At 43.2% G+C, this 144,179-nt stretch overlaps 1 protein-coding gene and 1 long non-coding RNA gene across 6 annotated transcripts; one reads left to right on the forward strand and one right to left on the reverse strand.

The window, feature by feature from the left end:
• Positions 1 to 12,546: 12,546 nt before the first annotated feature.
• On the reverse strand, positions 12,547 to 94,231 carry FHL2 (four and a half LIM domains 2). 3 transcript variants are annotated; one of them, XM_075590439.1, is made up of 7 exons: positions 94,194 to 94,231; positions 93,343 to 93,429; positions 55,495 to 55,673; positions 20,933 to 21,107; positions 18,331 to 18,500; positions 15,130 to 15,316; positions 12,547 to 13,353 (listed from the first exon to the last, which is right to left on the reverse strand). In XM_075590439.1, the coding sequence occupies exons 3-7, from the start codon at positions 55,648 to 55,650 to the stop codon at positions 13,202 to 13,204; spliced, it is 840 nt and encodes a 279-aa protein (XP_075446554.1). In that variant the 5' UTR covers positions 55,651 to 55,673; positions 93,343 to 93,429; positions 94,194 to 94,231; the 3' UTR covers positions 12,547 to 13,201. The 3 variants fall into 3 exon arrangements, with proteins under 3 accessions (XP_075446554.1, XP_075446553.1, XP_075446555.1); XM_075590438.1 differs by lacking the exon at positions 94,194 to 94,231 and having other exon boundaries at positions 93,343 to 93,496; XM_075590440.1 differs by lacking the exons at positions 93,343 to 93,429; positions 94,194 to 94,231 and adding an exon at positions 70,143 to 70,321.
• Positions 40,593 to 53,434, forward strand: LOC142489514 (uncharacterized). Of its 3 annotated transcripts, XR_012799878.1 has the most exons (5): positions 40,593 to 40,804; positions 41,847 to 42,129; positions 48,034 to 48,260; positions 51,726 to 51,823; positions 52,881 to 53,434. It is a non-coding gene; the product is annotated as an uncharacterized LOC142489514 (long non-coding RNA). The 3 variants fall into 3 exon arrangements; XR_012799876.1 differs by lacking the exon at positions 52,881 to 53,434 and having other exon boundaries at positions 40,595 to 40,804; positions 51,726 to 52,742; XR_012799877.1 differs by lacking the exon at positions 52,881 to 53,434 and having other exon boundaries at positions 40,596 to 40,804; positions 41,847 to 42,114; positions 51,726 to 52,742.
• Positions 94,232 to 144,179: the final 49,948 nt, after the last annotated feature.

Consider the following 144,179-nt stretch of genomic DNA (forward strand, 5'->3'; position numbering starts at 1 on the left):
CTTCCTCCCAAATCTAGTTTGAGTGAATGCAGTTAGAATAGCACAAGTAATTGCAAATGAGCACACAGAAACTTTATAATGTCATTTCCCAGAATCCTTGGCTACGGTCTATGCTAAGAGTTAATGGGAAAAGCAGGGTGGCAGACCTGTCTCAGACATGTGCTCGCAATTGCTGTTTCTATTTGCTAAAAGGGAGAAGGAATAGTGCATTGAAACACAGTGTTACTCTGTATCAGTCACCAAAATTAAGAGGGACACGCTGTCCCAAAAAGTATTGTCTGTACAATTGACACCCCCCGGCTTCCTCACTGTAAAACCTTGTTTTGATGCGTTTCATCGTTGCTGCTATCGTGGTCCAAGCCATTCATTTTAAGTGACTTGTGTGACAAATTGTTATAAAGCAGTATTTTGCAGTGTTATTTAAGTTAAACAAACAATTTTGTGACTTCCTAGTTTGGGATCTTCATCCCTATGTCTATCATAGCAATACAACATTTTAGCTGCTTTTTCTGTTCCACGCAACTGGAAGCATTTCATGAAGAAGTCTTTGCACCACTTCTTTTATTTTCAGTCCAAATAGTTTACACCACGAAACAGGTCCTAAAAATATAACGTAATTATTTAAAATAATGTATGTCTAAAAGATCATGGAACATAGCTTGCTGGCTAAAAGATATCCTTTTATTTTACCTTATGAAATGCCCCTTTTTCAGAATCCTATACAGTGTATGTGACAATGAGTTATATAACATGTAACTGTGAAGACAAAGGAAAAGCAAGGAGAGTTCTAATGAACGTTTTTACACAACCACTAGTAAAACTGCAGCCAAGCTGCGTCCCACAGGCTCTGAACACCAGTCACGCAGTCGAAGTACATTGCCTGTGTCAGGATAAACCATTTTTTCCTCGGGCTGTATCCTACTTTGTGTAAGGAAGCAAAAAGGAACCGAGTCTATCTTTGTGTCAGAATGAGCAGCGTATGGGATTGTCACGTTTTTTTTACTATATATCTCTTTACGTAAAAAACCTGTTTCACGAAAGAGATTGCACAATACTGCACAGGTGTGATCCTTGTGGGAATGGATGCTACACAAATGGAAGGGTGTGTGTATATATATATATATATATACACACACACACACACACACACACACACACACACACACAACTTGAGATTTGCTGCATTAATTCCACCAGGGGGAGCTGTAGTAGCAGCAAAGTAATTAGTTTGATAGACATCACAACAAAGCTTTTTTTTTTTTTTTTTTTAAAGGGGGAAGTAATGTAGTATTAGAATAATACATTTTCAAAACTCGTTTTCCTTTTTTACAACCAAAGTACTGTTCCGTTACATCATGGCTTCCATAGACTACAGTATAACCTTGTTTTTTTTTGTTTTGGTTTACTTTGACAATGATTTTGTGCAAAAAATAAAAATGTAAGGTGTTTTTTTTTTTAACAGACAATACAAATGTTCACTGTGGAATTTTGCACAAAGAAAATAGCCAGTGAAATACAATAAAAAAAAAAAAAAAGAATGTATTACCCTATTCCAATACTTAGCAGAGTACAATGCTTTAGACCCCAGCTAAGCACAGGCACCAACATAAAGATCCCCGAATAAAGAGATTAATATTGAGACATTTACAAGGAGCAAAGCCTTCCACACACAAAATTATACAGTGCTATAGAGTAAATTGTCATTGTAAGTGATCTGTGTATATTACATGTTTTTTGATTTGCCTGTAAATGTTAGATAACATTTAGACTTAAGTGTTGGATAGGTCAGATCATGTGGCTGTTTGGTAGGTAATTGTCTGTAATTTTGAAGTTGCTGCAGGTTTTTCTCATGTGAGAACTGTAGACCTGTACTGCATCATTTCTAGATTACATTTCTAAAGCAAAACCCAGTATGATTCAGTCTCCGGATACCTCTCTCTACAGGAAGTACAGTAATAATTATATTTGGGGCAGGAGAAGTTTTGTCAGATCTAAATAAGGAAGGAGTGCAGGTTGACAAACAAGCCGAAAAGCCCATGTTAAAGAAATGCCTTCAGACCATGTTTTTGTGACAACTAAGCCCCCTTTTGTTAATTACTCCAGGTGCATTCAAATGGGCATTCAGAGATGGACGAAACTGTCAAAATCCGTTTCTCGGGCTTTCCATTCAAAATCTGTTCCACGGTGTAAAATCCGTTGACGGAATGTTCCAGTTTCAATCTGTGGATTAATCCAAAACCGCCATTGGATGCAATCTGCACAGATTTTTCAATATCCTCTAGCAATTTGCGGATTGGATTGTTCGTGATTAAAAAATTTTTTTTTTGAAAAGACGAATCGCCATTTTTGACACTGATTCGTGAAACTGCTCAATCCACGACAGATCCAAATCCGCCCCAAAAATTCACCCATCCATACATGGCAGTTGTTATTCCTAAAATCTGATATTGTTGAGGAGCATGTGCAAAGGATGATCTATTACTTTGAGAAATCACCTCTAATACAGGAGTTGTACAATGCAGATTTTTACAGAGCGTGAGTCACAGAGTCTACACAAAATAACAAGCATCCATTCTAATACCTTCACCAAGTGCTCCTCACAGTGAAGGAGTTTTAAAGGATGTATGACTTGTTCAAAATATGTTTTAAAATGTAGTTTGTCAAATAAATAAAATGAAGCTTTTTCCCCACCCCCCCCCCTAATCTTGTTTGACTTTATTAAACTTTAGCTGTTTGTAGCATTGTACATTTTGTAAGTAAAGATTTGTCTGACAAAAAAAAAATTCTTATTTAAATAAATTGTATAGAAAAGCGAAATGTGGTGCAGTCTTTTCCTTTTTATTAATTTTAAATAGGAATACCAAGCCCTTATTTAATTAGATTATATACTGTACATAGTACTCATCTGTTAAAATCGCAGTATTGTTGCCTTTTTAGCTAACAAATCTTATTGGGGTTATTTTAAAATGACAGCAGTTGTCTCAAACTGCTCGGCACCCTTGCTCTCAAAACACCATATACTGTTGAACTGCCTTTGGTTATTCATTGTGTAGGCTATTCATAGTGTAAACTCTGCACTCCTATAATGCCATAATTTCTTTTTAAAGATAAATGTTTTCCTGACAATGTACATGCAGCGCTGTAGACAGGATTTTGCAATCACCGTGAACCCCGGCAGAGCTTACAATTACATTTTGGAACCCTAGGAACAGGAGAATAAAGTGACTTGCCCAATGTCACAAGGAGAGGTAACTGGGGTTTGTGCAGGCTGTTCCTGCTTCAAATGCTGTGACATTACCACTAACCTACTTGTTAACTGCTACTTCAGAAAATATGTTTTATTAATATGAGATGGGTTGTAGACCAAATGGGATTTGAGCACTTAGCCCAGCAATCCCTCGGCTCGCTATATAAATCCATGTTTCCTTTTGTTTTACTATGGGTTCTTAAAACTCTGCGATACCCATGCTCCACTACGCAAAATAAGGGTACGGGGGGCCCATCTTCCATGGGTTACAACTGACCTTATTGCACTCTACCAGCTCAGGGATATCTTGTGGAAAAGCTACAAAGTAACTGGCACTACCAAGGATCTCAATCACTACAGATGCCTGCGGAACATGTGCACAAGGCAAACAAGGCATGCAAAAGCACAATATTACTCTGACAATCTCCACCAAAATACATCAAACCCAGCTAACTTCTGGAAGGTTATCAACAATATATTCCAGCCTCCTAACCATCAACAACGAAGTAATATCACTAAGGGGGATATTATTCTGACAAACCCCACTGACATTGCAAATGCATTCAATGATTACTTTGTGGGGTGTGCCACTAACTTATTAGCGAAACGCAGCCCAAACTACAAACCTGAATCTCATCCTGGGGGTGCCCACATAGCCCCACCCCTTCCCAACACTGCCCACAATTTTCAATTTGGCCCAGTATCTGAAGAGGAGATTACACAAGCGCTCCTCAAACTAAAACTAAGCAGCCAATGCGGACCTGACTTGCTACAATCTAGGTTCCTACGACTTGGTGCCCCAGCCATTGCCAAACCAATTGCTTCCATAGTCATCTCTATCCTGTCTGCAGGCCATATCCCTAAGACCTGGAAAACTGCCAGAGTTGTCCCAATCTTCAAAAGTGGGGACAAAAACACTGTCTCAAACTACAGACCAATCTCACTTCTCCATATTCTATCCAAAGTCATGGAAAAATGTGTCCACTCCCAATTAAGCGACTACTACACCAAGACAAATTTCCCTAGCCAATTCCAATCTGGCTTTCGTCCCAAACGCTCCACCGTAACTACCCTGCTAAAAGTTTGCAATGAAATCCAGTGTGGAATGGAACGGGGACAACTCACTGGTGCAGTATTCCTAGATTTTGCAAAGGCTTTTGATGCAGTTGATCATGCTATACTGCTTAACAAACTCCAGAGCTCTGGAATAGGGAAGCATACTTTAAACTGGTTTCAGTCCTACCTATCAGGAAGATCCCAACATGTGTCCATCTCAGGCTCTAACTCCAACCCCCTGGATATCACCTGTGGTGTCCCGCAAGGCTCTGTTCTGGGGCCCCTACTCTTCTCAGTGTTCATTAATGATCTTCCCACAGCTTGTAAGGAAGCCTCAATACACATGTATGCAGATGACACAATCCTATATGCACACAGCCCTAACCTCTCCGACCTTGAACGCATACTTCAGTCTGACTTTTTGAGACTCGAAAACTGGATTTCCCAAAACAAACTGTTTTTAAACACTGACAAGACTGTAACAATGGTATTTGGGACCAAGACTACATTCTTAAAGCTTCCAGCGACTGAGCTCCATATTAGAACCAACACTAACACCATCCTAACCCCTGTCACTAGTTTTAAATACCTGGGCTTATGGTTTGACTACCACTTAACATTCAGAATGCACATTGATACCCTGACAACCAAGACCTATGCCAAACTAGGTGTACTTTACAGGAACAAATCCTCCCTAAGTCTCCTGGTCAGAAAGCGTATCGCACAGCAGATGCTAATGCCAATTATTGACTATGGAGACATAGTATATGGCACGGCACCTCAAACCCACCTTAGCAAACTTGACACCCTCTACAATTCAATTTGTCGTTTTGTTCTCCAATGCAACTACAACACACATCACTGCGAAATGCTCAAAGAACTAGATTGGTCATCACTAGAGTCTAGGCGCAAAGTTCACCTTTCCTGTCTTGCCTTTAAATTCTTTATGGGCAAGCTACCCAGCTACCTGAACAAGCTCCTCACCCCTACCACATGCAGCACCTATCATCTGAGATCAGACTCCAAAAGACTGTTCATGATCCCAAGGCTCAACAAAGTATCTGGCCGTTCCTCCTCTTACCGTGCACCCCAAAACTGGAACAACCTACCAGAGACTCTCACATCCACCACCAGTTTAAGTTCTTTCAAATCTAAGGCTGTCTCACATTTTAAGCTGGTCTGTAACTGTTTCATTCGCCCATAACATATATTTTCTTTAACTGTGCACGCAATGTCTTGTATATAATGTATACTCTGTTCATTTATGTAACTGTATTTGTAACCATGTATTATTTGTCTTAACTCTGTGTCCAGGACATACTTGAAAACGAGAGGTAACTCTCAATGTATTACTTCCTGGTAAAATATTTTATAAATAAATAAATTGTAAAGCCCCTTTTCATTCTTTCCTTAGTAATGCCACCCTTTTTATATTAGTTATTCAAGAGGTATCACCGAAATGTTGTGTTGAAATAAAGTCTCAACATTTCGGTGTACAGTTACAAAAAATCCTGATGAAGGTGTAACTGGACACCGAAACATTGTTGAAATAAAGTGAGCTTTTATATGATTACAAGACTGGTGTGTCCTTCCCTAAATACAAGCATAAAGGGAGACTTGCAAAAACAGCAGGTGAGGGAATAAGTGCAGTGGATGGAAGGGCTTGACCCCAATGGTTGGTAGGAGCGATGGTGGGTGTGGGATAGTAGCCATGAGTCTGGGCTATTAAAATGCTTCATTTAAGAGACGAGTCTTTAAATTTAATTTAAAGGTGGGGAGAAGGTGCTTGGCATATACTGATGTGAGGGAGTTCAACGGGTATGGGGCAGTGAGGGGAAAAGGTTTAAGGCAAGAGCAGTAGGGGTGGAAAGGATGGAAAGGAAGCGGTTATGAGCAGAGTGCAGGAGTCGAGCAGGGGCATAAAGAGAGATCAAAGCTGCTATGTAGGGAGGAACAGATGAGTGCAGAGCCATGAAGGTAAGGAGGATAACGTTTTAGGTGATCTGAAACTTGATGGGAAGCAAGGTGAGGGATTTAAGGAAGAGATGAGCAGGGACTGTTCTGGAAGAAAGTAAAATTATTTTGGCTGCAGAATTTTGGATAGATTGCAAAAGATAAAGCTGTGAAGCAGGGAGGCCTGTTAGCAGTATGTTACAATTATCCAGATGGGAGAGGGTAAGGGCATGCATTACAGTTTTAGCAGTAGATTGATAGGAAAGGGCGAATGTTGGCAATTTTACAGAGGAAGAAGGGACAAATTTTAGTCAAGGTGTGAATGGAGAAGGAAAAGAAGGGGTCAAATATCACACCTAGGCAATGTGCTTTGGCAACAGGATATATGGTAGCACTGTTTACTGTGGTGGAAAAGGGATATTAGACCGGGTTTAGGAGGAAATCTGAAGAGCTCGGTTTTACACATTAAGGCGGCAGAGCACCATCCATGGGGGTATAATCTGGAAGCAATCTGAGATTTGGGACTGGATTTCCAGTGTGGGGTTAGGGGTGGATAGATACATCTGCATAGAGGTTATACACAAAGCCAAAGTAATTGAGAGTGTAGAGAGAAAAGCTGTCGTAGAACAGAGCCCTGAGGACACTGAGCCATGTTAACAACATGAGACAAAATTAGCTATGGGAGAGATAAGGATAGAGCTTGGTTGCAGATACCAACTCTGGATACTTTATTTCATATAATAACTTTTGTATTTCAAATAGCACTTTTCTCCCAATGGAACCCAAAGCGCTTAATAATTAGAGTATAGTATGCGGTACACAGCAAATAGGAATGTTTACAGACACTGTCCCGGCCCAGATGAGTTTACAATCTATGTTTTTGGTGTCTGAGGCACAGGGACATAAAGTGGTCAGTAGGTCACAACGAGCCAACTTAGTGAATTGAACCAGGTTCCTCTGATTCATTATTTACAGTTAGTGCCTTTACTCACTGAACCACTCCTGTGTAGAATATGAAAGCAGCAGAGCGATACAGTAGGATAAGTAGGGAAACATTTCCTTCTGGTGTTGCTTCATGGAGATCATTGGCTTCCTTAGTGAGGACAGTCTCTGTTGAGTGAGCTGTACGAAAGCCAGGTTGTAAAGGGTACAGGGGGCATGGAAATAAAGAAAGTTGAACATACGGCAGAATACAAAACATTCTAGAGGTTTGGAGGCCAAATGCAGGAGGGATAGAGGACTGCAGTTAGTAAAACACGTAGGGTCATGGGTCTTGTTTTTAAGAATAGGTGTGACCACCACATGCAGGAGGGGAAAGTGCCAAAATAGAAGGGAGGAGTTGAAAATATGGATGAGAATCAGGACTAAGATCGGAGCAAGAGTTCTGATAAGGTGTGAGAGAATAGGATTGAGAGGACGTGGCAGAGGGGGAAGAGAGCATCAGATGAGACACTTAAAACTATAAGGGAGAAAAAGAGTCAAGACGAGTGGAAGAAAGAGGTTTAAGTAGAAGCAGAGCAAGCAGGAAGGGACAAAAGGAATCTTACTATGGATAGCATCCACCTTGCCTTTAAAGTGGTCGGCAAAGGATTGAGGAGAAGCGAAGGCAGGAAAGGAAGTGAGGGAAGGAGTCAAATACAGAGAAAAGATGGCATGGGTTGGATTTGTGAGTGTTGATGAATGAGGAGAAGTAATGTTGTTTGGTATTAGCGAGAGCAGAGTTAAAACAGGTGAGGAAAATTTGAGCAATTCTAGGTGTGTTACAGCAGATTTATTAAATTTAAGAATTATTTGATAATCTAATAAATATTCTTTGGAATTGGTGACAGCGTGATGACCTCAAGTGCATAGCCACAAATGGTGTTTAGCGTAGTAGATAAGCACGTTATAAAGTGCTCGTGACAGAGCAAGAATTATGATCCAAAACGCTCAGATAAAATGTTTCCTGATAAAGGATAGTCGCTAGGGGGACGTAAAAATCTAATTAGTAAAAGAACGTATTGTTCAGGAGTGGGAGCAGCTGGATCAACGCGTTTCTGATTATGCAGAGAGTGGCGCTCTCGTCTTTTGGGCGTGCGTTTCAGCAGGAGGAGGACATTTTGAACACACACTTTGAAGTCAGACGTTATAGTAATCATAGTGTGTCAGATTAGATAATAACAGTTTAACACATTTTCGAGCTATGAAGGAAAAACTCCTATTCCTCGTTTAATGAACACGAACCTACTGCGGTGTATCTGTTTCTAGTATTTGTTGACATAAAACAGTGACATCAATTTAGTTGACATCAGTTAATTGTCTAAATTGTTCTTCTTATATAGTGTTAATTTACATAACATACCTACAATTGTGCAAATGTTCATGAGGATTGAGCAAGAAATATATAAGACTAGCTGAGAGAGCCGGCGTTGCCCGTGAGTTAAATTTCCCGCTAGGAGGGGGGGGCACAGTGGACAGGAGTGGGGGGGGGACAGTGGACAGGAGGGGGGGGACAGTGGACAGGAGGGGGGGGGACAGTGGACAGGAGGGGGGGGGACAGTGGACAGGAGGGGGGGACAGTGGACAGGAGGGCTGGGGGGGACAGTGGACAGGAGAGGTGTGGGGGGACAGTGGACAGGAGGGGGGACAGTGGACAGGAGGGGGGACAGTGGACAGGAGGGGGGGACAGTGGACAGGAGGGGGGGACAGTGGACAGGAGGGGGGGTGTTACTTAAAATTTCCAGGTCCCTCCTCTCCACTCCCCCTGTATGTTTCTCCGCTCCCCCCTCTCTCTCCGCTCCTCCCCTCCCCCCCCATGCGCACGCAGCTCCGGTCCCCACCCTACAGTGTCTGACACACACACAGTGTTCCACACACACACACACAGTGACACACACACAGTGACACACACACACACAGTGACACACACACACTCACACTCTCCCATACACACACACACACACAGTGTCCCACACACACACAGATATGTCACCTCTCCGTTTCCCCCCTCCCTCCCACCTCGCAGTGGCGCCACCGCGAGGCAGCTGCAGGAGGAAGGGGGTCCTTCCGGGTGCCGCCATCTTAGGCGCGAGGCAGCTGCAGGAGGAAGGGGGTCCTTCTGGGCGCCGCCATCTTAGGCACTCGGCGCCACAAGGCAGCTGCAGGAGTGCCTGCCCACTGCCTGTCCCCCCGCCGGGGAGGGAGGGAAGTGAGCGCCGGGGAGGGAGGTGAGTGAGCGCCGGGGAGGGAGGTGAGTGAGTGCCTGGGAGGGAGGTGAGTGAGCGCCGGGGAGGGAGGTGAGTGAGCGCCGGGGAGGGAGGTGAGTGAGTGCCAGGGAAGGAGGTGAATGAGCACTGGGGAGGGAGGTGAGTGAGCGCCGGGGAGGGAGGTGAGTGAGTGCCAGGGAGGGAGGTGAATGAGCACCGGGGAGGGAGGTGAGTGAGCGCCGGGGAGGGAGGTGAGTGAGCGCCGGGGAGGGAGGTGAGTGAGCACCGGGGAGGGAGGTGAGTGAGTGCCGGGGAGGGAGGGAGGTGAGTGTGATGGGGGGGGAGAGGACAGAGAGAGAGTGTGTGTGTGTGTGTGTGTGTGTGTGTGTGTGTGTGTGTGTGTGTGTGTGTGTGTGTGTGTGTGTGTGTGTGTGTGTGTGTGTGTGTGTGGCCGAGGGGGAAGAGAGTGGAAGTTGGGTGACGTCAGACCCACCAATCTGATTGGCCAGAGGCTGAGGACCAATCAGATTCACCGCAGCTAGCACTAACCTTTCGATTTTATATATTAAGATATGATTAAAAACAAAAGGGGTCCTTTTTTCCTGAACACATTCTATATCCACTAACTTCCATTTGTATAGTATTTACAAGGGAATTCAAGATGTATTGTATGGTATCACTGTTACTATCTATCAATCTTCTTCTTAACGTGGCTTTCATCGATACATCAATAAAGTAGTGTCCATCAGTTGAACCTTCAGAGAAAAGGGACAAGCTGATGGTGCGGTGTACAGCTTTAAGGACATAAATGTCTCACAGGGGTCTCAAAAAGTTATCTGAGCATAAGAAACGAAACCCAGGAAATGATTACAGGCTGCAGCCTTCAATTTCACTTACAACTCTGCACAAACAAACTCGGCCATGTCTGCTAAGCAGTGACTTTAATGTGAGGTAATGTGCTTCGTTCTGCAACGAATCAGGACAAGCAGATTAAGTGTGACTTTTTATGTGTGGTCTTCCTTGCCAACGTAGACTCGCAAGATATCTTAGAATTGCTCATTTTGCATTGACACCACAGGGAGATAAAATGGACTCAATGTATCTCGCTTGGATTTGTAGATTATAACCACATGATTACATGCAGCTGGTCAATTATGCACATGGCTGGTTACAAGAAACCCAGGTCTGTAGCTATGCATTCCTGGGCTAAATACAGTCAATAGTGTCGCCTCCTTGTTAACATGCAGCAAACGTTGGATTTCAGAGCTTACGTTATGGGTGGTAATGTATCCAATAAAATAAGTGCATTTTAATGTTGTGTTTGCAAACCTAAGACTTCATTCTTTTCTCTAACTTTGATAGTACCCAGTCACCACACTGTATATATAAAGCAGTGCTAAGTTTAAGTTGCAGAGTGAGACTGTTATGTATATGGCAGCTGGTCTGTAATAGGCCTGACGTAATAAACCATACACGCAGTTTTGCTCACAATATCAACTGTTGTAATGGCAAAGAATAAAAAGGCTAGGATCCACTATTGATGAATTGCTATATTATCAGAAACAATATTATGATTAATAATTTAGTAGGAGGACAGGGCCAGTATAAGCAGCATATGTAGAATGTGTGAATACAAATGAAGAGAACTGGAGGAAGGTTATTTTAGCCACATTGGTTCTTTCAATTATTCACTTCCTAGAGTGAATATGATGTGAATCACTGTTCATTCGGCTTTTTCTTCTCCCGTATACTCTACCTGTGAGATCACAACGTCACATGAAATGCACAAAGACATTTTAAAATTCTTTTTTTTTTATTATTGTTTAGAGAAATACAATAAAGTGCAATGCATTTCCATCTAATATAATACTGACACTGTGTCAATTTCATCTTTTGCGCCTCACACAATTTACTAAATCATGCAATAAAACATCTGTAATGTGAGAGCCAGCACTCCTTCGGGTACATTTTTTCTAATGTATGGTTAAATCTTTTTTTTTTTTTTTTTGCCTCTTTTCTTATTTTTCCTAACAATTACTAATAATGTGTTAACTATCATTTCAGCCCTTTTGAACACTCCAGTTTCACATTTCACAAGCACAAAAGTCTTCCACTAGTTCAAGCAACCTCCGTTATAAGTTGTACAATTGGCATAATTAGTCGTTTTACAAATACTTGAAATGTTATTAATACACATAATCTGGGTAAAAAATATCCTAACCACGGTTCATGAAATCAGTGAATTTAGTTTTGCTAAATTGTATTGGGATAAATGTGGCATGTGTTCATTTATAAATCTGGTGATGTTTTACCACAAAACTATAATTACTCTTTCCAAGTGAGTTGGAATCTGAAATGAATGCGTCATGTTAACGATCAAAAGTAATCTGTCACTGTATTTAGTGGGAAGATCTGCTTGCCTGTACAAATCAGTGGTACATAGTTTTAAATGGGATAGGACGCTCCCATTAACAATAGAGCAAAATGAGAAGCATGGTTTTTGTTTATTTAAAAAAAAAAATATATATATATATATATATATTTGTGAGTGGTTTGACTTGCTTTGCTAGTCCCATGCTGTGCTTAAAAGCTGTGTGAACAGCGATGCATCTGCTTAAATGTGCTCCATGTTAATGGATTTTCCAGGCAAAAGGTGACACATTGTGTGCTCATTTGCATGTCATTTCCCAGAATCCCTTGCTGCAGTGGGAGCACTGTATGCGAGGTGATAATGGTTGAAAGGCAGGGTGGCAGACCTGTCTAAGACGTGATCACAAGTGATATTCTTTATTGGCTACATGTTAACGGTGGAGGTTTTTTGTTGCCCTTTTCACACACCATAACTTAAAATGTATATGGTATATATCTTCTACAGTGCATACCATCCATGCATTGGAAAATACACAATCAAGGAACAGAAGGACAGGCACTCCCAAATTCAAAAAGGTGATGTTTAATACTCAAAGTTTTGGCTGTTGATGGAGCCATTTTGAATGGAGCTCCTGAAAAAGGCTCCATTAAGAACTTAACCGAGTATTAATCATCATCTTTTTGAATTTGGGAGTGCCTGTCTGTCCTCCTGTTCCTTGATTGCATGTGTGTATGTGTGTATATATATATATATATATATATATATATATATATATATATACATATATATATACATACATACATACATACATACATACATACATATATATATATATATATATATATATATATATATATATATATATATATATATATATATATATATACATACATACATATATATATTGGCATTTACTGACCAAATATATTAGACTTACAACACATCTTTTCCGTGTGTTGTTTGATATATTTGGTCAATAAATGCCCACTAAACTCCATTATTTAACGAATAATCCCCTGGACTTCTTTTGCAAGTTGAATTAAATTTTTGAGCAACATGATCATTCTTTATAGATGTTATTGGCACACATTATAATATTTCAAGACCAAAAAAACATTCTCTTCTCATAGATAATGTCAGACATTTTAAGAATGAGCTTTCAAATGAAAGGTATCTTTCCTGTGCAATAATATCTACTGTTGTCCAGTGTCAACAAGTCTACAATCTATTTAGATTTATGCAGATGGCCTGGGAATAAAATGTTAAATTCAAGACATACAACAAAAATACAGAGATTGTTTAATGAAGAAAAGCAAAAATGAAAATGTTTTAAAAGAAATATATATATGCTCCCTCGCCTCATTTGTGGTTAGTTTATACCGATCGGTTTTATATATCTTTCCCGCACTCAGGACAAAGGACGTCATCTCTTTCTGTAAGGAAACCACGTCCCACCAGGGAAATAGCACACTTCTTACAGTTAAAACAATCGCTATGCCACTGGCGTTCCTCAAAGGAGATATACTTGCTCCCTCCAAGTCCTAGGAAAGAAGAGAGCATATGATTTCATGGGTGCTAGAGGCAGTGCAGACAGGTTTGAGATCCTTCACACAACTATAATGAAACCTTCATTTGTGTGGTTATTTTTTACATAAATTATGCAGGAGTTGGAAGGATATGAAGTATTAAAACCGAATAACAACATTACCATCTCCTGTGCGGCTTTATTTACTTCATATGGATGTTTATGAAATACGTTAGAAGCACCAAACACTTCCAAAATGCTATTCTTTAGAAGAGATGTAGAACAGTCTGTGAGATACAGTAGTAGTACTTACCCTACAAATGTGTGTTATACAAAAATAACAAAGCAATGATAGAAATAGAGTATATAAATGACGCCGTTATCGTTTACTGACATTATAGGAAGAATACAAGCTTTCCCTTTTTCTGGCATATGCGTGTTTCTAAAGGCTAGCACAGTGCCATCCTCAACTTTACACAGAAGAAATGTTATTTCAGCAGCTGTAGAGATCCTTATCACTCCTTTGAAGAAGCGTCAAATATTTGTTGTGAAACGCGTAGGAGGAGGGATTTGGAGGAGTTCTGTCCCTGTGGACTTTCTGTAGGAAGACCGGAGCACACAGGAGGGACATAACCGCAGCTACAGCATGGGAGTCCCTCCAGCCAACCTCACAGACTAAAAAAAGGGCTTTGCACACGCAGATAAGCTCATACTATTTATGTATTTTGTAAGTGAATTTGTATTGGTTCTTTTCTTGTAATAAATTGTTTAATAGTCTGTGCTTCTGTCTCCTAGATTTTCTTTGCTACCTTTTGGGACCTGAAGACTCCCTTACCCAGAAGCCGCAACAATGCACCCAACAAGACTGCCTGACATTTACTATTTAAATTCTGTGGAACTCCCCGATTCCTATGATCTTACGGACTCCAGGATTTTGAATATTTCTGATTTCTTTCTTGTTTCTTTCCCCCATCTCCCTTGCCCTTGTTAACATTTAGTGATTCGTTGCATTTTCCCTGTGCCCCTTACCCTGGTACCCTGCTCCAGTGCATACAGTATATCATTCTCATATACGGGCTACTACCGCACTCTATATACTCTGATCCATTGGTTGTTATTTTTAGTGATCTGAGCACCCATCTTTCTCTCTCTTTTCTCAGAGATACTTATCAGTTTACTGGTACAATTGGAAGCTGAAAACTGAAGGGAAAGGTCCCTTTAATACCTGCCATTATGTGGCATTGTTTAATAAATATAAACTGTCCAATGTGATCTAAAAATTGAATTATACCAACAATCAATTTTTTTTGCCATATTGGTCCAATGAAAAGTATTATGCACAAGTAACGCATTTTATTAAGAACAACTTGAGTCTTTCAGGGTAATCCTACAATATATAGTCCGAAGCAGCGATTCAAGCTGTTATAGGACAAAAATCCCCATTGACTTCAATGGGGATTTTAAGCCAGAAACACATTTTGAAAAAATATAAGGCCCTTAGATGTCTGCAAGATGTGTTGGTTTAGACAACTAGTTTTAGAACTACATCTGTAAAATGATATTGTTTCCAGGTTTCTTTACTTATTATACCTAATTAACCATGCAGCACACATTTTCCAGTACCTGTTGTGTTTTTTTTAGCAGGGTAAAATATTAGGGAACTGATTTTTGTCAATGGGCTGTCTATTTTTTTTTTTTTATTATCCAATCTTCCTTGTAAAATATTTTATTGTGGACCACGGATGGATTATAACAAACATGAAATATGAGCATAAAAAAATAGCTTATTTACCACTAATAGGGTTGGTGCACCCAGCACATTTCTTGGCATACAAGTTGCAGAAACAATTCAGGCAGTAGGCAAACTCATCACGAGAAGTGAAGCGTTGTCCAGACAATGGTTTCTTGCATCCGGTACAGACAAAGCACTCCTTGTGCCAGGGCTGATCTCGGTAGGTGACACCCCCAGTGGCAATGGCCTAGTGGATGAGAAGGCAACAAGGAGTTTCAATCTGAGGCCACCAATCTGTCACCATTGTATTTTTTATTTTATTCCTATGTAGCGCACACAATATGCACATCGCTTTTCAGCATATTCATTGAGGGAATAGCGAATACAGGAATGCATATACAATACAGGGATCGGGGCGTCAGACATAAAACTAAGGTATGTGTAGACTGTCAACCCTACCATGAAGAGGCTTTTAGTCCACAGTACTTGGTATTTCTGGTAACGTTCAGACGCCTGAAGCAAAAGTCATTACATAAGAGATCTCTGTGCAAGCCAACGGTCCCTATTTAATACGCTCTAAAACGGTCTTCCCCTTGCTCAAGAAAATGTAAACCCTACTCAACTGAATGGAGATGATATCTTTCATAAGAAGTGGAAGACCGTTGCACAGCAAAATGACTATGGGTCAGAGTATAAGAACTTTTAGTGATAAGTTAGTGTAAGAGGTTCAATGATTTTGAGCCTTACAGAGGATTCCGGTACTGAAGGAGAGATGAGGCAGCAATTTTACTAGGGGACTTGAAAGGATTAGTCAATGCCCTCAACCAGCAAATGGAGTTAAAGGGCATTAATAGAAGCCAGCTAAGAAGACTATGAGAAAATATTTATCTTTTTAGATACTGACTGATGTGGTTTAGTTTTTAGTTTTGTTACATATTCCAGACAGAAACCTCAATAAGGGTTTAATGCCACCCATGCCAAGACAGGTACCACACTGAAACAGTAATTCAGCCTTTGCCAGGGAGCCATATAGACTGCGACATTAGGAGTGACTATTAGCTACATCACCATCTTGTTTGTATCTCCGGTTGGACCACAGAGCATGCATGTTGCATAGGGAGAGTACAGAGATGAGTTGTTATCGATTAACTGTCATGTGGATAGACAAACACATAGGTACCTTAAAGTGAAACATGGAAAATTGAGAAATATTACAATTGAGGGCTGTTGCTGTAGCAAGAAGGGTAAGGCTTTGTCCACGGTGGACGCAATTGCGACAGCGATGGCGTTCACGGCGGGAACAAGACCCGCCCCTCTTTGGTGCCGGGCCCAGTAGCTGCTTGCACACACATGTAGAGCTCGCGATCCGCAACCACATTTTGTAAAGACAAGGATTTTGTCTTTTCCTGTGGCGACGGAGCACTGGCCATGTTACGGCAGCGGTTCAGCCAATGTGGGCGAACCAGCCACGTGAAGTCATGGCCACGCCCCCGCCACGCCTCCCCATCGCGAGTTGCCTGGAGTCTACCAGGTCGTGCTGACTCTGGTAACGAGCACCGCCAGGCACCCCGTCGCGCAGGCAGCGCACACACTGGGGCCTTAGCCTTTGATATAAATCCGAAAGCATCAGCTATCAGATAAAAAAACGTGAATGCTGCTGTATCAGTAGATTCGTCCTTTTAGCAAAACAGCAATCACTTCAATCGATAGCTGCAGTGCACACATGGCTGGTTTTGTACTATTTACCTTACTTCTCTACTTAATTACCCGTGAATGTGAAGACAAACTACAGCAGACACACAGACTATCTCGATCACTTTTGCTCCTTTGCTCCCAAGCAGTAAATAGCATCCATATTATTCAGCAGGATTAATATCACACTGCTGAAATGTATAAAAATCCATATGTAGTCTCTCCCTCTGGAGACTACTAAGTAATGTAAGGGGTTATCGGCCTTAATGGGTTAACCGGGTGGGACACTATAGTATTGCCCCTCCCCATCATGTGATGAAATATGAATGTGGAGAAGGGATTGCCACTCCCTTGTAGGTCTTGTGACCAATGATGTCACCATAAGGGCATAGAAGGGTATATATAGCTCCACCCAATGTTATAGAAGCAGGTTCCTCTGAGTTCTGGCAGAGGGCCTCACCATGAGTCCTGTATATATGTTTAAGGGAATAGATATGTGTATTAAGAGTGTCTTGTCCTTGTTTATTGATTTCAGTTAAGGAACATGCCCTATATAGTTAGCGCCTATAGTAATGGCCCAAGACTGAGCACGTGGTTAGCAGGAGTTCTCAGAGTAGAAGCTCTGGAGCATAATCGGATCGGCCCCTACGGATGGTCTTTAGTAAACTCCTGATCCAATATGCATATGCAGTACACAGTAGGGAGAAATTGATCCTAGAAAGCAGAGTGTTTTCCCAACAGAGACAAACTTGAGATGGGGCACTATTGACGCTATTCAGGAGATTGCCAATATAACTAATACTAAGGGAAACAAGCATAAGTACCTCCCTAGTGTAGAAGTGACAGCTACCAGGGGAAGAAGCACAGAGTAACTTTATGATTTGCTTATTCTATCTGCATATCCTCGCCCAGCCTGCACCTACCCAGCACCCTGAACAGGTATGAGAGACTGAGCATTGCCATGTATATCTCATTCAACTCCATGTAAACTCCTTTGGCGCCGGACATGGAGAGTTGCACATAATTTATGGGATAAACAAGTAAGGGAACGTTGGCTTTCATCCTAATTCAGTTTTATCAACCTCATTCATCTTTTATTCACAAAACAGAGATAGTGCAGATTGGTGCCCTATCGTACAGAAACTCTCACTGTGTCACTTTCTGATGTTAATGAGAGTTCCCTTGTGATAGTGCCCGGATTGGCACTGTTACAGTTTAATGAATAATCCCCAATGGGAGATTAGCTCTAAAACCTCCTCTGTGTTACATGTTTTTAGGTTCTTAGTTTCAGATACTCTCCAATTAACCTCTTCAAGATAAGAGGGGCCTGCAACACATACAAAGCACTGCATTTGAGGCCCATTTGGTACTAAAGGGTTAACCTGATGCAACAGGAGTAAACTCTTTGTATGAATAAACGATAAGAGAAACTTGTTAGGTCTATGGCACTCATGTAGGCCCATATTTACTAAGCAGTATGGTATCGTATGTAATACTCCCACCTATTAAGTACAACCCAAAGTCTCTCTATGACATCAGCACGCAGTTTATAGATACCATGTGTGTTACCTTCTTGCACTGGATGCAGTGCATCGCAAATTGCTTTTCATAACATGGCACACAGAAGTTCTGATTTTCCTTGGGGATGAAACTCTTTGTCCCAATAGGCTGCTGGCAGCGAGTACAGATAAAGCAGGTCTCGTGCCAGTTGTTCCCTTTGTACTCCATCTTGCGGGTTCCTGCCACAGAATTAAAAGACGCAGCAATCAGGTGATTTTTTAAAGGGTCCTCTTTACCGGGTACTGAATGCACTGTCCAAAGTATTCACAATCACCAATGATAAATGAGGTGTCATTTGGCATACCGATTACACTGTCTATTCTATTCTCTAGAACAGGGGTGTTCAACTCCAGTCCTCAACACCCCCCAACAGGTCAGGTTTTAAGGATATCCCAGCTTCAGCACAGGTGGCTAAATCAGTGGCTCAGTCGAAGACTGCACCTCCTGTGCTGAAGCTGGGATAGCCTTAAAACGTGACCTGTTGGGGGTTCTTGAGGACTGGAGTTCAGTACCCATGTTCTAGATCACGTTACTGGGGCATATTGAGTCAATGCCATTTCTTTCTACTTCTGCACTTTTTGCACCATGTTTTTCCTACTGAGTAACCTATAGTAACCAAAATGCATGTGATTCAAAGGTCCGGTACTACAAATTGTATTTTTTTTTTTAAATCTAAGTAGACCACATGAACTGCATTACCCTGGTCTAAATTCCTACTTACCTCCTCAAAGAAACAAATAAGCTTAGTTTGGCATGATCTATCCTTCATAAATCCATGCTGACTATTACTAATCATTTTGTTTTACATTAGGTATTCCTGAATATTATCCCGTATTAAACCTTAAAGAAGTTTCCCCGCTATTGAAGTCAGGCTTACAGGTCTGTAATTCCCCGGTTGTGATCTAGCTACCTTTTTAAATATAGGCACCACATCTACGTTACGCCAATCTTGTGGTACTGTGCCTGTGGAAATGGAGTCCTTGAATATTAAATATAATGATTTGGCTATTACTGAGCTTAACTCCTTGAGAACTCTTGGATGTATTCCATCGGGGCCAGGTGCCTTGTTTACTTTAATTTTTTCAAGCCACTTATGAACTTCTTCCTCAGTTAACCAATTGTTCATTAATATAGAGGTTGTGGCTTCCTCCTGCGGCGCTACTATTGAACTTGATTCTTCCCTGGTAAACACAGAGGCAAAATAATTTGTTTAATACCTCAGATTTTTCCTTATCTCCAATAATCTGCCTACCCATCTCACACTGAAAGGGTCCTATATTTTCTTTTCTCATTTTTTTGTTATTAACGTACTTAAAGAACTTTTTAGGGTTGACCTTACTTTCTATTGCAATCCTTTTTTCATTATCCATTTTTGCTAATTTGATTGCCCTTTTGCAATTTTTGTGACATTCCTTATAATTCTGATACGATGTCTCCGTCCCTTCTGACTTCAAGAATCTAAACACCTTCCTCTTCTTGTCCATTTCCTCCCCTACCTGTTTATTTAGCCACATTGGTTTTGACTTATTTGTTTTATACGTATTACCCAAGGGTATACACTGATAAGTGTGCTTTTCTAACAATGTTTTAAAGACTGCCCATTTATCTTCTACATTTTTCCCTGCAAAAACATCATCCCAATGTATTACTTGTAGATTAGTCCTCAGTTTATTCAAATAGGCCTTTCTAAAGTTAAGGTCTTTGTTGAACCCAAGTAATTTTTTTTTTGAAAATGTATTTTAAATGAGACCATGTTATAATCACTGTTACCCAAATGTTCCAGGGCTTTAATATACAAAGTCGCAACATCACAACAATGACATTGTAACTTTCTATTAGCCGTGCGGCCATGTGGTGTCCTCCAGCCACCAGTCGTGGAGGTTGGGACACTATGAATCAGCTCCGGGGGACCACCCAATTAATATAAGCTAAAAAGAATCAGAATAATTACAAGCAGTGGGGACTGCTGCTTTAGCAGTAGAATATACTCCTATAAAAGTCAGTGCATCTTTAGAATCAGTGGTACACCCGAAGACCTAATTGTTCTAATGTTGTAAAAATAAAAGAATTACACTGAGCAATGCAAAATACTGCTTTAAGCCATTCAGTGCAAGAGGGGCATTGCTAGTCTCTATAGCAGCAAAGGGATTCAAGCTCCATTTCTAAAATCCTTGAATTTAAGCCAGGGGTGGCTTCAGCACAAGTAATTGACTGAGCCACCTGTGCTGAAGCAGGGATATCCTTAAAACCTGACCTGGTGGTAGCACTTGAGGACTGGAGTTGGCCACCTCTGGCTTAAACCTTCAGATGTATCCCAGGAATGTATTTGTTGCATTTTCTGGGTGGCTGTTACATGTTCCCACTACTATTTCATTAAGCGCTACCTAATGTTATCGAATTGTATTGATAAATTTAGCATTGTATTTTAGAAGCAGCATTGATATGTCCTTTCCATAATATCAGTGATAAAAATTAGTGCAAAAAAACTGACCCACAGAGACAATATTTTCCGAAATGAACTCCCAAACAGCCACATTTGCTATATTTGCTTCTCCTTCCCACACTTTGCACATGTATCCATCGCCTCACATCCACAGCAGCACCTGCTAACCTGGCATGATGGTTTTCTTGCACTCACTGCACTTGGAAGAGTACTCATTGGAGTAGCACTCCGTGCAGATGAGGTGCTCATCTTTGGCAGCGAAAGGCTTGTCCACCAGCGAGCGCTTGCACTGGAAGCAGTGGAAGCAGGATTCGTGCCAGTGACGATCCTTATATGACAGATCCTGAAACAATATGCAGAAATGCCACGTGTTAATATGACAGAGTGTTTTGCTTTACACGTCTATCTTTTACTTCCACATTTACAAGGATTGCTAACCTGAGTAACTAAAGTCGCAGTACCTTATCACTCAAATATCTTACAAAGGAAATTGACTTCTAAAACAATTGAAGTAATCCTTACATCATAGATTTCATTTGGAGGGGGTCTGAAAAATAAATGTCTTACCCTAAAATGATCCACCAGCCTGTCTAACCCTGTTTGGCTCTCCTAAGTGATGCTGTAATTCTAATGATGTATGTCCGTCTCTGTCTCACAAGACACGGCAGGAGAAAGGGAAGGAGAGAACGTTCCCCTGATCCTGATTACCAGGCAATAACTTGCGGAACCTGTTCATTATAGGGAATTGCAGCTGTAAGACAGGACATGTCTGAAAAAGCCAGTCCTTGCTAACCGCAGTCATGTTGTCACCATATTAGACATGATATTATATCATGCTTATTATATAAGCAAATCATGGATTTTGATCTGTGAACCATACAACTATGTGATCTATCTACTGTAGCTGTCTATTATCCATTTTATATATTATATATATATATATATATATATATATATATATATATATATATACATACATATACATGTACATATACATATACATATACACACAAATGGAATGGTGGTGCACAGCATGAGAAATTATCAAAGAAAAAAGGTGATCCTGGCGCAACAGCCAAAAGTGGGTCTCAAACAAGTAGTATTAAAAATATTCCTTTATTGATCATCTAAAAAAGTGATAAAGTGTTTTTAACACGGAACGCGTAGGAGGGTGAGTGCCTCCACTTTTTTAGATGGATCAATAAAGGAATATTTTTAATACTACTTGTTTGGGACCCACTTTTGGCTGTTGCGCCAGAATCACCTTGTTTCTCAGATTTACCTCTCTACTCCAGGCTGCACGCTTACCAGGACTTCAGGATTAAGAGATTTCTGTGAGTACTTTCTTATTCATGATTGCTCAATGTGAGTCCAGGGACCATCCCAATGAGGGTTTGATGGTTTTTTTTTAGCCTTACACCTTACCCTTCAGGGAGTTTTGGCCCACCTGGGGACTTTACTACTTATAAGCAGTTTATCCATATCCTTATCCAGTCCTGTTTTATGCATACATATTGAAGGGATTCAGTGCTGAAGCGCCTTTGTCACTTGGAATTGAGAAATTATCAAGCCTGAACTGCCAATGCTAATTGCAAAAAAACTTTAATGACACATAGACAGGGCAAGAGAAACACTCTAACGCGTTTCGCACGTGGTGAGGTCATTACCCTCATGTCCCCAGCGCTACTTTTCCCTGTCCTGTTTCATGACATATAGCAAGCATTGCCAACACGGTCTCAATTCTCAATCAGTATATGCATACTCTCTCAGGAGGAATTTTTTGAAAAAACCTGAACAATCAGATGTTTTATCTCAAATGCTCATTTACAAATCAAACACAGCCACTTATTAAACAGTCACGGTGACATTTATTTGCATGTATTGAGTTTAGATGCACTGTTGTGGAGTTGTGGAATTTCTCCAACTTTTTTGATATATATATATATTATATAACCTTCTTGAATCAAAACCTGTCTTTTCTTAAATATCTTAGTATACCTTTTTATTAACCAATTCCATGTCTTTTGAAACAAAATTATGTATGAATTAGACAAACAATGATTAATTAAGAGTGAGTGTGTGCAAAAGTGAAACCCTGGTTTTATCAACTACATTAAAGGGGATAAATAGAAGCAGGTGTTTAAATAATTAGGTAAATCTTCAGGTGTGAGTTTGGAAGGCCCCACCCTATATAAAGATCAGAAACTTTGTGAGTTTGGTCTTCACCATACAGGTGTGTAGAAAAACATCATGCCACGATCAAAAGAGATCTCTGAGGAAGATATCCAGGAAGTCAAAGAACCCCAGAGTAACATCCAAAGAGCTGAAGGCCACTCTCACCTTGGCTAATGTGATAATTCATGACTCAACTATCAGAAAAATACTGAACAAGAATGGCGTTCATGGAAGGATAGCCAGGAGGAAACCACTGCTCTTTAAAAAGAACATTGCTGCCCATCTGAAGATCGCCTAAGAGCACATAGATGATGCACAAGACTTCTGGAACAATGTTCTCTGGACTTTTTGGCCTCAATGAGAAACGTTATGTTTGGCGAAAACCAAACACTACGTTCAAACAGAAGAACCTCATCCCTACCGTCAAGTATGGTGGTGGGAGTGTGATGGTTTGGGGCTGCTTTGCTGCCTTAAGGCCTGGACGGCTTGCCAGCATTGACACAATCATGAATTCTGCATTGTATCAGAAGATTCTAGAGGAGAATGTCAGGCCACCTGTCCATGAGCTAAAGCAAAAGTGGGTCATGCAACAAGACAATGATCCTAAACATACAAGCAGATCAACAAAAAATGGCTGAAGAAGAAGAAATGATGTATTTTAGAATGGGCTAGTCAAAGTCCGGACCGAAACCCCATAGAAATATTGTGGCAGGACGTGAAGTGAGCAGCCCATGAAAGGAAGCCCTCAAATGTCACTGAGTTAAAGCAATTCTGTAAGAAGGAATGAGCTACAATTTCTCAAAAACAAAACGAGACTGACCAACAGTTACAGGAAATGCTTAGTTGAAGTGATTGCTGCTCAAGGGGGCGCCACCAGGCACTGAACCTCAAGGTTCACATACTTTCCAACTGATGATTTTGTGTTGGAATCATTTACTGATATCTTGTTATGCTTTTTATAACAAATCTGTTTGATATTATTCATGGAACATGCTATATTTCCTCTCTTATTCTCTTATCCCACACAAATCAAAACCTACATTTAAAATATTCATTAAAATCTGTTTGAGATCACTAAGCAAGTTAATACAAAAGAATTCCCATGTTTAATGTTTTTTTCCATTTATTGCAAACATTCTACTACTTATAAGAAGATGTTTTTTCAGTATATATATTTGGGTATTTTGAATCAAATTATTTATTTATATATTTTTTCTCTACATATATTATTATTATTATACATATTATTTGTAGGAGTAATTTTTGTATCAAAGAATATTCCACAGCAGATGGATGTTGCAATGTTTTTTGTGATTGTCCTATCACTGATGTATGGTTTAAAATATGTGTATGTTTTTGCATATTTCAAGTGTGTATATGTATTTTCCATTTTATCTATATGTTTATATACATTAGTCTTTTACATATACAACATTTCTACACACCGTCCATTATGCCTTTAGTGTATAGACTGCAGCTGTTGACTGTGAGAGACTATACATAATACCGCACTCCTCCCTCTAGAAGTTTGCTGCTGGTAAAAAGGTAGGCCTTATATATAGAAAAACAAAAAGAACGATTCCTGCGCTCCTACCAATTAGGCAAAAATAGTGATCTCATGAATAAGTGGTATTTAGTTAAACCCTTTGGCCAAAGCGTTATAAGCCTGCAGCCAACGTCACGGCATGACCAATAAGCAGGTACCTACACTGAATATATGTAATTATTGTCCCATGGACTGGTGAAAAATGTGAGAAAGCCCTGAAGGGGTTAAATAAAGCATATGCTTGTGTGAGTAATGTAATTAAAATCTGGCCAAAGCCAGTCTCATAGTCACCTTACTGTAGAGGTAAACTGTGGGTGCACAAATTCCCTGGAGTGAATATAATAAAACTTACCTTGTGTTGCTTTGAATAGTGTTCTGTTTTTTACCCTTTATACTGAATGTAAAGGTTCACATACATTTTCACACATGAACATTGAATCATTTGTGTATAAATAAATGTTGAAAAAGTATCATGCTTTCGTGTCATATGTATGATGAGAGAGAGAGAGAGAGAGAGAGAGAGAGAGAGAGAGAGAGAGAGAGAGAGAGAGAGAGAGAGAGAAAAACTACCGACCGCAGAGGGTTTACCCATGTTTGGTGGACGTCCAACGGAGGCGGGGTGGTGAGCGAGTATGCTGTGTGGTTTCTCCATTACACTCGTTAGTGTTATGTGCCCATTTTAAATTGCATTATTGTGAGTGCTTTAATAATATTTTAAATATAAAACATTTGTTACTCGATTGATCTGTCCTATTGGGCTATTTCTCTCTTACTGCTGAGGTTTGTATCTCCTGAACTTCGCTGGTGATGACACATCTCTACCTGACATATAAAGAACAGATTGCCACAGATTTTGATATTGCCTTTAAACATCCTACATCCTGTGAGTAGGCTGAGTATAGAGCCAAGATAAGAGCTGATATTTACCCAGCGTTGCACTACACCTGCACTTAGATTGTTTGTGTTGTTGTCTCTCCCCATACATGCTCCCCCTGGATTGTGAGAACACAGACTGAAGCCTCACCATGAATCCTGTAAATAAGTCTGTGTATAGTTATGTGTATTAAGAGTGTCATGTGACCATTCATTGTTTTCAGTTAAGGAATGTGCCGTATATAGTTAGAGCCCATATTAATGGCCTAAGATTGTTCTCTGGCCAGAAGAGGAGTAAGAATGTGCTCAACAGGGAGTTCTCAGAGGAAAAGCTCTGGAGCATAATCGGATCAACCCAACCAGAAGGTCCTAAATAAACTCCTGTTCCGACAAGTATAAACTAAGAATGCCGGGCACGGATACAGGATAGTGATCCCAGAGAATAGTGTGTGTGCCCCAAAAGGGGCACACCTGAGATAGGGTATTATTGAAGCTATGCAGGAGATTGCCAACCTACCAAAAATAAGAGAAACAAGGATAAGTACCTCCTCAGTGTAGGATTGAGAGCTACGAGGAGAAGTAGTACAGAGTAACCATATTGCTTGCCACTAGTTAATGCAGTGATTCCCACCCTTTTTTGTTTGGAGGAACCCTTGAAGTATTTCGAAAAGTCACGGGGAACTTCTATCTGGCTGACATACTAGGTTAATTTCCCACCTCACGAGCCCCCTCTATTTCCCACCCTCTACCCATGTACTGTATTTCTCTCCCCTCCATCTCCCTCACTCTCCCCCTCCCGCGTCGCATATATTTATCTCCCCTGCGTCTCACTCTTACTCCCTCTTTTCCTCACTCACTCCCTCCCTTCCCCCCTCTCCTCTCACTCGCCCCTACCTTCCGTCAATTACCCCACTCTCACTCAATCCCCCCTACAAAATACATACCAAAACCCTCACCCCCCTAAATACATGTAACCCTACCCCACAATACATCATAAAAATACCCGCCTCGCCAATACATATTAAAAATGCCCCCGCCAATATATATTAAAAAGGCCACTGCCAACACATATTAAAAAGACCCCCGCCGCCCCAATATATTTTAAAAAGACCCCCGTCACCCAAATACATTAAAAAAAAAGACCCTCGCCTTCCCCAATACATTTTAAAAAGACCACCACCACCCCTATACATTTTTCAAAGACCCCCACCGCCTCAGTACATTTTTTTAAAAAACCACCACCCCAATACATTTTTAAAAGCCGACCACCCCCGAATACATATTTTAAAAAATCGGGCTGCATGGATAAAATCATCATCATATCTCCTCAAGCGCCCCTCATCATCATTCTCATATAGCTCCCCCAGCACCCCTCATCATCATCCTCATATCTCCCCCAGCACCCCTCATCATCATCCTCACATATCTCCCCCAGCACCCCTCATCATCATCATCCTCACATATCCCCCCAGCACCCCTCATCATCAGACTCATATATCTCCCCCAGCACCCCTCACATCATCAGCCTCATATCTCCCACAGCACCCCTCATCATCATCCTCATATCTCCCCCAGCACCCCTCATCATCATCATCCTCATATCTACCCCAGCACCCCTCATCTTCATAATCATCCTCATATACCCACCCCCCTGCATCTCACATTACCTCCCCCCCTGCATCTCCCTCCCCCCCCCCCCCCCATATGCCTACCTCAGGTGGCGAAGGCGGGCAGGAAGCAGCAGCGAAGGCGGGCAGGAGGCAGCAAGAGACAATAGCGAAGGTGGGCAGGAGGTGGCGGAGAAGGATGGCAGGAGGCAGCAAGAGACAATAGCGAAGGTGGGCAGGAGGTGGCGGAGAAGGCGGGCAGGAGGCAGCGACGGCGAGCTAAGAGCAGGCAGGAGTACATGCATGCGCTCGCTCTGCAGGCACCGGAAGTGCCACACTGCTAGAGCGCGATCCTGCAGTCCTGAGTGCAGGCGTTGGGAGGGAGGGGGAGAGCTGGGGGAGGGCTGAGAGCCGGGGGGGGAGCCAGAGGAAGAGCCAGGTAGCCGTTGCGGGCCGCACAGTGAGTGCGGGCGGCTAGGCAGAACCCCTGGGACTGGTTCACGGAATCCTGTTTGGGAATCACTGAGTTAATGTCTGAAGTAACATCTGTCTGTTATATGTGGAGCATTATCAATGGCTGTGAATAAAGCTTGTTTGTACTATAAGATTTCCCAGCACCCATCATTATTCTATCTGCCTATCCACTCCCAGCCTGCACTGACCCAGCACCCTGAAATGTATTAGAGTACTGCCATGTATATATATATCCAACTCGATGTAAACTCCTTTAGAGCCGGGAAAGGAGGGTTACATGTCTTTATCCATTTATTAATTCTTTTTATGTATGTGCATGTTATATAAATCTCCTGTAGTTTTTATTGTCACATAAATTTAGCAATGTTTGTTCTGAAAAGTGCAGCATTATTATGGGGTGTGTAGACGGACGTTCACAGAGGTACACAATTAGGAGGCTTTATAATGTGAAATTAAAATAAGGCTTTATTGTGCCTGTTCCTTTTCATCAGGAAATTATCCAAACACAGGGGGGGGGGGGGGGGGAACAAAGCTTCCATTCACTTGGGAGTATTTCTAGTGAAACACTATGCAATTAGTTCACATCTCCATTCGTTAAGCAGGTCTCCCAGCCCCAAAATATATAGCATGAAAATAAACAGATATAAGCAGTCTCTTAAGAATAAAAGTCTTATCTGTTTCTTGGAGGGAAAATCTTCTCACTTCCTGGTTCAGCTTCAGGTGTAGTAGTTTTCCCTGTGTCTTGAAAATCAGCTCTACTGTGCAGAGCTCAAGACCGGTCAGCTCCAAAGGTCAGCTCTCAGTCAGAGCTAAGGAGAGAGTCACTTCCTGTCTGAACAGACAGGTTTTTGTAAACAATCTCAATCAGGCAGGTGGTGTTTAGTAATTAACTACCAGAGGTTAACCACCACACTGCTGGATTAAAGGCACATTACTGAACAGGGATAAGTCCCCTGTTACATACCTCCCCTGTTTTTGGGAAGCTCGGGCTTACCACGGCCAAAGCCCATCCTTCCACTCTCATTCTAGATATCTCTGTGACTTGAATGAGAGTGGATGGAGGAAGAGAACCCTCAGTCCCGTTGGGATAGGAGCCCTTTCTCCAGTTTATTCGTGTCTCCTCCTGAAGGTGTTTGAGATCAGCACCCCTCAGTCGCTCGAGGAGGACTTTCTCCAAGTACAGTCTCTTTTCTGCGTGCGCGGTCATGAGATTTCCCTTGCGTCGGGTGCTTGTCCCATTGTAGGCATACTGCATGGCAGCAGTTGCAGAGCGTTTAAAAACAGCCCCTTTTAGATTAAGTTTCAATTCCACACCCACTTCCAGATAATGTCCCATCTTTTCAGCTTCCTCAGCTAAGGATTCTTCTGGTTTTAATTCAGCACGTGTACCTTCTTTTGTTGCCTGCTGGGTGGCTGAAGGTTTTGCTAGTGCTTGTTTAGGTGGTTCAAATTTTGCAACCTTGTCTTTTAGATGAGCGGTATTCCCAGCTCTCACTGTACCCTTGTCTTCATGGGTTTTTGAGGCTGTGGGATACTGACGCTTAGTCAGGGTCAATACTTGTCCTTGTAGGACTGTAATCTCATCCGCGAGAGATCCCTGTTTTTTGAGTGCGTCTTGCAAGTCTCTTCTCAGGGAATTTATCTGCATGCTTTGCTTTCTCTGAGCTTGCCTCCACATTTTTATTGCATTGTGAAGCACTATGAACTTCTTTGCTTGGGCCACAGTTACTTGTTTCAGTTTCTGGACCTTCTTGTGCTCCCTTTTGTGCCTCGTCACCTGGGTTCTAAGCTTGGCTTTTAGCGTTGCTTTGGTGATGCTCAGGGTAGCCTTCAGTTTCTCATGCTGCTTTGCGGGGACATACTGGGTCATCAGACGTTCCTGCAGCACTTGAATTTCTTTAGCAGCCTGCAGATTGTCTTCCTGCAGCGTTTGCTGCTTCTCCTAAGCATACTGGATGTGTGTATGCAGACCTTGCAGTTGGTTCTGCAGTCGGTGCTCTGCTTCAAACTTTTCCTTGACTTCTTCTGTCAACTGAAAATTTTCTTCTTTCAGTTTTAAGTTTTCTGTTTTAATCATGAATTTTCTCTTTTTTCAGTCTCTGTATTCTTCAGTCCTCCTTCCATTTACGCACATCTGCTTTGAGAATGACAATCTCCTGGCGTGAGACTTCCTTCTCTAGGTTGAGGGTCTGAAGCTCCTTCTGAGAGACTTTGAGATCTGTATCAAGATTACCAATAGTTTCTTTAGCAATGTCCAGCTCCTCAGTGAGACTGTGTAGTTCCTTTCTGGAAACTTCCAGGTCTGTGCGGCAGCTGTTGGTCTCATGATGTGAGGCATCCAGTGCTCTGCGGAGTGTCTGAACCTCTTTCTGAGATACGTCCACTTCTATCCGGACACTGTTGACCTCCTGTTGTGAGGCATTCAACTCTATGCGCAGAGTGTGAACCTCTTGCTGGAAGACTGTCATCTGCTTCAGTGCCTCCTCATACTTCCGCTTTAGCGTAGCCACCATTTTGTCAGATTGGCTCTGCTTTACATCCATGGCGGAAATAGTAGCCTTTGCAATATCTACTCAGTCTTGAGATCCTCCAATTCGGTCTTGGCCACAGAGTAAATTGCGAGCACAGTCTTCTGTAGCTCAGCATTATTTTTTCTCTCCCTTTCCAATTCTTCACAGCGCAGATCACAGTCATGCCTGACAATTTTCAGGGCGTCTTCAGGGCTGGTTTAGGGATCGTCACTCACTGGTTCCGGCTCCACTTCCCTGGGATGGTTGGTTGAGGGTTCCTCACTGTTGGCACCGGACAGACACTTCTTTGGGGTACCCGACTTCTGCCTTGGGCCCTCTGGATATTCGGTTAACCGTGGGACGAATTCTCCATTTCTCTAGGCTGTAGGGCAACTCGGTCCCCCTTTTTCTCCACAGAATCTGCAGACGTGTCTGTTACTTCCACGGTAAGTGAAGAACCGCTTTTCTTTTTCTTCCTTTTTGATTTGGATAACACCGTCCCTTCAGGGATACTGGGGTCTCCATCTTCATTTGAAGTTTTAGCAGCGTCACTGGATCCACCCGGCTTTTCTTGCAACTGTAATAGCTGACGGAAATATTCGGTGATCCACTGCTCCCGCTCTGTCTCCTGCTGATCATATTCGTCATCAAAGAGAGCGGTCTTTTCTGTTCGTGCCGAGTTCAGGCACCCCCACCATTCTTGGGGTGTTTTGTGGGTGTGACTCGGTTCGGGTTCCCCATAAGAGATGTCTTCCTCTTTATTGGACTGGAAGGGACACTCTTCCGTGGGGTAGGGTTCATTACAGGAACGCTGCATCTTGTCCTCCATTTTTAGGTTATCAGGTGTAATTTTCTTCCTGACCTCAGGAGGCGCTATTGCAGCTGTTGCCACTGTATTTTCTAGAACCCCCAATTGTGGTAGTCCTACAGATGGGCATATTTTGCTTGTAGAGGTCGTAGCTCTCACAGGCATCTCTGTAGACTTTTCTTTCTTGGGTAATTTTTCAATATCAGCAGTACTGTGCATGCATTTTCTTTTATCAGGTATACAAGATGTGCAGTGCTAGGTAAAAAAGTCTATTTGCTATACACCCATTTTCTTGCTAGGTGCAATCCCTCCGCTTCAGCAACAGAATTTGGTTTTCTGCCTGAGTTCAGTAATTTTCAGTCTCATCTTTGGGTATCTGTTTTCTCCCAAGATATACAGTATATAGGCAGATTTTTACTTGCAGAAAAACATTCTTTGCAGTGGACTATTTCTTTAATTCCCGGCAGGGTGACTCAACACTCAGCAATTGGCTTTGAAATACCTTTTTCCTTTATAGGGCAATTTTACACTCAGCATTTGTTTGCTAAAAATACCCCTGCTTCAGCACAGTCTTTTTATCAATTTTCACACTTTTCTGCATATACTCCTTTCACAGCTGGTAGCCCTATGCGGTGTGGCAACCTTTATTTGCAAAATCAGTACCACTCGTGGGTCACCATCTGTATTCACTGCTTCAGCGAAACTTTTGAAAACAACAAACACCTATCCCTTTTAAGGGCTGACTCCCTTCTTGAACCCTGACTATGGCTAGAAGGCAAAATCCCTATTTCAATGACCATATTACACTTTGTGATAGGTAATTAAAGGTTTACCTGCTTCAGCAGTCTCTCTCCTCTTGGGATTGGGGCAAAGAGTCCATCTGTGTTTTTGTAAGTTTCAGTGCAGTGGTGTGTCCCTTTAAATCTGATCTCTGCTGCATGAGAGGTTTTTTTTTTTTTTTTTCAAGTTGTTTAGACTGTTTGTAGGCAAAAAGCATAACAAAAAATTTCACATAAAAACTCCGGTCCTTTTTAACTACAAAGACACCTCTTATCCCACTTCTTACACCAAATGTAGACGGACGTTCACAGAGGTACACAATTAGGAGGCTTTATAATGTGAAATTATAATAAGGCTTTATTGTGCCTGTTCCTTTTCATCAGGAAATTATCCAAACACAGGGGGGGGGGGGGGGAACAAAGCTTCCATTCACTTGGGAGTATTTCTAGTGAAACACTATGCAATTAGTTCACATCTCCATTCGTTAAGCAGGTCTCCCAGCCCCAAAACATATAGCATGAAAATAAGCAGATATAACCAGTCTCTTAAGAATAAAAGTCTTACCTGTTTCTTGGAGGGAAAATCTTCTCACTTCCTGGTTCAGCTTCAGGTGTAGTAGTTTTCCCTGTGTCTTGAAAATCAGCTCTGCTGTGCAGAGCTCAAGACCGGTCAGCTCCAAAGGTCAGCTCTCAGTCAGAGCTAAGGAGAGAGTCACTTCCTGTCTGAACAGACAGGTTTTTGTAAACAATCTCAATCAGGCAGGTGGTGTTTAGTAATTAACTACCAGAGGTTAACCACCACACTGCTGGATTAAAGGCACATTACTAAACAGGGATAAGTCCCCTGTTACAGGGTGCATAAGAGCAAGTTGAACAGCTAAAATCTGATTTTACAGCAAGAATTGCATTTTGGAAAATATAATTTAGAGACTCTTGGGAAACTTTACAAAATATGCAGTGGGTCATATGATATGTCCGTTACTTGCACAGATGTGTTTTAAATCAAGATGTTTTCTTTACCTATTATGATTCTATTTTGTTTGCTTGTTTGACTTGGATCTGCTTAAAAAAAAAGGTAATTTACAGGAAATACATGATTGTTATGCAAGCATACAAATGTTAAATTGTATGTGTATAAAAATGCATTATGGTAACCGCGAGGTTAACTAGCAACATGCGTAAAGAATTGAGTATGCAGTGGGGGTGTTGTTCTTCTAGTCCGTGTTTTCTATAAGAGAGGCTAGAACACACACCTCACATTTCCCGGCTTAATTAGGTGGCTCACTGGATCACTGAATTGTGTTTGAGTGCCTGGACAAATTAATGAGTATTTGGAGACAGTTACCTATACTTAAGGGCACTACATGCTGTATTTAGTTTATTTTGCTCCAGTTACCTAAATGAGTTATTGCAGGTACCATGTTGGTGAGGCTTATCTGTAGTTTTGCAACATCAAAGTTGGTTGTTAAAGTTCATTAGGACCTGATTCTAAAGGTTAGCTAAAGGGCAGTTATTTCCTTGTCATTGCAGGCCAATATGGATTTATGCATCTCATTAGTTATGTACAACCCTTAGAAGTATCACATACAAGTCAGTGAGCCGTGATCATAATCAATCCTCATAGTGCAGTAATTGACATGACACTACTGTGACAGGTAGCAGATAATCTATTTCACCCTCAATGTTCCAAAAAATGCCTATTACAATGCATATGTGCACGACCGGGAGGTTATACTAAATATTATGCCATTGGTAACATACATGTGGCTGTTACTGGGAGCAAGTTATTCATTATTATATAATCTCTGATCAAATTGAAAATAAAGAAATTGTCCTCTTCCAGATCTCTTGATGTAAAACTGTCACAGATAAGTAGGCATGACAGATGCCAACAGGGCACACCCCTACAGATCATGTTAGGATCTGGAACAGATCAATGAGGAGTTGGGTATAATGAAGCATCCAGAAAGGAGAGACAACTGGGCAGCCATGTCCATGTAAACTAGTGTGTGGTTGACAATGATACTCATTTGAGAGACTTGTATGTACAGTTATTAATCCCTTGATCCCTGGGGGTTCTGTAAATGTGTGTTGAAACACAAAGAGGATACTGTAATGTAATTGCAGATGAAACACATGGCGTGTACAGAAGGGATGATATTTCTAGTTTAGTTACAATAATAAAAACATATTCTACTTGCTCAGGTGTAAATAAGCAGGTACAAGAATTTCAGCCAGAATCCCTGATTGTTATGTGGGGCTTTGTTGTTTGTACAGACTTAAGGAGGCCACAAAGATGACTTAATAGCCGCAGTGTATATGATCACACTATGATCACAAGTATAGTTTTTAGCGGTAATGCATACTGCAGAAGAAAAGAAGCTTAAACGAGCTCGCGGTAAGTACTAGTAGCAGTCACGATCACGATCAACTGTTCTCAGACATATTTCTCACTGGGTACCACTTTACACAGCAGTGAGCAAACATTTACCACTAGCATAATAAAATGCTTCATGACTTCAATTGACGGCAATCAGATTTCCCTTGGATTCGTGCAACTTTATCGAGCCAGTCGAAAATAAATATTAAACAGAAATAAAAGTAGTACGTTTTAAGAACTAGCACAAATGTGTAAGACAAGCAAGAGCTGTGTAGCTAGGTCTCCCCAGCCTGTCAGCACCCCCCTCACCTAGCTGCCGATCGCGGGTGCCGCCGAGTCCAATGGCGGCTCCGCCAGGCGATCGCAGAGGTGAGGGCGGTCAGGTCCCGGCTCGGGGGTTGCCGGGGACGCGTGTGGCCGGTTGCCAAGGCCGCATGCGCGTCACAGGGATCCTGGCGCTCTCGGAGCCGGGCGGTGAGGGCGCCGCAATTAGAGAGGGACTCGCGCAAGCGCAGTGATCGCGCATGCGTAGGTAGGGTCCTAGAGCTAGGGGGAAGTCGCGCGAGCATAGGAACAGCCCAGGAAAGGTTGAGGCAGCCCCAGATAGCTTGCGCAGGTGCAGGACAGTGGAGGGAAAGATCGCGAAGCCCTAGCCTACCAGGGAAGGCTCCAGGTAGAGACTACGAGTCCCAGGAGCCTCTGCGCGCACCACGTGATGCCAGGGAGCCAATAGGGCTAGAGGAGAACCAAGCAGCAGAAAGGATACATTTCCCGCGCTGGACCCACGCTTGTCAGTTGGAGCCAGGGAGCTGTGAGGGAAGGAAGGGTGCGGGGAGCGAGTGCAGCTCCTGCACCCAGATAGGTACCCACACCCCAGGTAGGCCCCAAATCCCCACCAGATTAGTGGGTAATTGAGTAGGGACGGCACAAGATAGGGATGCTGCCCTTAGTGTTAGTGTGCTGTCTTGTCAGGGTCACGGCTGTCAGTGCCGTGAGGTCTGACAGGCAGGCACAGTGTTAGTGCAGTACGTTAGCTGCAGGTAGCGAGTAAGTTGTAGCGCGTTATTACAAGCGCGGCGAGTGTTAATAGTTAGTTGGAGTCAGGACCGGGAAGAGCTAGGGGGACGGGATAGGCCATTAACCCCTTAGGTCCCAGGTAGGTTCTCATTCCCCAGCTTGTGGTTCTACAGGGACTGGCCCTAGGTTAGGGACCGTGTCACGTAGTGCCAGGGATATACAGGGACACAGCGGCTGCTGCGCTCCACGAGAGACGACTTGGGCTCAAGTCGGTACCCAGAGACCAGAAACTATCTCCAGGGTGGGATCGCCCCTGGGGGACCCCAAGCAAGGATTAATCGGACCGGATCAGACGGGATCTCAGAACAACTGATCCTTTGCGAAGCTGTTGCGGCTCCGAGCACCGGAGTGCTCGGCAGATACTATCAAATACACAAGTGCACCAACGGGCCCTTAGTATAATAGTGACTGCGCAGTCACCCATTGCCTCTCTCTTCAAGAGTGCGGGACATTGGGTGGAGTTTCTATGGACACTGGGTGGGATCACCTGGTGTTGGGGAAGCGTCCTGCGCGACGCCGTTAGTGTCTCCTCTAGAGAGGGACACCTGTTATGGTGGTATTGATATCACCTGTTTGCTTTGCATGTCAGTAAAAGACATTGGTTATTATATACGTACAGTGTATGTGATTATTGTATTTGTCCTGCAAGGAACTACTCCCCCTCTGGTGGGAGCCATCGCAGGTGGAGGCGCTGCACCGAGTAAGTGGTTACTCATAGTATCATAATTGCCCCAGGTTCCCCGTGGCGGAAGCTCAGCCCTCCTGTGAGCCAACAGGTAACGCACCACACCCCTGGTAACACTGTATGTTCCTTGTACCCACAATATATCTGCGATTGGGGGGGGGGGAATACCCGTTACAGCTGTATGAAAATATATGAAGCTGAACTCTTTTATTAAGGCTCTCTATCAGTATTTCATGTGTATTGACCTTGTTCCTGGCTTATTGCTACTACAGCCAGCTGCACGGTCTCATTAACGTGCTGCTTTCCAAGGGGCTAATTTATTTAAGCTGATGAAATATTGTCAAGTTAGATCCTTGATATTCGCAAAACAAAGAAGTTCAGCCAAATCAAAAATAAATATGAACATCTTGATATCATATACACATTTCAGCCTCTGTTCCCTGACCACTGGCCAGAATAATGTTTATTCATCAATTCAAACAAATAAAGAGGGATTTAAGACTACTTTTGGTTAATGCTTGAAGATGTTTTTTCCTGAAACAGGAGTTTATTAAATCCACTTCCACAAATCTTAATACACTACATAAAATCTATGTCTACTTGTAAAATGCCTAACATCTGCAAATATGTAAAACCTTAAACTCATAGGATTATTGTTGCAACATAATAATGCCAGAAATGTCAAGAATGAAATCATGAAAATATGCTATTTATAGGGAGTGGTTATATGCAGCTATTATGTATATGTGTAGCTGTAAATTCTACTGTAGACCCCACACATCAAATGACAGAGTGAATGCCCAGGCCCATTGCTGCAATGCAGGTCTGTATTTGGAACTAGATAGGTCCTAGAAGGGAATCCGATTGTTTTCATATCAAAAAGTATAGAAAAGTTTTTAAAAAAATGGAAATCAAAAAATAATGGGCAGGATTCACTAAGCAGAGTATCAGAGCTTTGTAACCCTCCCCCAATGATGCTTGCCATTACCTGGTCAAACTAACAATACACTTCATGGTCCAGTCAGTAAATCGTAATAATGATTGTTACGGACCATTTACTTGATCGTTAATGTTTTTAGGCTGAAGGAGTGACACGTAAGACTAAGTTAGTATGATGCCATTTACCATAAAATTTTAACACAAAAAGACGCAACATGAACTTGACGCATGTCGCATTAATTTGTCATTAACGCCATAAATACATCTTATATTTTCCCAAGTACATGAAGAGTCGATGACCAGAGGCAGAGTAAATCCAGCTTGTAGATGAGAAAGTCAAACCGCGCTCTTGCTTCCTAACAGGATCTCGTAGTGGATCAACTCTTCCCTCTTGCAGCTGATGTGATGTGAAGGCACCCCTCCTCCACAGGTCCCGTCGCAGGATGGCTCCAAACGCGGGCAACAGCAGGGAATGAAACACAAAAGCGCACCGAGGGTCAAGATTCCCATTCCCATCAACAACCAGAGACCCTTCGGCACGCCGCAGTGAGTTTCTCTGGGGAACCGGTGTTTGAGGCTGGCTACTATTCACGGGTCCTGCGAGAAGCCGCAACCCGGAAGTAAGAACAACGTGGTGCTGAGCCAGGCAGCCCAGCGCGCGGGTCTACCTTGTATGCCTCTGCACCATCTCTTTATGCCCAGGACACCACGAGGACTGTTTCCTCTGCACCTTAATACTGGATGTACTTAACCTTATATGTAAGTTTTTATTGTTACTACTACTAACATGTTTTAATTAAATCTTGACCCTCGGTGCGCTTTTGTGTTTCATTCCCTAAATCCAGCTTGTAGTCTGACTTTTTTTCTGTAGTACCGCAACTGCATGTGGCAACCTACAGTATGAGAAACGGTAAGCCCGCTACTACAAGCCTGCAGGGCCTAACTCACTGTGCCGTGGCAAATAGATTGCTTTGTCATGCTCCAGGAGAAGGTAAATCGGGCTACACCTGTATTTGTTGGATTGGGAAGTAATTAATGAATTCCCGAGACAACTGCAGGACGTTTCCTCATACAATAGACTTGTATCTGACTCCACCAGTAAATATCTGTGTGAACTACTTGAATTATTGGAAGAAGGGATTGAGTTGCAGTTCATATCCAATACTGAGTTCCAATTGTTGTACAATAAGAATCCCGTAAATAAAAAAAAGGAATGAACTTCCCCTCCCCCTGTTATATATTACTTAGATAGAGGTGTTAGAATCTGGTACCGTGGGACGCATACAACTAAAAAAAAAAAACATATTGGATCAGCACTCAAAAAATAAATAAGGGAAAATGACAAACTCATGTGTTTCTTTTGGTCTCACAAAATGTTTTCTTTCATTTATCAAAAATCAGCAGCAATGCAAAAAAATATATAAGAACACACAAGGAAAGGTAAATCAGCAGATACACACTAACATGTGCAAACTAGAGCAATGTTTCAAGGGCCCCTGACCCCTTCATCATCTTTTTTTCCATAAGAATCCCAATACACCATTTACCAGAGATTCACAAATCACTTTTGAATCCTCCAGATAGACCCAATGGGGCCTATTCACTAAACTTCGATACGTTCGAGACGTTCAGTGCATTGCCGAGCAGGTTTGCATGTTGTTACCGTACAAGTTGTGTGTCAAAACAGTATTCACTAAGAAAAATCATAAGTTTTTTATAGTGCGGTAAAAAAAATCAACATCGCACTTCTTTGTGTGTTTATTTCCCCCCAATACTTATGACACTACTTGTCTTTGCTTAACCTGCACCCTGGTAGAGCTGCACGGAGAGAGCTGGATCTCACTGCACAGCTCTTACAGGCAGTCGCACTGTAATGTTAATTTTAAGGACAGAATATTGAAGCAGGGGGTCTCCTGAGCTGAACCCCATTGATTTCAGCCTTGAGGACCCCCTGCTTCCCGTGTTACAAGGGTGTCCGTATCTCCTGTGCGTTTAAATGTCCCGGTCATATGACACGGGAGATTTAAACAATGCAGGGAGATACCAGCACTGTATCTCAGCAAGCTGGGGGTCCCCGAGGCTAAAATGAATGTGGTTCAGCTCAGGAGACCCCTGATTCAATACTCTGTTATTAAAATTAACATTAGAACAGTTTCAATAACTTAGCGGCTAGCCACTGTCAAGGAAGGGGTTAAGCCTGAGTACCTGGTTTATTGGGGTAGAGGGGGTGGGTGAAGGGGGTACTTGGCCCAGGGTGGGTGGTTAGGCCTATCAGGAAGGCTGCGGGAAGAATTAAACCCTTCATTACCATAATGGTGGTAACCGTTTACTTTGATCACTTTCTACCACCCATAGATGCCGCATTGCTCTCCTTTCTACTTGACACTTCACATGTTTTATCACTTATTTATGATTTTACTGGGAGTCCAATTATATTTGGGTAACATTGGATGTCACTTCTTTATATACCATTATAGCACATCAGCATGCAATCGCTGCAAGATATTTTTTTGAGACTTCCTCATCAGCTTCACCTGTTCAGATCATCGTTATTCTTGATTGTATTAACTTTTTACTCACAATTAATTTTTTTTGATGTCGCTATTTATCACCAAACTTGTGGGACAGCTATGGGGACGGTTTTTGCCACATTCCTACGCCAACCTATCCATGGGTTGATGGGAGATGTCCCACGTGTTTGGAGATAGAAGGCCTTATTAGAATTGTTTTTATTTTTGACTAGAAATCCATATCAGTGACGTTTTCCCCATCAATATCATCTCCATCGTATCCAATTTTTTGATTTATATCTTTATGTAGATCTTGACAAAACGGTTCACACCGACATTTATAGGAAGGAGAATCCTAGGAACTCTTTATTACATGCAGACCGTTGCCATGCGCTTGCACTGTTTAGGGGTATTCCTAGAGAACCGTTTTTTACGTCTTACTCATAATTGTTCAACAATTGAAGACATTAGATCCATGGATCTTCCCCAGAGATTCCTTGATAGAGGGTATGATATGCGCACATTACTATAAGCTTTTGAGCAGGCACTATCTACAGCAGCAGTGCTCAACTCCAGTCCTCAAGACCCCGCCTCCCCCCTCAACTGGTCAGGTTTAAAGGAAATCCCAACTTCAGCACAGGTGGCTCAATCAGTGGCTCAGTCAAAGAGCCACCTGTGCTGCAGCAGGGATATTCTGAAAACCTGACCTGCTCTTGAGGACTGAAGTTGGGCAGCACTGATCTAGAGAGAAGAAGGAACTGATTGCATCTGATCCATCTTTAAATCTAGAAAAAAGGAACAAAAATAGGAATATTAACCATGACTATTGTGCTTCAGATCCTCAATACTTTGACACGCGGCGGCCCCCCCTCGCAGCGGGCCCGGCCCCATTGTCCCAGTAGCCAGTGGGGACCTGGCCTTAGATGTGTAGCCATAGAACATGTCCAACTAACACCTCGTGGTGGGGATAGGATTAACTATCTGTATGGCAGGGACGCTTTCTGGATTTTTACACTGGAAACGTTAATACCCAAGGGATTAAACACTGCATGGGATTTGAAGTATTTTCTATCAATCTATTTTCAGGATGTTATTTAATGATCTTTTTCTTTTTCAATAGCTCTTTACAAAATTGATTTAAGAGGTTTATACAAATGGTTTATTAAAGGGTTCCTTCAAATCATGACATCATATTATGTACCATGTGTTCATTGAGGATATAGGTAATACAATTTACAATGTATGTCTCTGGTTTCAAGTGTGTTATTTGAACGTAACATGATATCATTACTTAGTACCTTGATTTGTTGTCGTTTTTTAATTTTGATGTCACGAGAAGGAGGTACAGTATATAATGTAACCTCTAACTCAATCTCAGTACTCCTTGAGAAAGCACCATACTGGTGCAAAACGCATGGGAGGTCTTCTTAGTCCTTTTGGACTCTTTTATTCTATGTGCATGATCCAATAACATTTTCCTATTTTTCTAACGATCCGGGTTCCCGTGCTACTTTTGCTCTGCATTTTCCTCTTTTTGTTTACGCTTCATGCTCTTTCCCGGAAGCAAGGATTGATTCTAGCAGCCTACAGCTGGGGACGCTGACAGCAGCAAACGGCTGCCAACTTTTGAGAGCAGCAGCAAACGACTGCAAACAGAAACACCAGCGATCCCGGGAGGTAAGTTCACTGCCTTCCTTATCGGACCCGGGTAGGTGTGTGGATGCAGCGTGATGTGTATATACTTTATGGTCCATGCTGTAAATAATGAATACTGTCTCCTGAAGCATATGACAATTCATGAAGAAACTGCCTTCTTTCTTCCTATTCATTTACTGCGGAATTTCAGCCTTGTTCCCCTGATGGTCACAGCGAGGTGCATTCCATGGAAATGTGACTGCGTTTGCATTCTAGATTTAATAGTGGACATTCCATAATCCCTGTAATAAAAAGCGATACAGAGAAGCCACAGGACAGATTGTTGCAAGCGCAGGACACGGCTCCACTGGGGGGTACAGACTTTGAAAAGCAATGATTCATTTACAAATACCATCTCTCTTTCTTACTTCAGGGATGTGCATTTGTATAAAGCTGTTAATATCATACGCTGACTCGGAGATTAACTGTGCATTTTTCACTAATTTGTGCCAGATACTTCTGCCACAAAATATGTGTGCGTTTGTAATCTACCCATCTCGTTTTACAAACAATAACTAGAAATGATTACATATAATATGATGGCCTTCTGCCCAATATATTATTAATACCACCTGTGCTATTCAGTTGACTGCTGCAGCACTGAAACAGCCACCTTGACCAATAACATAAATTGTTTGCCTTTAATCTAAACAATTTGAGCATTAACTAAATAAAAGCATCCAAGTAGCAAAACTTGTAACCTGCCAAAATGTTGATATTGATGTGATCTGAACTATTTCCTCTGTTAGGGCATGTTTTACTGTAAGTAATGATTGCGTTAATCACAATATTTCACTACAAGGTATGCATCCTGTTAACGTATGGTTGGTACAAAATGAATATATTACGATATATATATATATATATATCATATATATCATTATATATATTGCTTTTTGTCATGCTTAAACATAAATATGAACAGAACTGCATGTTGAACTTTATTTTCTTGTAAACGTATTAATAGAACAAAAAAAATAGTTTTTACTCTTCCTGCATAATCTGTTCAACACTTTCATTACAGTGCTTTGGATCCCTCTGTTTCCTGCTCTGAGCAGATCACATCCACAGCCACTCTGGGAAGGGCACAAGAACCCCCTGATGGTGCCAGGTCCTGTGCTGTTCTCAGGACTGCACTAGGGCACAATAATAGTTAAAGCCTATACTAGATTACTTCAACTGGCAGCTCGTAGGCCAAACGTGGCTCGCAAAGGACCTTGATGTGGCCTTCAGCTGCCCAAGCAACTAGTATGAAATGAACAGAGTGCAATCTGTTACAATAAGGCTCACTTGTAAGTACAAGCATTGTAAGTACAGTACAGATGTTATAAATGCTTGCAACATGTTGAAACATTATCATTTTCAAATGTTTAAAGGTATTGAACTTTATATTATTCATTATAATAAACTTGTGACCCTTCTACTGATAAATGTTTTCTGATCTGGCCCCTTTGGAGAACTGGTTGCAGAGCCTTGCCGTATAATATAACAACAATCACAGAATAACAGGTTGTTAAATACTTGGTGGTCTATATACATGTACCAAGGCAATTCTGGGGTTGGCTTGAAATGAAAGCAGGCAATTTTAGCAACAATGTTTATTTATAAAAAAAAAAAATACCAGGAAATAATACATTAAGAAATACCTCTCGTTTTCAAGTATGTCCTGGACATAGAGTTATGATAAAAATTCATGGTTACATTAAATGAACAGGTTTATACGTTTTATTTAAAGACATTTCAAGAACAGTTCAAGATACATAAATATGTTATAGGTGTTGTGACAGGGTGACTCTTCAAGGGTCACTTGCTGATGAATATGCCTGGGAAACATACCTGTGACTGCTGAAACCGGCAGTCAGATGTTTACCCAGTTAGAGGTACCTGAGCAATCGGGGCTGAATTAACAGAGCTGTCAGGCAGCTTGATAAGGAGGCTACTGCTAGTAGTAGGTGGGTTCTCTCATCCATCAGTGTTGTGCTGACCAGGCTGTGGATCCTGAAAGATTGCCTGAATGTTCTCCAAGGAAAGGAGTCCCCACGAAACAAGATAAGACATTGTTCTTCTTTCTATATATAAGAATCTGTTATTTAAAGTTGGTAACCGGTTTAGTTGGCCAACTTGCAGATGGCTTTTACTGCATAGTTAGCCTCCCTACTGTGGAGTAGATGTTCTTTTTATGTTTTGTGTTTGTCTTAAAGGGACGGTGTGCCTAATGTTTATTTGACTGTGGAAAATAAAACCACTGAAGTTAAAAGCCTTACCCACTGTTTGGGACTCTTACTGACCACACCGTGAGGCCGTCCTGCCATAGACGTATGTAACAGTTACAAACTAGATTGAAACCGTGAACAGTCTTTTTGAGTCAGATCTCAGATTATAAGTGCTGCATATGGTAGGGGTGAGGAGCTTGTTCAGATAGGTTGGTAGCTTGCCCAGAAAGTATTTGAAGACAAGACAAGAAAAATGTACTTTATGTCTAGACTCAAATGATGACCAATTCTTTGCGCATTTCGCAGTGATGTGTGTTGTAGTTACATTGTAAGATGAAGTGGCATATTGAGTTATACCATATGCGATGTAACCATAGACTATAATTGGCATTAGCATCTGTTGTGTGATGCGTTTTCTCACCAGCAGGCTTTGGAGTGAGGATTTGTTCCTTTAAAGTACAACTAGTTTGGCATAGGTTTTAGATGTCAGGGTATCAATGTGCAACCCAAATGTTAAATGGGAGTCAAACCATATGCCGAGATATTTGAAACTAGTGTCAGGGGCTAGGATGGTGTTAGTTGCTTCTGATCTGTAGCTCCATTGGTAGCTTTAGAAATGTAGCCTTGTTCCCAAATACCTTTTTTAAAGTCTAGTTCGTGTTTAAAAACAGTTTGTTTGGGAAATCCAGTTTTCAAGTCTTGAAAAATCAGATTGAAATACGTGTCTAAGGTCAGAGAGGCTAGGGTGTGTGCATATAAGATTGTGTTATCCGCATACATGTGCATTGAAGCTCCATTACAAACTGTAGGTAGATCATTAATGAAGATTGAAAAGAGTAGGGACCGAAAACATAACCTTGCGGGACCCCACAGGTGACATCCAAGGGGCTGGAGTTAGAGTTTGAGATAGATACATGTTGAGATCTACCTGATAGGTAAGAGTGAAACCAGTTTAAAGCTTGTTCCCCTATTCCAGAGCACTGAAGTTTGTTTAACAAGATAACATGATCAACAGTAACAAAAGCATTTGCAAAATCTAGGAATATTGCATCAGTAAATTGCCCCAGTTCCATTCCATACGGGATCTCATTGCAAACTTTTAGGAGGCTAGTTACCATGGAATGTTTTGGGGCGAAAGCCAGATTAAAGTTGGCTAAGGAAATTTGTCTTGGTATAGTAATAACTTATTTGGGAGTAAACACATTTTTCCATGACTTTGGATGGTATTGGGAGAAGAGAGATTGGCCTGTAGTTAGTTTCCAATTTTGAAGATTGGGACAACTCTGGCAGTTTTCCAGGTCTTTTGGGATATGGCTTGTAGACAAGAGAGTTGATTAGGGAAGCAAACAGCATGACTGGGGCATGGAGTCGAAGGAACTTTGATTGCAGTAGATCGGGTCCACATTGGCTGCTTAGTTTTATTTTGAGGAGCACTTCTGTAATCTCCTCTTCAGATACTGGGACAAATTGAAAATTGTGAGCACTGTTGGAAGAGGGTGGGGATTTGGGGGTTCTCACACATTGCGCTTCATGTTTGTAGTTTGGGTTGCGCTTTCATAGTAGGAAAGTAGTGCACCCCACAAAGTATTCATTGAATGCATTTGCTATGTCAGTGGGATTTGTCAGAGTAGTATCATCCTTTTTTTAAATATTAGATGGAGGTTGATGGCTAGAAGGCTGGAATATATTGTTGATGACCTTCCAGAAGTTTTCTGGATTTGATGTATTTTGGTAAAGATTTTCAGAGTAATATTGGGCTTTTACTAGTCTTGTTTGCCTTGTGCACATATTCCGCAGGTATCTGAACAGATGAAACTGTCGCTTTTGGCCCAGATTCTAAGGCATTCTATGAACCTGTCGGGGAAATACTTGGTATAGTCCATAGACGCTGTAATGGCCCATTGGATTAACACAGTGGGGGTCCCTGCATTTGAATGGGACTCATGCTGTGTTAATCCTACCGAGCTGTGAGTCCCATTCAAATGCAGGGCCCCCGCTGTGTTAATCCGATGGGCCATTACAGCGTCTATGGACTGTGCTGCAGAGTGTTTGCGAGATTCTTGTGGATTTTCCTCAGACGCTGGGGCAGAACCGACCATTGCATCTGTAGCTATTTAGATCCTTGGTAGTGCCAGATACTTTGTGTCTTTTCCACAAGGCATCCCTAAAATGGTAGAGCGCTACTTATGTAGTTCTCTTATTCTGCGTAGTGGAGCGTGGGCATCACAAAGTTTTAAGAACTCTGTTTGGAAATAATCAAGTGCAGAATCGCGGTCAGGTATTAAATTGATTCTGTACTAAGGGTAGTTAGTAAGATCAGCCAGAAACTTTAACCCACATCAGTTTCTAAATATTTTAGTGAGTAGAACGTTAGGGTTGGATGTTGGTGGTCTGATTTTCCTTACACAGTACACTATTGCATGGTCACTGAAATGTCAGGTAGGATACCAGAGGATGGGATTCTGTTGGGACTAGAGGACAGAATTCTCTCCCTCTCTCCCTCTCTCCCTCTCTCCCTCTCTCCCTCTCTCCCTCTCTCCCTCTCTCCCTCTCTCCCTCTCTCCCTCTCTCCCACTCTCCCACTCTCCCACTCTCCCTCTCTCCCTCTCTCCACTGGATATAATTCTCATTGAAATCTACCTTATCTATTATCATCTTGAAGAGTAAAACTCTGATTCCTGCATGTTGTCATTTAATCTTCTCATTATACGCTCCATCTGGAAGCAAAGGATTTTTCTTTAAACAAATGTTGCAATTGGGATTCAATTATGCTAAATAAAAACTCACTCATACATTTGGGTTTAAACTTCACTAAATTCCTACATATTTTTCTGACTGATGTATTGATTTCCTTCCAACATTTTGGGATTATTGCTGTCACCAACAGAAATAAACGAGACAGCTTCTGAGTATAATGTAGTGCTTGTTCTCACTTTCCCATGTGTATTCTTCAGAAGTTATGGTGCATCAAAAATCATATGTAGGATTATCTATCAAAGCTTCCAAGCTGCAAACAAATGCAAAAAACAGTAATTGATTTATCAAAGATCAAAATTATCCCATACATCATTAAAAAATATATATTGCAGTTGGGCGGCTAATCCCGGTAATAATTTCCTCCAACTCCGTATAATGAGTATTTGATAGTGTGGAATAATCTGCGGAGGCTGCTGAGTAATAGAATTTAGAACTAGGGCAAGCCAGAGTCATGAAAGGGTTACATTGTGTGAGCAGTACAGCAACCAATGGGTTAAATTTCTTCTTCTTTTTTTTTTTAAAGAAGGATTCTTTCTGTTTCCTGATGGGTACCAGATGAATTCCACGGGGAAGGGGCAATAAAACAATTTACATTGAAGTGACTTGTGACAGTGTACAGATATACCATAGATCTGCCAGACCAAGCTTCAAAGGACATCGTAAAACCCTGACATCCTCCCTCACCAGCAGGTCTCACAGGGGGACAGAAAGGACACCACCGACTATGGATTACTGATTCACAATATGTATGATAAGTCATATTTGATCCAACCCACGCTAATAAAAAATATAAATCTGTAACGAGCAGAAGTACTCGGGTGTAATGACAACAATTATGAGGGGATGATTAATTTTACAAATATCCGATTAATTTGTTTCCCTCTCAGAATTAGAAGCGAGACTAGCAAAAAGAGGCGTCAAAACCAGCCGAGTACAAGGATGCATTATCGCAGGGGTTACAGGGAGAGAGTTATGGGGTATTTTATACTCTCAAATTGATTTGGTATTAAAAATTATTCTCTCCCAGTGACATCAGACATACAAATGTCAAGGAAAGATTGAGTAGGAGATAAAACACCCTCAAAAAAGGTTCACTCTCAAATTTGGGGTTTATACAGAGGGATTTTGAATGCATAAATAAGAATTCATCTAGAGGAGGGTTATATCTCTAACTCATGAATTTTCATATTCCCTACGATAACCTTTTGCGGAACCTAGTACTGAAATATTTTTTGGTAATGTCTATACATTTTTTTATAATGTCTTTTATTAAAATAAAAAGGGAATAAAAAATCAGAAAGCCTCTTGAGGAGCCTAGTAATATTTGTTGGTAATGTCTATACATTACCAACAAATATTCCTAGGCTCCTCGACGCTTTCTGATTTTTTTTATTCCCTTTTATTTTACAAAATTGTCTACATTTGTATATTGTATGTTTTTGTCATCTTCTTTTTGTTATATTACATCTAAAATGTGATACGTACTGTCTTTGGGCTATAATTGTACATGTTACTTTTTTTTAAGTGATAAACCACGTTTTGGGTCTTGTTTTCCTAATAATTTTTTTATGTTCATTAGATATTTTTTTAATATAAGAGGGACTGAGGACTCCTAAAGTGTATTTTTATTAAATGAATCCTGGTGGTGGCAGCGTAATTGAGGGGTAGTGTGATGGTTTTTGTGGCGCTAGTGCTAAATTTTAGTGCTCTGCAGGGTTCAAAGACCGTATCCAGTTATAGCCTCTTGTAGGTGACTATTATTCACCAATGTGTGCTTGTGTTGTGACTACACTTGGTTATACATTTACACCAATATTTGACACTAGTTCTGTACTGTAGATTTGCCATTTTCTGGTATTTACTTTGTACTATTTAATTATATTCCTCTAGACTTAGTACCGATAGAGATTATCCTATTACTCTGCCGTTTTTTTAGATAATAGTACTGCTTTACTGCATGCAGGTACTTATTCTGTTGGAATTAATCTTCACATGCTCCAGCCTATATACCGTTTGGCTATATTTAGTGTTTCCTTAGGTCCCCTTCCCTATTGACTTTATGTGGAAGTTTCCTTTGGTATGTCATTAGCGGGTGGTCTTGGACCTTCTTGCCACACCCCTCTGTACAAATATATTTTTATTATTCATTAAATTGGTTTTAATTATACCTCACTATTTCCACTATATCGATCTGAGTGCATTCATGAGGGAATCTTTTTGTCTGTTTTTGCTCAATTTTAGTGCTCTGCAGCGAAGTAAATAAGTCAGTTGGATAGCTGGTTGTCAGGCCACCAATAGGGGGGAGAGAACCGAAACAACTGTCCAGGACCCGTTAGCTGTGGGTGGTGCGGCCGGCGCTACAAGTTGGGCCCTACCTCTCGCCAGGCCCAGCTGCCGGTTCCCTCATTGCTGCTGGACCCTGGCTGTACCCAGCTGCGGGCCTCCCTCCTGGCCTGACCATCATCAAAGTAAGCATTTTGTTTAATATGTATTGTTTTTTTGTTTTTTTTATTAATATGTACTGGGTGATTATTTTAATATGTACTGGGCATTTTTATTTAGATGCATTGGGGGCTTTTTTTATATGAGCACTGGGGGGGTTATTTGAGCATTATGTGCTTTTTTTTAATAAGCACTGGGAGACTTTTTTACATGTATTTGTTTTTTTATCTATGTTTGGGGGTATATGTATTGGGAGGTGGGGTTTTTTGTATGTATTTGGGGGGTTTGTATATATTTGGGGGGTGGGGAGCTATATATATTTGGGGGGTGGATTTTGTTTGGTGTGTATTTGGGTGTGGGAAGTTTTTGCATTGGGGGTAGGGTTTTTTGGAATATTTTGTGCAGGGAATTGTGTGTGGGGGAGAGAATGAGTCTGAGGAGGGGGATTGAGTGGGGTAATTGACGGGGGGAGAGTGGGGAAAAGAGGGAGTAAGAGTGAGACGCAGGGGAGAGAAATACATGTGAGGCAAGGGATTGAGTGAGTGGGGTAATTAATGGAGAGAGTGAGAGGTGAGATGGAGGAGAGAGAAATTCATAGGAAGAGGGAGGGAAATAGAAGGGGCTCGGGAGTCAGAACTGTAGTCCTGGGCACCAGGAAATTTGTCTGTGACCCTGCGTGTCAGGCTTCTCTGATGTTGGCGCGCAGCAGAAGCAAACTGGCTCAGAGGCTTGTCTTCCGCCACACACCAGCATGAGAGAAAGGCCCAGCACACTCTAGCTTCAGAAGCTCGGAGTGGGACATTTATGGAAAACAAAATACCCGGGCGCTCGGAGTGGAACAGTCAGTGAGGGAGGTCCACAGCTGGTGGATAGCCGGGGGGGCATGGCCGCCAACAGGGGGGGTCTGCCAGGGTTGGCGTCCCTGGCCCCGTGAGTCAGGTGGCCCGGCCGCCCGGGCCCCCTGCGTGTCCATTTTATTTATTTTTTTAAATGCCGGCGATTCCCCATACGCAGAGCTGAGGTCTGAGCAGGGTGTCTGGCCTGCTGCCTGTTGGCACACTCATCCCCCCCCACCGCTCCACCCCGCCCCCAATGTGGGACAAAGGAGAAGCGCCTTTGCGCGCCCGCGCGTGCCAACCCAGTTCCCCCCGCGTGCGCCAACCCATGTCCTCCTGCGCGCACCAATTCAGCTTCCCCCACGTGTGCCAACCCAGCTTCCCCCGCGCCCGACTCCTGCCCCGGGCAGCAGCTGCAGAATTAGCCACCATTCTGGCCCCCCCCATGTCTACCACACCCACCCAGCAGCCTACCTTCTGAGACCCCCCCCACTCACCCACCCACCCAGTCACTCACCCACCCAGTCACTCACTCACCCACCCAGTAACTCACTCAACCACCCAGTCGACCCACCATGTCACTCAGTCACCCACTCAGTCACACACCAAGTCACCAAACCACCCAGTCACTCAGTCACCCACCCAGTCACTCAGTCACCCACCCAGTCACTCACCCAGTCACTCAGTCACCCACCCAGTCACTCAACTCACTAACCCACCCAGTCACTCAGTCACCCACCCACCCAGGCAATCGGTCACCAAGCCACCCAGCAGTCGGAGTCACGGTGGACCAGAGGTTTTAACACCAAAATACCCGGATCCTTTGATTTAACAAAGCAAAAGATAAAATAAATTGTGATTTATTTACAGAATGAACATACACAGCTTGATTTACAATTACAATGAAAATTTCACTTACTGGAACTGGGTCAAACGAAATAAAAAGTTCCCAAAATGAAATGTTGCCAAAACAAAGTCTCTAGGAGCAATTTCCCAGGAGTTGCTCGCAAAAAGAGCCTGAAACAGTCCTCGGTCAGCAACGTAACTTGCCACTGCTGTTTACTCCGCTGGAGCTGCTTCTTTTGTGATGAAACTTTACAACCTTGAAACTTAGATGTTTCTTGCATGAATCCTTAGATTGTATGAAACTCTTACAGCATGATGACTCTCAGGTGAATCTGTTACAGCATGATGACTCTTAGGTGAATCTGTTACAGCATGATGACTCTCTCTAAACTGAGCTGTCAGGATTTTTAATACCTCTGGGGTTCATTCCCAGAAAACCTGCAGCCCAATCAAAACGCCTGAGAGATCTCCCTAGCAACCAGGCTGAGCCACTCACCTGCTTGCCAGTCCTGTGTAGCCTGGCACTGGGAGCTTCAGCCTAGCAACTGGGCATGTGCGACAAACGCCATCTTTTACCCACTTGTCATGCTAGACCCCCTGCCAGCTCAGTGCCTTAAAGTCTGGGAAGAGGGACAACTTGCCAGGGTGGTTCTTCCTTTCCCCCTCCTTGCTAACAAAAGGTTTAACACCTCCATATCCTGGATTGCCTTTGAAGCTTAGAGGGTGGAGTAGCCACTGTGTCTCCCATGCAAATGGATTTTTAGCCATACTGAATTACTTCCTCTGAACATTACTTTAATAAAAATATAAACATTGGGGACTATTGAAACCATTTTCTTTTCCACTTATATAGAGAAACCTTGCCATATGATACACTTTAACTTAAAAACATATAACTCTCGCCACCTTATACCTGGCGGGAGATACACCGAACCCCCCTTGGTTCTGGGGTTCTTGAGCACATACCGGGGGCCTTTGAATGTAATTCAATTCCCTGCCCGGTCTTACTGTTCTTGTCTGTGCTGAAGCAAAGAGATTTGGCGGTGAGCTGCAAACTGCTTTCTAGGGAGGATTTTATCCGGTGGTCTGTGTTCCTCATGTCCTCAGGAATCTGGGGGGATTCCTGAGTTTTCTTCTTCCAGGTAAGGGGGGAGCGCTTGGTGGATGAGTGATATATATAAAGAAAAAAAGGGGGGAGACAAAACCAATAATAGTGTAGTCTGTGATATAAATATTCCAATCTATTCATTCAGTGTTGGTCTCACTCACAATATTCTTCGGATGTAATATAGCATATCAGGGATTCATCTCTCTCTGATGGGAGCCCTTTTGTGTGTCCCTCGGTAGGAGTTTGTGTTGTAATACACTCTCTGTTGTAAGCCACTTGTTCGCATCAGATAACAGTCATAAATAAGAAGAAGAGAGATATCGCTATAGTATGATATTGTAGGGATAATATATTGCACAAAGTAACAAGTAAACAATTGCACTCACATTTGATAATGTTAAAAAATATGTGGGATTTCTTCTTATTTGTTACTTTGTGCAATATATTATCCCTACAATATCACACTATTGCGATATCTCTCTTTGGCTATTATGCCCAAATAAATGATTTTTCAATATAATTGCCTCCACCTTCTCTATCAGCTGTGCTCATTCCGCTATTTTTCTGCATCTACGTCCCCTCCGGGACGGAAGCACGCATTAGAACAGGAGCCCCTCCCAACACACACTGGAGCAAAGCAAGTTCCTGCGGTATGAGTATATGCTACAGAAGAAATTAAGCAGTGTGTTGTTTTTCCCCAGCCAGTGTGGTGCTGAGCTATATCACCTCCTTATACAACAGAGCCACGGGACAGTCGAGAGGGATCACCGTGGGAAGACTGATGTCCAAGACGGTTAAGGTCAGCGGTTGTTGTTCCCAATCAATGGAGCTCCGTTTTGTATGTATTTGATGCCTAAGGGTTACTGACACCACACATATAATAGGCTAGAAGACGCACTGCTATACTGGGAATATTAAGGGTGTTTTTATCTGTTCCGTCACCAAACCCTATTAGGGGATTCTATTTGCATTTATATTCCACAGCCATCTTGTCAGGCATTAGAGCACCCATTTGGGAGTTATCCCTTACCAGCTTGAATTTCAATTTTAGGTGATGTCGCTGGCTACAAGGCCAGTGATGTCAGAAAAGGGGGAGGGCAGAGGGATGGAGAAGCTCCTGATTGGCCACAAGGGGAGACCGTTGCCGAAAAAATCAAATATCAGTGACTACCAGATTTTTGTAAGCACTGTCGCTCCGTCGCTTTGTCGCCGTCGCATGCACTATAAGCGCAGACGACGGCGACCATGCATTTGTTTTGACGCGTTGGTCACGTCGCTGTCGCTGGCACTATAAGCGCAGCCTAACAGTGACTGACACTGCTCAGTACTTTTATATACATGCAACAGACAGTCTTCCTCCGATCGCCGTAGCTTTACTATGATTGGGTCTACCAATTCGCTTGAGTATCTTAAAGCTCCCTCTGAGGCATTGCACTCTGCAGTTTCATCCCATTCGCCGATTTTTCAGTGGGGGGCAGGGTCTCCTATGGCAGACTCCTGCTCTGCTGCTTTCTTTATTGGTCCCAAGCACAGGGCACCCATAAAAGCACCCGCCTCCTCCAGATATTTCAGGGAGACCTGCTTCCCATCCTTACTGCCCACAAGTCTGAAGGGGAAACCCCACCAGTATCTCACACCATTTCCCCTTAGAGTCAGAAAACATGTGTGCAGGCCGGAAGCGGCACTTAACCATTTCCAGGCTCTTCCGACCTTAAGCTTCCCTTTTGAAAAAATTGTGAGCGCTCCTGAGAGGGGCCTTTTTGCCCTTCGGAGGCATCTCTATGGTGTCCCACAGGTCTTATGGTGCTTTTAGAAGAGAATTGTTGCCTTCTGGATAGTTATTTCTTCTATTTCAGAAACAGAGTCCACGGAGCTGCTTCAGCAAGCGTCCATGCACCTCGACATCATGTGAGCACACCCCTGGATCGTTCAACTTTTATTATTCCATTTGTGTTATATGAGTTCCAGGTTTGGGATGAAAAATGCCCCTGCTACCTTACAACGCTTAGTAAATCATCTTTTAGAGGGCCAAGAGGGGAGTGATGTAGCCTATCAAGATGATATTGCAGTATTTAACCTTAACTGGAAGGAGCATCTGACGCCCCTGACAAGGGTAATGGCCCGTATAAAAGCAGGTGCATAGTAATATTCATTAGTAATGTATAATCTTTCTGTTTTAATTCCCTTTTTTTTTTTTTAACTCTCTGCATTTATATATTGTATGTTTTTGTAAACATTTTTAACAAGCCCTGTACACTTTGTTATATTAAATCTACAATTTTAGAAGTACTGTCTTAGGTCTCTAATTGAACCTATGACCTTTTTTGAAGAGATTACCGCACCCTGTACAAGGTAATGCCTCCTGAGTAGCCGTAACCCAGACACTGGTGTAAACTCCCTAAGAGCCAGGCAGGGAAGGTTACACTAAGATTTTGCATCTCCAGCGTCTATGCCTTATTGCGAGCCCTCTGGGTCATTCATTTCGGAGTCAGGCTAACTAAGGGTGCTTGAGTTGCTAGTTGGTTTATCCTTAAGAAAGTCTTTGGTGGATTTAAAATGCCTTTCAATCTTATTCTTACCCATTTTGTGGGATAAGATAAAAGGGTGGTTAGAATTGCACAATGTGATTAGAGGTCGATGGGTACTCCAATAGAGTTCTAGTCACCACGGCTAACCAAAGAAATGACATGAGGCCTTGTAAGGGGTCACAAGCTGAAGGTACTATTGGGCCTGGTTACTGTGTCAGTCTGGTAGGTGTCAACTATAATACTTATGACGTGGAGTTTCAACTCAGATCTTCCCAGACAAGCAATCTTGTGCTCTGTTCCTAGATCCCTACAATATATTCACCGGCTCAGAAGATGCCCCCAAAGTTCTGCACGCAAGCACCTTCAGCAGCATGGCCAATCCCCCACAGGACACCTCATCTCTGTCCACAGCATCTTAATATGGAAGTCTCCCAAGTACCCGTACAGCGAGTTGGGGAGCCAGTGGATCAACCACTGCACAGAGCTTCTGAGAGGCCTGTATTTTTGTTGGAACAGGCTCCCCTACCTGGGTGACCACAACTATTCAGATAAGGATGGATGGGAAGGGTGTATACCTTAATTCTGGTTATGGTTGTTTTATGCTAGGGGGAGATGTGACGCTTGCCCCCTAGGCCAGGAGCAGTGTGATCTTTCAAGATCTGTGAAGAAGGCTCACTTTCTCACGCCTGGACCTCCTCTGGCATAGTTGCTCATGGCCCCCACTCCACTCCCATTTCGCAGCCAGGCTCTAATGATCAGGGTAGAGTCAAGCTATGCACTCCCTTTATTCCCTGATGAAGAAACCTACATGGTTTCGAAACGCGTTGGAAGTGCGAGTGTTCTGAGACTTATTTCCCACTCCGTTTTGTGCTATCTGACCGGGCTACCGGAGAAAGACTGTCACGCGAGCAGCGCTGCATCTGATAGATGACGTCATAACCCGGAAGTACCGCGACGGAGGACAGAGGAATATAGCCACCGTGGGGATCCGTGAGACAGGACTGTTTTCACGTGAGCTGCGGGTGCTGGACACCACTCACCCACGAAGTGGTGACCTCAAAAGACTCCCCACTGACCAATCTGGAATCTGGTATCACGGAACAGCTCCCTCTTGCTGATGACATCTGATCCGGTCTGCAGTTTTGGTGTTTGGGTAACTCACCCCTAACATGCCTATTTGAATTTTAATTGATGTACGCACAATACGTACTTCATTGATTTACTGTCTTAATATATTTTTAATGCAATATGAGCGTTGTGCGCTGTGTTTTTTGTGTATTTATTAAGCTATGCACCCGCCTGCTACCTCAGGGGCGGATGCCCCAGTTCAGCTGAGTTATATGGTAGGCCTCAGTCAGAGGGTAGTGGCAGTCATCTTGAAGCTATGTGTTCACGTTATGTATATATCATTTTTTATGATTTATTTTTTACCTGTAAACTACATTTGTTATTAATTGGCATGTGCTGTAGTTTGGCTTTAGACAACTGTAGTCATAGTGAGTTGTTATAGTTTTATTAGTAGGTCTATAGACACGACTGCAATCCTCAGTGGGCTTTGTTTGCAATAACATCTATGATCCATATTTATTTAATTGTTATTGAAGTTTGCCCTAACGTTAGGAAGAATAGATTTACCATTCTGAAAGAAGCAACTTGAGATGTTTACACAGCTTTGCAGACCACCTCATGACGAGTGGAAAAAAGAAGTCTAATCTCATCATCTCTCTAGCACTGAAGTTTGCAAAAGGTTTTTCTGGAAAGTGCAACATTCTGCAGTTCATGCAATCTAATCAGAAACAGGTTATCACATGATAGGATTTTGTTGGAAAGGGTTATTTACTAAAACAAAATACAGCAGGACACAGTGCAAGGTATGTGGCTTGATATAGTATGTCTGCCATTAGCACTAGTTGGCAGGGATCAGCAGGAACAATCAGCATACCTTGCCATCACAGCCAATTGGTTTCTTGCATTCCTCACAAGCGTTGGAGTAAAGGTTCTCATAACACTTCACGCAGTATGGATTCTCCTCTCTCAGCAGGTACTTCGTGCCAAACAGAGACTCCTTGCAGTAATGACAGTCAAAGCGCTCAGTCATTTTTAATGCACGGTTCTTCTAACCTGAAATGAATCACAAAATAGAACAGAGAGCTGTTTAAAATCATATCTATCTCCTGTTTGAAATGATTTATTTGGAAAATACAGGAAATATTTGTTAATTATATCAGTCTCCTTCATAAATAAATGACTGGTTCACTGTGTGTTGATAATTCATTTTCATTCTTTTTTTTGGTGGTTTGAGTGCATTGGATGGATAAGTGAATTGATGTTTTCATGAATTCATTATCTCTGGTGGAAGTGTGTAATTAAAGAGGGTTTATGGATGGCCTTTAGCAAACTTCCACACTCTTTTTAGAGGACATGGGATTGTTTGGCAATCTCGTTCTTTACGTTCTTATAACATAAATATATTGTAAACCTTACATAATGTATGGTGTCTAAAGTTCTTTAAGACAATTGTGGAGATGAGGATGAGGGAAGACAGAGGGAGGATGGGGAGAGCGAGGGTATGGAGAGAGTGGATGGGTTGGGGAGAGATATATACAGTACGTTTACATATGTTTAATCAGGAAAGCAAAACAAAAAAGTGTACACGTAGGTTAGTTACTAGTTCTTTCATTTTTTTTCCTTCTGCCCTTCTAATGATGCGGCCCGAGTCTTGCAGTCGAATTTAAGAATTGGCCCCCAAGCTATTCTGAGTTTGATAGGCCTGCCCTAGTACATCAATGAAAGGTGAATAACTGAACTATACCATAAATGCCTTCTAGGCATTTACTCAATTGCTTCCAAATGCTGACATGCAGTCTCCATGCTTTTTGCATTTTGCATAAATATAACGCTTACATCGTGTTCTTGTATATTTTCTCGCGCACGCTTGTATATTTACACTATCTCCTTTCTGTGGACGTACAGAAAACTGTTTCACATTGCAATGAACTTTTTTTGTTAACTCCACAAGCGATCTGGAATATTTCGCATTTTTCCAGAGCGGAGACGAAAGTGTTGGACAAAGGAGATCATTCCGTTCTCTCTCCAGGTTTTATGCTGCTGGGAAATTTGCTAAACTTTGCAGAAAAATAATAAATGGGGTTTATGTATCAGGGCAAAAGTGACGCAAATTGCAATGCACTGAAAATGTATTTAGCCCACTTTATGGCGATACAACATATTATTCATTCATTTAATATATTTTTTTTGTGTGCGTTGAGGGCATGCAATCCGTTGCTAATCCACTTAACCCCTTTAGCACTAAATGTGTAACTAATCTGAAAATGAAGGCTGTTAAGTGGACAGGAAGAGTGTGAAGTTCATACTTTATATTTACATTTTCCATCAAGATGTTATTCCTCCAAATATAAATTAAGGCGCAGTTTAACATATCAAAGAAAGAAAATCCCATTCAAAGTAACAGGAGTTTGCTTTGAGAAATCTAGTCCAGTGGATTTGTACCAGCACTGCCACAGTTCTACAGGTGGGAGACTTTCATAAACAACCTGAGGGTGTAAACACCGGGAAACAACCCAGATATCCTGTCCAAATGCTCTGTGTGAAAAAACCCTGGGTGCATCACACACATTCGACATAGTTAATAATACATCATGGTTGTTTAGAACCACTATAGCATTTTTAAGCAGAAAGCAAGGCTGGCTCAGATTACAATCTAAACTTGAGTTTAAATAAATATAACGAGCTGCTGTGTGTATTTTTCTTCTGCATTCTTGTACCATTTAAAACGGCTGTCCCTGTATTCAGTAGTAATATATATATATATATATATATATATATATATATATATATATATATATATATATATATATATATATATATATATATATATATATATATATAGAATCCAATGCACAGCCGGCACACCATATGCAAGTAAATAAATTTTGGTGCTTATCCCATAAAGCAATAACAGACCATACGATACCGGTTGCAACACGACATCAAGGGACAGCACGCAGGTAAGTAAATCAAAAATGTTCTATATTTGATAGAAGACACAAAAACCGACGTTTCGGTCCCCCAGTGGGACCGAAACGTCGGTTTTTGTGTCTTCTATCAAATATAGAACATTTTTGATTTACTTACCTGCGTGCTGTCCCTTGATGTCGTGTTGCAACCGGTATCGTATGGTCTATATATATATATATATATATATATATATATATATATATATATATATATATATATATATATATATATATATATATATATATACACAGTGTTCGGCAAACCTATACATTTGCACGCCCCGGGCGAGTGGATTTAACATCGTGGCGAGCTCCTATTGGCCCAAGAAGCACACGTGTGGTACTAGGTGGCGAGTAGATTTTTTTGTTCGGCAAGTAGATTTTTTGGTGATTTGTCGACCACTGTATATATATATATATATATATATATATATATATATATATATATATATATATATAATTTGTTTGTTTGTTTCAGTACCTTTTAGCTTTACCCCCCTTATTCAGCGTATGAACTTATACTATTAAATGGGATCTACAGATATGTGATGCTTTTTCTTTCATTTCTCTGATAAGCATTATGGAGATCTGATGGTACATTTTGCATGGGTTACGTGGCATTGTAACTACGGTGGCTGACTAGTTCCTGACACCAGCATGAAGACGTGAGGACGTGTACTGAGAAATTTCCGGGTCCCGGTGTTCCATAGGAGAGGTGATTGGCGGCCGCACGCTACAAACAAACGCTCGTTCAATAAAGAACTTTTCTCCTGGAGATAGCGGCTTTTGCGGACATGAGATCTGGAACCATTGTGGTAACCTACACACCGTGGAGTCTTCAGTTGGTGCATGGGCTTGTCCCATAACATGCCTTATTTTATCGGACAAATTGTAAGTGTGCATTTGTGTTGTCCATGACTTATTAAATTTGTTCATCTGATTTTACACAAGGATCGGGCGCTTCTCTTTTCTTTTTTCCAATATATATATATATATATATATATATATATATATATATATATATATATATAATTTGTTTGTTTTTTTGTTTCAGTACCTTTTAGCTTTACCCCCCTTATTCAGCGTATGAACTTATACTATTAAATGGGATCTACAGGTATGTGATGCTTTTTCTTTCATTTCTCTGATAAGCATTATGGAGATCTGATGGTAAATTTTGCCACTTCTCAACTTTTTAAATGGATGCTATTTTCTAGCTACGAAGTAACAGGAATCAAGTCTGATTAAATGCCTATTTTTCATTTCTAATAGGCCACGGAGAGAAGAAAAGAAAAAAACATATACTTTTTAAGAGAGCTTTTGATTTTCTTGTATTTTCGCATTTTCCGTATTTTTCTGATGACTGTGCAGTCACACTGCCACATTGTGCAAACTCACAAGGATCTGGCATTGGACTTGAACCAGGGACCCTTAGTTCAGGGGTGCGCAAACTCTTCTCCCTGCGCCCCCGTCTGCTCTCACCCCCTGCTTGGCTCCGGCGTCAAATGACATCGTGGGGTCATGTGATGCCGGGTTGCCATGGAGATGTGTCGCTGGAAAGTAAAGTTACAGAAGCCGCGCAATCCCCGGCATTTAATTTAAATGCCTTCGGGGTAGAGTGGGGCCTCTGTACCCGCCGCGCACCTCCTAGAAAATCTTGGGCCCCCCAGTTTGCGCACTTGTGCTCTAGTCCACCACCTGGTTTAATCACAAAACCATTGCCGAGATTTGCTATGGTACGTGCACTATAATCACATGGAACAAAACTGGTTTCACTTCCAATGCCGTATGCAAAGTACTTAAAATATACAAACGTGCATCAGAATAAACACATAAGTAAAGCTATTTATTTATGTAAACTTATTATAGCAGGATTTCCCATGACATTTGGAAGCAATTTTTACCATTTTTTTTTTCAGCAACTGCAATCAGCTATCAATGCTTGTTTTTGGAGTGGCAAAATATATTTTTTTGTTCTCACAGTCCAGGGGGAGAATGAAAAAAAGGAGAAACAACAACACCAACTCTAAGTGCAGATGTGTGGCAAAGGTGGGTAATTCTCGGGCTAAAATCTTGGCTCTAATGTTTGCCTACTCACAAGATATAAATGCAATTCAGGCACATATGCTGTGATACTCAGGAACTCAGGACAGGCTATCACTCCCAGTGTAGATGAATGGGTGTAACTCAGTAAAGAAGGGATAACTCCATAGCACAAATCAGTATGTAAATAAAAGTTTTTATAAAATGGTGTAAAAAACGCACTTACAAAGAATCAATATTAAAAAGGCACATCACACTCGCAAGTGTTAAGAGGAGACTGTGCATCACACTGCTCACCACCCCGCCTCTTCTGGACGCTCCTCCGGTCACGGACTGAAATCTTGGGTCAGTTCCCAGCAAGCCGATGGTAACCGCTTGCTGCCTTGCGTTCTGTCCCCCGAGAATGACGTCACTCACTCGGCTTCTGTGTATGTGCTGGTGATCCGTAGCCTCTCTCCTACTTCCTCCACTCGCTTCTGTGCTCAAAGATAGGACCGCCCACTCTACGCGTTTTGCCCAATCACGGCTTCATCAGGAGTGTCAGGTACACCCATTCACCAATACTGGGAGTGACAGCCTGTCCTGAGTTCCTGAGTATCACAGCATATGTGCCTGACTTGCATTTATATCCTGTGAGAATTCAAACATTAGAGCCAAGATTTCAGCCTGAGAATTACCCACCATTGCCATTCATCTGAACTTAGAGTTGGTGTTGTCGTTTCTCCTTTTTCTCATGCTCCCCCTGGACTGTGAGGACATATTCTGACGTTTTGGGACCTGTGGAGAAAGGCCCTACCAGAGGGTTTGAGCAGGGAGTTCCGACTTCTTTATTGATATGTATTTCACATTTATAATATATATATTTTATTCATTTTGTTGTTTCTCACAACCTTAATTTCACTTTAAGAACAGTGAGCACTCTTTATCGTTTTGCGCCTTATATTATCACCTTCACTTGTAGAATATATTTTTTACCACTATCTGAAACATAGGGTCGCTTTAGTCAAAACAGGTTGCCTGTAGAGCAATACGTTGTTGCCCATCTGGCTGCCAGGGGTTAAAAAAGGATAGAACCCTTTAACAGGACGTCTTTCAGATTCAGGCTTGGTTACTCCTCTGCTGATTCAGATACTTTCAGATGGTGCTATATTTGTTGTTGTAACTGGAGTTTTAGTTGGAGACAAAATGGCCGCTGGGGTCAGCATCACTCACTCAGCAGCCAATAGAGAGCTGCAACTTCACCAGGAGCTAACCTCGCAACACTTTATTGAAGACCCCCCATGGGTATATTTGCCATTGTTTTGTGTCAGGAGGTGTAAAAAAAGAAACTAAAAATATGTTGGGGGTGGGGCAGTCCTCGGAGATCGGGTGACCACTGATCAGCTCTGTGGAGCCCTTTGGTTCAGGAAACATTAAAAAATGAATCCTTACCTATTGATCCACTGACCTACCTACTCGGCAGGCCAATGATAGAAATTGACCGCCCAGTGAGGAAATTAATCTCCCTCTTTCTCACAGCGGCAAGATGCGAGGTTGCGGCCTCCTGGAAGAAACTATCTCCCCATCCCCTCTAAAGGAATGATAAAAAAAAAAAGAATCAGCGAGGTGATAATTATGGAGAAACTAACAGCACTTCTCAAGCAAAGAACAACAGCTTTTTACAAAGTCTGGGAACCTTGGATAACCTTGTAGAGCGACTCTAATTTTGAATTTCTCACATTTTAGTCTAGTAGAGAACACTCTGGGAAAAAGAAGATCATGATATTCTGTACTTATAAACAGACCATCAGAGGTGGACAAGTGGTGACCAGGAGGGGTGTTGTCGTCCCCTCCCCCTCCCCCCCCATCCCTCCCCCTTCTCTTCTTTCTTTCCTAGGGCCTTACCCCTTTCGGTAGGCCTCTCTTCACGGCAATTGTTTTGCTAATCTTTTCCCCCATAAAATTAAAAAAGTTTTTCTTGTATTAGGATATGCATATTGATCCCTGTTTGTATATTGAAACAAAAAAAAATGAATCCTGAAAAATGAGGTTGCTGCTTAAATTGTGATTTAGATTCAGTTTTTGTAACTTTATATTAGGTTCAATTCATTTACAATGGTTTTGGCGGCGAAACAGCCAATGCTACAAAACTGCTCCTATTAATTTGTCTTTGATTGGGCTGTAGAAAACTGCACAACAATGACCATCTGTTATCAACACCGGAAGTGCATACCAGCGTGTCAGACGAGGAAGCTGACACTAACCAGGATGCCAGGATACCAGAGGCTGCCTCTGAGGGATTCCAGGAGACTCAGCGACACCCCCCGAGTGAGAACACCCAAGGGACAAGCGTGGCGGACGGTGAGACAGCTGCACCATCGGTTCCTGAAACGGCTCCTGAGACTGCACCAAGCACCGGTGGACCAGAGGTACACTGCACTACTTGCTTCTAAGAACAGCCTGTGCTAACAGCTTGATTGGACAGAGACCACTCATCGCTCTTATCAGGCAATAGTTTCTGGTTCTTTTTTATTTATTATTTTCATTTTTTGCTTAAACGTTTATGCATTGAATTATTTGTTTTACAATCTCTTGTTCAATATAACATCTTTGCTTGCTACAGCACCCCTGTTTCTTGTGTTCTTCTTGTTACCACATACTCCACCAGGGTGCATGGGAATCAGGGATAGACCTTTTGGTGCCTCAAACCCTGGGGGTTGAGTCCAGGGTCCAGAGGAAATGCATTGTTGAGGTGTACGGTTGTACTCAATAAAGACCAGTTGCTGCTTTTATACTCCTGCCTGTGACTGCAGTTTATCAAGTGCAGTGCAAGATGGTTTTGCTGCAGGGACTGCACCCAGCACTGATGGGGCCTGCTAGAAATAGAGGTACTGCACCCAGAACGAGATGAGAGCTCTATATCCAAAAGCCTGTGCTATCTTCCCCACTACCATCGGTGGACATTCAGCAATCCTGTAAGCTTCACAGGTACAGCACGAGAGTACAGGTAACAGTGAAATCTCCTTAGGGTGTGGGAACACCTGTTACATATGTAACTATGCAACTATGTAACTATGTAAGTATTTGTTTTGTGTCTCTTGACCTAATGTTTCTCTTACTATTTGTGACTGTTGAACCACCATCTACTTCTGTATAATGCGTCATGAAACAAAATACTTTTTCATTTGAATGATGTAATAGTAAATGAAAGTACATTGTGTGTACACAATTTCCTTGGTAGATAACCCCTCTGGATGGTTATTAATTATTATGCACATTCCATAATTTAAATTCACTTGGGCTAAAAGTCTCAGGCAATCACAGTCTGCTACAGAATCCATTCCAAACTTATTTCATTTACCTCACCACATTTCTTAAAAGCACTTTCAAAATGTGGGCAATCAAGTGTAACATGCCTCGTTTCTATCTCGGGGCAGGCAAACTACAGTAGTAGAAACATCCTAACCTTTGTTAAATAGACCAATATGCTATTATCTCTTATCAAACAACATTAGTAAAAACGTTGTACCTGTTCTGATTGGACACAATATAAATCAGGACTGTAATAATTCTGACCAATCAGATTGCTCCTTCCAACAAACCTCATTTTGTTTTGTGTAACAGGTGGAACTTTATGAAACTGAAGGCTCTTATTGGCTCAGGGTGTTTCCACTGATATATTAAACTCCACCACTCACCACAGCTGGAAGAATTGATTCAGTTCGTGAAAGGATTAAATCTACAATTTAATTTCCAACATACATTTTTGTCTTGCAGTTTCTTTGTTATTTTTTTTTACAGAATTTTAAACAGGCTGGGGTTTTTTTCTGGATTAGTCACCAGTTTTACTTCCTGGATATTTAAACAGTCGTCTGATAGGAAAACACAATGTCATCCCCTCACTGTCTTTGTGGTTTCCTATTGGTAGGTCTGTGTAATAAAAATGGCGGGGATATTAAGTATTTAAATCAATTTGGTACATCAGGGGTTAATGTTGGTTAGAAATTGTGTTAAAAATACAATAATTGTTTTTATGGCATGTCAAGACACTTCCAGTCTGTGCTGATCTACAAAGAGGGATTCATTGGGGGTTTATCACTGACGGCCCACTAAAAATGAAATATGTATAGTTTAGAAGGCTATGGACGATAACCAGATTCTGGGCTGTCAGCCTCAAAGAAAACCTTACATTCTTTAAATATCCCCTGTGCATCAGAATGAGGTGACAAACAGGTCACCACTTAGTCTGAAGCTATATTAAATATAGGATATCATGGCATGAGATCATGGTATGACATCTATTCTGAAGAATAACGTATAGATATTAGTAATTGTTGCAAGGAGACAGATGCAATAAGGCCAAACACTTGAGGTTTTGGGGGTGGCATGGGACAGATATCGATTTGTCGCTCAAACTTAGGATCAGGTCAACCTCCTTTAGCCCAGCAGTTCCCAAACTAGTTTTTTTCTTGTATTACTATAGTAACAGAACTTCCAGTACCAGCCACTATATATAGCGGTATCACAGAATTTATATCTATATCATACCTATATCTGTTTTCCCATTCGTTTTAGGTATTTATTTATATTCAAAGTAAACAATATTTTTTTTTAGTATGAATTAAATGTTTCCCTTATGCCTGTATTCTCCTCTTGCAAGCAACAGGTGTCCGGGGCATCACTTTGTCAGGTGTGGGATACCTATTTGTTGGTACTTGTTCCACAGATCGGGAAACCCTGTCATTGATCTATTATAGCAATAAAACCATGCACATGTCATTACCTGAAGCAAGGGACCTTGAGGAGCACAACCACACCGCTCTCTCACTTCATGCAGAGTTGGCTTAAGCATTTGTAGAACATACTGTACGTCATTGCACACACTAGCGCACTGCAGTGGGACATACACAACGCCCCAGAGGGAAAGTGGACAGTTTTGAATCAGCTGCATGCAAGAATGGGGCGAGGTTACCGCACTACGTCACCCGCGGAAGCCCAGAGGTTGCAATGATCTTGGCTACATCTGTAAAAATGTAATAAGGGCGAAGATGCCCGTTCTAATACCATACAAATGATAAATGCTGATCCGTGCAGCTCCAAGTACTAAAATTGGGACTGTAATGCTACTCAAAATAACTTGCTTCAGGTAAGGTATAGTAATAAATAAATATATTATAATATATATTATACACACACACACACACACATAAGTAAACACATACACACATTTAACTGTTATAGGTTTTTAACGTGTAATGGAAGGTTTTATTCAAGCACAATTGCACATATTAACTCTGCGTTTATGCCTCTTCATCCATTACTTTAAAAAGAAGACTTTGTTCTCTACTCGTGTTCCTTCACATGTTTTTAATTAGAAGCAGTACAAGGGAATCCAGTGAAGCAGAATACATCATTTTGTGTGTTGCATAATACTTCATAAAACAACCAAATGAATACGACTAATTGAAAGGATGTCATATGGTCCACAAACAACTGGAGTATATCTTGTGGGCAGGGGGCTCGTACAAACTCCAGTGTACAAAGAAGAGGGCATAGCACAGAGTGGTTGAGGAAATGTTTATATTAGAAACAAAATCAGCCTCATTCACCACTTGAGTAATCAGACTGCGGAATTTGCTTCCAGAGCTTGTAGTGTCTGCAAAATCAGTCACATGATTTAAGATGAAATTGGATAGTTTCCTTCAGGAACAGCACATGGGTAGTTCGGGGAATGTGTTAAATGTGCTGAATGTTCAACCAACACAAACATTTTTGTTTTGTAGGTAGAGCAAAGAGATCCATTTAAATGATGCTGAAAGAGGACGGTTCGTTTTCTTTTTGTTGATCAACATATGCAAGGCTCTTTAAAAAAAATAAAATGAAATGTAATGTCACTATGCAGTGCTCCCCGTTTGTATGGTGTGTGTCACATGACTGTATTGCATTCCACAGACTAAGGTATGGATATACAATGCAAGCCTTGTGGAGGTCCTCTAAGCAAAAACCACAGGGTGCATTAGCACAGCAATTTCCAAAGCAGGCTCGTGACTGAGCAGGCAGTCGTCTTTAAAAAGCCTAGTTATATTATTTTACTTTTCCTTGTGTGTCTGTGAAAGCAGCTACTTAAAAAAAATAATTAAAAGTAAAGAAACGGCATTCCTAATATGAAGTAAAAAGAAATAGTGCCTTTGATTATCCTCAACCCTTGAGGTGCCATTGACGTGGTTGCCCCGTCATGGGGTCGGGCACCTCAGGGACCCCATGATGTAGGATCTACGTCATAATCTACTTGCTCGTTTTTGCAGTGCTGATGTCGTTCACACCGCACACGATCTGACAGGAAGAGGACACCTTGCCCCTCCTTTTTGTTTGGTTATCAGTGACAGAGAGATCTAGGGCAGGGGAGCGCAAACTTTTTGTGCTGCGCCCCCCTGTCTCTCTGCCCCCGGCTCTCGCGCCCCCCTGCCTTCCTTCAGCCGCGTCAGATGACGCTGCGTGGGCGTGTGACGTCAGGTCACATGGTGCCGCGGCGTCTATTGACGCCGCGTTGCCATGGCGACGCAACACAGGCGGCTGAATCCCGGTAAGTAAACAGTTGCAGGGGCCTCACGCGATCCCCCGGCATTTAATTTAAATGCCTGGGGGAAGAGCGCGGGGCCTCTGCAACTGCCCGCGCCCCCCCAGCACAATCTCCCGCCCCCCCTGGGGGTCGCGCCCCCACTTTGCGCACCGCTGATCTAGGGGTCGCGAGTCCCGGAGTGACCGTGGCACGCCACAGACTCTCCAGCACTCTAAGGGGTATTCGTTCTGTGTGTTGTTATAGCCCAGGGAAACTGAAGAAGACATAGGGGTAAATTCTACAGTATATACGCTAAAACGGCCATTTGCAGACTATATGGAATTTGTCCCCTTAATGACTTATCAAGATACAGTGAAATGCACTCTCGGGAGTTGCTGGAGGAGCTAGCAACAGCTTTATGCTGTGCAATGCATTGCTTGCCCTTCTGGCAGCATAGGATTTGTCTTTCTATTTATTTATAAAAATATTTTACCAGGAAGTAATACATTGAGAGTTACCTCTCGTTTTCAAGTATGTCCTGGGCACAGAGTAAAACAAAATAATACATGGTTACAAATACAGTTACATAAATGAGCAGGGTATACATTATATACAAGACATTGCATGCACAGTTAAAGAAAATATATATTATGAGCGTATGAAACAGTTACAGACCAGGTTAAAATGTGAGACAGCTTTAGATTTTAAATGATGTGCATACAGTATATTGTAATTCCTTTGCAAATTTTGTGATTAAACATTTTTATTTTTTAAATTGCATTCAAACTAGCTGTCATATTAATACATGAAATATAAGAGTATTAACCCATTAACAGTAATCTCTTGAGCACCTATTTATTTATTTATAAAAAATGTTTTACCAGGAAGTAATACAATTTTAGTTACCTGGGCACATTGTTATAAAAATACATGGTTACATTAAAAGAAAAGAGGTTATACAGTGAATTCACCGAATACAGCCGCAGCAACAAAAAAAACCGAAGCAAAACAAATATATATTTGTGTACTATATGTATGTGTGTGTGTGTGTGTGTGTGTGTGTGTGTGTGTGTGTGTGTGTGTGTGTGTGTGTGTGTGTATATGTATATGTGTCTGTGTGTGTGTGTGTGTATATATATATATATATATATATATATATATATATATATATATATATATATATACACAGTTAGGTCTGGAAATAATTGGATACTGATACAAGTTTTGTTATTTCGGCTGTGTACTAAACTAAATTCAAGTTACAGTTAAATAATGAATATGGGCTTAAAGTGCAGTCTATCAGCTTTAATTTTAGGTTATTCACATCCAAATTGGAGGAAGGGTTTAGGAATTAGATCTCTTTCATATGTAGCCCCCTCTTTTTCAAGGGCCCAAAAGTAGTTGGACAATTGACTCAAAAGCTGTTTCAAGGACAGATGTGGGCTATTCCTTTGTTATTTCATCATCAATTAAGCAGGTAAATGTCTGGAGTTGATTCCAGGTGTGGCATTCACATTTGGAAGCTGTTGCTGTGAACCCACAACATGCGGTCAAGGGAGCTCTCAATGCAAGTGAAACAGGGCATCCTTAGGCTGCAAAAAAAAGAACCTCTATCAGAGAGATAGCAGGAACATTAGGAGTGGCTAAATCAACAGTTTGGTACATTCTGAGAAGAAAAACACGCACTGGTGAGCTCTGCAACACAAAAAGGCCTGGATATCCACTCTCCAGGAGGTAGGCATATCATTATCCAAGTCTACCATAAAGAGAAGACTTTACGAGAGCAAATACAGAGGGTTCACCACAGGGTGCAAACCATTCATAAGCCTCAAGAATAGAAAGGCCAGATTAGACTTTGCCAAACAATATCTAAAAAAGCCAGCTCAGTTCTAGAACAGCATTCTTTGGACAGATGAAACTAAGATCGACCTGTACCAGAATGATGGGAAGAAAAAAGTATGGAGTATGGAATTATCACTTTATGCGTTTCGCATACGGATTCGTCAGGAGTAATCTACGAAGCCATATGGGAAATGCGAGTGACGATTCCTGGAGACGCTCTGAAAGGATGTAACTGGTTGTGGAGCTCCTGTGCTGTTTCCTATATCCGGGACCATCTACCGGGCGTGACGCGGTGACGTCATGAGAGACGCTGAAGCCAGCGAGGGGGCGAGATTGAAGAGACGCTGTTTCCTTCCACATCTCCCTGATTTCCCTTATACTACGGCCTACAAATGCTATTTTTTTTTTTTTTAAATCTTGGAGAGCGCGTGTGCACTCAGATGTTTCTAGCAATATATAAATCTTACCTTTTGACCATCTGCACTATAGTACACTATGTTCTTTGTCTGTTACTCTGAGATATCCTGCAAAGCTTCTAATATCCTGACAAGATTTTGAGGGCACTAGTAACCTATTCCTTGCAGCAATGGATTTATGCTTAATTGATTTATTCAAAATGTGAGTGTAATTCTTACACTGCTACAGTCAATTCATGAATATTGAAGAGGCGATATTGCACTATTGTGTTTCTATTCTTCTTCCCCCTTTCAGTAAGTGCGCTCCCCAAGTTTTCTGAAGATCTCTACATTGAAAGAGTTTGGGAACAAGTTCTGAAAGAGGGTTTTTAGCTGTATGTTTTGAAATTTATATTAAGCATTTGTGCACCTATATTATTTTGTTAATAACACTGATATCACCATTAATTCACTTATTATTCACAGTTTATTTAATACTATTCAACTAGGAGCGGCTATTATACACCTTTTGTCTTTGCTAAACCCCTTCCTGAACAGGGGAGGCGTTCGTATAAACCCACAAAATGACTTAGTTATTGTAGTTTGCTTGTATGTATGTATGTCTTTATTTATACAGCACCATTAGTGTACATAGCGCTTCACAGTAGTAATACACGTGACAATCATATAAATAACAAATAATACAAATAACAGATCATGGGAATAAGTGCTTCAGACATAAAAGTAACATTTCGGAAGAGGAGTCCCTGCTCCGGGAAGCTTACAATCTAAAACAATACACCCAGCCCCATTACTGATTCCTTCAGATCCCTTAACAACAGGTAAGTCTAGTTATACTGCAGGAGTTTCTCCCCCATATAAAATTGCGTTGAGTCCACTTGCTATACAGATGTGATCCACTCTAATAGCCATGCTGCAATTATTTCTGGACTGTGCAAGTATTACCATCGAATGCTATGTGATGTTTGTGTCATGTTTTTGTACCTTTGCAGACCTGAAAACTAAATTATTTGCAACATTTTATAAAAGGGGTTCGTAGGCTATATGGTGTGTAACGTTCCAGACAATATAGGTGTCTGATCACACCCAATTCAATTTTTACTTAAATGTGAATTTGGTTACTAACGTCTATGATGAAAGTTAAAAAATGCTGCTGATGACCCAATTAAAAAAACTTTATTTGCTGCGAATTTAGACAAGAAATCATGTTTGAAACTTGCTAGAAACATGCACCTTATCATTGGGCTACTATCACCAAGTAGTAGACGTGATAAAATGTTCATACTTTTAAATTCTGTTGTTTTTAAAGAATTAATTTAATTGTACCATGATTAGTCTTGTTGTTGCTGAGTTAAAGATCTCTCTGCTACTGAATGGGTTAACATTAGGGTGACAGGTTTCTCTTGATATTTTAACACATTTCATTGACAGCATAGACAAAGATTCATTTACACTGAATAGAGGAGCAGAACCTTATCCTCCCATTAAAATGAAATAACACGGATATCACAGGATATGCAGATTGAATACGCATACGTGATATGGATGCTAACATCTCCTACACACCTTCTTCCTCTTACATCCTTCCACCATCCATATGCAACATAGGTCCCTGGTGTCTTGTCACCCAACATGCACAACCCCACAGCATTTCAGATCATTAAAGAAGGAGGGGTAATTGTAACAAAAGAGTATATTTGAGACGTCTACTTACAGAGCAGCCACTGACTGTGTAGTATTCCTCCCAAGGGTAAATGCTGGGAGGAAGTCACACATCCATTAGCAGATTAGCGGTGACTCAGAAGGCCTGCATGCACACAGCACAGCTGGAACACTGTCACTAGACAGAGGGTCCCAGCAGCCTGCACTGCTCTGTCTGATCTCAGCTCTGCATCCAGGATTGTGTGGGGAAGCAGGCTGCTTTCACAGCCCAGTGAAACCCCTTCATATCATTTTACCATATAAGGAGACAAAAGCATCAGACACTCGCACTCTTTTAGGCTCGCTGCAGCTGGCATTCAACACTTTCTCTAATCCAGGGGTTGTGGCTTTTTCCCCCTTTCAAAGATAATGTCTTTGTTGGAATTTTTCCTACAATCATACCAGTTTTTTTTGTTTTGTTTGTTTTTTTTTCAGAACCCACATGTCCTATTTAAACTTATACTTTAAAATACTCAAGCATATTAGAAGGAATGTTTATTGCAATCCAAAAATACTATTTTTCCAGTGTAAATGTTGACTGCCAGTTCTGCAGCCAGAATAGGTAACTGTTATCTTTCCACAAATAAAATAGGTAAGAACATTTTATAGCCTGTACACATAATAAATAAATAAATTATGACTACACTTGTGTTTAACAGAGGTCAATATAAAATAATATGTTTTTCCTTATCTGGTGCTGAGCAGATAATGTTTAGTCCTTGCCCTGTATTACACACTCTCTAATTTGTGGCACATTTAGAGGGTTAAATCTTTGAGGCACATGTTGATGGAGTAAAACAGTAAATAACCCCCATTGACCTGGGTTGTCCAGAGTGCTGAAGCCAGAACAACTGAACTTCACCAAACATCTGGAAGTTTTTCTCCATGCTCAGCTGCCAGTGGATGTCACTGTGACTCAGGATTTCATCAATGCAGAGGCGCATTTGTAATGCAGAGAGGCAAGAAAAGACTAATTGTCTATGAGCCCGGCCACTTAGCTACAGTATTATTTTGTTTCTGCATTGGAATTTAAGCTGTGTATCTTTTCTCAAGTGGAGAGACATGGAGTATATGAGAAAATGTACATTGGATGATAGTACTAGGAACAGTTATTAACTGCTACACATCACATGCTCCTTACAAATAAACTGTGGAACATCTACATTCTGACACCTAATGAATTGGTTATAAACAAACAAATATAAAGTGTAAATATCAGGTGGTGTTAAAGCTGCAGTTCAGTCTTTTTTTTTTTTTTTTTTACTTCAATAGTTTCATGTGGGCAATCTCTAATTACCTAAAGAACTGTATAGCTACCAGTCAATTCGTTCTCCATGTATTGATAGGCGAAATTTGGTGACATAATTAGTGAAGGGATCTGTTTATATTCTGCTTCAGTCCATCAGTGGAAGCTCATGAATATTCATGAGCACTCCTGCTCTGACATGTGCTAGAGGGAGGGCAGGGCTGACAAAGGGGTGTGCCAGGGCTTGTGACAGGACATGAAGGGGCAGTGCCTTAGCAAATGGTTGTTAAAATAGAATAAAAGAAAATTGGTCTTTCAAAGTTGTTTTTTTAAAAACAGAAAATGCTAAAAGTGTTTTTTCTTGCTACAGAACTGATTTATTAAAAAAAAACACACATGCAGGATATTGCCTGAACTGCAGCTTTAAAGCACCCTTAAGATAAATTTAGAGCGTATGCTGCCATTCTGTTTAAAAAGAAACATGGTACTATTAACAATGTGATTACCAAAAAGTATTCGTACTGGCAAGGAATGGGAATTACTAAAAGCTAGTTTATCGCTGGATCATTTTTCCTGTGTTACTGTTACAGAAGTCGTTGACAAAGCAGTGCTGGAAACTGTAATTATATCAATGCTGAAGTATTGGAGATAAGAAGAAGTAGTCTGGGACAGAATTGGCATCTAAAGCAGAGTGCACAAGCTTGCAGACAACCCTACAGTGCTCAGGTGATCTCAATCCAAAATCTCTTGTGAGTAACAATTGTTTCTTTTTTTCTCTCTTGATGATGGACAGGGAGGTTTTACAATGCATAAAGTTAATCGTTTCACTATCTGTGTGATTTGTGTTTACAGTTTTGTATGTATTTATGTACGTATAATGTTATTTATATAGCACCAACAGTGTTCCCAGCGTTTTACAAAATTAAATATTACATTAACTTATACCCTATAGACAGGGGAGTAGCTATAGCCCGGTCAGCCCGGGCAGTCCGCACTCCCCCCCCCCCTGTCGGCGGCCCGGACCCCTAACCGCACATTAATTCCCTGCAGCGGGCAGGAAGCACAGAGAGAAATCTCTTCCTCTGCAGGTGGGCGGGGTCTGGGTCAGGGGGCGGGGCCCTGAGATGCAGCAGGAAGCAAAGAGGGAAATCTCTTCCTCTGCAGGTGGGCGGGGTCTGGGTCAGGGGGCGAGGCCCTGAGATGCAGCAGGAAGGACAGAGGGGAAATTCCTTCCTCTGCAGAGTCTCTGTGGGTGGGCGGGGCCTCGGTCAGGGGCGGGGCCTCAAGTAGTGCAGCGTGGGACTGGAGCCTGAGAGACAGGCTGGGAAAGGTGAGAGAGAGGGGAAGGTTTAAAGCACAGGGGTAAAAACATACATGAAAAGGAAGAATACAGAAAGGAAGAGACACAAAAAAAATTAAGTACGACAGAGAAATACATAAGAGGGAAATGAAAGACATGAGGGAGAGACAGAGAGAGAGAGAGAGAGAGAGAGAGACAGAGACAGAGAGAGAGACAGAGACAGAGACAGAGAGACAGAGACAGAGACAGAGACAGAGAGCGAGATGGGAGAGATTGAGAAAGAGAGAGCAAAGAGAGAGAGCAGAGAGAGAAACGAGAGCAAAGAGAGCAGAGAGAGAGAAAGAGCAAAGAGAGAGAGCAGAGAGAGAAACGAGAGCAAAGAGAGCAGAGAGAGAGACATGAGGGGGAGAAAAGAGAGAAAGAGACATGAGGGGCCCTGAATGTTTTTCTGCCCGGAGGCCTGCACATGTCTAGCTATGCCACTGCCTAGACATCTGTTTTCTCCAGCAGAAAATTAACAGACAACCAACAGGCTATATGTGTATTGGAAACAGTTCTAACTAAAACATGACTTTTGAGTATGTGTGTTTACCTCTACTGCTTGTGTCCTTTTGCAAAAGCTTGAGAAACAGTACAGTAATATTATACAACAGTCAACAGCCACCAATAAATTCCCAATAAAACATTTCTATCCCTAAAAAAAATAACACTAATGTGTATAAAAATAACACAGTGTACATCACAGTGGATCGAAGAACAGAGGTTCTCAAACCTCACTTATGAACCCCGAAACACACCAGGTATTAGGGGCAACACATCATGATCCTATTCATATTCAATGTAGGTGCATTAACTCGTATTTGCAAATACATTGGATGTTCCTAAAAGCTGATGTGGCTGGTAATCCTTAGGAAAGGTTTGCGGACCATTGCATTGGAATACAGGCGTAGCAGTGATCTAGGATTGGGATTCTTAGGGCTTTTCTTACTAAGCAGCGCTAAAGCTTCAGGCATATTATGACACATTCATATTTACTGCTTAGTAAATATTGCCCTCAATATCAATAAAAACATAATTGCTTATAATGTAATGGTTAACTATATCAGTGGCCTGCATCAACATACTCATAAAAGCAGCATCAGATAAAAACTTTGTGAAGAACATTATGTAAATACAAATATAGGAAGAGTATCTCTGTTTAAATTTAACATAGGTTGAACTCGATGGACATAAATCTTTTTTCAACCTCATCTACTATGTAACTCAAGTACTGTAACACAGTAATAACAGAGACACAGGTGACCTGCACACCCATAAATAAGACACAAGTATGAAGTGTATGACACAGCGCTGCTAAATTAATATGTAGAACACTGGCCCTTTAGAAACACGTTCTGTAGATATGTAAAACAAACATACATGTCTACCTCACACAGAAAGCGATGATTTACTCCTGGGAAAAATACATTACATACTTCCAAAAGGACTACATAAGGATAAATGTTGTGTTTGCCCAGCAATCCAACCCTGATTATAAAATTGAAATCCTTACCACAGTATACACCTATATTGTATACCTTATTTGCATGAGTCACAGGCCTGATTTCATGCAATCTAGAAGAAATGTGGTAAATAAATTTTGGCATAGAATTACATTTATTGTGTGTACATTTAATGGCAATGTCATAAAGTAGAATTTACTAAGAGTAGGTGATTTGGATTTACTTGTTGCTACATTGCTACATTGATCATGGAATATGCAACAGATTAAGCAGAGTTATATCTCTGCTCATTAGATTACAACTCTCGAGAACCACTACCTAGGTGCATGCTGCTTATCACTGTCTACATGCTCCCTAGAAGCTGGAAGTAAGGGAGTAGGAGTTACTGCATTTTATCAAGGAGCAGCTGAGCCCCCCTCCACCTCTCCTATTTCACAACTGGCAATGGTCAACGGACTTGCAATGACTTTCCATGGCTGCTATTTTCTAACAAAGGTCAATGGCATCAGTAAACTGCGCAAATGCCTTGCCACAAGAAAAACATATGAGCCAGTCCTCAGACAGCCATTGGACCCCTAGCTGGGCCCCAAGACATTCAATGATAGTCCCTGAGTGTGGCTCCCTACACAGAATATTGTTTCAATATCCTGCACTTTATTGTCTGGCAGTCACAGGACACAATGCTCTTCAACTATATTCAAAACATCAATTACCTGATGAGAAACAAGACAGTAGATAAAACTTTCTCCAGTAATATATATATATATATATATATATATATATATATATAAAAACAAAGAGAAGCACAGGCTCCATAGTGTTTATCTGTATAAAAATAAAGTCCATTTAATATGACACGCAGTCCCTAGGAATTACACTTACAAGATATAAAAAAAGACGACAAAAGAAACAGCGCAAAAAACCTCATAGTGTAGTATATAAAATTATATTGTGATAAAACAGGTGAGTAGTGCACGTACATCAGATTAAAAATTACTAGCAGGACATGTATATGGACATGTTACCAATCAGCAACAACTGGTGGGCTAATAACGATCACCGGTGGAATCTCCTCTCACGTCTCCCGTAAATAGTCCAAGCACCGCTCCACTCGCTCGGGTAGAAATCAGCTGTTACACGGCGTGGATACAGCAACTGCTGCGGGAAGGTGAACCAGAAAGAGAGTTCACCTTCCCGCAGCAGTTGCTGTATCCACGCCGTGTAACAGCTGACTTCTACCCGAGCGAGTGGAGCGGTGCTGGGACTAAAAAAGCAATGAACATTTGAGAGAAATCTCTAAGGGGTACAGTACGTCAGCTGGGTTGGAGGGGTCCAATATTTATACTCTGCCTTGTTATGGTACGGCCGTTGAAAACTCATGTCGCACATCCGCAGTGCTACGCTCGATCAGCCAGTCTCTCAGCTCATAAGTGCCAGTCCTCCGGTCAGATGTAGATTCCGGACACAGACCACGTGTGCAACGTTTGCAGCCGAGCTACCCTTCAGGTACAGGGACCTCTTCTCTACTGTCGTGCGTGCTGATGTCACCACCTCGTCCCAACTAGTTTCGTCACTGTCACGTGACTTCTTCAGGGGGAAATGGATAACCACAGAGTACTACCTTTATATAGTGGTGCCTAAGTAAACCTAACTCCACTCTTGAGAATCAGCTTCGCTGATTCAATACCATCAGGGACATACCTAAACTAGTGCCACATTCCTTAAAGTATTCAGTGAAGATAGAAGGCATACATTTAGCCTACATATATATACAAATTATAAAAACAAAATATTATAACTCATACAATAATAATTATTAATCAATAGTACTATTAGTAGCTCCAAAATGATCCATTAAATAAAACAATATGGATAACTATACTTTGAACTGGTGGTCAGCTACCCGCACTTCGAACAGAGAACAATCCTCATAATGCTCGATTGCAGGGAGATGATCACCAGGTCAAAGAAAACATAAACAAAATAATAATAATATTAATAAAGGCTATCTAGTTATAACAAATATACACAATAAAACACTTTACATTAAAAATAATATGATATAGTGTGCCCATAGGGATATGTTTGAATGTCAGTATATTAAAATTGAATGATAGCTCCTGAGACAAGCTCAACCTCCAAATGCAGAATTAGTTATGCATTATATAATTGACTAAAGAATATCGTGGGAGGAAAACTATAAATGTAGGGGTAATAACCTACCTAATGATATAAAAAAAAACAGAGTGAGATAGCCAACAAGTCCCGACCTAGACAGATATGAGGAACTAAAGGGAAGGAGGAAATATAAGGGGGGGGAGGGGGGAGAAATGGTGGGGGGGGGGAAAGGGAGGAAAAGTGGGGGAAATGGACCAGGATCGTGGGATGGGAACCTATACCAGGCTGGCTGGCAAGTACAGCTAAGAAAAAACAGACCTAGATCAAAATGCTCGTATCTATGCATTCATTTAGGCCTTTGGGTGAGAGAGTATCCAAGGAGTAAATCCAAAAGGACTCCCGGATACATAATGCTTTAAACCTATCACCTCCTAGTTTTGATGGAGGGATGGTCTCTATACCCATGATCTTTAGTCCACTGGGATCTTTGGAATGGACCTGTGTAAAATGTCTAGGGACACTGTGCACCAGAACTCCCTTCAAAATCGCTCTGCGATGCTCCAGGAATCTGACGCACAGTGCCCTCTTGGTTCGCCCAATATACTGCAAATTGCAAGGACAGGAGAGAACATAAACTACAAACATAGTCAAGCAGTGAATTAAACATTTGAGAAAATATTATGTCCCGTTGCTACAGGAGGTAAACCTGTCTGAAACTATAAGGTGTTTGCACATAGTGCACCTAGATCTCCTACACCTAAATTTACCAGACAGAGACTGACCCTCTACAGTATCCCGTGTGCTATCACCAAGCCTGCTTGGTGCCAGTATATTTTTAATATTGAGAGCTTTGCGAAACACTATAGGTGCTGTAGGAGAAAGTTGACTTTTGAGATATGGGTCAGAGAGTAGAACCTTCCAATGGTGATTCATAATAGTTTTAATCTTACCAGCATAGCCACTAAATGTCGTGACAAATTTTGCACCCCCTCTAAAATCAGTGGTATGTGTGGATTTGCCTTGTAAGAGTTGCTTAGTATTTGATTTTGCCAACAAAACAGCAAGTCGGGGAGACAGAACTCCTTCTCCCACGCGTTTCACGCCCACTATGGCGCTTTGTCAAGGAGGAGGAGTTCTGTTTCTATTTTTTATGTAGGTCAATAAAGACTTTTAATATCTCTCACTGGTGAGTTCCTGAACTTTTTCCTCACAGCAAACGCAGTCCCTTCAATCATTCTTCTGTTCCTAAAGATAAACTATCAGGGATCAAGGGTGTTATAGGCCGCGATAGCGAAATGCGAGACAAATTATCCGGTAACAAATACATTCCAATTAAAGATTAATATACATTTTATGTACTGTGAATCAGTATGTTTAATATGTTTCTGAGAGTGCATTCAAGTCTTTACATATATGAACTGAAGATGTTACAATCTAATTTGTGGTGTATGAAATCTGCAGTTGTAATGAAACCACGATTTCAGAAAAATAAAGGTTTTTTTTTCCCATGGAGTGAGGGGGTGGGGGGGCTGGCAACCCAATTTGCGGTGCTGGTGAGCAATGAGGGCTGGATAGCAGAGGGTTAATAATAAATAATTTATTGGATGAAGGATACAAAAAGTTCTCTCCATCTTCCCCACTCCCCTCCTATCCACATTTGTTCATCTCTCCTCCCCTCCACCTATGTCTGTGCCCATACTGTACACGGCACCATTATTTGTACACCTCTTTCCCAACAACTTTGCCCCTCAATATAAAGGACCCCCACAAATCCTCTATCCTTCGTGCTGCTGGGGATATCTCAGATGCATGCGGAACATGTGCACAAGGCAAACAAGGCATGCAAAAGCACAATATTACTCTGACAATCTCCACCAAAATACATCAAACCCAGCTAACTTCTGGAAGGTTATCAACAATATATTCCAGCCTCCTAACCATCAACAACCAAGTAATATCACTAAGGGGGATATTACTCTGACAAACCCCACTGACATTGCAAATGCATTCAATGATTACTTTGTGGGGTGTGCCACTAACTTATTAGCGAAACGCAGCACAAACCCCAAACATGAATCTCATCCTGGGAGTATCCCTACAGTCCCACCCCCTCCCAACACTGCCCACAATTTTCAATTTAGCCCAGTATCTGAAGAGGAGATTACACAAGCGCTCCTCAAACTAAAACTAAGCAGCCAATGTGGACCCGACTTACTACAATCTAGGTGCCTACGACTTGGTGCCCCAGCCATTGCCAAACCAATTGCGTCCATAGTCAACTCTATCCTGTCTGCAGGCCATATCCGTAAGACCTGGAAAACTGCCAGAGTTGTCCCAATCTTCAAAAGTGGGGACAAAAACACTGTCTCAAACTACAGGCCAATCTCACTTCTCCCAATTCTATCCAAAGTTATGGAAAAATGTGTCCACTCCCAATTAAGCGATTTCTACACCAAGACAAATTTCCCTAGCCAATTCCAGTCTGGGTTTCATCCCAAACACTCCACCGTAACTACCCTGCTAAAAGTGTGCAATGAAATCCAGTGTGGAATGGAACGGGGACAGCTCACTGGTGCAGTATTCCTAGATTTTGCAAAGGCTTTTGACACAGTTGATCATGTTATCCTGCTTAACAAACTCCAGAGCTCTGGAATAGGGAAACATGCTTTAAACTGGTTTCAGTCCTACCTATCAGGAAGATCCCAACATGTGTCCATCTCAGGCTCTAACTCCAACCCTCTGGATATCACCTGTGGCGTCTCGCAAGGCTCTGTTCTGGGGCCCCTACTCTTCTCAGTGTTCATTAATGATCTTCCCACAGCTTGTAAGGAAGCCTCAATACACATGTATGCAGATGACACAATCCTATATGCACACAGCCATAGCCTCTCTGACCTTCAACACATACTTCAGTCTGACTTTTTGAGACTCGAAAACTGGATTTTCCAAAACAAACTGTTTTTAAACACTGACAAGACTGTAACAATGGTATTTGGGACCAAGACTAAATTTGTAAAGCTTCCAGTGACTGAGCTCCTGATTAGAACCAACGCTAACACCACCCTAACACCTGTCACTAGTTTTAAATACCTGGGCTTATGGTTTGACTCCCACTTAACATTCGGGATGCACATTGATACCCTGACAACCAAGACCTATGCCAAACTAGGTGTACTTTACAGGAACAAATCCTCCCTAAGTCTCCTGGTCAGAAAGCGTATCGCACAGCAGATGCTAATGCCAATTATTGACTATGGAGACATAGTATATGGCTCGGCTCCTCAAACCCACCTAAGCAAACTTGATACCCTCTACAATTCAATTTGTCGTTTTGTTCTCCAATGCAACTACAACACACATCACTGCGAAATGCTCAAAGAACTAGATTGGTCATCACTAGAGTCTAGGCGCAAAGTTCACCTTTCCTGTCTCACCCTCAAATACTTTCTAGGCAAGCTACCCAGCTACCTGAACAAGCTCCTCACCCCTACCACATGCAGCACCTATCACCTGAGATCAGACTCCAAAAAACTATTCATGGTCCCAAGGCTCAACAAAGTATCCGGACGTTCCTCCTTCTCCTTCCGTGCACCCCAAAACTGGAACAACCTACCAGAGGCTCTCATATCCACCACCAGCTTAAGTTCTTTCAAATCTAAGGCTGTCTCACATTTTAACCTGGTCTGTAACTGTTTCATACGCTCATAATATATATTTTCTTTAACTGTGCACGCAATGTCTTGTATATAATGTATACCTTGTTCATTTATGTAACTGTACTTGTAACCATGTATTATTTGTTTTACTCTGTGCCCAGGACATACTTGAAAACGAGAGGTAACTCTCAATGTATTACTTCCTGGTAAAATATTTTATAAATAAATAAATAATCCTGGACCAAGCCAAAAACACATCTGCTCTCTCCCACGCCTCCCTGCCACCTCTTCCCCTCCTGATGGTGTTAACCTATCTGATTTAATACTGACTAACCTTAAAACTCGCCTCACAGATCAAGTATCCTAATAGCCTGCACTCATGGCTATTGTCCACACCCACAGTAACTCCTACCAACCATTATGACCAAGCACTGCCATCTACAGCACTTATTCCCTCACCTGCTGTCTCTGTAAATCTCCCATCATACTTCTTAGATTGTAAGCTCTTTGGGGCAGGGATTTACTTTCTTATTGTCTGATTTTGCTGCGCGTATTGTATTATTATAATTCCCTGTACTGTATTCTTTGTGAAGCGCTGAGTACACGTTTGGCACTATATAAATAAAGATTTACATACAAGTAAAGATATAAATACATACGGTACATATAAAAGCAGAGGACAGTTACCTCTAGCGCGTTTCACTCCAAAACAGCACTTTATCCATCACTGGGAAATGGCTAGTGTGAGATTCCCCAGTCCAAATACACATTCTACTACCTGATTGTACACAGCTTTCACATTCTACTACCTGATTGTACACAGCTTTCACATTTCACATTGTATGTGTCATGGGAGAGGGGGTTTGGCCCGGTATTAAAGGGGTTACACCCCATTTGGCCACCCCCTGCTCTCACCTGGGAGGCGAGGGGTTAACTGGAATGATGTCCAGTGCTGTAGTTATTCCCCTGCTTCAGCACCAACTGTGTATCCCCCTGTGAATATGTATTGTTCCCATTCCAGTGTCTGCACCAACACATACACTGGGATCTATGCTGGAGGGAAAGGGTTAATGTTATTTCTGTGTTTATGGCCCTTTGTCCCTTTTCCCGCCTTTGCAGGCTCCATTTTGCAGTTTCTCCATAGTTCGCGATTGGGGCTCAATACAATCCTATGGAGATTCCAGCGATTTGGCCCCGTTTCCATAGAAGACCTGCAGGTGGTGCTCGAGAGGAGGAGCGGCGGTGCTCCATTGAAAGTCAATGGAGCCATCCATTTCAATGGGGATTCCTGGAAGCCGACCTCCGGAGACGAGCTGGCAGCCAGCCAGACCGCAAAACCGCAAGAGCGGCAACATTGTCACAAAAGAGCTTTGATCGCGCCATTGGCGTGGGAACTAGGGCCTCGGTCAAGTTCACGGCCAATTGGCGTGGGAACTTCTGTTCTAGGGCACCTAGAAATAAAATTATTTTTGCCCCTAGACCCTAGGAACCCCCACACTCGAACACCACCGGGTCTGAGAATTAAGGACCCCCGTAAAGTGTCGCGCTCGCCACGAGGGTCGCACCATTGACTCTAATGGTAGCGGAGGTCCCATTGAATCCCAAGGCGGCGCCGGCCCATGCATTTCCTATGGAGGCGCTGGCCATATTGATTCTTATGGAGGAAAGCCGCGTGGCTTTGAAACGGCTAAGTTCGAAAGTGTGTAAAGGTAAAACCCATATCTCCGGTTCTGTGAGTACCAGAGGGCTGGGATTTTTGTCGCATGTAGTCACTGCTCCGGCATGACTGCATGGCCATTTCCAGCCCTCTCCGATCAACCAGACGGAGTATGGGTAAATGTGAAAATTGTGATTTCCCCATTGACTTCAATGGCGGAGTTGCTCCATTGAAAGCCTATAGCGGCGGAGCCCATTGATTTCAATGGGAGAGTGAAATGTAGTGATTTATTTTAGCTTATAGCGGAGAATCCTGCATTAAAGTTAATAGGGGATTTTAACTTGTTTTTTGTATCTCCGGTTCTGGGGGTCGTGGAAGGCTGATATTTGGCCACTATGGCAAGGCATGAGGACCTGGCAAATTTCAGCCCGCTCAGACCCACAGAACGGATTATTTTAATATGTGTAGATATTAAGGAATATACTGTTTTGCAAGGCTGGTATTAAAGCCCGGGAAAGTTACTGGCTCTGCTTTATGTTAATGTTCAGGAGGGCGACTCTTGTCTACAACAGCCCCCTGATCAAAGACTTGACCACTCTGATTGTGTACAATAGGGCGGAGAAACGCAGAGCCTGAGTTGTCTGTAAGTGCCATAATTCACACCTACAGACAAACAGGTTTCCTGACTAGATACAAGTCTGGTAGACTTTCAGGCGCCCAGTGTTAGGGTTTGGGGCTGAAACTCCATATAAACGAGTGTAAGCCCTATACCCATTGTCTTTCGTGATGTCTTCATTTGAACCTGTATTGCTGAATGAATTGCCAATCCTGTACCTGATTGCTTCATTGTTCAACCCCTAAGTAAGTGCTATTTCTTGTCTGTTATTTGTATCATCTTGTGTGTTCTCCTTCTTTAAGGCATAAACTATATTTATTATATCTAAGTCGTGTTCAATTCAACCCAGATATTTGGTGTATATTATAACCTATCACAAGTTACCGTGACAGGATGTGACTGCAGCAAGTTTCTTTTTCAATTCTTCATTACATTATTTAAAACAATACCAATAAAAAGCAATACCTATGAGTGGCGTTTTGTGCGTACTACAGTACTATCTTGTGGGATAGTGGAGACTCCAGTGGAAGAGAGCCACACATACCAATGAGAAGAATGCTAATCTGTTATCCCTACTATGAGGTCTGTGTATCCTGCACCTACTGCTATTAAATAATTCATGAGCTGTTTTGCCTTATTGCTTTTTATAATGTTTATTAATTTAAATTTATTAATCCTCCTACTTACCTGTAAAAATGCGGAGATGTTCTCTGTTTGTTTCGGAGTTTCCCGCGCATCAGCCGCACTGACGCATAAGCGCTAATGGCGCTTTACATTGAAAGCGCCCGCGGCGCCGAAACCGAATGAAAAAACGCCGCATCTGCCCGCGTTTTTAAAAATCCCGCGGTGGCGGCCGCAGGAGGTTAAAGGCGGCCGCCACTGTATGTATCAAAGTACTTTGCTCCAATGTTGTCCCATCTGCCCCAGCTTAGACCTTGGGGAGTGTCAGTAGGAGGAGCTGGGGAGGAGTTACAAGTATCACATTAGGTGTTTCTCTTCGTCATTCTTTTTGACATTTATTTGCCAAAGAAAGTCTGACAAATCCAAAGTGCTCACAATGTTCAGCGCTCCTCATGATATGGAAAAGACGTGAGAAAGAAAAAGAGCACTATAGTGAACTACGTTCACATGAAGATTTCAGCACATAGAATTGGTAAGATATGCACTTACTTAAAAGTGCCTATACCAGGCACGTAACGGTATCTTTTGAAGACAATTCACCTCCGTTTTGGTAATAATAATTTCAAGAGGGAGTTCTTTTGTAAAAGCTCCAGCTTTATAAAAGTTCAGGTACTGATTAAACACATGACAGTGTAAAAACAAGTAGAGACAGGCCAGTTCATGTGTTCCCCTCCGGTTTCTGCGACATCCACCGCCGATCCAGCCGGCGTTCTACGTCACTTCCGGTCTTTGGTGTTGCACCGTAACTGGTCCTCCCGGCAACCCTACGCGTTTCAAAGGTGGTCCTTCTTCGTCAGTTGACTTACCCAATTTCCCCATTAAACATATCCATGTCAGTTCACTGTCTTTAAAGCTGCAGAACGTGCTGCATTGCATTAAAAAAAAAAAAAAAATTACATGATTGAAGTAGGGGGTCTCCAGAGATGAACTGTGTTAATTTCAGCTTCCTGAGATACATACCTCCACAGTGGTGCAGTTATCCCTCTGCAGTTTGAATGTCCCGGTCACGCTGGCCAATAGGAAGCCGCAATGGATGACATCACGACTTCCAGGCACGTGTGGCTGCAGGTATACCAGCACTGCTTCAAAAATTAGTATATCTGGAAGCAGGGGGTTTCCACTGAGCTTAAATTAACACAATTACGCTCCGGAGTCCCCCAGCTCCAATCCTGTAATAAAATTTAAAAAATGAAAACTTAATGCAGCTTGTTCTGCTGCTTTAACTGCCTCTGAGAAATATAAATCTGATGATTCCACTCTTACCGTAAATGTAATATGTCCAGGATAAGAATTCCTGGTCGCTCCCCTGTCCTTTTAACAGGAACAATCCTATCTGCCTTTTTCCTGTCCTCTGCTCACATTTGCACTCTTGCAAAGCTCTGTTCGTTCTCCCTACACATCCTAAAACATGCTACTTCACTTCTCAATGAGCAACTACTATTCCTTACACCCCCTTACGCCTTCCCACCTTAGCTACTGTAGCAAAATAACACGTAATCTGCTACTTGCTATTTCATTTGAAACTATTCTAGCACTGCAGCTGGAATCATCACAGTCCTATTCAAATTTGACTCAGACACTCCCTCCTCAAAATCTCTGCCGACATCTGCTCTGTATTCCCTTTAAAGTTATTTCACCATATTCCAAATCAATACACATCTCCTGCACCACTCTACACCATCTCAAATCACTTAATATAGCACTACCCTAACCCTCATTTCTGCTCAAACAGTTCTTGTCTCTGCTCTACCTGTACTTTCAGTCCTATCCAGGGTTGCCACCACTCCGGATTTGACTGAAGACTATGGGCTTCGGCCAAATATCTCTGGGCTTCGGATTTACTTGGCATCCTCCCCCTGCAAATCAAGTCAAAACATGGCTGCGCGAATAAAATTGCGCCACATTGCCATATCAACGTGACGCCTCGGTGCCATAAGGTGTCCCGCTGTCATGGCAACTTGACACCATGTGACACTGTGACGTCACATAGAGTCCTGTTGTCATGGCAACCTGGCGCCATATGATGTCACACAGCCATGTTTTGACTTGATTTGCAGGGGGAAGATGCTGGGAGGATACCGGAAGACACTGGGAGAGACGCAGGTAAGAGAAATAAATATATAACAAAACGATGAATGTAAAAAAATGTTATCTCCAGGTTGGACTTCAATAGAAGGTGGCAAGCCTGGTAAAATCATATCTAAAAGCATTCTTCTTTGTAAAATCTTATCTATAGTTTCTGTAAAATGATTTTATCAAGGCATCCACTTTCTCCATCATCAAATCTCAACAAAGAGTGTACTTTTTTTTTTAAAGGAAATGTATTAACAGCTAGCTATGAATGCTTGATTACCAAAACCAAAGCATGTTCCAGAGAGCTTTCTTAGCATCAATAGGAGCAGAAGTGCCAGGGTTATTGTATTGTGCTATAGTAAAAGGTAGATTGTGGGTTTCTTAGGCTATCCATAGGTCTTAGGAAAAATGTTCAAAAAGTTAAGAAAAATCAGTAATTTGGGTTTATTTGTTACGGTAATTAGTAATATAAAAAAACACATACAATCATTTAATAAACTAAAAAACATATACTGTACATATACTATGAAAATACAGAGCAGTAAATAAGAACTCCAAATACATAAAGGAGTTCCCTAAGGCAGGGGGGCGCAAACTTTTTTCCCTGCGCCCCCCTGCCGGCTGTCCCCTCACTCCCGCGCCCCCCCCCCAACCCCAACTTACCCGCGCTCCGGCGTAATGACGTCACGTTGCCATAGCAACGTGACGTCACATGACCTCGCAGCGTCATTTTGATGCCGCGTTGCCATGGCGACGCAGGGAGGAAGCCGCCGGAGCCACGGTAAGTTAGGTTTACAGAGGCCCTGCAGCTCCCCCGGCACTTAATTTAAGTGCCTTCGGGAAGCGCGCGGGGCCTCTGTAAACCCCGCGCCCCCCGTCGGCAGTGTCGCGCCCCCCCTGGGGGTCGCGCCCCACAGTTTGCGCACCGCTGCCCTAAGGCACAGAATATAATAACCAGGAACAGGAAGAGAACCTGCAGAGATAATATTCACAGTGACCTTAAACGCAATTGAAGGAGGGAGGCTAATCTTATTTGTAAAAAAGGTACAGATTGCGTTAACACATAACTGTAGATGATTATGGACTAAAATGTTAATAATCCTAAAGTACAAATACAGTATAACAAAATTGCAACAAATGCAAAGGATGCAAGGATAATGCATGAATAATTAAGAAATAGAACAGAGAGGACAACAACAAGAGGTTAAGATTCAATAAAGAGACCAAATATCAATTTCTTAATTCAGTCCTAATGGGACTAGAGTTCTTAATTTATATATCCAAAAGCTTTCCTCTTTGGATAGAGCTTTTATTTTATGTCCCCTCTTCTGTCAATAGGAACAGTCTGTATAAGAAGTGGGTGTGATAAACAGTGTGTCTCAGCATTTCAAAATGTTCTGTATCATTACCAGGACCCCACATTGATGCACAATAGAGGTATAAAGACTGTTATCATTGTAAGAGATTGAGGGGTTTAAATGCCAGTATGCACATAGATATTTTATTCCCTGATGAAGTAGTTTGTACTACAAAACGCGTTGGAACGTTATATTTGGTCTGTGGACTGTATCTGGGCTGTCCTTTGTATCTGGACTGTCCTTTGTATCCCTTACAAGTGCGCTTTACGGACTAATTTGCGTATCGTCGCTGTGGTGACGCTTCAGTGACGTCATCAGCCACAACCCGTAGAGGCACACTTGCTGAACGCTACGCCAACCATACTGGTTGTGTCTCTGCTGGAGCTCTCGAGACCACGGATATACTGACTGGAAGTCCTCCTGTCTGTCTGCCCTTCTACCGTTGCCCGGATCGGAAGTCAACAGCGTGACACATCTTCGCCGTTCATTGGGACTGGTTTCGGATTGTGTTGCGGTAACCTACGTCATTATATTACATGAAATACTTTAAAGAGCTGCTATTTTGTAGCTGTGATACTTACCCTTCTTCATAATATACAATACATTGTTTAACCTACTACACTATGAGTCGTGCGCGTGTCATTTTTCTGTTTCATTTAGCCTTCGAGGTGACGAGCCATCTTTTTGGATAGCAGCAGGCTGTCTTACTTTTAGCCTTTAAGATAAGGTTGTGTATTTTTTATTTTTTGGTACACGGATCTTTTAAGAATATTTTCTATCACTGTATCATTCCTTTTTTTGAGTCAACACCCCTAGTCCAATTCACTAGGTTTGGGCCAGCACAGAAATTTCGATTCACTTTTAAAGTGTTATATCTATTCATATTAAAATTGGTGCGTGGTTACATCTTTTTGTTCACTTTTGTCTGCTTACTTCTCATGGGTACAAATCTATTACACAAACAAACTCAGATTTTACCCCACAAAACGGGTTATGAGGGGAAAGCCCGGGAAATGGATTTGGACAGTTTTGCCCATCTCTATGAACAACCACCCTGTATTGAAATATTATTATGCATATAAAGGTGAGTATTGCACGTACAAAATATAAATAGAATTTAAGCACATTGAGCATGCATGAGAGAACCGGCGTTCGCATTAGGGATTCATCCTGCTGAGTGCACAGACGTGTCCTCAGAGTCCTGTGGTCAGTAGTGACTGCAATGGTCACCGGCTTTGTCTAGCAAATCATCAGTGTACCTGTGCCAGTGTGGTGGTCTTGAGCCAGCTTGGAGAAACAAGGATGTCCTAAGCCCCTTGTGATCATCTTAAATTCTATTTATATTTTATACTCACATTTATACGCATAATAATATTTCAATACAGTTTTCGCTATGATTGTGTGCTCTTTTTTTGCTTGTTTTTTCTATTGATTCATGATTTGGAGCCATCACTCCAGAGGAACTGCAGACCGCCTGGTGACTTCATATCCTGTGTTACCAGGAAGGACTTTTTATATATTGTTTTTTTCACATAGACTAGAGTGTTTATTTGATTCGTCCAATAATTAGCCGTTAAACAGTTTCACTTTAGTTTTTTATTTATGTAGCCATAGATCTGTTTCTATCACACTGTTTTGATTGATTTGTTGCCATGTTTACCCTATTCAGAGGTTTTTTCGCTTTAAATGGAAACACATTTCTTCTTAAAAGATACAGCTTATTCCATTGTGGATCCATTGCGGATCGGGTAGACAGATTGTTGGGGGGGGCTGGGATTGACCCGGCGGTCTTGGTACATGTTGGCACCAATGACAAAGTTAGAGAAAGATGGAGGGTCCTAAAGAATGATTACAGGGATCTAGGCCAAAAGCTTATGGCAAGGACCTCCAAGGTAGTATTTTCTGAAATACTACCAGTGCCATGCGCTACCGCAGGGAGACAGTCAGAGATCAGGGAGGTTAATGCATGGCTAAGAAAGTGGTGTAGGAAGGAGGGGTTTGGGTTTTTAGAGGACTGGGACTCCTTTTCTGAGAGGTGCCATCTATATTCTACGGACGGATTGCACCTCAATGAAGAGGGATCTTCTGTGCTGGGGGGGAGAATGCTAAAAAGTTTGGAAGAGATTTTAAACTAGGATGGAGGGGGGTGGGGAATGAAACAGATAATGAACTAAATGGAATAGATGAGGATACAAGGTGGTATGGAGGTAGAATGGGGGCAAGTGCAAGTTTGACAAGCAGTGGGATACCCATAGTAAATAGAGATAATACTAGAAAACTTCTAAAGACTAAACCAAGTGGGAGCAGAAAGGAAGGAGCAGATAAGATAATAGTACAGGCTGGAAAAAAACTTAAATGCATGCTTGCTAATGCAAGAAGCCTGACAGATAAAATGGGGGAGCTTGAATTAATAGCTACAAGGGAGCAGTATGATATCATAGGCATTACTGAAACATGGTGGGATGAAACTCATGACTGGACACTTAATTTAGAGGGTTATTCTCTTTTTCGGAAGGATCGAACAAATAGAAGGGGATGTGGAGTATGTCTATATGTTAAACCAGATCTAAAACATATTATAAGGGATGATGTCTATAAAGGGAATGATGAAAATGTAGAGACCTTGTGGATAGAAATTAGCAGTGGAAGTAAAAGTATAAAGAAAATGTTTGTGGGAATATGCTATAAACCACCAAATATCTGTGAGATTGAGGAAGCTAAAATACTTTTGCAAATGGAGAAGCCATCAAAACAGGGTCATATTTGCATAATGGGGGATTTTAATTATCCAGACATAGACTGGGGCAATGAGATTAGCATTACAACAAAAGGAAACAGGTTTTTGGGGGTGCTTAAAGATAATTATATGACCCAAATTATTGAGGAACCAACCAGGAGAGGGGCAGTTCTGGATTTGGTCATATCAAACAATGTAGAAGTAATAACAAATATTCAAGTCCTGGAACATTTGGGTAACAGTGATCATAACATGGTCTCATTTGAAATAAATGATCAAAAAACAGATTACTTGGGTTCAACAAAGACTTTAAACTTTAGAAAGGCAGATTTGAATAAACTGAGGTCTAATCTAGTAGTAATACAATGGGATGATGTTTTTGCAGGGAAAAATGTAGAAGATAAATGGCCAGTCTTTAAAACATTGTTAGAAAAACACACTTATCAGTGTATACTCTTGGGTAATAAGTATAAAAGAAATAAGTCAAAACCAATGTGGCTAAATAAACAGGTAGGGGAGGAAATGGACAAGAAGAGGAAGGCATTTAGATTCTTTAAGTCAGAAGGGACAGAGACATCGTATCAGAATTATAAGGAATGCAACAAAAATTGCAAAAGGGCAATTAAATTAGCAAAAATGGATAATGAAGAAAGGATTGCAATAGAAAGTAAGGTCAACCCTAAAAAGTTCTTCAAGTACCTTAATAACAAAAAAATGAGAAAAGAAAATATAGGACCCTTTCAGTGTGAGATGGGTAGGCAGATTATTGGAGATAAGGAAAAAGCTGAGGTATTAAACAAATTCTTTGCCTCTGTGTTTACCAGGGAAGAATCAAGTTCAATAGTAGCACTACAGGAGGAAGCCACAACCTCCATATTAATGAACAATTGGTTAACTGAGGAAGAAGTTCATAAGCGACTTGAGAAAATTAAAGTAAATAAGGCACCTGGCCCCGATGTCATACAGTACATCCAAGAGTTCTCAAGGAGTTAAGCTCAGTAATAGCAAAACCATTATATTTAATATTCAAGGACTCCATTTCCAAAGGCTCAGTACCACAAGATTGGTGTAAAGCAGATGTGGTGCCTATATTTAAAAAAGGAGCTAGATCACACCCGGGGAATTACAGACCTGTAAGCCTGACTTCAATAGTAGGGAAACTACTCAAAGGTTTAATACGGGATAATATTCAGGAATACCTAATGGAAAACAAAATTATTAGTAATAGTCAGCATGGATTTATAAAGGATAGATCTTACCAAACTAACCTTATTTGTTTCTTTGAGGAGGTAAGTAGGAATTTAGACCAGGGTAATGCAGTTGATGTGGTTACTTAGATTTTGCAAAGGCTTTTGATACGGTTTCACACAAGAGGTTGGTGTACAAAATAAAGGAAATTGGACTCAGTAATAATATATGCACCTGGATTGAAAACTGGTTAAAGGACAGACAACAGAGGGTTGTCATAAATGGAACTTTTTCAGGTTGGGCTAAAGTCGTGAGTGGAGTACCTCAAGGATCGGTACTGGGACCCCTGCTTTTTAACTTGTTTATTAATGACCTTGAGGTTGGGATCGAGAGCAAAGTCTCCATCTTTGCTGATGATACTAAATTGTGTAAGGTAATAGAATCAGAGCAGGATGTAATTTCTCTTCAGAAGGACTTGGAGAGACTGGAAACGTGGGCAGGTAAATGGCAAATGAGGTTTAATACAGATAAATTTAAGGTTATGCATTTGGGATGCAAGAATAAAAAGGCGACTTACAAATTAAATGGAGATATATTGGGGGAATCCTTGATGGAGAAGGATTTAGGAGTGCTTGTAGACAGCAGGCTTAGCAATAGTGCCCAATGTCATGCAGTAGCTGCAAAGGCAAACAAGATCTTATCTTGCATCAAACGGGCAATGGATGGAAGGGAAGTAAACATAATTATGCCCCTTTACAAAGCATTAGTAAGACCACACCTTGAATATGGAGTACAATTTTGGGCACCAATCCTAAGAAAAGACATTATGGAACTAGAGAGAGTGCAGAGAAGAGCCACCAAATTATTAAAGGGGATGGACATTCTAACTTATGAGGAGAGGCTAGCTAAATTAGATTTATTTACATTAGAAAAGAGGCGTCTAAGAGGGGATATGATAACTATATACAAATATATTCAGGGACAATGCAAGGAGCTTTCAAAAGAACTATTCATCCCACGGGCAGTACAAAGGACTCGGGGCCATCCCTTAAGGTTGGAGGAATGGAAATTTCACCAGCAACAATGGAAAGGGTTCTTTACAGTAAGGGCAGTTAAAATGTGGAATTCATTACCCATGGAGACTGTGATGGCAGATACAATAGATTTGTTCAAAAAAAGGTTGGACATCTTTTTAGATGGGAAAGGTATACAGGGATATACCAAATAAGTATACATGGGAAGGATGTTGATCCAGGGATTCATCCGATTGCCAATTCTTGAAGTCAGGAAGGAATTAATTTTTCCCCTTAATGGGTTTTTTTGTTTGCCTTCCTCTGGATCAATAAGTAAGTATAGATATAGAATAAAGTATCTGTTGTCTAAATTTAGCATAGGTTGAACTTGATGGACGTACGTCTTTTTACAACCTCATCTACTATGTAACTATGTAACTATGTAACTATGTAACTATGTTTACACTTTGTAACTCAGTCATAAGTCACATGGTTTTATATGAGATAGTTTGTATTCTATCACTCTTTTTCCATGTTGTGTGTTATATTGTTACTATTCCTTATTCATATTAGATATAACATTTGGACTGTAGGGCTCTGCGAACTCTTTAACATGTTAAAAGTTCCTCGGCTTCCCCAAAAAAATAATACAAAATATTATCACTATCAGAAGTGCAAATACTGTACGTTTTACAAGTGATATTGTTCCCACTCAGCCATTAAATTATGAAGCAAGCTCTTGTAAAACATTGTTTATGTTTACTAATGAAGACTCAATATATAAGTTATTGAAAATAAGTTTTACTAACAGGATCCATTACCAAACAAATGTGTTTTTTTTTAAATAGATTTAAAGCTGGAATGGTACATGAAAATAAATTGCAGGCACAACCTGTACCCACTGCCCTTCAAAGGAATGCCATGTCCAGGTTTTCCATATGCATTAGAATGACAAGTCATAAGTATCTAATTAAAAAAAGTAATACAATATAAAATACATATCATATTCACCATAAATGAATGGTGGGAGGAGCTGCTTCATGTATAGGTGGTATACACATAGTCATTTAGGCAGAAGACATATCAATCGAGTTCAACCTTTGAATTGAATGCTTCATGTGCATGTTAAACTGCACCGTATTATAGATTGAAAATATATAATCCACCCTTAGGGATTCTTCCTTATCCATTTTAATAATGTACAGTATTAAAGTCTTGTACTAATATTTTGGAATGAAGAACTGTAACTCACATTCCAAAAGTTCAACTTGTGCCCAACCAAGCTGCCACATAGAATGTATTTTCATGGTCACGGGATCAATTACTCAATGGGGCATCCTCCACAGGGGAACAGGAAGAGCTTCCAACTAGCGGAATTCTCATAGGGCAATAAGATTTAGTTACTTTCGCATGGAGTAAAACTTAAAAACAATGTTTTATTAACATGTTTAAAACAAAGCCATCACACTGTAGCTAGAATTCCAGAACTTGCGGCGCGGGCCAAAACTTCAGGGTTTTTTTTTGCTTGAAACTTTGATACATTGTCCAAAAACGTGAGGAGTAAACCATAACATAATAATGGACTATGACTTTTTTTTTTTAATGCCTTTTTTAAAATCTCAAACAAGTCACATAAAATATCCTTCGTTTGACACACAAGGATTTTCAGAGCCAGATATGTTCTTATGAGCAACACTTTTGATGTTATGCTTGTTATTAACATTAGTCATTTAGCTTGGAACTCACTATATGGACAAAAGAAAATGTAAACAAAAAACAAGACAGCTGCATCTTACCTTCCTTATAATGACAATCCCATTTGGACATCCTTAAATTCTTATACTGTACGTTTGTAACCATGTTAAAAATAAAGACAGAACATAGAAGATTATCTATAATACAACATTGAGATTTGTATGTTAGCTAAGGAGGCATGATTTTGTACTTGATTTGCATCTCACAAAAGAAATAACAAAGCTTAAGAAAAAGTACAAAACAGTTGCAATTCTCTACATCATCTTTCTTGAAAATCATAAATTGTAGTAAAGAGAACCCGATCAGTGCTTACCTGCTGTCAGTGTGTGATGGGTCTGCCCTTCAGTCAGAGAATGAGGGGGAAGAGACCACAGCTCTGCAGTTTTGCTTCACTGGATTACTGAAACAATGGCTTTAGTCATTATGAAGATGGACATCCTTGTGATAGTTGAGCTATAAATACTGTATCTTCAAAGAACAAGCTCATTGACAGCAGATAAGGACTACAACACCTCAGAAAAAGCAGCCTTATAAGGCTCCAGAGTTTCAGTGCAAGATTTAGCATTGAACAGTTCTTATGGGCTTTTTAGCCAATTCACCCTTAGATGTTGTTACTTCAAGAAGAGTATGTATGAATGAAACTCAAGTTTAACATGATGGATCATTTAGCAAACCAAGGAGCCTGAACTCCTTCAGCCAGCAACACAATAGGCCTGCATCAGCCCCACTACTTATTGATAGGAACTAATTATGCTTTTTGATGCTCCAATGTTCGGGTACATTAGCGTATAGATATTTGTAAAACTATAAGCAGGATCACTGCGGCTTTATACTTAAATATTACGGAGAGGAGGGGGGGTCTTAAACAAACTGATACAGCTATGTAATGATTCAGATACATACAGTAAGCACAAAGGGCACGTTCAGACTTCTTATACAATATTATTATAAAAGCTAGAGAGATGTATAACAAATATGTAATATGTACATAACAAAGATGTATAACAAATAACTCACACATTCCCAATACGAAGCCATTACACAGACTAAAGCAATCATGCTCATAACACTTTAACTGACAGGTATATTGGAGTGGGTATATATTATTCATGCAGTATAATATCTTCTTAACTAGCTGCTGTAAAACTGAAGATCAATACATACACATCATTTTCTGCCTCTCATAGATGTACTGATTTGAATGTGTTCAGTTCCCCTGCTGACAGTATCCTACACTGATCATTTCATGCCGATGCTTTCAGACCTCCTCCATATATCTCCCTCTCTCTGTTGCTCTTGTCTTGATAAAGGATAGGGATAATTTAGCTCTGTGTAGATAATGTCATGTACCCTTAATAACCCCATGAAATATGATACACAGTACAGTGCCTCCAAGAGAGAAGGAGATGTTCAAATGAAAAAGAAGACTAATCCGCTGATTAAAGTGCTGTGTGCTTTATTTCTCACAGTTCTGTAGATGTGATCTGGGAATATTAATAACTTGTAGCAGGTGGTTTGACTATAATCCAATAGCACCAGAAACCCTGTTGTAAATAACACATACATTGTTTTATTATTAGTATTATTCCCATTTATTTATATGGTGCCAACATATATTTAAAATAAACAATCCTAATTCCCACATTAAAAATAAAACCATCACAGATCAAGTCATGATCATCTGTGATTCATTCACCTTCTATCATTATATTACTTTTATGCAAATAAATCACCATTGATTAGCAATGGAACAGGGTGGTGCAGCTGTTATATCACCAACAGATAGGGCCTAAGGGAGTGAGAGAGGGCAAGAGTGAGAAAGGGTGAGAGAGTTAGAGAGAGGAAGAGGGGAGAGTGAGAACAGGAAAAGGGGGTGTAAGCGAGAGGGTGGAGAATGAGAAAGAGAAGGGGGAAGAGAGGAGAGAAAGAGAAGAGAGAAAGTAGGGAGAGAGAGGAGGGAAAGACAGCGAGAAGGAAGGAAAGTGATTCAGGAGGGAGAGAGACAGGGGCAAGAGGAAGAGGGGAGAGGGGGAGAGGGAGAGGGGGGAAAGAGCGAGAGGGGGGAAAGAGCGAGAGGGGGGGGAGATGTTGTTCTATAAATTGGGAGGGGTGCAGTTGGTGGAACTTGCTCCAAGGCGCAAAAATACCTAGTTCGGCCTCTGTTTACACCACTACGCCAAGACAGAACTCCTGACTGTCCTACTTCTGGGCACATCTCAAATCTAATGATCATACTGTATGAAGAGAATTCCCATGTGGGGAAGGAAGTGAGATGAAGCCTCAGATTTCTTACTAGAGAAGGCTGCAGAGGCAACTACTGTAGATCTGGTATAAAATACAAAAATAGTCAAACAGTGACATTAAAAACGTCCCCATTACAAAATGCTCCTCTTGCACCTGTTTACCTGTTTAGCCAGCATGTTTACTATTGATAAAATAAGTGGGACATGCAATACTTTGAGCTTGCTCAATGCAAGGATATTTTCATACATTATGATCACTTGCAACTGTGGTTTTCAATATGTAGGACGAACTACACTTCTTTATGTACTAGATTTTTGGAGCATAAGAGGAACATCATTAATAGAGTATTTTCTCATAGTGTGCCTAAACATTTTTCTATCTGCCATAATAAGAGTGTGCAGGGTCTAAGTGTTATGGGTCTGGAATGTATCCACCCCTCCCCCCCCTCTGGGAAGTGATAGGTCTAGGTTTTTATGTAATATAGAGACTTATTGGATATTTCAATTTCACCGTGAGGGTTTAAATTAGTGTATTGGCACCAGTAGTATTGTTTGATACAGTACTTATTCTGTTTTAACTTATGACATTTCACTTTTGTATATTTCATTTTAACAACTTTTATTTTTAGGTTAACAAATAGGAGTTGGTATATTCTAGTGATTATATATATATATATATATATATATATATATATATATATATATATATATATATATATATGTTAATACTAGTTTGCTTATTTTGTCATTATGGGAGATACATTAATCTCTCTCTTTCATATTGCAATATTATTATTTGGAATGTTCATATATGGAATTACATACATAGTTCTGTAGTACTACTGTACATGGGGCATCACATACACAATATTGATGTTGAAAATTCGTTTTGATGAATGTTTATCCTTTCTTCTTTTTTCATTTATGTATATGTATTATACTTAAAAATTTTATGTATAGAGAAAGATAGCGATTTTTGTTTACATCTGTTGACTTGCGATGTGTGAGAATAATTAGAGCAAGATGGTGATTTCTGTTTACATGGCTTGCTTAGTGATGTGTGACAACAATTAGGTGGTAGATAACAAAATGGTATAAAGTGGCATTATCTTAATCTACGGTCACACCCCTGATGAAGTCCGGTTCCTAGTGACGAAACGTGTTGGGTTATTGATTTCAGCCAACGAGACGTTCTGACATCACTCCGTATTCGCATCAGGCTCAGTGCAAGCACCAGAGAGAGTTTGTAATAGAGCGAACAAAGCGGGGTATATCCCCTATGAGGACACTCTCCGAAACCATTGGAGGTCTTGGAAGCCACTGCAAATTGGATTGGATTGGCGAGTCCCTCTAAATGATCCTTTGCATTGTGGACATATCTCTCTTTCATTCAGTGGACAGCTGGTAACAAACATAATCTTGTGTTTTCTAATGCGCTATTGCAATTTTAATCACCATAACCAATCAAGTGCTAAACACTGCTATTGCAAATAATGAATAATGACTATTACGAATCCCCAGTGATGCAGAGTCAAAGCAGTGAGACAGTCCTCTGTGGCAGTCTGTGACAGACTTGATTGGTTATGGTGGTTCTGAGTGTCATTGGACTTGTTCCCCATTGTGTTGGCCGCTATGTATGCATACTGATTGGGTTATTCAGGCAACATTTTCTGTGACATATTATATTATGTCGTTTCATTTATGTATTCTCTGAGTAGCATATTTAGACCCAGTCTTTAGTGTTGTATTATATAGATTCTTGCTGCATTTAGGTGCTGTTTGTGCCTCCAGGTATCTATTGGAGTATACCTTTGCCTTAAGTATATATCAGTATTAATGCCTTAAGCGTATCCATATTCACTTGACACTTTTTAGTACCCTGTGTAGGTGAGAGGTCTGGATGGAGGATTAAAAGGGAAGTACCATAGACCCACAGGGTCTGTGGGAATAGACTTGAAGGGCCGATAGAGGCCCCAAAACGTTTCCCCCCTTGTTTATATCACTTAATTTTTTACGCTTGTTTACGTATTCCCTCCCCCTACCTTCCTTCATGTTTTTCCCCTTTCCTCCCCCACCCCTCTCCCCTTTTGGATATTGTATACTCCTGTTTGAAGAGTTATGCTCTCTATAGCCTATCCTGTGGCAATTGCTCATTGTATCATCTTTTGTTCAATTAATACATTTATTTTTCTATTGGCATTCAACCTTTGTTTGATTTTCTATCATGTTGTGTGCTGGGAATATTTATATATACACATAACCAGTGTCTCTTCAGGTAGGCTCTTTACTCCAGCACGCTTTAGGCATTTGTGGAGAACTTTTTCAAGGCACAGCCTTTCCACACTATGATTAGATTCCTCACCTCTTCTTTTACTCGCTTTGCCACGAGTTTCATGCGTTGGCAATCTTTCCTTCCCTGTCACTAGGGTGACCCCCAGCGTCTGGCTCAGTATCATTGATCTCGGGCAGCTCAACCTTTGTGAAGTTCTCATCAACTCTGATTGAAAGCCGTGGCATCTCTCTTTGGCAGTCGGCAGACTTATAGTCTTGGGCCTCTCTATCTCGATGCCTTAACTTATCCAGCCTGTCCGCTTCTCTAATGTGTGTGAAAGTCCCAAGTGATGTCTGACAGGGTATCTCTACTACAGTAGCACCGTCTTGAAGCTGCTTCAGTAGCAGGGGACCCCACCGCCTACAGCTTTCTTATCCACCATGGCATTATCTGGAAAAAGCATGACCCCCTTATCAGTAAAGAGGTAATTTGCGTCTGGTTCAGGATACTTACATTTCAGTACATCAAACTTGCTGCAGTTCTCCTCACACATAACCGTTAACCGTGGCCTCTCTTTTTTTGCAGTTGGCAAACCTGTAGTCTTGTGCCTTTTATATTATGTTTCATTATAGAGCACATAAATCTTTCCCCGAGATGGGCAAACAAAGAAGATTCCCGTATAATTTGCACTCATTCCGCTAGATATATGGAATTAGGGAAGGACTCAGTGGTCTTCGAGAATAATATAATATACTCGGAGACCACTGAGTCCTTCTTTAATTCCATATATCTAGCGGTTTGAGTGCAAATTATATGGGAATCTTCTTGCTTGGTTAAAGGCCCCTCTGAGTCCTAGGACGATATTCATTGTATAAAACAATTCTTACCTTTTGGGCTAAAGATTGCAAGTCAGAGACAGAAAATGATGAAGTGATGCGACCCGGGATCCCATGGGGGAGCATACATGCGGTGTATATAGGCTTATATATTTCTACACAAGAAGCATTTCTAAGGTCAATGTTGCATTTTTGTTAGTTTCCAGAAATGTTTTTAAAGCTTTTATTTAAAAAAAAAAAAAAGAAGGCTTTGTTGTTTTAGAAGAAATGCCCACCTAGGACCTGTGAAGATCTTTATCCATGCATGATGGAAAAATCCAGTGAAGAAGATGGCATTTAGTATTAAAGAATAATAACTAAAGAATTTTTCATTATGGTTTTCATTCCAAAAAGTACCCTAATGCAATCTAACAGAATTAAAACACGTTGTGTCCGATGTTATAAATAGCTTGTTGAAACTAAAGAAACAGATACAAGCTCTTTAACTGCAGAAGTTTTTGAAAAACAAGAGTCAAAGATAGAGCACAAGCCTCTAATATGATTATAATTTATTTGGCGGGTGCCCCTGACTCAGAGCAGTAATATTGGCACTGCATTTCAACACAGCCACCTAACAACACAGCAATGAGCAAAGCTAATTAAACTTATAGCAATGTTTGTCAGACAGAAAATAGCAATGTCGCTAGGATGATAAACAAGCTTTCCAAAAATATCCAAACCCAATGCTGACTTAATTATGCGTGCTTAAAATGGATGATTCGCTGCATATCATGTTTACCTCTCTGGAAACTATTATCCATGAAATTCACATCATATTACAATAACAGTGTAAGATTACAAATGTACAGTATATAGTGTGTGTATCTCATATTCAATGTACTTTTCACGTGGATTGTGGTTCTATACTTATCCTGCTTGGCATTACCTGAGGCCACTTCAGCTGGGAACGTAAACGAAAGTTCAGTCGAGTCTTCATTTTACTCGAAGCATCTAAGAGCTCCCATTTGGTGATTGGTCGCTCGGTCTCCTTGCGGGGCTGCCTTGTTAATGTTTGCACTTGGAAAAGACAGATGCTGCCTCATAACAAGGGTTTCAAGAAAACTGAGCTTGTGTGAGTGAGTCATTGCGGATTCTCGTGTTAATGTTTCCCAGCAATAGGAAGCCATGGGATTCTATGCCTTGATGTGTTGCACTTTTTTGCTGCAGTTTTCACTCACTTTTGCAGCCAAGAGACTTTGATAAATGTCACCCCAAAAAAAGATTTAGGTAGAGGTGTGACAGGAGGGTATTGCTAAGGCAGTCAGCAACACAGGACTGGACCAGTGGGCACAGGCCGGTCACAGTTAGATACATGTGTGCATCATCTTCATGGATGTGATACTTAAAGCCATCACCCAGGGAGAGAGTATAGAGAGACAAAAGGAGAGGACCTAAGACTGAGACTTGACAGGGGAATCTAGAAGAACTAGCTAGAGACACATGGAAGGGGCGGTGGTCAAACGTAGGAGGAAAACCAAGAAAGTATGAAAAAGAGCAGAAGGGGATAAATTCATTGGCACATCATTGTCATCGACTTTTTTTCTTGGGTGTCAGACATTTTTTTCTCTTTCCAAAATCATATATTGGACAAGCCTATGTATTGTGTCAAATGAACCATGACTGGCAGAGGAGCCTGAAAAGCACTTGGAGGTCCCTCTTGCAAGTAAGATCCCACATTAAAGCAGCATTACTACTTTCCAGCCTTCTTTTCTTATTTTTATATGTGAAGCTTGTGACAATGTCTAATTCTACATTCTTACATAAGCTGGCAATCGGTTGGTGCTCCTGTTATACATCTGTATAAATCCTGATGGTGTGCCTAACATAATGGCCGCCTTTCAGTTTCAATCAATCCCTCAGTCAGGGTAACTCATCAGTTACCATGTATCATATTCCAAAGGTAACATTAGCTACTAAAGTTTACAGCTCAAACTGCTGGGAACATTAGCAACAAATTATCACAAACAGGAAAGTGTTGCAAATATCTTGCACTGCTTGGGAGTTGGGCTAAACCCCTCTACAGAAATTAAAGGATGCTTTAAAACTTATTAAAAATAGCATTAAGGGTTGAATAAAAAATAAATGTAAAAAAATCATATAAGATTTTACATGTTTTGCTGCTATATACTTGAATTTAAAGTTGTGCTTTTCCAGAATGTGGCAGAGCAAAGAACTACACAGCTACTGTGTGTCCAACGTTCTTCCACTTCCACTGGAGATAATCGCTTCCTGATTACAGTAAGTGCCATCATTTTACCTCAGCTCCTGTTTATCAAAACAATGTGCACCTGAATCATTTACTCAAGGGTTTCTTCAAGAAAAGTCATAGAGTAAAAGAGCTTCCACTTTGGAGACTCCGCACTGGAAGTTACAGTTACTACAATTCCTGCTGCACATCTGAAACGAATTGTTTAACAAGACAAATCAGTTAAGCTGCACTACCTCTGCAAATGAATAGCCTAATATTGGAACATTCACATGCCTATTAAGCAACATACATTTCTATTAACTTAGCAACTAACATTGTGATTTCTAAATGAATTAGTTGAAAGCATTTCTGTGCATAACAGGTCAGGTTTTCAGGCCCACACATGCCTAAGCAAGTTGTCTAGTGATAACTAGAGTTCATGTGTCCTCCAATTTGAAGAATGAACAGGCACTCCAGGGGTCTTGGTATAAAAAGGTTTTTTATTCCAAAGAGATTAACACTGACCTTTGTCAAGATAATGTGGCATATGTGCAGGGTGACCTTTATATATGGTCTAAGTGAACGTCTTTACGTGACACAGGTGAATCCTACATTTATAATCAGCGCCATTTTGAACGACGTGTCACATCAAGCAACGTATCTAGTTTGACCCGAAATCTGACTTTAAATAAATATAAACGTAAAGAATATGTGCTGGTTGTAGCATATACCATACAATAATTAATTTAGTGTGACGTGCAGTAACTAAATTAAGTGAGGTGAATAAAGGTTAAAAAAAAAAAAAAAGATGACATCAAGTGTAACAAATGTGAATAATGAAAACATTAAAGACTATCCAAAAAAAGTGAATGAACTTGTCTAGATTGTCAAATGTGGGGTAACACAAATTGCATATCCTACCTATCAGGTAGATCCCAACATGTGTCCATCAGGCTCTAAATCCAACCCCCTGGATATCACCTGTGGTGTCCCGCAAGGCTCTGTTCTGGGGGCCCTACTCTTCTCAGTGTTCATCAATAATCTTCCCACAGCTTGAAAGGGAGCCTCAATACACATGTATTTAGATGACACAATCCTATATGTACACAGCCATAGCCTCTCCGACCTTCAACACATACTTCAGTCTGACTTTTTGAGACTCGAAAACTGGATTTCCCAAAACAAACTGTTTTTAAACACTGACAAGACTGTAACAATGGTATTTGGGACCAAGACTACATTTTTAAAGCTTCCAGTGACTGAGCTCCAGATCAGAACCAACGCTAACACCACCCTAACCCCTGTCACTAGTTTTAAATACCTGGGCATATGGTTTGACTCCCACTTAACATTCGGAACGCACATTGATACCCTGACATCCAAGACCTATGCCAAACTAGGTGTACTTTACAGGAACAAATCCTACCTAAGACCGAGATGAAGCCCTAGCAAGAGGGTGAAACGCGTAGAGGGGGAGATCGTGGTGTAGCCCTAGTGTGATGCTGTCGTGCCAATAAAGTTTTTTCAATCCATCCGGGAACCTGTGAAGTCTGTCATGCGCAGTTGCGCCACAATTCCTCCACACAAATCCTACCTAAGCCTGCTGGTCAGAAAGCGTATCGCACAGCAGATGCTAATGCCAATTATCGACGATAGAAACATAGTATATGGCTCGGCACCCCAAACCCACCTTAGCAAACTTGACACCCTCTACAATTCAATTTGTCGTTTCGTTCTCCAATGCAACTACAACACACATCACTGCGAAATGCTCAAAGAACTAGATTGGTCATCACTCGAGTCTAGGCGAAAGTTCACCTTTCCTGTCTTGCCTTCAAATACTTTCTGGGCAAGCTACCCATCTATCTGAACAAGCTCCTCACCCCTACCACATGCAGCACCTATCATCTGAGATCAGACTCCAAAAGACTGTTCATGGTCCCAAGGCTCAACAAAGTATCCGGCCGCTCCTCCTTCTCTTACCGTGTACCCCAAAACTGGAACAACCTACCGGAGACTCTCACGTCCACCACCAGTTTAAGTTCATTCAAAACTAAGGCTGCCTCACATTTTAATCTGGTCTGTAACTATTTCATACGCCTATAATATACATCTTCTCTAACTGTGCATGCAATGTATTGTATATAATGTATACCCTGTTCATTTATGTAACTGTATTTGTAACCATGTATTATTTGTCATATTAACTGTGTCCAGGACATACTTGAAAACGAGAGGTAACTCTCAATGTATTACTTCCTGGTAAAATATTTTTATAAATAAAATAAATAAATAATTCAGGAAACAACACACTGCAAACATTATCGAAAATATTACGAGTTAACTTATCTGGTATATTCAGGTAATAACCCTGTTGATATGCCAATGGCTTATTTATTTTAGGTATCAAGTACAGTATAATGTAATTTGAAGTAATACAAACTATAGAGGGGGGCCCCCGGGGTGCAACAAAGTAAACTTTACTGGCATTGAAGTGCTTAATACAAAAATAGTAACTTGTAAGCAGTTACTAAACAGATGCCCCCGCTACAGCTTATGTGATGATAGTGAGGTGCTAACTAGGTAATAACGTAGGAAACCACAAGAACAGGAAACCTAGTTTATAGCACTCAGTCACTGGCTGGTGGTTTCTAAAGTAATTAAAATAATTTTAATGTCAACCAATGAATGTAAAATAAAGGGTATTAAAAAACGAACAACAATAGTAATGTGACTATGATCGTAGGATGACCGCTGTAGAAGTACTCACGATCAAACGTATATATCTGTGACTGACTGAATGGTTAGTCATCACATATGGTCCAATAAAGATTGGAAAAACCCTTGTACACTTTGTAGTGTGGTAGTTATTCACGTAATCACATACTTCTGATTAATAGCGCCCTTTTTATCTGTTTTCTGTTCTAGGCTCAGGATACCTGGGCATGTATGTGGGTACCTCTGCTATACTGGGGAGCCCCGTTGCTATACTAGGGACCTTGTGGACACCTGCAGATATATTTTAACCCCTTCATACCCATTTACCTTGTCTGGAAGATGCTGCAGCAGGAACTCTGGCGGTGAGTCGTAAGAGCGGTTTCAGGGTACATGGTTGGCTTATTAATGCGCTAGGCTGTATCCGAAGATATCACTCAATCTCCTGATACAACTGTTGGGGTATCCCATAAACTGGAACCCCGCTACATAGACACATTCTGCAAAGACTTTCTCCGCCAAACCCGCCCTGAAACTTACAGCCTAGAAATCTCCCGATCCCAGCATCCCCAGAAAGGTAAAAAGTCACAGAAATCTTTAATGTCGCAGAATTAGTACACAGTTGCAGTAATACATTCTCAACATCTGGGTCCCAGAGCTGACACTCTAAGACCCTAACACACTGGTCAGGGTTAACCAAGTGGGCTTGACTTTTATTATAAACCTTTATTATAAGCCTGGTTAACCCCTTCACCGTCACACTAACATTCCTTCCCCGGGGTACCCCTCCTCCTCTTGTTCGGACTCCTCACCACTGTCATTTCTCTCTCAGGCAGCGCACTAACTGACCTATTGGCAGGAGGTGGTTTCTATGTATATTCTTTGTTGGCCCATTTCCCTTTTCAGGCCTCACTCGATAGATGAGGAGTCCTTCTATCTTCCCTACTACCATATAAAGCTTGAGGACATATTAGTGCCACTACTTCAAGGGGTCCGGTTACCCTACCATTTCCTTGGGAAATTCCAACTTCACGACCACGTAGCCCAAGTACTGAGGCGAATGGAAGGTAGCATCAGAGCATATTAAATGAGGAGATTCGTTTTTGTGGTCTACCCTGCTCATACTGTGGAATAGGTCACTCTTATGTTCAGTAACCTTTTTAATGTGAAGAAAAAAGGAGGAGAGAGAGAATAGGTCAAGTGTTTCTAGCAATCTAATTAAACAATACAATACTCACAGATAAGCTTTAAGCTTCTTTTACTGATATGCATGTGAAGAGCTACCTGGTGTGATCTTTTTTAAGGCACACTTCAAATACAACTTTTTAAGCCTTGAGTCTACATACACTTCTTAAAACTAAAGGCAGGGATCTGATGATGATGCTTTCATCATTGTGCTCTGCGTGAAGCTCACAGTTGGTGTCACTGTTGAAGACGGGGCTTGATAAACATTGGTCAGACCTGGATTGGCAGTTCTCACGTTCCTGTGTAAGGCATCAGTCACTAAGATTTAACATGTCACTGCCACCACTTTAAGCACTTTCGCACAGAAGAGTGTTAATAGCGAGAACACTCATTACAACACTGACGTCTGTTGAGAAATACTGATAAAAGCCACACCAGTGATAACTATTAATAGGAGCATCAGTCCTGAAGGTGACTTCTGAGGGTAAACTCTTTTTTAAGGTAGAGAATGACACACATTACATACAATGTAAAACACAGAACATTATTAGCCTGGCTCCAAATACTGGTGCATGTTTTCCATTTATCTTGCAATACAAATATTTAGTAGCTATTGTGTAATGTACGCACTCGTGTCCGCAATGAAGTTGCTATTAGAAAGACCAAATGGGACACAGAGGTATATCAGTGCCGTTTTCCTCTAAGCACTGTATAAATATTTGGATGGTACATTGAGATGTTGTGCACAAAAACAATCTGTTCTCATTTGTGACACGTAGCACTGCTTGGATAGTACAGGCTTCCAAAGCTGCACATTTTTCTCAGATTTTAATGCACTTGCTTTTTTCCAGAATAAAGTGGGATCCAATTTGTATTTTCAACCAGCTAGGTTTTTTTTCAGATCACAATATTTACCCATTCACTGCCAGAGAGGCCAGCAACAATACAGACCCCTTTGGCAGTGAATTGATTAAGTGAATCTATCAAGATAAAGTGGGTTAAGTACTAAATTTGCCCTAGGCTGCAAAATTGGGGCAATATCAGTGCCAAAGAATTGTATTAGATTAATCATAAGCAAATCTCCAATTGGATTAATTTTCTTTGCACAACATGGTGCTGTTTTTTCCGCTAGATTTCCGGCCAAGAGCCTCTAGTACCAGGGTGGGCAACCCTGTCGCCATTCGCCACTTGTGGCGAATTTGCAGTGAAACTGTGGCGAATTAAGTAGCTACAGTAACACATACGGGGCCACCGGGACTCCCTGTGCGGCCCGCGATGGCCCCCTCAACCCTCCCTCCCCTTCCTTGATAGGGAAGGAGTGCGCTCCAGCGGTGTGACGTGCTCCCCTCCCTCCCCTACCCCCTCCAAGCCCGCTCAAGCACTTGTGACGCGCGCGCTCCCTCCCCTCCGAGCCTGCTCCAGCAGCAGAAGTTGACTGGCTGATGCGCCCCCCCCCCTCCTGGCTAGGCCCGCCACCGCTTCTTCCATCGCCAGCGTCGCCGCAATCTGGTAGGCATGGTGAGGGGTGCTTGATGCTGAGGGGGACTGTTGAAAGGGATTGGGGGAGATGAAGGGTGCTGGGGGACAGGGAGATGAAGGGTGCTGGGGGAGAGGGAGATGAAGGGTGCTGGGGGAGAGGGAGGGGGTTAAATGAGATGGTGATGAGGGGGGTTAAATGAGATGATGATGATAATGAGGGGTTGAGGAAATGATGATGAGGAGGGTAGTGGTGGTGGCATGAGAGGAGGATGAGGTGGGGGTGAGAGGAGGAGGGGGGTGAGAGAGGATGGGGGGGGTGAGAGAAGATGAGGGGGTTGCGGTCTGAGAATTTATAAACTTGTTCATACAGTGTGTGTTTAAAATTTTCGCATGCGCAACATAATACCTCCATTTTTACATTGTGTGGCTATTTTCACTTCTAATTCGCCACACCTGTGGCTACATTGAAAAATAGGTTGCCCACCCCTGCTCAAGTATATAGACTCCAATGCCCGCATCACTGAGTAGTTTTTGAGATGTGTACAAACTAAGGTTGTAAAAAGTGCAAATTTGTCCAAAAAAAGGTAATTTCTCCATACACATTTTCAAGATAAAAGGCATAAAACTGTCTACTGTGCTGTGGAGTAAGATGGCTCATTACAAATAAAACATAATTGTCACGAGAGACCAAGACTAACACAACAGGGATCAACTCGCCAGAGCGAACTAGAGTTAATACAAGTGAATTTATTGGTAAATGATAACCACAACAGTCACAGATATACAACATACACTCCAAACTGGGGAGCACCCTGCAGGTCTAGGTGCAGGGACCTCTGTGATGAGAGTGTCCCTGTTCTTCTCCCACACAGTGCCTACAGGAACCAGTCTTCAGGCCTGGAACCGGCTAAGTGGAACTCTAACTCCGCAGTAGCCACAGACAAAGAACTCACAAGGGGCCTCCTTCCCCACCTTTTATACCCCATGCCACAACATGGATACATTAAGGGAGGGTTAAGGCCAGATGCCTTCAATATGACCCAGCTCGATTGGTGGGTTAACATGCAACATAACTTTGGTTACATAAAAAGATTACAAGGAAAATGTCACTGATAACTTGCAACATATCTTCTGAGTACAGAGTTAACCCCTGGTCCCTGAAGTGCTGGAGCCAGGCTACACAACACAGATATATATATATACATAATACAGATGTATTACTGACAGGTAGGGGTAATAGCGGGCTTAATCTTTATTCATAGTAGCCAAATCTAGCCCTATTATAATAATACAGCTTGGTAATGAATACCAGTGCCATGAAGGAATACATATTTTATTGGCAAAGTTCGACCATTTTTTGTTTTCTATGAATTTAATTTGACTCTGTACACTAATTACATAGACCCCAGTCGTACAAAACAAGTACTAATAAGGTGTGTTTGGTTATGATTACATTGGAGAGACAAGGTCGCCCTGATGTTTCCATCCAGTATGATTTTCAGGCACCTTTCTGCTAACGTACAATGTACCAGGTTGACGTAAGCTCTTATAAATGTTATCAACACGGAATAGTTTGATAGAAACCCAACTATACAAATACAATTGCTTATATAAAATGGAAAGTGAGCATGAAGTAGATAGAAAAGAAGTGCAAAGTGAATATTCATAAAATATCTCCATGTTGCTAAACCGGCTTTTGTTCTTCTTATTCACTGCAAACCGCAGCGCTGATTTTTCAGTCAAACCCTCTTTATCATTCATCTTAAAGGCTACGCTTATAGTGCCGGCGACGGCAACGCGACGTCAGGCTACGGTTGCTGGAAAAATCAAACTGAGATGACTTCCAAGCCTGAGATGACCAAGCCGTCGCGCCATCGCGTCGCTCTTACTATAAGCGCACGCGACGGCGGCAATGCATTTGTTTTGACGCGACGTCGCATCGCTATCGCCAGCACTATAATTGCAGCCTTAGGCACTGGAGAGGATACCGTAAAAGAAGCATTCTTGTGGCATTTTCTCCCCTGAGGGCGAACTCTTTCCTTCCTCCCCACCAGAGATGGGAAAATCTCTTGCAGTTCGGTGTGCTAAAAAGGTTTAAAAAATTGCCTTTTTGGAAAATGTTTGCAAATTGTTATTTTTTTTCTGTTTGCAGAAAGTTGCTAAAGGCACAACATTTTAGCTGGTTTCTGGAAAGTTTTTATGAAAGTCAACACTTACGTGTTGAATTACTTAATTAATGGACCATTAAACCCAGACCCATTTCCAGCACCAAGTGAAATGTATGCGTATTTTAAGAGGGCAGCAAAATTTGTATGAGAGTCCAGTGAAAGTCCATATTGTCTTAGTCTTGCAAATGTCTGTAAGTTTGCACATTTCTACTCGCCATCATTTGGCAGCATGGAGGGACAAGGTGGGAAGTGGAAAGGGTATAATGAGGAGAGCTGGACAGGAAAAGGATAAATACAAATAAAATAATGTATGTTTTATATATATATATATATGAGAAAAGAGAGAGAGTGTGCGCCCCATAGCATATAACTGTGTATTTAATATTAAAAGGGAGGGGAGGAGGGGGGGGGGGAAGAAACGCACTCACAAGAGTAAAATGACAATAAAGCAATTTGTGATAATATCACCACCATCCGGTCTCTGTGCTGCAAAGGTCCGCAAATATAGGCTCCCTCAGGGCTGCGTGAAGAAGTCGGAGGCCGGAGGTGTAGTTTGGCGACTCAAAATCAGTCCATGAGGTCCCAGAAATCACCTCTCCTCCTTGAATGGCCGCAGTATGAATCTCGCGCTTGATGGGGCCTCGTGCGCGTGTGCAACATCGTAATGACGTAATTGCGCAATCAGAGTCCGTGATGCGTTTCCCAGTATGTTGATTACCATCTTCAACCCTGTGTAGCTAGGCTCAGGTCGCATATTAGGGATACACTCCATGTCATCAATTCCACCTCGAATTTAAAGTGGAAATCCACCTATCTATGGGCCACATGTGATGTGGACTCTTTATACACTTGTATTGACCATGCCAGGGGTATTGAAGCGCTAAAATATTGGCTGGACAAGGATCTGTGTATTCCTAGGAGACATAAAAATTTCATTTTGGATAGTGTTAGATTTATTTGAAATCACAATTATTTTTTGTTTGAAGATGTCTATTATTTACAGATCTGTGGAACGGCCATGGGCAAGAGGTTCGCCCCCAGCTATGCAAATCTCTTTATGGGATTTTGGGAGGAAAGTTTTGTGTGGCAAAATGATCAACTTGGGGCGGGCCTCGTGTACTATGGCCGTTTCATAGATGATATTATTTTGATTTGGGATGGAGAGGAGGCTGATTTATTAGACATTTTGAAATCATTTGACAATAATCCTTTGGGATTGAAGTTCACATTTAAAATAGATGCAGTTTCCATAGTCTTTTTGGATTTATTGCTTACCTTTGATGTGGACTTTAATATTGTCACATCCACCCACTTCAAAGAAGTTTCCGTTAATAATTACGTACACGCGTCCAGTAATCACCATAAACAATGGTTACACAATATTCCTCTGGGGCAGTTTCACCGTATTAGGAGAAACTGCTCCAGAGATATTGACTTTGTTCAGCAGTCGGAACAGCTCAGTCTCAAATTTCACAATAAGGGCTATAGTGATACACTAGTCTCTGAGTCTTTCAGGAAAGTAAATTCCTTAGATAGGTCCCAATTGATCCATAAGTCAAGGACCAGTCAGGAGGGATCTCGTCTGGGATATAATTCACCAGTGATTGCTAGGAATACTGAGATTTCAAGTCTAAGATTTGTAACCACCTTTAATCAGTCCTTCAGAGCAATTCAAAGGATTGTTAGCAATCATTGGGGAGTTCTCAGATGTGATCCCCATTTGAAGGGCCTTGAACACATTTCTACCTGCGCTCTAGGGGGTGATCGGTTTAAGATCCTATGCCGACAGGAAACTTATTGGATCCACCAGTTGGGGACTCTTACCCCTGGTGGACTCAATGAGTGTCTGGATGTCAGTACACTAGATTGATCTCTTGCCTTCTTTGACTCTCCTCGCTCTCTTGTAGGGAAGAATATTTTTCTGCCAGTTTCATTTCCCATCCCTCCTTCCCTTCCCTCCCTTTTCGTTTCCCCTTCCCCCCCTCCCTTTCCTCCCCCCATTTCTTCCCTCCTTTCCTCCCCTTCTTTTCCCACTATTCCCCCCTTCCTTTCCATCCCTCCCTTGCCACTGTTCCTGGATTTCCCTCATAAAGATCATGTTTTCATCATTACCAAGTTTTTATTTATTTAATATATTTTTCGTCAGTTTTTATTATTCATCATTTTATTTTTTATTATTCTACATTCAGTTAATTTTATGCACTGTTATGTCCTTGTCTTGGTTGCTTTTTCTTTCTCTTTCTCCCTGCCTATGGGCCCCCTTGATACTATTCATTGAATAATGGCACTTAATCTGGGGCCATTCCTGTATATGGATTCATATGTAGTTAGTCTCTGATCACAATATTTATGGGTACATGTGTATGTGTGTACATGTGTATATTTATGCATTCACTATTATATATTTAGGGTTGGTTTTTACCTCATTTGTGATATTACCATTCTGTATACCGGTGGGGGGGAGGGAGAGGGAGAGAGAGAGAGAGAGAGAGAGAGTTGGGTGACGTCATAGAGCCGGGTGACGTCATAGAGCCACCAATCTGATTGGCCAGAGACTGAGGACCAATCAGATTCACCGCAGCTAGTATCAACCTTTCGATTTTATATATTAAGATCTAGGTTACTCATAGCTTCCTTATAGCATCTAATTCTTCCCATCATAATTATATATATATATATATACAAGTTTATTATCCATATCCTCTACTTGTGCCAGGTATTACATGACCCACCTCACACGGGACTGTCAGTCTCAAAAAGAACACTAAGGGTTAATATATGTTGTTTAATACGGGTTGCTAAGCAACCAACAGGCTATAAGTATCCAGGAACGTTGTTCTCTCTATTATCAGCCCTTTGAGAAAGTCGCCCTCTGGTGACGAAACGCGTCAGGGACTCTGATTGCGCAATTACTTCATTACAACATTGCGCACGCGCACGAGGCCGCATCAAGCGCGAGATTCATACTGCGGCCATTCAAGGTGGAGAGGTGATTTCTGGGACCTCATGGACTGATTTCGAGTCAGCAAACTACACCTTCTGCCTCCGATGAGCTACAACTTCTTCACGCAGCCCTGAGGGAGCCTATACCTGTGGATTTTTGCAGCACAGAGACCGGATGGTGGTGATATTATCACAAATTGCTTTATTGTCATTTTGCTCTTGTGAGTGCGTTTCTTTCCCCCCCCCCCTCCTCCCTTCCCTTTTAATATTATGTAACGGATTTTCTGGCCTGGCCTGACCCACCCAATCTCACATTGGCCCCTGTGGTCTAACCAGTCCCCATTACATGGTAGTGTCTGGTCGTGCACCTGTTGGCAACAGGACTCCTGAGTCTCCCGCATGATGTTGTGTGGGGATTGCCAACCCAGACAGGCAGCTGAGGTAGTGTGCTTGAGTCCTACCTAGATCCAGTGCCGCGCCTCCACCTTATCAGGATCCCAGCGTCCGCTTGTGGATGGTCCTGGTGAGGATCTCCTCTGTGGTGCACCTCTCTGTGTAATTACTCCACACTTACACACAAGAGTATATTTGAACAGAGTCATCTTTATTGATGTACGGTGGGCCAGCTGCCCGTCACAATGGATGTCCTTAGCCTTCCATTGTTCACCGTACCTCCCTTTAAAAGGTATATCTTCCCTTAATAGGTGGATTCCCTATCCCCGTAGGGATATCTTTCCTGTGACCAGATCCCTGGTCACAGTTCCATACACTGTCCTTCCAACAGCTTCTCTCTTCCTCCTTAATAACTCAGCAACCACTGAAGAGCTAACTTTTGCACCGTGCTGTGCCTTATGTATCCTCTGGGGGCTGGCACAACTCTGACATCACTAACCATGGATTCAGAGCATGTGACCACTCCCATCCATACATAGGGCACTTCACCAGAGTGTGAGGGCAAACCTCCATAATTACTGCTGGCATGCCCATAACTTACCAGGCCTTACTGTCAGCAGGAGAGATGACTGCAGCCATTTTACAGCATGGTTACATTCTCCCCCTGGTGAATCCCACCGTCCCCGGCTGGGACCTAAATTTGAAGTACCTTTCTTCAGGAAGCACTGTAAAATGAAAAACACACACATAATTATTCAAACATTACAGTTGCATGATAACATCTTGCACCAAGCGCGCCCCGACCAGCAGCCACGAACTCGCGCAACAACTACCCTGTACTTCCTAATAATAGTGCCGAGGGTCAGGTTTCTTAACCTCCCGACCCCCCATATCCAGGACAGTTATGCTGTAGTTTCGCGGCAACCCCCTCTCCGGCCGGTATACTACTTTGTGTTTGTACACATTCCGCCCAATGCTCCAAACCCTCATTAGGTGATATATTCTTTCTTCAGCCCGGCTACCTGTAATTGCACCCCCTTTGTTGACCATGTATTCTTCAATGGTCTCCCTTAACCACCTATCCCTATTCTCCTCAATTTCCTCCATAATAGGTTCGGGAACATAGGGGTACTCTAGACCATGAGAAAGTTTATACTTGGCTGCAATAGCCCTCTCGGCCCGGCTGATCCGAGTCAACTCGGCGTTCCCTGCCCTTCCTGGCAGCACCCATGACAGGGGTTCGTCTGGATCCACAGGGTCAGATAATATCTCTGGCCCCATTGGTTCTATCTCATTCTGGCATATCTGTCTCCACCTTTCCTGCATCTCCTCCTTCTTCTGAGCAGGTGTAAATTCCCCTACCGCCCACCAATAGTCCACCAAGTCCTCTTTTTGCAGCAGGAACCGCATGCGATCCATCCACCCCACATATCCCTCGAATAAGGGGGCCCACCATCGGGTCCCCTGAAGTCCTTCGGGTCCCCACTCTAGCGAATCCCCTTCCTCAGTATCCTCCCACGAAGATATCCCCGAGGTTCCTATTGAGTGGGAAGGATTTGACCACCTCTCCTGTTTGGAGCTCTCCTCCAGCTGAACTATGGCTACTTTAGGCACCCACCTGGATTCCGATACCTTCCCCAATTGCCCTCCACCCCGTGACCCACCATCAGATGAATAGCTGCCCAGTCTCTCCCCAGTCCGTTCCTCACCAGCTCCCTAGGACCTTTCCGACACCCCCAAACTGGACGTGGACCCACAGGAAAAGGTGACTGGGACAGGGGCATTAGCTAAGGCATGGGGTTGGGCATAGGGACGGGCAACGGGTATACGCGGGGTTCCGACCCGCTCTCTACCCTCAGATAGTCCTGAACCACTGTGCGGCCGATCCGCTGGGGAAGTCTCACCCTTCTCCGCTTTCCTCGCCGCCTGCCAGCTCTTGGCCTTCACAGGTGATCGGGCACCGCCACCCGATCGCCGAAGCGTAGATGCTCTCCTTCCGGTCGCTCCGCTATCCCCGCTGGAAGTGTCGTCATTGCCGGAACCGGATATGCCGCCATCTTGTGATGGATCCCCATGCGGGATCTCTTCCTCCACGATGACGTCCGGAAGTTCCGCTGCCTGCACGTGCGCCGCCTGGGCCGGGCAGGGCCTCTCCTCCGCAACAGTCTTTATTGGAGCTAGGTAAGCACTAGGACTTGTCTTACCACTCCGCTGGTTGGGCGTGGACTGCCCCTCGCTGCTGGACCCGCAGGTCCCCGAGTGAGAAGGGCTCCGCCTCTCGACCTTCCAGTCCACTGGCGACATCCGACTCCTCTCACCATTGGTCCCGGTAAGTGGTGTCTTCCTTCCGTTCCCTTCACAGGGTATCACCACGGGCCGATCACAGCCCCAGGCAGCTCTCTGGGATCCTCACCGGAGGGATCCGCCAGCTCTTTGTTCGGGGTCAGCAATCGTGGTGATCGCCGTTTGGCCTCCCGGTCGATACACTGACCGACCGATTTCTCCTGTTTGTCTTCATTCCGGACAATATGTTCCAATCCCCATTCTCCGGGATCCGGACCCTCCCGCCATAGAGCACCGGGAAGTTCGACGGTCGGCACAGCCGTCTTCCCCGCGGGTTCGATAGATTGAATCGGCACAAATGTGGGCATAGGCCATAGATACTGCGTACCACACTGTGGACAGTGCCCCGCTGTATTCACGGTGCCGCCGGGTATTCTGCATTGTAGGCAGAGACCCACCACAGTCTCTGTCCCAGCCACCCGGATTACCAGCACGCCTCCTGGTATCGAGTATGGCTGGGTGGTCATCATGCCCATCACTTCTTGGGGTTGCTCCATCCTCTTTGTGGGAGTCACTCGCTGCAATGGTCTGCTTGCTAAGCTGGCTCCTCGCGACTGATCAGCAGAGGCTGAGTTGGCAGCCACTCCTTGGTCCAGCTCCACCCTCATCTGACATAGTTGAAACCCGCCCCCCGTAGTAGCAATTATGGGCGGGTCCCACAACGGGATAGGATGTCCTTTAATTAAGGCCGCACCTCTTTCAGTCCTAGAGGGCGCGGCCACAGCTTTCGCGCCCTTATCCCCAACAGGGTGGGGTTTTTCCTTTGGCGCCAATTCCAGCCGCTTTCTTGCAGCTGCCTTGCTTGCAAAGTATCCTTCTTTTCTGCATACAGCACCAGCCGCAGGAACTACTTTTGGTAACATCACCGCCGGTTCACCAGCTCCTTGCTCCGCTGGACTCACACTCACGGGGCATAATTGGAAACCACTCCCCCTGGTTGAAATTAGGGGAGGGTCCCATAGGCTAATTGGTTGGCTCAGCACTGGGGCTGAGTGAGTCACTGTCCATGAGGGCGCGGCCACAGCTTTCGCGCCATACCCATCAGGGCGGGGTTTCCCTGTTGCCGCTACTCCTGGCCAACTCTCTGCAAGTTTTGCAATTGCAGAATTCTCTTCAGCAAGCCCACGCGGTCTCCCAGGGAAGCGGGAGCCGCCATCTTGGTTAATATTCTGCATAGTGCCCACCGGCTGGTAAGCAAATTCTTCCCTTTCATCACACATTACAACAATGTCCTCAACACTGTCCTCCAGGGTAGTATCCTGCGGTCCTAGACAGGACCAAAACGGCACGGCCACAGCCTTAGCACCACTCCACAGCAGGCTCGTGAAAGTCATTTCTGTAGCTTGCTCTCCCACGGCACGCACACCACATGCGCTCCTTCCATCTGCCTCCGTCCGCCATTTTGGACACTCCGCACCGTGCGGATTCTCCACTCTTGCGGTCGCCATACAGTAGATGTATTGTTTCCGTGATGATTGTACATGGAGCTCCTCTCTGCGGGGCAGCTACCACACCGGCACAATAAAGATTTCTCTGATGCACAACCTTGTGTACCTAATGTAGGCTGGACTCGTGTTGCACTACCTCAGGCTAGGCTCACTCTCTCTGTGTCTGCGGTATCTCCTTCCTCCCAGTCTGTGCTCCCTTTGGTAAGTGGTCTGGAATGGGCTATAGTACTCTGGAGCTTCCATGCAGTACTTGATGTCTACCTACTGTTGGCAAGCCTAGCGTAGACCCTCTCTAGGACCCCTGACTCATTACCAGGCTATCCTTCCAGGCATCTTACCAATTAGCACTGCCTCAAGGTGACCTGTAAAGCTATAGCCCCTCTCCAAACCTCCAACTCCTTTTAGGCCCCTAGGTTGTCCCTGCGAACTGACTATTCTCCATCAGCTCCCTGACTACCCCTAGGTCCGTCCCAACGCAGCACAAAGTGGCAGCAGACACTCTCCCTGTTTCCCAGTGTGCCTAGCAAAAGCCTGTCCTGTTGACAGGTCTATCTCAGCAGCGCCTCCAAATGTAACAGATTTTCTGGCCTGGCCTGACCCACCCAATCTCACATTGGCCCCTGTGGTCTAACCAGTCCCCATTACATGGTAGTGTCTGGTGGTACACCTGTTGGCAACAGGACTCCTGAGTCTCCCGCATGATGTTGTGTGGGGATTGCCAACCCAGACAGGCAGCTGAGGTAGTGTGCTTGAGTCCTACCTAGATCCAGTGCCGCGCCTCCACCTCATCAGGATCCCAGTGTCCGCTTGTGGATGGTCCTGGTGAGGATCTCCTCTGTGGTGCACCTCTCTGTGTAATTACTCCACACTTACACACGAGAGTATATTTGAACAGAGTCATCTTTATTGATGTACGGTGGGCCAGCTGCCCGTCACAATGGATATCCTTAGCCTTCCATTGTTCACCGTACTTCCCTTTAAAAAGGTATATCTTCCCTTAATAGGTGGATTCCCTATCCCCGTAGGGATATCTTTCCTGTGACCAGATCCCTGGTCACAGTTCCATACACTGTCCTTCCAACAGCTTCTCTCTTCCTCCTTAATAACTCAGCAACCACTGAAGAGCTAACTTTTGCACCGTGCTGTGCCTTATGTATCCTCTGGGGGCTGGCACAACTCTGACATCACTAACCATGGATTCAGAGCATGTGACCACTCCCATCCATACATAGGGCACTTCATCAGAGTGTGAGGGCAAACCTCCATAATTACTGCTGGCATGCCCATAACTTACCAGGCCTTACTGTCAGCAGGAGAGATGACTGCAGCCATTTTACAGCATGGTTACAATTAAATACACAGTTTTATGCTATGGGGCGTGCGCTCTCTCTCTTTTCTCGTTTCTAGACACCCTTGGATGTGGTCCATCCAATGTGAGAGCAGCCGGAGACCCCCATATCAGCATCAATCATTTATCTTATTCATGGACTAATTTCAAGGACTGGTTGGACTCTTTACTTTTCTTTTTACACTGTTGCACTTACACATTGTTTATTTTGTTAAGTTTATTGTGTTATATATTTTTGTCTATGTTGATATATATTTAGATCTAGTTACACGTAGTATATTCACACAATTTAGCTTTATCACTTTAGTCACCATTGAGGTTCTATATTAGTCATACTCTGGCGCTACTTCCTTTGCTATATATATATATATATATATATATATATATATATATATATATAAACCACTGCCCCCCCCCCCCCCGTCCCCCTCCCTCTGGGAGATCTACATGCTGCTACATGATCTGTGATGCTTTACCTGTTGGTTCAGGAGACTTGGAGCGATCTGCATTTCGTTGAGACCAGAACAGATCTTCTTCTACTGAGTTGGTACTGTGCGCCTCCAGCTGTGATGGGCTTTATTGTGTATGGATGTCAGCCCCCACCACTGCATACTTTATCCCTCCTGCCCAATGACTGATACTCATACAGGAGGGGAGTGAACAAGGGCCTATATTGAGTAGCAGCCACTGCATCAGCTTTACATACAGCGGTGCCTCTCAAGGTTTCAGCCCTATCTGGATGGTGCTACCCCGATAGTATGGGGTGTTGAGTCAGGTGGTCCCCCAGGCCTATGCCTGAGGGTGGGCCCGCTCATCCTCGCAATGGGAGAGACTCACTGCCCATCTGCTTACTCCGTACCTGCATTAATTTGGTTATACCTTGACGTTGGTATGCAGGCTTATGACGCTTTGGCCAAAGGGTTTAACTAAATAACCAAGTAAATATTATTATTATTGAAGTATTTAAACTTTATACTTATTACTTTATACGTTTTGTCAATTGGATGTAGCATTGGGCACCCGTGTCTTTTTTTTGTATGCTTTGGCCACACTCAGTAGCACTCTTATTGATTATATATATATATATATATATATATATATATATATATATATATATATATATATATATATATAATGTGGTGGGTGCTGGAGTTAGAGTGTACTGGGAATGTGTGTGTTAATTTAGTTCCTGACTGGCAACAGTTGTTTGGAGGTAAGTGGCCCCTCCTCCCAGAGCTCACCCCTCCCCACCTTTTTCATTTGGGAGGTTCTAGCATTTTGATGAATAGACAGGACTCACTGTGGTTGTTTCCCCTTATACAGAGGTAAAAGGAATGGTTCACAGTTTTCTAGAAAAGCCTCATTGAGACAAGGTTGATTCTCTGTTACATACCATCCTTGTTTGTGGGAAGCTTGGGCTAAACGCGGCTGTAGCCCATCCTTCCACTCTCACTCAAGATATACCTGCGGCTCGAATGAGAATGGATGGAGGAAGAGAACCCTCAGTCCCACTGGGATTGGAGCCTTTTCTCCATGTTACCAGTGTCGCCTCAAGAAGGTGCTTGAAATCAGCAGTCTTCAGACTTTCGAGGAGGACTTTTCCGGTGCACAGTCTTTCTTGATCTGTCCGCTTGATCACGAGTTTTCCCATGCATTGGGCGATCTTTTCTTCCCTGAGTTTAGGGTGACCACCTGCATCGGGTTCAGTAGCCATAATCACGGGTGGTTCATCCTGGGCGGAGTTTTTAGCCATTCTGATTGACCCATGTGGCATCTCAGTTTAGTAGTCATCAGACTTCTTGTCATGATGTATTACCTCTTTTACGCTGGCCAACTCTTCAATGTGAGGGGAAATCCCAAGTGATGTCTGGCGAGGCATCTCTGCTATAGTAGCACAGTTTTGAAGCTCCTTTGGTACCAGGGGACTCTGGTCTACAGCTATAGATTCCAGCACATCAGTTTGGTTGTAGTTCTCGCACCTAACCGTTCCCTGTGGCCTCTTTTTTAGTAGTCAACTAGTGTGTTACCTGTAAGGGTGTGATCACTGAAACAGTTCTGCCGATGTAGCCGGGACCCCTTTACCACCATTTGTTGTTGTGGGGTGGGAGATGCTACACCTAGGGAACGCTCCGATAACAGAGGTTCCGCGTAGAGGGAGCCACCATGTTTAGGTTGGCGCCGGCGCAGAACTGGTCTGGCAGGAGGTTGCGCATGCGCAGACAAGGCTAGCAAAGCCCGCGAAGGAGGAGAGCTCGGATAGGAGGGGAGCTAGGGAACTACGGGTCCCAGCAGCCCCGCGGGCCCCCGTGACGCAGGAGGACCTATCAGATACGAGAAAGGGAGGAAAAGGAAGTGGTGGGGTGCACGTTGGTCCAGAGCTGGCTGTAGGAGGAAGGAGAAGGAGCTCCGGTGTAGGGAGCAGTCCGCTCCCTACCTAGGCCGCATGCCCCAGGCCCAGTTAGGCCCTGAGCCCCAGTAGTGTGAAGCTGAGTTAGGGACTGGCCATAGACAGGTTCCGGATTCCTTTACGGTTACACGATCGCTACCGGGACAGTTCTAAGTCAGTGGGAGGTCTGGGATCAGTCCCCACTACCAAGTTGCAGTGTGTCTGGGTGGGATCGCCCCGGACACCTACGGGGGACGTCCTCTACGCCCACATTGATCCTTTGTGAAGATAGTTGCAGAACCGGGTACTGGAGTGCCCGGCAGGTAAACTTCAAGTGCACCAACGGTACCATCATTCACTCAGGACACGGTGGCTGCGCAGTCACATACATATACATTCACTGTCTCACTTGAGGGTGGGGGACTTATTCCAAGAGGGGACTGGTCACGGGGTGGGATCACCCGGTGAAGGGAAGGGGAGAGTGAGCGTTCGGCAGGACGCTGATAGTAGTGTCTCCTCTAGGGAGGGACACCTGTTGATAAAGCTTATGGTTGATACAAGTAAAGTATATTGGTTAAGGTATATTGCTGTGTGTGCGTGTTAATGTACATAAGTTCCTGCGAAGACCCACTTCCCCTCAGGCGGAAGCTGTCGCAGGTGGAGGCGCTGCACCAAGTTATAAGTATTGTGCGTACCCCAGGCTCTCTGTGGCAGAGGCTCAGGCCCTGTGAGCCTACAGGTTATACAGCATATGGTAGTGGTCTGTGTTCACTAGGAACCAGGGCTACACCTCATTTTAGCCAAAGACTGAATCTTTATAGGGGCTATTTTCATTGTGAGGAATCTGGCTTTGGCCATGTGGGTACGGTAGCATGACTGGATTTGTACTGTGCTTCTCAGTCGTAATTCGGTTCTTCTTTCCTGAATTGTATGGATAGCTGATTGTAGCACTGAGACGGCATTGCGGGTGCGCTTATAGCAATGCACAGCTTGCTTGGTTGTGACATAGAACCTATATCTGGATTGAATCACACAAGCAGCTTCCTTCATTTTTTTTGTAGCATCTCTGCTGCAGACACTTCCTAACATTTGTCTGGAGTAAAATGACACAGTGCTTCAAATGTTCATAATTCTTTCTTTGTTGTCACATTCTCCATATTGACTGGAGAAGGCAGGCTGCTTTATTCTGGTGATACAGCTGACGAGTTTTCGTTCCTCTGTAGGCAGCCTGTATGGTGAGTGCTGTAGAGCGCTTGCACAGATACTTTTCTCTCTCCCCCCTTGCTTGGACAAGAGCTTTGTAGTACTTCTGAATTACTCTACTGCTTTTCTCCCTTTTCAAAAAGTTTAGTTCTTGCTTCAGTTTCTGGACCTTTTCATGCTCACTCTCCTACCGAGTCACCTGGCCTCTAAGCTTGGCCTCCAGCAATGCTCTGGTGATGCTCATGGTAGCCTTTAGTTCCTCATGCTGCTCTGCGGGGGGACACTGTGTAATCAGACGTTCCTGCAGCACTTGTACTTCTTTAGCAGCCGGCTGATTTTCTTCCTGCAGAGTTCGTTGGTTCCCCTCGGCATTCTGTAGATGCGTACGCAGACCTTGCAGTTGGCTCTGTAGTAGGTGCTCTGCTTGTGTGCGTTGCTCCAATGCTTCTACCTTTTTATGTTCCAATAGTTTCTTAATTTTTCTAGCTCTTGAAGCTTTTTATCCCTTTCACTGATGTCGTCAGTCAAATCATAATTTTCTTCTTTCAGACTTGTTTTTTCTCTTTTTACAGTCTCCATAGTAACCAGAGCCTCTTCATAGTCCTCCTTCCAATTACGCACTTCTGAGTTGAGACTCCCGGTCTCCTGATATGAGACTTTAATCTCTAGGTTGAGGGTGTGAAGTTCCTTCTGAGAGACTTTAAGATCCATACTAAGCCTGCTGACCTCTTCTTGAGACATGTCCAGCTCCTCGTTGAGACTGTAAAATTCCTTTATAGAGATTTCCAGTTCAGTGCGCCAACTGCTGATCTCCTGGTGTGAGGCATTCAATTCTATCTGGAGAGTATGAACCTCATTCTGAGAGACTTCCAACTCTCTATGGCAATTGCGAACCTCTTGCTAAGAGTCTCTGATCTCTTTCAGTGCCTCCTCATACTTCTGTTTCAGGGTAGTATGGAAGTATAATATTATCATTTTATTATAATATGTATAACTATAACGAAAAAACATGCTTTCTGTTATAGTGTGTTATGTGTAGCAGGGTAATGGTATATTTATTGATATAACTATATAGGAAGTTTTTCTACTCTGAAATTTTCTTTAACTTTCTCGTTTCTAGTGGGCCTCTCGCTTCTTCTTATCTTAATCAATAAGGCGAGCAGCTGTGGGTTGTGGGGAGGGGAAGGTGCCATGTCAAATCTTTCTTTGTCTTGTCTAGTTTGCAAAATATAATTGTAGTTACTGTATGTACAAACAAAACAAGATGACCCATGAAGTTAAATGGGCTGAAATTGGGAAACTCATGTATGCACGCCTTTTTCTTTTGGGTATAAAGTAGACTGCTTGGGGCATATGTGTCAGTGCATTTTGTGTTAGTTAGACAGCAATGTTTGATTTGTATTGGATGCACTCTTGCAAGCGGCCGCTGCAATAAAGTTTCTCAACAGATTGCTTTTGTCTGAATAATAATTACTGTGAACTGAGTTTTTCCACGACATTAGCAATCATTTTGTCAGACTTGCTCTGCTTTTCATCCATGGTGGTAATAATAGTGTTCGCCGTTTTCAGCTCAGTTGTCAGGTCTTCGAAGTAACTACGTAAGCGACGCGCCGTGTTCATCACAGTCCCACTGTCAAAGGAGAGTGTGAGCAGACCACTCTGTAGCTTGGTGTTAGCTACCATCTCCTGTTTCAATCGTTAACAGAGGAGATCACAACTTGTTCCAGCTTCACTTCCCTGGTACAGTTTAACGGTTTCTCACTGTCAGCACCAGACAGACACTTCTTTGGGGTACACGACTTCTGCATTTCTGAATATTCTGTCATCCGTGGGACGAATTCTCAATTTCCTCTAGGCTGCAGGGCATCTTGGCCTCCTTTTTTTCTCTGCGGGATCTGCGGACGTATATGATCCTTAAATGGTAAGTGGAGAACCTCTTTTTTCCCACCATTTTGCTTTGGACGACTCCATCCCATCAGGGATACTCGGGTCTCCTTCTTTGTTTGAAACTTCAGTAGTTTCACAGCATCCACCATGCTTTTCTTGCAGTTGCAGTAGCTGGCAGAAATATTCAGGGTCATAGAGACCTGTTTATTCGGTGCGTACCGTGTTTATGCACCTCCACCATCCTAGGGGTATTTTGTTGATGTGTCTCATTTCGGGGCCCACATCAGTTATATCTTCCTCCTCATTCATATCCTCGTGGACCAGAAGGGACACTCTTCCATGTGGCCAGGTTCAGTACAGGAACACCACATTTTGCTCTCCATTTATGTTGTATCAGGTGTATTCACCCCCCTGACCTCAGGAGGCACTATTGCAGTGATTTTCTCTGTATGTGCTAGAAACCAAGCTGGTAGTCCTACAGGTGTGCAGTCTTCACTTGTAGAGTTCGTAGCTCTCACCGGCGTCTGTAAACTTTTTCTTTTTCTTCTTTACCTTTGCAGATTCTGAGACATCAGCAGTACTGTCCACACATTATTTCTCATTAGTGATACTGGATGTGCCCTTGCTAAGAAAAACTTCAGCTTTTTCCTTGACCACAGCATATTGCTTGCTTCTGCAGGTATTTGGCTCATTTAAATAAATATGCCTATGGCTGCTGCCATTTTCCCAGGGCCACATAGGCATCATCCTCATCATCAGAATAAGGCCTGAAGGGAGACTGCTCTGTGTTGGTCTGGGCTCTTTACACCAGGAACACATTTTCTTCTCCATTCTTGCAGAGTCTGACATAACTTCAGCTTGGCGGCCATTTTAAAAACACAGGGTTTTTTTCTTCACAAGTGGTGGGGTAAACTCTGGTCACAGCAGCAGTCCCTTGTGTGGGTTACCATCTGTCACAGTCCCCCCAGTCAAACTGTGGCACTGTGGCTTTTCCAGTGCAGTGTATCTTTCCTGCCTGGATGTGTAGCCCTTTAATTCTGGTCACTGCTGCACGTGATTCTTTGTTTTCTTGCTCAGGCTGTTGCAGGAACTATATGCAGGCAAAATCCCGAAAAAATTCCCAGGTAGTCTCCGGGCCTCTTTGAAATTCAAGGGCCACCTCTATAAAACCCCAACGTTTCAAGAGGTAAGCAGGGGCTCTTTGAGTCTGGGTGGTGTCCTTTGGTCTCAGAAATATCAGTCTGGTTCCTGGTGTCTTGCTATCAGCACAGCCTTGTGCTCAAGACATCATCTCCCTAAGCAGCACAGTTGGGACTGTGCAGAGGAGTCCTTGTGTCAGTTTCTTGCAGGTGGGTTTTCCACCTGTCTGATTATCCAGGTGGAGACTGGTTAATTGACTAGCTGCAATTAACCAGCTCCCTGCTGGATCACTCAGACCACTGCGGCTTTCTAGAAAAGCCTAATTGAGAGAGGAAGGAGAGGAGATACAGGAGAAGACAGGAGAAGCAGGACAGAGGCAGCTGACTGGTTTATTACTGAACGCTGAGTCCGAGTGCTGAATGCAGCACCAGAGAATGAGGTCTGGCCAGGCCCTCTCCTTTTCTTACATGCCAGGGTGGAACCAGGCAGACTTGTCACGGAGGTGGCTAAAGAGGTAATCGATCAGCCTGTGGGAGGTAAGGGAAAGGATGTGGTGGGTATTAAGGAAGGTAGGGGTACAAGGAAGGATAGGGCATCTGGAAGAGGCAGGGTATTTGGGGTACATTTGAGTGGCCTCACACACAGTGATAAAGTTGCTGTATGTGGATCAAACGGGGGGTTGGAAGGGATAGCAGGAACAACATTTCCTTCAGTCTTGGGGGATACAGTGCAAGTATAGCCTATGCTTGAGTTCTTTCCGGCATAACAACTTAAGTCGGCAAGCATGGTGAGTGTGCCAGAGCCACTGGAAATGGGGAGTATTAGCCTTTCGATTGTTGCACAGGGTAGGTCTGCAACCAATTCAATTGAACCAGTAATAAAGTTTCTGGATGTGAGCTATAGAGAGGCGTATTTGTGTTGTATTAATCCATTGGGCATGCATTTGCCTTTGGCCACTAAGGAGAAGGGTTGAGCTGGACAGTTGTGGACATATGGAGACAGAGTGGAAGGGTTACCACTTGGTACAAAATTGTTTTAGGAAGGTCAAGGAACTTGGAATAGCATGAGCATAACAGGAGGCTCCAAAAGAGAGCAATGACGCTGATGAGTTAAGTTCTGGTTTTATGGAGGGATGGTGGATCACTGTTGTTTTAGTCTGAGTTAGGGTATAGAGGGCATAAGTCTGGAAATTTGAGTTCGGGTTGGTACGAGATTATGAGCGCAAAACTGGCCAAGGAGGAGTCCTTTAGTCGAATGACTGGGTGTTCAGCCCCTCCATTCTAATTTTCATTGGGCGTGGTCTCAAAAATGCAGATGAGCTCATATTGGCTCAACCCCCACTAATTATATCCAGATGGGGAATGTGTGAATTTGGACATTGATAGGGATATTTGACAAGAAAAAAAGGGGGGGATGGGGGAGCACTGGTGAAAATCTGATAAATAACCTAAAAAGGTTGTAAAATGCTCTATGTCAATCTCAAGGGTTTTGAGGGTGTATAATAAATTTTAACACTCACACGGCCTTGTGCGAATGCTGTCGCATAAAGGTATCTTTTGGGCTCACTTTTCCTTCTTCTCTTTTTCTTCTTGCGTCTCCTTTCTGTCTTCTGGATACTTTCGCCGCCTTGCGTCTGTAATTTCTTTCTCCTACTTCTTTGATGTTCGTCACACCCTCGGAATAAAAATACACACAAAATGTATGAGCAAACTGTGATTTTATCCGGAAGATACCAGGATGTAGAGCAAAAATATAAATAAAACACTCACACGGGCATGTGTGCGTGCGCTCTAGGGGATAGTCTCTTAGTCTTTATGGGGCAGTCCCGCTTCTTAATGGGAAGTAAACGCTCTAAAAACAGAAGGTTAAAAGGCCACACCTCAGTTTAAAGGCAGAAATAAAATAAAATGTTACTACTCACACGGCCAAGTGTGAGTGCACACTTGGAAATGGTATCTTTTAGTTCTCCTTCTGGGTCCCAGCTAGGAGAGGTCCACTGGTGCTTAACGTGGGTCCTCACCCCCCCCCCCCTGATAGGGTCAAAAAGGTCTGAGCCCGATGAATACAAGGCTAAAGTCTTTATTGAATGGACAGTACAACAACAGAACACAGCTAACTCAATCCGTGAGTCACTCTGTGGGAAAGTAAAAAAGCCAGTCTTTGGGAAATCGAGCAGGGCTTGTGGTGCTGCAGCTGAACTGCCTCCGCGTCGTGAGTTCAGCTGCAGCACCACAAGCCTCACCTCACGGATTGAGTTAGCTGTGTTCTGTTGTTGTACTGTCCATTCAATAAAGACTTTAGCCTTGTATTCATCGGGCTCAGACCTTTTTGACCCTATCAGGGGGGGGGGGTGAGGACCCACGTTAAGCACCAGTGGACCTCTCCTAGCTGGGACCCAGAAGGAGAACTAAAAGATACCATTTCCAAGTGTGCACTCACACTTGGCCGTGTGAGTAGTAACATTTTATTTTATTTCTGCCTTTAAACTGAGGTGTGGCCTTTTAACCTTCTGTTTTTAGAGCGTTTACTTCCCATTAAGAAGCGGGACTGCCCCATAAAGACTAAGAGACTATCCCCTAGAGCGCACGCACACATGCCCGTGTGAGTGTTTTATTTATATTTTTGCTCTACATCCTGGTATCTTCCGGATAAAATCACAGTTTGCTCATACATTTTGTGTGTATTTTTATTCCGAGGGTGTGACGAACATCAAAGAAGTAGGAGAAAGAAATTACAGACGCAAGGCGGCGAAAGTATCCAGAAGACAGAAAGGAGACGCAAGAAGAAAAAGAGAAGAAGGAAAAGTGAGCCCAAAAGATACCTTTATGCGACAGCATTCGCACAAGGCCGTGTGAGTGTTAAAATTTATTATACACCCTCAAAACCCTTGAGATTGACATAGAGCATTTTACAACCTTTTTAGGTTATTTATCAGATTTTCACCAGTGCTCCCCCATCCCCCCCTTTTTTTCTTGTCTCATTTGTTGAAGGATCCTGGGTAGATCCTTTATTGGGGTTTTTTGAGTCACAGGTGGAAAAGAAGCAGAGGGACACCTTGCCTACTACCAAGGTTGTTATATCCCCCTTTCACTATACCTACCATCTTCCTAGGTAGCGCCCGGGTTTTCGTTCTCCATAGGGATATTTGACCCAGAAACATCAAGCAGTGGTAAGGAAAACAGAACGTGGTCTCTCCAAAAATTAGTAAATTTTTGGTCTACTAGCATGGAAGTGGATCAAAAATGTAATAATTTTTGGAGATAACACCTTCACCATTCTTTACCACTGCTTGATGTATCTGGGTCTTTGTCGGCAGTGCATCTCTTGATGGGGCGATGGAGTAGGTGAGAAGATGTGGGCCAGGTTCCTTACTAGCGAAACAGACATCAAATTCGCCTTCCATGTATTGCTGATTTATCAGTCTTGTTATCGTTTGTTGGGTTGAGTTTAAGGGAGAATTTTTCTTTGACCTTTCTTTACGGATTGGTTGCTCAATTTCACCCTGTTATTTTGAGCTATTTAGTTCCTTTTTGGAATAGGTAATGAGGCAGAAGGTTGCAAAATTAAGGAGGTGTTGCATTACTTTAAAGATTGTTTATTCATTTGCCATGTTGGATCTGGTTCATGTTTTTTATTGTACTGTTTTAAGAGGTTATCTTTCAGTTTGTGGGTTCCCTTGTCTAAGGTTAAGATGGAACGGCCGGTGGTAAAGCTACGTTTCCTCAGTATGGAGATTGACCGTGGAAATGGTTTATAGGTTGGGAAGCTTTAGGAGTTGGAAGTTTGCAAAGGCAGCAAAAGCAGCTGCAATCACTAGTACAGCCACAACTTAGCCGTTTGGCACTTGTTTCTTGAATCCTACAATTGCAGGACGTGAAGGCTAGAGCCTCGAGCTTTTGCCGGTGTGTATAGATCCTGTCGCTTTGGCCATATTTTAAGGGTTGATCGTGTGTTGAGCAGTGACCACAGGCATTGGTGGCAACATGGCTGGTTAAGAATCTGGAGCTTTTACCAGTGTTACTGGAGCTGTGGAGCTCAGTAACAAAAGTGCGCTATTCAATTCAGACAATAAGGGGGTTGTTAACCATTAACATGCTGACTGCCACCTCCTCATCAGTTGTCCGGTTGCTCAGTAGAAACCTTCTGCTTTGCTTAATACTTAACATCCACTTTAAGGCAAAGCATGTGCATGAGGTGATGACTACATTAGCTGATTCAATGCCTCATTTTAATGTGGCATTGTACTGTACATGTGCCTGGCGGTGGAAGTGATTAGCATTACATAGGACACAAAGAAAATATAAATGTATTCATTCGTAGACAGAAAATGTAATGCACTGTTGGCCCCTGTGGCAGTGAATGGTTAACAAAAAACCTTTTTGCCCCTCTATGTGGGATTGCCCCGTCAAGCAGGTATGTGCATGAGAGCAGACAAACATCCCTGAGTAATCATGTTATAAATCTGCCTATTTTATTTTACAGTGAATAACTTCTTGACATTTTAAAATGAGACACGCAAAGTAAATAGTTTCCATATAATTTATTGGTATTATTTAGGCACAGCATTTAAAATGTAAGAAATGGAACATTATGCATTTTTCCTGTCACTCTGTTCATTGTCTTGCTGAAAGTTGACTTCTTGGTTTGACCAGTTAGAATGGTTCTTCAATGTACTGTGTAGCCTGAGAGCACTCAAAAGGGGACAATTCACTAACATCTCATACAGGGTATTGCACAGTGATCCCACATTAACTGCTATTCAAGTTTGTGGCAATTCATGCAGGATCAGAGTACTGTAACCACCACCGGAGCCTAGTGAATCTAAGAGATACAAATATGAGAGTGTGCATTGTGCGGAGTTCTGATTGGCCAGTTCTTCCTGCCTCTTTGCAATACTATTTGTAACAATAAGGGGTGGCGTATTAAAGCCTCATCATTACAACGCTGAGACAAGACCAGTGCAATAATGATAATAAAAGGTATAGGCAGCACTCAGTATGATAATGAATCTAGAAAATGGTGGTGCAACGGGAACAAGAGAGGGACTTTAGAACCATCAAATGTATCCGCAAAACCCCAACTGGGTTCCCAGAACTCAAGGGTTAATATTGTACCAAGGTCAAATGGATATGCCAAGAACAGATATTTACGTGAATAAAAAACAAGGTCATTACAATAAACAATAGTAAATGAACACAATAGACATGGACAGTGATATGGCCAATACGATGCAAAAAGCAAATCTAATGAATAGCACAGCAAGCAAATGGGGAACTATACACAGGAGAACAAATGACAAAAGGAGAGGTGGAGGGGGAAAAAAGGGGGAGAGCAATGGGGAGGGGAAGGGAACTCTAAGTGGATAGAGGGGGGCAATATTTCAGGGGTAAGCCCGTTCTGCTGGCCCATTCCCACAGACAGGCGGGTCTGTGGTACTTCACTTAAGACCATAAGTTAAGGCCTCCCTTTTTAACAATGAGCCATGGTATGAGTATAGTCCCAAAATAGAGGAAAATGCAGCGTGCCCAGTATATACAATTGCTAACAATTAGCTAAGTATAAACAAAGGAGCATGAAAGCTCAAAAAACTAGAGTCCTTAATGCAGAGTAATCCTCTAAGGGCTAAACGTTATATGAGGCAGGAACCACTACGTCTAGCAGCGAAGTCAGTGAAATCTGAAATGAGGGGTGCCTATCTGACCAGCCGCATGCCATCCTTTTAACGTTCTTTAAACCAATGACGTCACAGGGGGCGGAGTCCAACCACCAGGACGCTGAGTCCCACGGAGTGCAGAGAGCCTCAGCATCTGACGTCAGGAGACAGGATGTCAATGCGTGCAGCGTAATATGGCGCTAATGCGCAAGTGCAGATACCCAAAGCGTCTAAGTTGCCATGGTGATCTTACAGTGATCAGGCCGCGACATAGGAGAAACAAAGCAAAGCACATAATCAGTAAGGGTAGTATGAAAAAATACAAAGGCGCCGTCTCTCAAGGGGTTTCTAATTAGAACCCAGAACTTATACAATACAAATTTTGTGTTACCGTGTAAGAGGACCCCACTCGTAAACCTTGTAAATGGTAAATACTTCTGGAGTCCAATTTCCGCTGCTCAAGACCCTTTGAAGGGGAACATTTCCTCGTTCCCCGCAAACAATAGTAGAGACAAAAAAACACAAGGGGAGCGCAGATCAGAATAAAATAAAAAATATATGTAAAAAATAAATAAATCAAGATGGATACCAAAGGTAGACTGGGTAATATTTTAGCCAGACTTACCTGACACTTCGAGGGCGCACACGGGTATGTTAGGACCTCAGTCAATGCATCACTTACCCTCTAAACCATCAGGAGTGCTGTAAAAGAGGTGTGTACCCTTAAGTATCACGTAGGTGTTATATCAAGTGTAAAGACCACCAACGTGATGCAAGAATCCTTCAGGGAATAACGAATAAAGATACAATTTGGAGATTGTACTGACACTAGGCCACGTGAGTATATAATATTGTATTCTCCAATCCCCAGCTAGTACACCTAGTACACATAGGAGTGCATTGACTGCGGTATTTGTACCCATGTGCACTGTTATGGTGTAAGGTTAGTTTGGCCTTCTTGCCAAACAGTTTGATCATATTGCTTTATTCTCTCATCCCATACGAGCATCTGCCCCCACCACTCCAATGAGACCGGGTGAGAAGCCCTGCAAACAAGACAGGAAGACTCTACAGAGAGGACTTGAGGAGCAACACCACTCCCTCTGAGAATTAAAGACAAGAAATCTTTGAGAAGATCGAACTCACTCAAGGCCATGTGAGTATTTGTATTATTGATAATACCTATTAATATATCCCGCATTCACATAGAATACACTGAAAAGAGTGCATTGACTGAGGTCCTAACATACCCGTGTGCACCCTCGAAGTGTCAGGTAAGTCTGGCTAAAATATTAACCAGTCTACCTTTGGTATCCATCTTGATTTATTTATTTTTTACATATATTTTTTATTTTATTCTGATCTGCGCTCCCCTTGTGTTTTTTGTCTCTACATAATCAGTAAGGACAGGCACAATACTTGTCGGATTAACGCAAATTGGGTCATGGTAAGTCAAAATGTGCTGCATAGTGTAAATGAGCGTCTAATGTGGAACAACTTTTACAAACTTAGATTTTTTTTCTTCATTTTTACCAACATGTTTTAGTGTGCAATAAATCAATGCAAAGTCGTTCGGCAATGCACTGATTTTATCACAGTTTAGTGAATAATCCCCTTATTGTTTTCTACCTTGTTGAATAAAATCTATTTTTTAAGTAATAATCCCCTCAGAACAGGGCATTACTGGCCAATAATGCCCTGGCTGGAAGAGTTGAAGGCCCGAGGCGAAGCCGAGGGACTTTAACCCAGCCAGGGCATTATTGGCCAGTAATGCCCTGTTCTGAGGGGATTATTACTATCATAGGCTAAATGTAGGCTTTTTTCATAAATAAGACACTTTTGTATAGTTATATAGATTTTTTTATTAAAATAAAATGGTAAATACATGAATCTACCTCTATATACTCTTACACTGCAGATATCTATATCAACACACTGCTGCCCCCTCTGTGTACACACAACACACAACACACACAAAACAGCACCTCTACACACACACACACACACACACACACAGCAGCTCAACACACAACACAGCACCTCTACACACACACACTGCAGCTCCACACACGCACGCACACACACACACACACACACACACACACACACACACACACACACACACACACACACACACACACACACACACACACACACACACACACACACACACAACACGGCAGCTCTACACACACACACAGATCACAACAGCTCTACACACACACACAACACAGCAGCTCTACACACACACACAACACAGTAGCTCTACACACACAACACAGCAGCTCTACACAAACTCTGCTGCTACACACACATACAACAGCACAACACACACACACTGCTGCTGCTATACCCATAAACACTGCTACTGACACACACACACACACACACACACACACACACACACACACACACACACACAACACAGCAGCTCTACACACACACCACAGCAGCTCTACACACACACACACACCACAGCAGCTCTACACACACACACACACACAACACAGCAGCTCTACACACACAGACATGCTACACCTATAAACACTGCTGCTGACACACACACACACACCAGCTCAACGCACAACACTGCAGATCTACACACACAAACTGCTGCTACACACACACACAGCACCTCTACACACACAGTAGCTCTACACACACAACACAGAACCTCTACACACACACACACTGCAGCTCTACATACACACACACACACACAACACAGCAGCTCTACACACACAACACAGCAGCTATACACAAACTCTGCTGCTACACACATGTAGCCAGGTCACCTGTTTCCCCCTTCGACCTCCTAGGGAGCCTCCGTGGCCAGGAGAGATGCCGGGTGCTGCCGGAGGCCAGCGGCAGACCCGACGGCCATCCCAAGGGTGGGGGCCGTTGCAGGGAGCGGTGCTCTGTCTCCGCGAGCGGGCCGGTTGCCGGGGACGCGATCGGGCCGTTGCTAAGGCCGCGGTCGCGTCTCTAAGGTCCCGGCGGCCGGCGAAGAGAGCGCCACCATTACTCCACCACTCGCGCATGCGCAGTGATCGCGCGAGTGTAGGAGCCAGCCAGGAGAGTCGCGCGAGAGGTAGGGAGAGATTGCGGCGGCCATTAGGGGTTAGTGTAAGTACAGGGAAGGCACGCACGCGGCCCCAATGTTATTACAGGTGCCCAGGGACTACAATTCCCATAGTGCTTAGCGAGGGAGGCACCAGGTGCCTCATAGGAGCCAATAGGGCTGTAGGACTGCCAGGAGGAGAAGTGGATACATTTGGCGGGCTTGCAGCTACGTTGTCAGTCAGAGAAAGGAGCAGACAAGGGAAGGAGGTAGGGTACAGGAGCGAGGGACTCCCTGTACTAGGCCAGCACCCCCTTGGCCCAAGATAGCCCTGAGTCCCCCAGTAGTGTGAGTGTTGCCAGGGACAGCCCTCAGGATAGGGAACCTGTCACTTACTTTAGTTGGCAACTGGGGAACAGAAGGGAAGATAGGGACAACTGGGGGGGTTTCATAGCGGTAACCAATCCGGGGAGCCATAGCCCAGGGTCCTGTTGTAAGTAAGTGGCACGAGACAGCTGGGGGGTTCATAGCGGTAACCAGTCCGGGGAGCCATTGCCCAGGTCCCGTGTTGCGAGTGGCGAGGCGCTGGGGGGGTTCATAGCGGTAACCAATCCGGGGAGCCATTGCCCAGGCCGGCGTTGCGCGTAGTACGAGGCAACTGGGGGGGTTCATAGCGGTAACCAATCCGGGGAGCCATGGCCCAGGGCCCGTATTATGAGTAGGGTGGGTACAAGACCTACCTATATAGGATAGGCAACCCCGAATGCCCTAGAAGTTGACCCTTAAGCCACTTAAGGATGCTGTGTTATAGGGACGCCTATAGTGCAGTATGTGTCATGTTGCTATTGTGTTAGTGAGGGACTCAGCGGATGCTGCGGTTCCAGTGAAGGAGTTCGGATCCACGTTGGGGTCCACAGAGAATATCGCTAGGATAGGATCAGACGGATTCATCACGCGTCTGACCCTTTGTGAAGCGTTGCTGATCCGAGCACCGGAGTGCTCGGCAGGTACTATACAGTTCTAAGTGCACCAACGGGCCCTTAGTGTAAATGTGACTGCGCAGTCACCCACTGACTCTCTGCACGAGTGCGGGACATTGGGTGGGGTTCTTTGGACACTGGGTGGGATCACCTAGTGTTGGGGAATCGTCCTGCGAGACGTCACGGTTAGTGTCTCCTCCTGAGAGGGACACAGGTTATGTTATGAATGTGATGTGTCGTATTACATGTTAGTAAATTCGCTAGTTATTATACCCCATTGTGTATGTGATTATTGTGTTTGTCCTGCGAGGAACCACTCCCCCTCTGGTGGGAGCCATCGCAGGTGGAGGCGCTGCACCTATTGTAAGTGGTTGTCCATAGTATTGCAATTGCCCAGGTTCCCCGTGGCGGAAGCTCAGCCCTCCTGTGAGCCAACAGGTAACGCACCACACACACCTGGTAACACGTATGTTCTCCGCACCCACACCATATCTGCGATTGGGGGGGGGGAAACCCGTTACACACACATACAACAGCACAACACAACACACACACATTGCTGCTGCTATACCCATAAACACTGCTACTGACACACACCACAGCAGCTATACACACACACACAACACAGCAGCTCTACACACACAACACAGAAGCTCTACACACACATGCTACACCTATGATGAGACAGAGGCCCCAGAATGGGGTCGTAGGCTCCTTAAGGGCTGCGACGTCCTGATTGGCGTGACCTGGGGGGTCAGATAACACCCCTACCCCCAAGGAGTGGGAAGACTGCTTGTCCCCTCCCATCTAGGGGGAGGGGGGGAAAGGGTATAAAGAGAGGGTCCCTGGGGGGAAGAGTCAGAGCTAACGGAATTCCCACCCACCCATCCCTAATGTTTGGCTATTGTATTAAACTGTTGGAATGTTATATTAACATGATTTGTATCACACAGGAGCAGTTTGTCTCCTCGTCACAGCGGAGCTGCCGCGCCAGCCAAGCTCAGGAGACGGAGAACGGGTGAGGACTTTAGGGTCCGCCTGTCAGCTGGAGCCCCTAGAACAGCGCGGCAGGCTGGAGGCGCCGGCTGTAGGGCCGGGCCGGCCTATGCCCAATCAACGCTGGTAAAAGGCTGGGTGCCAGCTTTAGGGCTGGGCCTAAGCTGACCCTAGGGGCGGGAGGGGGAGGGAAGCAGCCCAACATCGGCTGAATGAGGATCTCCCCCTCCCATTTTACAGTGCTTTTGGGCGGGGGGAGGGAGCGGGCCAATTGCTGGCTGTCGGCAGGGATCTCCCCCCCATGCACATGATACGGGCGGGGGGAGGGAGCGGGACAATTGCTGGCTGTCTAGGCAAGGATCTCCCCCCCATTTCGCATGGATCCTGCTTGGCTGGCGGGCAGGCTGGTTGATTTTAACAGCAGGTGTTAAAATAAAGCTGTGACCTTTTCTTCCAACCTTGTGTGGTGTGACGTTATTTGGTTTAGCGTTACAAAGGAGGAGCGGCGCATAAAGCCTTTATAAACACTGCTGCTGACACACACACATTGGAGCTCTATACACACACACACATCAGCTCTACACACACAACACAGCCGCTCTACACACACACACAACACACACACAAACAGATGCTACACACATACAACTGCACAACACAGCACACACATGCTGCTGCTATACCCATAAACACTGCTACTGAGACACACACACACACACACACACACACACACTGCAGCCATAATGAAAAATGTAGCCACTTACTAAACGTTGCAGACTCTCTCCCCCCCCCCCCCCCTACCCCTGCAACTCAACTGAATCTGCTCAGAAAATTTCAGTCAGCTCAGGAAGGGGAGGAGTCAACCCGTGGCTGATACTTCCTGACCAATCCCCTGCCCTGTCTCAGAGCTGTTACTTCATTCTGACCAATACCCTGCCCTGTCTCAGCTGTTGTGAATGCTGATTGGCTGGAAATAAACAGATTGAAATTTACACTTTGCAAGCTGATAAAATTCTGGCCATTTCTGATTGGTTAATGCCCGGAATTTTAACCAATCAGAGAGCAGGGTTTTCAATAATGCCCTGAATTTTACTGCTTTAGCCTATAATATCCAATAAAATTCTAGAAATGTAAACTGAAGAGCAAACGTTCTAGTTGTTCCTATCGTCAGAAGAAAGTACTTGATTTAAGAAAGTTTTAACTGGTTAAAGTTTACTTAATGTGCAAAGAAGGTTACCTGCAGCACACCATATTCACAGAATATTTTTTTATAATTACCGGTGCTCTTGTATTCAGGGGTAGCATGCTGGAAACCCAGATAGTCGTCTTTTTTGGCTCATTAAATTCAGCATTAGAAAATCCGAAGTGCCTTGTGTCATTCTTGTTTCCTAAAGTTTACTTAAAGTCATGGAACTTTGTTTCATTAAAGAAGTGTTCTGGCCCAAACACACCCTGATCTATGCGTAGGCACAGACAGGTTAACTCAATCCCATATATCAAGCAAGGGAACCTTCTTACTTGCTGAAGTGTTTATTTGGGGCAACAACATACAAATAAAAAGGAGGGGGGGGGAAGTACTGAGGGAACACTGGGACATGACAGCAATGGAGGGGAAGGGGAGCTATGAAGGTAGTGGGCTTAGTGCAAGATATAGGGATAGGTAAAAATCAGTAACTTTACCAGGATAGGAGAGATGACTGCTCAAGATGGCTGCTGGTACTAAAAGACACCATGCTGGTCTGGGCTGATGGGAAATTAACTGTGACAAAACCACCTGGCAAGGGGAGGGGGAGCAGTCCATCCTGGTAAAAAGGCAGGGGGGTCGCCAAGGCAACTGGCTGAAGCCAAGAAACTCACAAGGGATCACAACATTGTTGCAACAGCTAGGCTGAGGACTGCTGGCAGCCTGAAGACAGAGACAAAACACAATCCTGATCCAGGACAAAGAGAGTGTGCTTAAGGCTAGAAGGAATGTTTTATGCCATATGAAAAGAGTACTTGTTTTGAACTCTAAAGAAGTGGAACTGTACAGTAGATTTACAGTAGAATAAATACTGCTATTTATTATGGACTCTGCACCTTCATACTTTTTCTGCTTTACATGTTTAAACTTTAATGGGCTGACTAAAGGGCGCATTAGAGATGGTTACTCTTACATTCTGATTGGCAGAAGCATGGGAGCATCCACCAATCAGAGAGCAAGCAGAGGATTTAAAGAGATAGGTGTGTCACCAATGATTAATCTATAAGAAAATTAATTGAGGACTCATTAAAGGATTAAAAACATATAATAACACCAATATTCAAGATGGGTATTTATAGTGTGAAGAGTCCCAAATCACGAATGCAACTCATGAGTCTTTTCTTATTCTATACCTTTTTGTATGAATAAATAGTGGTTACTCTGTCTGTTGGTGCTGGGCAACCTAATATAATAAGAGAGCCAACGGTGAGATCCTCGCTTATTGCAAATATTGTAGGTACAAGTGCCCCTTTCCAGAGTAAAAATCATAACATTTAAACTTGAAGAGAAGTCGTTAAAGATTAATATAACAAATCTGCATATCAAAAACCATAACATTTATGAAAGGATGTATATATATGTAGCCCTCTTTCCCCCCCCTTAAGTGAGATTGAGGTGGGTAGGTGTGTCTGACTACTTATCAGTGTGGTGCTATACCTGTTTGGCAACCAGGAGAGCTGAGCTTCCGCCACGGGGAACCTGGGGTATGTACTTACACTCGGTGCAGCGCCTCCACTGATGAGGGATCTCAACGGGGTGAGAGTGTGCCCTCACCAGAACAACCATACAGTAAATACACACCGTGTGAATAAACAGTATTTACTGAGCATAACCTGTAACTCCAATAACACCTCTTTGCATAACATCAAAACAATATATCAATAACAGTGCATCACTCTGAATGCATACCATTCCCCCACCCACATGTCCATCATCACATTCCCCGCAGTCTCTTGAGTGTCCCCAACAATAAAGACCAGTGTGAGTGTGAGGGATAGCGCTTCCCTGTGTTGGGGCCCGGTGGTGCACTTAATATATACTACCTCCCTGACCAGTCCTGGTCAGGAAAATCCTTGGAACTCAGCAGCACCGCACAGTGATCCCACGGCGTGCTGCGCTGCTCTCTGCAGGAATGGATGCCCACGCTGCATCCACAGGAAAGGAATCTCCAGCCGGGATGCTTCTTTAACACAGTCTCTGAACACGCTGTCAGACAGTCAGAGGCTGTCAGACAGCAACCCTCTTGCTGCTTTGAATAGGGTGAAGGAGTCCCTGTCCTAAGGCCAACACTATGCCATACAGCTTCCTCTGGTGTCATAGGGGACTAACTGGGCCCTGGGGTATACCTCTACCCTAGTCCCTGCATGCAGAATAACTCTCCCTATAACTTCTGTCGGATCCCAGACTCTGGCAGCTCACCACGTGCAACTGGCACTGGTGATATACACACACTGAACAACTAGCTCCTAACTCACTTATCCTAACGCGCCTGCAGCCGACACACAGCTCTCAGTCAGCCGGCAGACAGTAACACACGCTGCACACACACTGCACTCAGTACAGGCAGCGTCACATGCAACACTCCACACAGCAACCTGGAACCCTAACACTAACACTAACAGCTACGCACTGCAAACTTCTGGAACGTGTACAGCAACTTGCTGCACACTAGCACTATGCCTTCTTGTCAGGCCTCACAGCACTGCCAGCCGTGATCCTGACAAGACAGCACACAGACACGCACTAAGGGCAGCGTCCCTATCTGGGCCGTCCCTCAGCACTTACCCACTAACCTGGTGGGGAGTTGGGGCCTTACTTGGGATGTGGGGACCTTACTCGATGCAGGAGCTGCATATGCTCTCTGCACCCTTCCTTCCCTCACAGCTCCCCAGCTCCAACTGACAAACGTGCTCCAGTCCAAACAATGTATCCACTTTCCTTGCCTGGCCTTCCTAAGCCCTATTGGCTCCCTGGTGTCACATGGGGCATACAGAGACTCATGAGACTCGTAGTCCCTGCTCAGAGCCTTCCCTGATAGGCTAGGGGTTCGCGGGCTTTCCTTACCCTCCACTGCGCGTGTGCAATCTTTCCCGGGCTTTCTCTCTTCTCCCTGAGCTGTCTCTATGCTCGCGCGAGCTATCCCTAGCTCTGGGGCTTTCCCTGCGCCTACGCGTCCACTGCGCATGCGCGAGACGGTCCTTAATGGCGGCGCCCTGCTCTGCGGCCGCCGGGACCTTAGAGACGCGATCGCGGCCTTAGCAACGGCCCGATCGCGTCCCCGGCAACCGGCCGCAGGCAGGGGAAGCCGCGCTGCTCCCTGCTCCAGCCCCCACCCTTGGAAGCAGCCGTCGGGTCTTTCGGCACCCGCGATCGAGCTGACCAAGGGGAGGGGGGTCTCAAGGAGCTGCGGGAGCTCCAGGCTACACTCTCCCCCTGGTGGAAAATCCAACGTCCTCGCTTGGAGAACGCCATACCCTGACATAAGGTTTATACAATTAAAATGCATGGCACAGAACATACAACACGTGTCGAATTTACCCTTCAGGTTACATTGCACTTCACACCAAACTATACCCGAGACTAGCTGAGACCATTTGTGGGGAGCCCCTAATTGAACATGTGGGGGTACCTCACTTTTGCGTCCGTGAGCCTCCCCTAGAAAAATTTCTTGGAGAGCACACTCTAAAGCGACAGTTACTGGCTCTTCGCTACTTCCTCCCCCTGGTGGAAGGAGTAGCACAGTGTCTCTGAAGCAGACCCTTACCCGGTCATCCGCGGCAGGGATGCGGCAGACCAGGAGGCCAGGACCTTTCCCGCGGTCCACGATTTGGCGAATGGCACACTCCTTTTTGGGCTTAAAGGAGGCCAGTCTCCCTGGATCTTCCTTTACACAGTCCTTGTCCCTACTGACTTGCGAGGCTTCCACTGAAAAGCGAGCCCTGGACAATGTCTCTGTTTCACCTGACCGGGGGTAAAGAGTATACTCCCGACCACTGCGGTGATTCACGGTGGCCAACAGGTCCTCGGGGATGCTGTTAGTTCCCACCTCAGCTGTCTTGGAACCTGTCCCCGGCACTTCTGGGACAGTCCACTTACGCGCTGAAAACTCGGGAGCGTTGGATCCCAGTCCTGGGACCACTTGTGTCGGAGCGCACGGGCTCATACTCCGTTCAGAAGCCGCAACTCTGGCCTTCTTCACGGCCAGCTCCATCGGAGATTGTGGGGAGTTAGGGAGTTCCTTACCACTCCACTGACTTGGGATGGATTCTCCCAAGGAGGACACCTCCGCCAGGACGCGATGTAGAGGGGAGCCCTTCGCCCGGGTAACCAGACTTAAGGAGCCATCGTGCTCCGCGGTCACCTGGAGGCTCACCCCCGACACCCCTGGGGCAGTCGACTCACCCTCATCGTCGTTTGGTACTGGTACCCATTCTAGGACCGATGGTACCTCGGTAGTAGGTCGGACTGACCATTGTAGGGCGCACGGGCCCACAGCAGGGTCCGCAACATCGGGATACACCTCCTCTAGGACACACGGGCCCACAGCAGGCTCTGCATCCGCCAAGATAGGGTGTTCATTGCTGTCACTAAAGTGGTCCGCCGGCAGGCGCATCACCACAAGTGACTGGTCGCTGGATTCACTAGAAGAAGGTGGGGGTATATACACCTTACCCTGTGATTCCTCTGTATAATCGCTGGGGTGGTTCGCCGGTAGGCGCATCGCCACCGATGGGACTTCAACCTTGTCCCGCTCAGGAACCGGATCTGAAATGTTCACTCGGGCACATGGGCCCTCCACAACCTGTTGTTGGTAGCGGGGATCCCTAAGTAATTTCTCCCTGAAGACAGACTTAACTTCAGCACAACTCAGAGTGATATAGAGGTCAGGCTCCTCCTCCCTAGAACAGTCTGTCTCAACCACGTTTGGTTGAAAGTCACAGTGCTTGCTCCCCCTGGTGGACTCTGAAGGAGGGGCACTTTCTACAAGGGAGTGGTTCTGGCTCTGTGCTGAGTCACTCACAGTGCAGGGGCGGGGTTCAGGGTTTCGCGCCCAACCCGGACAATACTCTGCAACAATTTCTTGCACAGTCCTGGTACTCTCCCGACTTGGCGGGAGCCGCCATCTTAGGTGTGACTCACTGCTAGAGAGAGACTCCATTTTAATCACAGTCTCTGCAATTACACTAGGGCTCTCGGTATAGATAGGGGGGTAGCCTTCTGGTTTTCCCGCCAATCCCGGACAGTTTTCCTCAACACAATCTAGTGCAGGCTTGCAGTCAGCAGCACGTGCGTTCTCCTGCTTTGGCGGGAGACGCCATTTTACTGGGTCTGCGTAGACTAGGGGGTACCCCTCAGACGGGCCCCCGGGCATACACAGGGCGGACGGTGCCTCTGCCAGGCATATATCCGCAGTTGGGATGGCCACAAAAAGTATCATTTTCCATAGGGCCGTGGGATCGTGTTCTTCTTCTAAGAAACATGCGTGCGGCCACCCTGGAATTTCACGCATATAGGACTGAACCTCAACCGCGGGCATAGTTGCGGGAAGGCCTCCTACTACCACTACCTGGCCAGGCTCCATATACTGCCTCAAAGCCCAGGCAAGGACCTCGTGTTCGGACTTCACAAACATGGCGACAAAAATAGGAATGGGACAATTTGGGAAAAAAATGGAACAGAGCACCCCAGGTCTGAATCTCAGCAGCGCCTCCAAATGTAGCCCTCTTTCCCCCCCCTTAAGTGAGATTGAGGTGGGTAGGTGTGTCTGACTACTTATCAGTGTGGTGCTATACCTGTTTGGCAACCAGGAGAGCTGAGCTTCCGCCACGGGGAACCTGGGGTATGTACTTACACTCGGTGCAGCGCCTCCACTGATGAGGGATCTCAACGGGGTGAGAGTGTGCCCTCACCAGAACAACCATACAGTAAATACACACCGTGTGAATAAACAGTATTTACTGAGCATAACCTGTAACTCCAATAACACCTCTTTGCATAACATCAAAACAATATATCAATAACAGTGCATCACTCTGAATGCATACCATTCCCCCACCCACATGTCCATCATCACATTCCCCGCAGTCTCTTGAGTGTCCCCAACAATAAAGACCAGTGTGAGTGTGAGGGATAGCGCTTCCCTGTGTTGGGGCCCGGTGGTGCACTTAATATATACTACCTCCCTGACCAGTCCTGGTCAGGAAAATCCTTGGAACTCAGCAGCACCGCACAGTGATCCCACGGCGTGCTGCGCTGCTCTCTGCAGGAATGGATGCCCACGCTGCATCCACAGGAAAGGAATCTCCAGCCGGGATGCTTCTTTAACACAGTCTCTGAACACGCTGTCAGACAGTCAGAGGCTGTCAGACAGCAACCCTCTTGCTGCTTTGAATAGGGTGAAGGAGTCCCTGTCCTAAGGCCAACACTATGCCATACAGCTTCCTCTGGTGTCATAGGGGACTAACTGGGCCCTGGGGTATACCTCTACCCTAGTCCCTGCATGCAGAATAACTCTCCCTATAACTTCTGTCGGATCCCAGACTCTGGCAGCTCACCACGTGCAACTGGCACTGGTGATATACACACACTGAACAACTAGCTCCTAACTCACTTATCCTAACGCGCCTGCAGCCGACACACAGCTCTCAGTCAGCCGGCAGACAGTAACACACGCTGCACACACACTGCACTCAGTACAGGCAGCGTCACATGCAACACTCCACACAGCAACCTGGAACCCTAACACTAACACTAACAGCTACGCACTGCAAACTTCTGGAACGTGTACAGCAACTTGCTGCACACTAGCACTATGCCTTCTTGTCAGGCCTCACAGCACTGCCAGCCGTGATCCTGACAAGACAGCACACAGACACGCACTAAGGGCAGCGTCCCTATCTGGGCCGTCCCTCAGCACTTACCCACTAACCTGGTGGGGAGTTGGGGCCTTACTTGGGATGTGGGGACCTTACTCGATGCAGGAGCTGCATATGCTCTCTGCACCCTTCCTTCCCTCACAGCTCCCCAGCTCCAACTGACAAACGTGCTCCAGTCCAAACAATGTATCCACTTTCCTTGCCTGGCCTTCCTAAGCCCTATTGGCTCCCTGGTGTCACATGGGGCATACAGAGACTCATGAGACTCGTAGTCCCTGCTCAGAGCCTTCCCTGATAGGCTAGGGGTTCGCGGGCTTTCCTTACCCTCCACTGCGCGTGTGCAATCTTTCCCGGGCTTTCTCTCTTCTCCCTGAGCTGTCTCTATGCTCGCGCGAGCTATCCCTAGCTCTGGGGCTTTCCCTGCGCCTACGCGTCCACTGCGCATGCGCGAGACGGTCCTTAATGGCGGCGCCCTGCTCTGCGGCCGCCGGGACCTTAGAGACGCGATCGCGGCCTTAGCAACGGCCCGATCGCGTCCCCGGCAACCGGCCGCAGGCAGGGGAAGCCGCGCTGCTCCCTGCTCCAGCCCCCACCCTTGGAAGCAGCCGTCGGGTCTTTCGGCACCCGCGATCGAGCTGACCAAGGGGAGGGGGGTCTCAAGGAGCTGCGGGAGCTCCAGGCTACATATATATATATATATATATATTCTGTGATCAGTTCAGCACTCTGCATCCGACATCCTCCGCTCTTCTCCTACCTACCCAAGCCTGTCTCTATCTAAAGAGAGACAGATGGGCCACCACTATGGGGGGAGAGCGGGCCACCCAAGATCGCGGGCCCCCAGGCTTTGCCCGTACTGCCCGGGCTATAGCTACGTCCCTGAATTTGTCTAAGTATTATCGAAACAAAACTATGAAGTCTTTTATATGTTGAGGCAAAGTTTAAATGTTCAAAGAACAGGGTTTTTTTCTTAGCCGTAAAAATGTTAGCCAGAGCTAATTCATGAAAGAGGTGGGCTTATATTGGTCTCAATTAAGGGAATTTAGTATATATAGTCCTACCTTTGAATTATGAAATTGTTAACAACCAAGGACGTCAACAAGATATGTGTCACGATTGTGCTCGCCTCAAACCAGGACCGGACCGCGGGGCTGAGGTGGGGTTGTATAATCAACGACCTTAGACAGCGCAGACTGGTCCGGAGTGCGTAGTTTGTAGTCGTTCATAGCAGGGTCGGGACTGGAGAGAGCAGCGTAGTCAGTGGACGAGCCAGGGTCAGGATTGGAGACATCAGGGAGAACGTTATCCAAGCGGAATTTCGGCAACAGATAGTCAAGTCGGTTCCTCTTCAGCATAGAAGCGGCAGGGCGGGAGCGGGTACTGCGCGTGCGGCGACCATGGCCCATGGTACCGGTCCCCGGAAGGGGTAGGCAAACCGGAGTGGGCAAACCGCCAGACAGCACTGGTAAACCAGTGCTTCAGCACCAGAGTCCAGAATGGGCCTGTGCAAGGAGAGAGAGAGAGAGCTACAGACCTCAGGACTAGTGGACCGGCCCCTGCTAAGGGAAGGACAGCAGGCCTCAGGAATCAGGGAGCTGAAGTAAACACTGGAGTTTCTCCGCTTCAGCACAGGAACCAGGACACGGACTCTGCAATAGAGAGAGAGCAGCAGGCCCCAGGAACCAGTAGACACGCCTCTGCTATGGAAGGACAGCAGGCCTCAGGAAACAGGGAGCTGAAGTAACCACTGGAGAATCCTCCGCTACAGTACAGGAACGAGGACATGAACTAGGAACATGGAACATGGAACATGAACATGGAAACTTAACGAGAGATAACAAGCCTAGGGCTTGTGGCAAAACACATGTAACATTCAAGAAGGATTATGCTCGGCAGAGAAGCATTGTGGGAAAGCTGTATTTAAAGGTCGGTGAACCCAGGCTGGGGCTGCAGGAATAGCTTGCACAGCTGCAGTAGATATCAGGGGAAGTGTTCCAGGACTGCACAGGTCTATAAGGCAAGGTAAGCAGTAAACTAAGGTATGGATTCCTTACAATATGGGAATTCTCATACTTTTCAACTCAAGATCTTTGTGAGGAATAAACCGTATACATGTTTAGTGGTAACTTATGTACTGTATTTTTTGTATAATACAGCTAAACATTGATTAGTAATACTTTGTGCTCTGTTTGAACTGTTGTACACTTTGTAGAGAGTAATTTATATTTGCGGACACATTTTGCTACAACAGATTTTTGTGCGGTAAGTGCATCGGTTTTCTTTAGTAAACAGGGACCGAAGACCCTGGCAAATATAGTTTTTGCATCATCTTTGGTGGTGGAAGC

This window comes from Ascaphus truei, chromosome 3, assembly GCF_040206685.1.
Source record: "Ascaphus truei isolate aAscTru1 chromosome 3, aAscTru1.hap1, whole genome shotgun sequence".
Classification (NCBI taxonomy): Eukaryota; Metazoa; Chordata; class Amphibia; order Anura; family Ascaphidae; genus Ascaphus; species Ascaphus truei.

Bases quoted from the DNA above. Each gene is read 5' to 3' on its own strand.
- FHL2 (XM_075590439.1), bottom strand. From the start codon at position 55,650: ATGACTGAGCGCTTTGACTGTCATTACTGCAAGGAGTCTCTGTTTGGC. The intron at 18,501-20,932 runs GTTAGCAGGTGC...ATTCTGTGGCAG, and splicing joins CAAGAAAACCATCATGCCAG to GAACCCGCAAGATGGAGTAC. The intron at 15,317-18,330 runs GTAACACACATG...CTCATCCACTAG, and splicing joins ACTGCATCCAGTGCAAGAAG to GCCATTGCCACTGGGGGTGT.